The following is a 109,813-nucleotide window of genomic DNA, read 5'->3' as shown; positions in this document are numbered from 1 at the left end:
ATGAACAGAAGGCCTAGTGGGGCCCCATCCCTGGTGAGCACATTTACCATCCGGAGCAGGAAATTATACTCTCTGTGCTCTAGGAATCTCTTAGACTCTTCTCTGCTGTGTGGAGTTCCCAGCAGACACCCAGCAGGTTAAAGTCACTCACAAGAACAAGGGCTGGAGATTTTGAGACATTTGCCAGCTGCTTGTAGAATAATTCATCACCCTCATCACCTTGGTTCAGTGGTGTTTAACAGACTCCCATGAGCATTTCAGCCTTGTTGGCCTTCCCCCTGATTCTGACCCACAGGCACTCAACCTTATTGTTACTGACCCTGAACTCTACAGAGTCAAGAGACTGTCTAACATATAGAGCCACCCCTCCTACCTTGTCTGTCCCTTCTGAGGAGATTATAACCATCCATGGCAGCACTCCAGTCATGTGAGTCATCCCACCATGTTTCCGTGATGGTGACTGCATCATAGCTTTTTTTTATTAGTATTCTGTAAAAAATGTTTAAACACATAAAATCCATGAAAAGCAGATGGGTCCCTTCTGCTAGTACTTAGTTCCTCGAGTTGCAAGCAAATATCCTGCTCACCAAGAGGCCAGAGGAAAAGTCCCTCCTCATTGCAAGTCTGTGGTTGAAGAGTTTCAAGAGCATGAGCCACGCTGAACATCAGGGTTTACCAGCCTGCCTAATACTGGCTAGACAAGAAACGTTTAAGTGACTGTTTTGTGCCAAGACAGCAAACCATTAAACAAATGTACAAACAAATGCACAGTACAAAGGCACAAAGGAGAGCAAATGTCCGTGTAAAATATCAAGCCTTGAACTGAGATACATGGGTGGCTTTCCAAGGGCAAAATATGATGATTTCTTTATTAAATTACTGCCTACCTCAACTGCAGGGACAGGAAATAGAAATAACCCAGTCTACTGAGACAAAAGGCATCCTTCAATGACAGGTCTGCACAGGAATCAAAACAGGAGGATATAATTCCAGTGCTCCAGGGCACTACCACCCCAGGGGCTAAAATACTAATAAAATACACGCATATACTTTATAAAGCACGCCAGAGATACAGATGATACCTGTAAATCTTGATTTTAAACCAAATATATCTTTTCCAATACGCAAGTCTAATCTCATCAGTAAGCAAAGACTGTTCCTCTCAAGAGACATGTTCAAAAATTATATTTAAACTGACTATGCCACAGACACAGTTGACAAATCTATGTCATATGGTTAATGCAGATAAAATATTAGGAGGTGGGTGGGGAGAGGGCACCTAACAGTACCAGTGCATGACTCAACATCCAGAAGGAAAAGATACCTTCCCATCAGTAAATCATAAAGATCTAAGAAGTGCAGCTGTGACTGTATCAGACCACATGTTATTCAAACAAGTGATCTCTGAGCACCTGTGGGGGGTTTAAGGCAACATGACCACATCACTGTGACATCTCTAGCTCATTCTCAGCTGCTGAAGCACACCAAGGAGGCAACTAAAATAATACGCAAGTACCATCCTTTTCATATCAACAGTTGCTATTGTCACAGAATAGCAAAGGTGCCAGACAAAGTAGTTAATCAATTGAGCAATTAATGCATTAAATAATGGTTCATTCTGAACCTCTACAATAAAAGCTGTGCAGTCCATCTGCACCCTGGGAATGACATATTCTTCCATATCACAACACTTACCTTTTACATCAAGATATACATCCTGCTGCTACAAATGCTCAGGATGCATTTATAGTTTTAGTGCAGAAGTCATCTGCAAGAATTCCTTTGCAGAGCCCATGATCTGCATGGACAAATAAGCAAAATTCTTACCTGCCTCACTGTTACGTGCCCAGATTACACCAATTCTGTTTTTAAAATCCTTGCTGGAATTAACTCCCATACCAACCCATTTTTGCAAGTTGGGGAGACTGTCCCTTCTAGTTTTCCTGGCTCAGCCCTCATCCATTTTGTTTCCAGAACAAAAAGGAGAAAGATTTTAAACTGAATATAAGTGATAAATGCTAACATTAATAATAAATGACAAAATGAGTTAGTAGACTAGTCTGGTCTTTTTAACCACTCTTTCTATATGGAGGCTTAAAAAGAAAAAAAAAGAAAAAAAATTCAAAGGCATCATTGATATACATTATAAGCAGAGAAGCCACCTTGAGAGTTTACCGGTTCAAGAGAGTATGATTAAGCAGGGTTCACAAACAGTGTGAATTAGACCATTTCTAGAAACTTAAAGTGAAGATAAATAATCTTCCAGTTTTTATGACATCTATTTTCAACTTATTAGTAATGTTTACAAATTATAGCTTCTGAATTATAAATTAAGATTAATGTTCTGATTAAAACAGTAACTGTTTTTTTCAGTTATTTGTTTTTAAAGTTAAAGTCTCTGATGTTGAAAAAAAAAAGTAATTTTGCTTGTAGTCCAACTATTACAGCACAATTGTTATAAATCTCTCGAGTGCACAAAGATATCTTAGTATGGAAAACACGTGGTATTATCTGCCTGGCAGTCTGGTTTCCTGGTTTATGTCCACAAAACCATTGATATATTGAACTTGTAAATTGCAAAAAGTTTTTTTGGGCAAGAAGACATACAGAAATCCTAGCGACCTACAAGCCCTGAAACAGTTTTGGCAAAGCCTCCTTATCTTTCGAGTTTCCACTTGGCAGAATTAACCGCGGTTAAGGTCAGGTAGCACCAGTTGCCTTTTTTTGAAAAGTATTGATTATTTCATCCACCAGGCTATCTTCCCATTCCCGGGGCCAAGTTTTGACTCGCTGAAGCAAAGACCAATTAGCTTTTCGTGGGACGCACCTGCCTTCCCGCCTGAGTAAAACGAAAGTTTGCACGGAGGAATAAGTTAGCGCTGGCTTAAGGGTGTTTGCCCGGGGCTTCAGTCCGCTCCGGGCTCCTTGGACCGCGCACTCCTCGCTGCCAATTCTCCCCGAAAGTATCCGGGGGTGGACACCTGCAGCCGGTAGCGAGACAGGTTCGCACACCCACCCACCCACACCTGTGGCGGCCGGCGCTGCCCCGCCGTCGAATCTCACCTGTATCTGCAGCGGTACCAGGCGCACCTTGCAGCGCTCACTAACCAGGAAGCCCTTGGGCAGGTCAACATACTGGCTCCACTCCTCGGCGAACACCTGCACCACGAACTTACGGTGCATGTCTATCTGGTCCCCGTAGAGGCTGAGGAACTTCTGGATCAGCAGCTCGTAGCCGGCGCCGAGGGGTACGCTGGAGGGGCGCGCGAAGACGGAGAAGCAGAAGAGGACGGGCACCGAGGTGCTGCCCGCCGGTGCGCAGCCCCCGCCGACCGGAGAAGGGGCCGCCTCAGCCGCCGCCATATTCAGGGGCGGCCGCTAGACTACTTGCCAGCTCGCTGCGGTCTGCGCTTCCGCTCCTCCTCCCGCTGCCTCCTCTCTCCGGCCGGGCGAGCGGGCGGTGCCGGCTGCCCCCGAACCTCGCTGCGGCTGCTCCTGCTCCTCCCACTCACCATGGGGCCCGGCCCTCACTCGAGAGCCCCGGGGCTGGGCGCGCTGCGGCGGCGCCTACCCTGGACGGGCAGGACCTTCTCTCGCCTCTTCAGAGGGCGGGTACCTTCCCCCTCAGCCAGGGGGCGGGAGGAGTTAACTCCTTACCCAAATGTTTGCCCGTGTTGGACGGGGGGAGTTCGGGTACTACAGAGAGGGGCAGGCGAAGGGAGGCACGGGAAGGTCCGGCTAGGGGAACCTCGTCATGTCTTCGGGGCGGCCGGCAGGCAGCTCACCCCTCGCCGCGGTGCGCCCCGCCGCTGCCGAGTTGGCGGCAGAGCCTGCTGCAGTGACGGGGCAGGAGCCGCAGAGCCCCGTGAGGCGGTGTCGGGGAACGGCGAACCGAGCGGAGAGGCCGTGCCCCGTGGTGCGGCTGGCGGGGAGGGCGGGGGGGAAGCTGCCGGATGCCTTTGCGGTCCGCGTCGGGGACCAGCGCAACCGCGCCCCGCAGAAGCTGGGGAGGGACGGGCTGATAGCAGCTGAGGTAACGCCTGTTTTCTCTAAAGCACGATCCAGCCCAAGCTTAGATTTAGATGGAGTATAGTTGTTCGCTCTCCTGGTACCAAAATCGACTTTTGAGTTTAATGAGGATTTCTTCAGTTTCAGAAAAGCGGGAGATACCTGAGTCGCTGCGTGCCGGGGCTCTGACCCTGCAATTGCGTCCACAGAGAAAAGAACGGGGTGCAACGCATCCCCACATTTTAGGCTTCTCAGCTAAATTCCCAGGGGTTTATTTGTGTGTTTTGGTTTGGGCATCTTTGGGGTGCGGGATATTTCTCGGGACTGTTTTTCTGTTGGTTTTGTTTGATTGGTTTGTTTGTTGCTTTGATTTGTGTTTTTTATGCCAGTTGGAAATGTTTTTAATATTTTTGCCACAATTACCAGATACTCTCTCACTTCTGTGTACTTGTACTTTGTACACTTCTGTGTAAAGGATTTGCGTAATGTGCTGATTTCATAGTAGGAAAACGCTCTCATTTAAAACCAAGTGAATCTAATCACATGTGGTAGTACCACCATCAAGATTAATGGAGTGCTGGGGGGGGGTTGTTTGTGTTTTTGGGTTTTTCGTTTGTTTTTGTTTTGTTTTTTTCCAGAAAACACATTTCTTATGTAAATTGCATTAAAAATTACAAGGATAAGGAGCCTTTCAAAATTACAAATATTTACACACTCATATGTACGTATACTCAGCAGGCACTGGAGCCCAAAGTGATCTTTATATACATTACCCAAAAAGCAAATGTGCAAGAATTTCTGCACATTACAAGCAAAACATGCAAATTTTACTTTGATTATACAGAAATTACATGAAACAAGGTTTTGAAAGGATTAGAAGTCTAATATGTATTGATTCTGCCTTCTTTTACTGCTAGTGAATTCAGTTGAATCATAGAGTTTGAATCATCTTTCTGAAGGAAGTAGTGTCTGATTGTATTCTAACTGATCACATCTCTGTGATTAAAAACTTTTAAAAGAGAGAAAATGCAAGAGATCCTGTCCAAATGGATTCTGTTGAAGTATTTGATCCCAACCCTTGTGTGACAATACCTGAGGAAAAAAAGCAGTTTTTGACTCTAGAAAGACATGTAAAATTGCTCAGGAAAGGATATACAGCTCTTATTTCACCTGCCAGTTGTAAAAGTAGAGAGCAACCAAGGTCCAGAACTTACTTTAATTATACATGTGTACTGTTCTGCTGATTTAGTTTATGAACACAGCCAGTGATTAATGCTGTTGCAGTAGAGGCACACAAGATGAACAGTTTATGACCTGGTCACTGGCTGACTTGGAGTGGTTCCACTTTGCCAAAAGAAAAAGGTGACAAAATAAATACTTGGTAAATTATATTTATTTTCTGTGACTTAAGTAGGTCTCCAGTTCTAAATTTGTATTTTAAGTGCAGTTCTAAAATTAAATATCTTTTAAAAATATAGCAAGGGTGGTGATATTATTGGTTTGTGGTGTGTTAAAGGGCATTCCTTTTTCCATTGGATCAAGATAGGGCTATCTGTATTAACAAAATATGCCATAGCAAGTCCTTACTTTTCTACACTTGCTGTCTACAAATGTCTCAGTTATTATGTAGAGTACATAACTGATAGTTTGGTAAGTTGGCCCAATTCAAGTTTGGTTAAATAACAGAAAACATTTTGCTAACAGGATTGGTGTCTGTACAGACAAAGAAGCAGTACTCTGATTCTTCCAAAATCTGGATGAGGAATTACCTCTACTGCTGCTGACCACTGCCCTCTTCTGACTCAGGCCAACCAACAAGCAGGGAAGCAGACACAGATGAGTAAAGGAGGTGTCCCTCCCTCCCTCCCTGCTCCAAAATCTCAAAGGTGGAGGAGCACAATCAACAGATCCCTGTGCACATATAATGTAAAGGCTGCCTAGCTGCTTTCTGTACCATACAACCCATTTGTACTTACAAAATGACACTTAACCCTGACCTTTATGTGCATCTTAACTCTGCATCTTAACTATATCCTATTATAACACTTTGGATCATTGTGCATTTTGAATTCTCTCTCTTCCTGTACTGTCCCATAGAGGAAGACACTTCTGATGGAAGCAGATTTTAGAATATGAATTTTTCCTTCCCTGACTCTGATCATCATCAGTTTTCAGTGTATCACCCAGAGAGTCAAACTTGGGAAGAGGCACTTTCCAAGTTTAACCTGCTGGATCTAAGTTAGATTCACTGACCTTTCATGTGTCTTTTAATCATACATAGCTACTGTGGCAGTGGCAGATCTGGCTTTTTATTAAGTAGTATAGGTATGGTGCCATCACAGATATGAGGCTCTAGCCCACCTAGAAAATCTGGCAAAAAGAAAAGAGGGTTTGATGGTATACACAGGGAAAACATCCAGTGATCAACATTACACTGACTAAAAAAAATATGCACTTTCCACTGTTTGAAAAACAAAAGTTTTTAAGAGCATTTGTAGCACATCTCTTCAGCATTTCATGTTGCAAGTAATATGTTCAGTCCTCATGCACTATAAAGAGAAACATAACATCTACTAGAAAGTCAGTGTTACAGACCTCCATGGTTTTTTTAGAGGCTGCCTATCCAACACCTACACGCTCAGTATATGCTAAGTCATAAAAAAGAAATATAAACACAGCAAATACACCTCTTGGGTGGTACTTAGGACACACTATAAAGAAATCTATTGAAAACTACTAAGTATCAAAGACTAAAAATGAAGGCCAAGTTTTCTTTCTCCAGTTCTGGAACATTTGTATTTATATCAAGTCTTCTTACTAACAACTCCATGGACATTCTGCTCTGAAACAAGGCTCTGCCTGTTGCTTGGGACTTTACTTGCAGCAGAATTGAATAGGGTAATCTAACCTGTAGCCTCTGAAAAGTGTGTGGGAGGGTGTTGGTGGCTGAAAAGCTTGGAAGAGTTCAAACACTAGCCAGCAGGCAATATAATTTCATTCAGTCATGTCCAAAGTGGCACCTTTTTATTCATTCTGTTAGCATATAAGGAATTTTCCAGTTTGTGTGATTGCCTGGACAAAGATCTAGGGAGCTGTCAGACAAGTCTATCTCCCAGTAACCATTTTTTACACAGGTTGAACATTATTTCTCGTGCAAATGAGGTGTTTGTTTACAAATGGGTGGCTGTCGGTTCAGTTTGCTTCCCAGTTTTTCTGCCATCTCTGCCATTACATTCTGCTTTGTTGACTTCATGCTTTGGCTTCTTGTATCAGTACCTAGCTATCATGGCTCATGTGTTTTTGCAAAATACCTGTAATGAATGTACACACGTGTGTTCATACTACTAATGCCAGTACACAATCTAATAAATATAGCCACTGATAGTGCCTGTGGCAGCAGATTTTCTGAGCAGTCATTTGTCTGGGGCATGTGAAACATGAATGCATGAACTCGCAGGGTCCTGAAGCATCACCCCAGAACAAAGGCTTCAGCCAGCAAGAAGAAGGATTACAGAGAGAGCAGGTCACATTTAGGTATGGAAGAAAATAGTTAGGGTGAGATGGCCTTTCCCTGTCAATACGCTGGTAGCCTTTTCCTCCCTGAAAGAAAAGTATATTGTGTTCAAGGACTTTCTGTCAGTAAGTTGTAATACTTCTTCCACAAATGGGAGTAGTTCTGGTTTTGAACTGTACTGTCTAGTTTTTTTTTTTTGTAATTGATGTGCCTGGAATCAATAATGCTATTCGTTTTCTATCATGTTAAGACCTACTCTTCTAATTGTAAACTCTATGACCTTTTTGTAATAACTAAAGCAGTGGCCTACATTTACCGCTAAAGAAGGAAAGCATTTGATGCGTTTAATAGTAAGGACAATGTAACACTTCTCTATCTCTTCGACATGAGCTGAAGTAATTCCTGTTACCACATTCTGAGAATGGATCGGAGCTTGTCCCTTTTTCTCTGGTTTTAAATAATTCTTAATCCTCTCCTTGAAGACATTAAATTCAGCCAATGCCAATACTTGACTTACCAGATGCATCAAGCAACAGTAATGAGCACTCTTTTTCTTAATGCATGTGTCTTTATGGGCTGCAAACCCCTCTGAGCTGTCTCTTTCAGAAATCTAGAAAAAACTGAATGTCTGTTAAGGGCTTGCTCTGTAAAGTGGGCCATTTCACCAGGGGACTACTGCCCGGGAACTGAGGGTGGCAGGCTTGCAGGAGGAAGTGCTTCCACCATCAAGGTCATGGTCCTGCAGCAGTCACAACAGAAAAGCAGAGTAGTTAAGAGTAGGCAAGACTCTAGCAACAAGGCAGATCCAAGGTGAAGCCAGGGAAGCTGGGACAGCAGCTCAGTGTTAGGATCAGCAAGGTACCTCTTGTGTCTCAGTGTTACCTGTAGTGTAGCTCAGAGATCTGAGGTTAGGAGCAGCTACCTGGTGAATGCAGGAGGGACCTCGGTGGGTCACCCCACAGCCCCATGCAAGCCCCAGTGGCTGCACCATGACAGGGCTGGTGGCCAGCATGAGCAGCCAGACCCCTGGGGGATGCATAGTGCACACAGGGGTTTGACATGAGGTCTGTGACTGTGTAGCATGAAGTATGAAGCCTAGCTTTTGCAGATAAATTGGCAGGTGAACGACGCTAGTCTAATGTTTCAAAGTATTAATAGATTATTTAGAACTAGACTCTGCAGTGTTAATTTAAATACAGCAGAATTCTTGCCCTCTGTGCTTCTTTTTCCATGTGGTTCACTACCGGAATCAGCAAGATGCTTCTGTCACTCTGGCCTTTGCATTTCTTTTGACTTGCTTTCCTCTTTGACATGCTTTCTGACCTACATGGGAAAGAGTAGTCCCGCTTTTATGAGGTGTATCAGCAAACTGTAACAGAGAAAACTATTAATAGATTTTTAAGGAGAACAAAAATATCTTTTGTCTGCTTTTTTACTGTTGCATTCATTTCCTTTGTATCTCTTTTTAAATTAATCACCCCTGTCCCCAGTTTCCCTGTCCTAAATATTTTGAGGATATAATTTACTTGCTCAAGAGTGCTTTCAAAAGATTTATAACTTGATTACTGTAATTTTAATTTCTCTGGAGGTTAGTAGCTTTAATTCCAGGAATGCTTAATCCATGAGTGATTTTGCATTAACTTAAGAATTATCCTTGCTTCCTGCTTGAAGCAGCAACTTTCTTTTTTTAAACACCTATGTAAATTTTTTTTTCAACAAAATTACATAAAAAAGAGTAATACATTTATGTTCCAATATTTGACTAAATGTAGAAGGCCCTATGCTATAGACTATTGTTTCAGTTGATTTCACTGTACAGTTCCAAGGTCCTGCCAGCTCTTATACTGAGCACATTTAACAGCTTTATTTATTAAATGAAGACAGGGCGGTGGTGACATAAAGAAAGATGCTGCAATTTATGGGACGCAGAAAGAATGATTTCCATTTAAATTCCACAGATCACTCAATATACGGGTGCTGAATATAACCGTGGGATTTGCCATGAGAACATACACAGTGAAGCTAACAAAAAGGTAATTATCATCAGCTGTCTAAATAAACCCATCTGAAAAAGCTACTGGTAGAGCACTAACAGTCCTTATTCAGTCCTAGAAACAAACTGTTTTTCTCTGGAGACATATTTTAGAGACTCCTTTTCTGACACTGGTGTTCGCCTAATAAAGCAAGACACAGATTAACTTTACTCAGTGAGTCACATTTTGTCTAAGAATACTTGTACTAAACATCACTTGGAGAGGTTCAAGAAAAATAGACTATAGGATCGGCATTTGAGTTGTGAAGGGCTTCTTTTCATTGAATGCTATAAGCTAGCTGAACAAAGTCAGTGACCTCAAAAGTATTTGACAATACTCTGCTTTCTTGCATGCCTCATTTCTCTAAAGAAATTAAGTGTTAATATGAGGCAAGAGAAAGCCAGGAGGTCTCTAGAAGTACATCTGGAGAAAACATACTACTTCAGGGTAGTTCAGAACATCCATGACCAATGGCATAGGATTCCTCATTGTAGCAGAAATATTTAAGTATAAAAGCAGAGCAATACAATGGTGAGTCATATTTAATGTTGGTTTGAACTATGAATTTCACAACAATGCCAGTTTGTTAATGGCAGATTACAGGTATTTAGGTAGTTGTAAGCTTCTTTTAACAAAAAAATTTTTTTGTGGCCGTGATAATGGAAGTAGAGTTACACTGCTTATACATCAACTCTTTTCCTCATCTGACGACAGAATATGGCTTTGTTACTGAGGGGGTATACGACAGATTAATGCCATCACAAAATAATTTCCCCCCTATCTTTAATTTTAATTCTAATGAAATGCTTGGATAGAAACAAAGATGAATGCATACAGCTATTTTAATGCTAGCAATTTGTAGAACTGTAACCATCTGTCAAAAAAAAAAATTCTTTTTGTAATTCCAGGAGAAAGCTCAAATATTTCTGCATGCCCTAAAAATGAGAATTGGATTCCTACATACTGACAGGAGATGGATTAAGACATAATCCTTTTCTCACTGTTCCCCACTAGTCAATTTAGGCAGTCCTTGATCTTTGAGCTGATTTTTGTGGATCCTATTCGCAGGCATCTAACTCTTCCCTTACATTTTTCAGGCACTGTTATCCAATGTGATGTCTGTGAATTCCACTAAGCATACAAGCTCTTGAGCTGAACATTGAAACAATGCCTGTAGCAACTACTTTTTCTTCCTTATTCATCTATGAAGACGAGTAACGTTTGCTTCTAGGCATGATGGCTTCATATGAAGCAAGAACATAGATCTCACTTTTACATATACATATATATATGTACAGATATGCTTAAAACAGTAAAAAAAAAAGATTGTAAAGGAGAAATATTATAATTGGAACAGCTGCAAGTAGTAGGACTTCAAAACACACCTCACCCTTGAAATTTAATCCCTACTTCTCCAAAATAGTGGTCTCTTAGTCTCTTTCTATCTATTTTTGCTTGGATTATTATAGAAATAAGGATCTGCTTTCACATCTACAGACAGTCCAAATTATTGTATCTTATGTTTTGATTCTGTTTTTTTAAAAAGAATTTTCACAGGATAAGGACTTTTTCCCACTTATAAAATCTTATATAGCCAAGAGTAAGTGCTGGTCTCTACCAGGGAAGGGGCAAGGGGCTTTCCTCCCTCTATCTGATAGGCTTAATCACCTCTAGTTCCCTAGGATGGACTTATTCCCTAATTTGGGATATACTATGTTAATACCAGTTTGTAGTTTCTTTAACACATTTATTTTTAAAAATGTAGAAAAGTTGTCCAAAGTTTGCAAGATTTTATGCAGCTAATGGAAGTTTTTAAAAGGTGTCTTTTTCAGCTACACACACAGTGGTAGCTATTTTAGAACCTCAACAGAACTAAGCTCCAGAAGTACTGAATTTCATAAATACCTTAGTCATTATTTTGAAAACAAAGATACATCCTTCAGTACAGTAAGCACTGTAGAAGACTGACAGCGCTGTTTATCGGCTGGCTGCACTGATAGAGCAGGACTCAGTATTAGAATTCCCATCAGTGCATAAAGCAGGTTTAAGAACACCTAAAAAAACTGAAAGTGTGCAAGTCCATGGGACCTGACGAGATCCATCCCCAGCTCCTGAAGGAACTTTCAGATGAAGTTGCAAAGCTGCTTTCCGTCATATTTGAAAACTACTGACAGTGTGGTAAAAGTTCCCACTGACTAGAAATGTCTCTCCCGTTTTCAAAAAGGGAAGGAAATATGACTCAGGATATTACAGACCAGTCAGTCTCATCTGTGCCTGGTAAGATCATGGAGCAGATCATTCTGAAGACCCTGCTAAACAAATGGGAAATGTGGAGGTTGTTGTTGGCAACCAGCATGACTTCACAAAGGGCAAATGGTTGCTTGGACAGGTCAGTGGCCCTTTATTATGGGGTCACAGTGTGCCAGTGGACAAGGGAAGAGAAACTAATGTCATCTACCTGGATTTGTGCAAAACATTTGACACTGTCCACACAACATCCTGGTCTCAAAATTGGAAGGGTATGGATTTGGCAGATGGACCACTTGGTTGATAAGGAATTGGCTGGATGGCCACGCTCAAAGATCTGTGGTAAATGACTCTGTCCAAATTGAGACCAGTGATGCGTGGCATACCTCAAGGATCAGTACAAGGACCAGTGCTGTTTAAAATTTTTGTTGTCAGCATGGGCAATGGAATTGAGTGCACCCTCAGCCCATTTGCTGATGACACCAAGCTGAGTGGTATGGCTGACACACCAGAGGGAAGGGGGCCATCCAGAGGGACCCTGGCAGGCTTGAGAGGTGGGCCCATGGCAACCTTATAAAGTTCAACAAGGCCAAGTGCAAGGTTCTGTACCTTGGTTGGGGTAATCCCAAGCATAATCACAGGGTATGAATTGTCCCTAAGGGGCAGACTTAGGGGTGCTGGTTGCTGAGAAGCTCAACATGAGGCAGCTATGTGTACTTGCAGCCCAGAAGCCAGCTGTATCCTGGGCTGCATCAAAAGAAACATGGTTGGAGGTTGAAGCATGGTTGGCAAGGTTCTGTACCTTGGTTGGGGTAATCCCAAGCATAATCACAGGGTATGAATTGTCCCTAAGGGGCAGACTTAGGGGTGCTGGTTGCTGAGAAGCTCAACATGAGGCAGCTATGTGTACTTGCAGCCCAGAAGCCAGCTGTATCCTGGGCTGCATCAAAAGAAACATGGTTGGCAGGTTGAGAGAGGTGATTCTGACCCTCTGCTCTGCTCTCAAGTCACCCCACCTGGAATATTGAATCTAGTTGTAGTCAACAACATAAGAATGACATGTAGGTGTTGAAATAAGCCCAGAGGAGAGCCACAAAAATAAGCAGAGGGCTGTAGCATCTCACCTATGAAGACAGGCTGAGAGAGTTGAAGTTGTTCAGCCTGGCAAAAGAGAAGGCTCCAGGTAGACTTTACAGTGGCCTTCCAGTACTTGAAATGGAATCTACAGGAAAGCTGGGAAGGGTCATTTTAGAAGGGCATATAGTGATAGGACAAGGGGTAATGGTTTCATAATGGAAGAAGATAGATTCAAACTGGATATTAAGAAGAAATTTATTAGTGTGAGAGTGGTGTGACACTGGAACAGGCTGCCCAAAGGAGCTGTGGATGCTTCCTCCCTGGAACTGTTAAAGGCCAGGTTAGATGGGGCTTTGAGCAGTCTTGTCTAGTGGAAGGTGTCCCTACCGATGCAGTGGGGTTGGAATTAGATAATCCTTAAGGTGCCTCCCAAGCCAAATTATTCAGTGATTTTATGAACTTTCTGAACAAGTGGCATCACACACCCCACCCCCCCAGCTCTCTTTCACAACAGCCATTTTGTGAACAACATAAAGAAACATTTACAAAAATTGGAACTGTTCAGGAAGTGCTAGACCATCATGATTCTTACCATTCTTATCCAGAAATCATGTCCTTTCTCCATTATAAACTTAATTTTATTAACACCTACAACAAAGCATTGTATAAGTACTGTTTGGTCTTGCTTTGTAAATTACAAACCTGAAAATTTGCTCATTTATACTGGCAAGTTCCTTAAAGAACTCAGTGTACAGAAATATAAGCAAGGTATGAATTTTCATATATTTTTTTCTACACCCTTGGTTTGGTTTTTTTAATAGTGATAATCAAAGAATCAAAAGCTGACACAAGTTTTATTATCTTGTTAGATGAGTGAAGGAAAAGAAGTATGTTACATCCTTCTCTTCTACAGAAGCTTGACTTCATACCACAGTTATAACAGAAGAGAGACTTAAGATGCCCAGTATTGAGGAGAATTGCCCTATCAGTATTCTGTGATATTGCTTCTGGCTGATGAAAGTCATCATCATGATCCACTGGGGGAGGACGCTATGCTAGTAGGAAAAAAAAGATTTCAAAATAGACTTTTCACAATCAGACTTAAATAAAACCAACAGTATGAAATTTGGTTTAAATAACCTTAAACTTTATTTTAGAACTTTTAAAATGCAGTGCATTAGAGCATATTATTTAGATTTTTAACATCTCTGCTTTATTTTATAATCATAAAATAATAATTTCTGGCAGTAATTTACAAGAGTAGGGAAGTTATTTGTTAATCAGTAGTCATGAACAGAGTACTGTAATAAATCTTTTAATGCTATATATGCAATTTTTTCATGTGAATATTTTCTCTGCCTATTGTTGATTTGCTGCTAAACATTTCACAAATATTTGCTCTGTCTTCAGAATTTGACACTCCAAACAGCCAGTTTAATAAATGAAAGAGAATGGATTATGACAAGAAATCTCTCAGCAGTGATTTTAATAAAAATGCCTTACTTCTAGGTTTGTTGGAGGGCTTTGTTCTGCTTCACCCTCTTTCATATTATGTAGCGTCAGAAAAGTCCTCTGAAGAAGAGCTGCTTTTTCTTCCAACTGCTGTCAAGCTTTTACTTCTTAAATAATATCCAGTAGTGTATATAAAATGTAATCTACTTTAAAAATTGTGTTACTGGCATATTTTCCCTCTCTAAAAACAACTTCTGTCACAATACCTTTATATGCTGAATCTTTTTTTTACTACCTTTCACACCAGATACAGTTAATAATAATTTACTACTAAGAAAAACTATCAGGGTCAGCATTTATATTTCAAATTTATGATAAAGTATATTTCAGTGACATTTTACATGTCATTTATTTAGAAATTGATCTCCAGAAGTAAAAAATTATTAGAGAATAAAAATGATCAAGTGAGAAAAGATAGAAGGCATATCTGAACATAAATATCAAGTATATAAAATACTATTATAGATAATTATTTGTAAATTCTGGCAACTTATAACTGTTTTCTCATACAATAGCTCATATGGACTGTCCCTTAATAGCCTGTTGTTAGGTTGTTTAAAGTTTCAGTTTCCCAGATAAGATCATCTCATGTACTTCTTTGGTTAACAAGACATATGCTTTCTTAGAATTATCTAAAAAATAAAGAGGATCAGTAACAGCAGATGGATTAAAACCTTCATCCACCAGTTGAAATTTTTGTTGTTTGAATGTTCCAGTGATCTCCATTTTTTTCTATGAAATAGAGAAAGATTCATTATTCAATAGAAGAGCTCATTTCCATTTGGTCATATTCATACTTGGTTTTGAAAATCCTACTTGATATAAGGTTAATGCTATTTATTCTCATCACATTAGAAAGCTAGAGCCTTCATGCTATTCTGGACCAACACTCAGAGACATTGAAAAAGTTGTACTCAAAAAAGTATATACATGGAAAAAGTCCATGACTTTCTGCATCACTGAGCAGTGTCTTGCCACAGTCTCACTTCTGATGTAGCCCCAGCTTTCTGAGAAAATCTACTTTCTTCATTTGCTCACAGTATATAATGACATATCATAAAGAATCTGAGAGAAAAAAACTGTAATTTTCAAGAACTTATTACTTATGGAACTCAGGAAATTATCTATATAATTATGGACACCTTAAGTAAAGGGTTGAAGTAGTGACTTACTAAATTAGGTCATACTTGTACTAAGCCAGGTCCAAGTAAAGGCAGATCTTTACCACACGTAATATTTTTAAGCTTTTTTCAGTATCACTGTGTCTCTTGGAAAAAAACCCTACTTCTGCCCATTATCTTCTGTCTTTACATTTCTATAAACATGCAATATCCAAAACTGAAAAGTTAAGGATTATCTCCAACAACTCAGTTATTGTATATAATCCAGATTTACCTCCAGGTTGTATCTAGCTGCTCTTTTTGATCTAAGAAACATTCTGACATCTTCTGAAGTATGATTACATGTCAGATCACGATCAATAAGGTTTTTAATTTTTCCCTTGGAGTTCCACCCACTACTTTCTTTCCTGGATAATGACAGCAGTATTAATAGCAATTAATCTGTAATCCAGACATTTAAGTACTAATCAAGGTTCCAGATATTTGATATGGGTGTAGCCTGGAGGCTGCATCCAAGATTCAGATTTCTTGTGCCCAGCATAAAGGATTTTTTATTCATCAGTATAGCAAGAAATGTAGACTAGATTCTCATACGTTCATAAAATGACTACTGCAACGTTCTCAAGTGTAATCTTGTTTGCTCATATCAGCATGCTGCTGCAAAACATATCTCCCCAGGCTTATGATATATATATACGTAAATATAGACATACATATACCCACACACACAGATATTTCAGTTTCAAGGTCCTTCATAGTGTTTTTCTTTTTTTCCCCTTCATTCTGAATCAACATTCTATCTCTAATTGGTGCAGGGAATCATCTTCCGTAACTTATTTTCTCTTTTCAAATAATAATTTTTTATTCATCTTCTCTTCAAACTTCACATACTTTCTTCATAGACATATTACAAAATGTTTTTATGTTTACCTTTGTCATGATGTTCTCAAAACACTAGAAATCAAGATGCTCATCATACTTCACTAATCATGAATGATCAGTGTTCCATGTTTTCTATGCTCCCTAATTTTTTCTAGCCATATATAGTTTGTTACATGTAGTTACATTTCCATTTTTAACTTTTGAGAGAGGGACTATTTTTTCCCCAAATTGTACAGTTACTAAAGCAAATAGGGATGACTTTGAAGACTGCAGTTGTTATGATACTGTACATTTTAAATTCACCATTTCAATTTACCTAGTACCTTTTCTAATTCTTTAACTTCTGTCATTATATTACCCAGCAAATAATATTTTATTTACTATGCACAGTGTCTCTGGCTCAGCAGTACTTCTCTTTTTTCTCATTTTGACTCAAAAAAATGGATTTTAGATTATTTTCTCCAGATGCAGCTGTTCACATTTTACTAATCGGGTTCTTTTTGTTTTTCCATATTAATACTTCAAATCTCCCTATATGCTTTTTTATGACCTCTAAACCTATGCATTTGTGCAATTCCTCTTGTTTTAATATAATCTGCAAATTTTGACTTCTTGTGTAATTCCTTTCCCAGGACTCCATTAGGCACAGTAAACAGGACCAGTTATAAAACCGATCAAGCGATACATGGACAGGCAGTTTCTGTTATTCATTTTGCCATTCAGATGGTGCAGATATTTGTATACACTGTGTAATAAAGCAGCTTACCTGGACTCTTAAAAATAGAGGACAAGCATAACTTGGTAGATAGGTCACTACGTGCTTGTACATTTGGTCCAAGTCTAAAGACATATTCTGCTTTAAAATAAGAGAAGCCATTCCTGCTTTTCCTTCATGATCTGGGGGAAAGGAAGGGAGTTGAAAATTATGAAACATGAAAAAAGTTGACATTTTGTTGATGAACCTCATGAAAAGAACTACAGTGATTAATAAACTGAGAGTCATACATCAGTATCTTCTGATATCTGAGTTTCCATAAAATTGGAAGATTACATTGATATTTTTGTAATACATTACATATATCTGCAGATCACTCAAATGAGTAAGTTAAGGAGTAATGCAGTAAATAAGTCTGGAAAATAAGAATAAAGGCAATTCAATATTCACTACCAATAAATGAAAATAAATATCAACACTATTCCTCTCTGAAAAAGAAGGGTTCTGAGCTTCTTAGCAGGATTAACTAATTATGTCTTCTCTTCAGTTTTAGCATGAATTTCTTGTCAGTATCTTCTCTCAGGATGGCAGTTTAATAGGAAAAGCAAAAGCCATATGAACAAGCAAAGCAAAGTCAGAGCTTCATTTGCTATTTCCCATCACGAAGCAGATGAATGAATGATTTGGATAGGGAGGGACCTTAAAGATCATGTAGTTCCAACCTAGTTCACCTTGCTGAACTTCATGAGGTTGCCATGAACCCACCTTGCAAGCTAGGTGCCTCTGGGTAGTCTCATTTCCCCCCAGCATATCAACCCCACCACAAAAAAAATAGTGCCATCAGCAAAAATGCTGAAGGTGCATGCATGGATGTATCTTGTCAGATCCCATTGACATGTGCACTTTTAGGTTCTTTAGATGGTTACAAACCTGACCTACCCCTACTGTGAGTGGCTCTTCTTTCTTCTAGTCCCTACCTTTAGCCTTTGACTTCTGTGACTTGGGTGGTGTACCTTGAACCCTTGTCAGTGACTGAGGCAAAAAAGCTGTTGAGTACCTTAGCTTTCTTCATATCCCATTTGACCAGCTCTCCTGTTTTCTTCTGGAGAGGGCCTTTGTTTTCCTTAGTCTTCTTTATTGTTATTGAAAGAACAATATAGAAGCTTATCTTTTTACCTTGTTAATGTTCTTGGCTAGATATAATTCTATCAGGTCTTCAGCTTTCCTAACCTGATCCCTGGCTGCTTGGACAATTTATCTGTGTTCCACTCAGGCTACCTGTCCTTCCTTCCCCATCAAAGGGCTAACTACTGAGGAGAAATTAAGGAATATTGTTAAGTCATGTCAAAAGAAAATCAGAGAGATAAAGGCACAATGTGAATGGAATCTCGCCACCTCTGTGAAGGATAACAAAAAGTCCTTCTACAGATACATCAGCAGCAAAAGAAGGGGCAAGGAAAACATCCATCCTTTACTGGACACGGGTGGGAATATAGTTGTCAAAGATGAAGAAAAGGCTGAGGTATTTAACACCTTCTTTACCTCAGTTTTCAGCAGAAAGACAGGTTACCCTGAAGATGGATGTCTTCTGGAGCTCATGGAAAGTGACATGAATCTAAACAGCCCCCCTGTAATCCTGAAGGACACAGTCAGTGACCTACTGAGATGCTTGGATCCCCACAAGTCTATGGGACCAGATGGGATCCACCCAAGGGTAATGAAGGAGCTGGCAGAAGAGCTTGCCAAGCCTCTCTCCATCATCTACCAACAGTCCTGGCTCACTGGGGAGGTCCCAGATGATTGGAAGTTGGCGAATGTCACGCCAATCCACAAAAAGGGCCGGAAAGAGGACCGAGGAAACTCCAGGCCTGTCAGCCTGACCTCAGTGCCTGGCAGGGTCATGGAACAGATCATCCTCAGTGCAATCACACAGCACCTGCAGGATGGGCAAGGGATCAGACCCAGCCAGCACGGGCTTAGGAAGGGCAGGTCCTGCCTGACCAACCTGATCTCCTTTTATGATCAGGTGACCTGCCTGGTGGATGCGGGGAAGGCTGTGGATGTGGTTTACCTGGATTTCAGCAAAGCCTTTGACACCGTCTCCCACAGCATCCTCCTGAAAAAACTATCAGCCCACAGCTTGGACAGGAGCACCCTGTGCTGGGTTAGGAACTGCTGGAGGGCCGGGCCCAGAGAGTGGTGCTGAACGGGGCTGCATCCAGTTGGCAGCCGGTCACTAGTGGTGTCCCCCAGGGATCAGTGTTGGGCCCGGTTCTGTTCAATATCTTCATTGATGATTTAGATGAAGGGATTGAGTCCATCATCAGCAAATTCGCAGACGACACTAAGCTGGGGGGAAGTGTGGACCAACTCGAAGGCAGGAGGGCTCTGCAGAGGGACCTGGACAGACTGGAGAGTTGGGCTGATTCCAACGGGATGAGGTTCAACACAGCCAAGTGCCGGGTCCTGCACTTGGCCACAACAACCCCATGGGGAGCTCCAGGCTGGGGACAGAGTGGCTGAGAGCAGCCAGACAGAAAGGGACCTGGGAGTCTGGAGTGACAGGAAGCTGAACATGAGCCAGCAGTGTGCCCAGGTGGCCAAGAAGGCCAATGGCATCCTGGCCTGTATCCGGAACAGTGTGGCCAGCAGGTCCAAGGAAGTGATTCTGCCCCTGTACTCAGCGCTGGTGAGGCCACACCTCGAGTACTGTGTCCAGTTCTGGGCCCCTCAGTTCAGGAAGGATATCGAGGTCCTGGAGCAGGTCCAAAGGAGGGCAACCAGGCTGGTGAAGGGTCTTGAGCACAGACCCTATGAGGAGAGGCTGAGAGAGCTGGGGCTGTTCAGCCTGGAGAAGAGGAGGCTCAGGGGAGACCTCATCGCTGTCTACAACTACCTGAAAGAAGGTTGTAACCGGGTGGACGTTGGTCTCTTTTGCCAGACGACTTTCAACAAGACAAGAGGGCACGGTCTTAAGTTGTGCCAGGGGAAATTTAGGTTAGATATTAGAAAGAATTTCTTTACGGAGAGGGTGATCAGGCATTGGAATGGGCTGCCCAGGGAAGTAGTGGATTCTCCATCCCTGGAGATATTTAAAAAGAGACTGGATGTGGCACTCAGTGCCATAGTCTAGCAACCACAACGGTGGTAAAAGGGTTGGACTCGATGATCTCTGAGGTCCCTTCCAACCCAGCCAATTCTATGATTCTATGATTCTATGATTCTATCTGTGGGCTTCTGCTTTATGTCTGAGTTCGACCATGATCTTCTTATTCACCCACGCAGGACTCCTGACATTTTTGCCAGACTTCCTCTTTGTTGAGAGGCAGCACCAGTGAGCTTCAAGGATGTGATCCTTGAATGTTCAACAGCTTTCTTGGGTTCCTTTTCCTTGCAGGGCTTTGTCACATGGTGTTCTACCAAGCAAGTCTCTGAAGAGGCCAAAGTCTGTTATCCTCAAGTCCAGAGTAGCAAGATGTGCCCTTGTTGTCCTGCTCACTGTCTTAAGGGTCTTGAACTTTACCATCTCATGGTCACTGCTTCCAAGGATGCCCTTGAGTTCTATGTTCCTCACCAGCCAATCCCTGCTGGTGAGAACAAGGTCCAGCATTGCACCAGATGGAAGAACTGTTGCTCTGTTCTGCAGATAGTTGAATTTTCCTAGTCAAGAACTGCAAATCAAGTCTTCACCATCAAGCTATACTCAACTTTGCAAGTTAGGTTTTAATTTCAAGCAAAGGATTGGTTGTTGTCATCAAAACTACTTTATCCTACAACTTTATCTCACTGTCAGTGTGTGGTGCATTTACTTCAGGATATCTTTTATTGTAACAATAAAAATTATGCAGTTCATATGGCAAATAATTTTTTTAACATAATTTTTTTTTTAAATTGTACTTTGAGATCAACCACAGTGTGCTCAGTCCTGTAATAAATGAAAAGAATAGTACCAAATATTTAGCTTTCTTCTGTAAAGTATTTAAGATGAAGAGGATTGCTTTTGTGTAGAGTGGTTAGGGCAGAGAGAGTATTAGAAGAATAAAAATGCATGTGTGTTAACTTAGCTATTCTCTTCACTACTAAGGCAGCCAATTGGCGTTTCTGAGCTCTGTGGTATATTTCAGCAGAATGTGGACCTCTGAAACTTATCTGGCATGAGCAGCCTGTACCTGTTTGTGTCACAGATGTGACTGCTCTATGCCCTATTGTAAACAAGAGAGCCTGGGTAATATGCCTGTTTTCAAAGGCAGGACTCAAAAGGAGTCCTGTCCCATATGCTAGATCAAGAAAATTGTAAAGGGAAAACCTACAAAATCACAGCCTCTGTATTTGCTAGGTAAAAGCAGTGTATTATTTTCAATCCAGTATTTTTCTTTCTTTTGGCCAGTATGTTAGATGCACTGAACCATATTGTAGCAAAATGTCACATTGCCCATGGATATGTAAATTGCTAAACTGGCACTGAAGTTAGGCTGAATGACAATTATGTTTATATCCAACACCAAGAAGGGCTTTTCTTTCAGAATGAGAAATATTTGTACCAATCTGTTCTTCTCCTACCCTCATCCCCAGACCAATATGTGGAATGGCTGAGGTCTGAGGGCTTGAGTGTCACTGCAAAATTATGTTCCAGAATTTGCTGGGGAAGTTTCATTTTGTACCAAAGGGGTAAAGAAGTATCTGAGTGTGGATGCAGTATAGAGACATTAAAAAAAATACAAAAAAGAGAGAGTGACATTAAAATAAATAAACGTAATTATTTTTGACATTTAGTGTACACATCTTGACATTTTCCTCTGCAAGTGGGGATAGTCAGTGATGAAAAAAATGTCTATTTTAAAAAAATGAGGTTGGAATTATCATTAAGGGAAGGTAAAATTCTGCTAGGGTAAATAAAGATCCACTTGTTCTGGTGAATCTGGACTCATTTTCACAAAACTTTCTCAGGATACCCAGAATATGGTAAAAAAAATACAAAGTTCCTAAGAAGATCATGGCCTAAATTTTATTGTCCTCACCCAAGTCAGGTAAATTCAGCTTGTTAAGAGATGAAGCACCTAAGCTGTCCCTTAATTGCATTCTTGTACCTGTAATAGCCAAAGTAAGGAATGTTTTCAATTGGCCTACAACTGACTCTGAAGGTGACATGCAGAAAATCTCTTTGGCAGTTGCTTTTGAATGTCTTTTTTTCTTTGAGGCAAAAGGAGGTAAAGGAAGGAGCAGTCTAGTTTGCATTTTTTATATGAAAAAAAAATACTGGATGGCTGTGGGGGGAAAGACAAAAAACCTCTCATTTCAAAAAAACAATGTGATGATTCATTCTCAGTATCTTGTCCCCATCCAGAAGTGCAACCAATAATCTGATGTGGATTCTCACACACAGCATATATTATAAAACACATACCAGAATTTACAAAACATCTTCATTAGGTCAAAGCTATTTTTAAGCAAATTATTTCCTTCTGTTTCAGATTTGCTACCTTGAGTAACACTATTCACAGTAAAATTAGGTGCAATGTTCAGTAGGCAGCCAAGAAAGTTGCACAGTGTTTAGTGGTTAAGGTGAACCAAAAACCAGAGGGCAGAATTGCTCTCTACTACACTCCTCCTCCACTCAGTTCCACTGTCCCTGTCACCAGCAAAGATTTTTGGTCCCAGTACTGACCTTTGAGGAATGCCACTTATCACTGGTCTCCATTTCAACATCAAGCCATTGACCACTACTCTTTTAAGTGTGACCATCCAATCAATTCCTTATCCACCAAGTCCATTCATCAAATCCATATCTTTCCAATGCTGTGCAGGACGGTGTCTAATGTTTTGCACAGGTCCAGCTAGATGACCTCAATTTCTCTTCCCTTGTCACCAATGCTGTGACTTCATCACAAAAGGCCACCAGATCTGTCAGACATGATTTGTCCTTGGTGAAGCCATGATGGTTGCCACCAACCACCTCCATATTTTCCACTGGTCCTCAGCAGAGCCGTCTCCATGATCTTGCCAGGAAGATCTGCTCCATGATCTTGCCAGGCACACAGGTGAGATTGGCCTGTAGCTCCCACTGTCTTCTCTTTGCCCTTTTCTGAAAATGGGAGTTATGTTTCCCCTTGTCCAGTCAATGGAGACTTAACCAGACTGCCAGTACTTTTCAAATATGATGGAAAAGAGCTTTGCAGCTTCATCTGCCAGTTCCTTCAGGAGCCATGGCTGGATCTCAGGTCCCATGGAGTTGTGCCTCTTCATGTTCCTTAGATGGTCTGAAACCTGCTCTTCTACAATGGCTGGGTCTGCCTTATGCTACTTGGGTAGTGTTGCCAGAATCCTTGTCAGGGAAGGCTTAGGCAAAAAAAGTCACTGAGTACTTAAGCCTTCTCCATGTTCCATGTGACCAGGTCTCCTGTTTCCTTCTTGAGAGGTCCCACATTTTTCCTAGTCTTTCTTTTACCACTGACACATTTGTACTAGCGTTTCTTGTTGCCTTTAATGTCCCTGGCCAGATTAAATTTGATCTGAGCTTTAGCTTTCTTAAACCTGATCCCTGAGTGCTCAAACAACTTCCATACAGTCTTCCTAGGCTGCCTGTCCTTGCTTTCCACCCTCTGTAGACTTTCTTTTCATATTCAAGTGTGTCCAGGAGCTCCTTGTTCACTCATGCAGGCCTCCTGGCATTCTTGACTGCCTTTCTGTTTGTTGGGATGAATTGCTCTTAGGCTTAGAGGAGGTGATCCTTGGATACTGACAAGCTTTCTTGGGCTCCCCCCCCCTCCAGGGCTTTATCCCATAGTGTGCCCTACCAAGCAGATCCATGAAGAGGTTTAAGTCTGCTCTCTTCAAGTCAGGGGCAGTGTGGTTTCTGCACGCCATCTCCTTGCTGCCCTAAGGAGCTTGATTTCCACCATTTCATGGTCACTGCAGCCCAGGCTGCCCTTAAGCTTTATACTGTCCATCAACCCACCCTTATTGGTGAGAATAAAGTACAGCATAGCACCTTTTCTTGTTAGCTCCTCTACCACTCAGAGAAGGATATTGTCACTAATGCATTCCAGGAACCTCCTGGATTGCTGGGGCCCTGCCGTGTTGTCAGTGCAGCAGACATCTGGGTGCTTGAAACCCCTCATGTGAGTGCAAAGCTGCTCCTGTATGTCTGTAGAGGGTCTCATCCACTCAGTTTTCCTGGTCAGGTGGCCTGTACCAGACCCCCAGTGTAATATCACCTGCCCCTGTCATGCCTCTGACCCCATCCTATAAGCTCTCAGTCGGCTCATTTCTCCCCAGGAGGAGCTCCATAGACTCCAGCTGATCATAACCAAAGAAGGGAACACCCCCATCTCTTATCCCCTGCTTATTCTTCCTAAAGAGCTTGTATCCACCCAGCTGCCTCCTGCAGAGTGGGGCCTCACTCAGCAAATGCAGCAGTTGTTTGAGAAGGCATACACCATAAACACAAATGGGTAAGCCTCTGCCTTTTCATAGAATTTTTTTACTTAGCATGTGATACAACATTTCCCCTCAGTCAGTTTGAGCACTGTCTATGTCTACCTCAAACTTCTTGGCCAGCCCCCAAAATAATCACTGCAAGAAGAAAACCTTGGTACTGTGCAAGCTTTGTTCAGTAATAGACAAGTGTTGGTGAAGGATTAGGCACTACTGCTTTAGCCACTAGTGCAAAGCACAGCATTGTCTTTGCTCCTATGAAGAAACTTCCCTCTGCCCCAGCCAGAGTTTGCAGACATCAAGTAAAAATTTAGCATGAATGGAAGTGTCATAAAAATTATGAGATTATCTCAGAAATTAACCAAAACATGATTTTTAAAAAAAACAATTTTCTTTTTTAGCTATTTCTTTTATATTAGTCTTCTTTTTCACCTCGTGCTTGGCTTTATGATATATTTTTACAGATGGTTTATGAGGCTAATTAAAAAGTGAAGAAGACAGAAGAATGCCTTCATATACTTTAATTCTTACCTTGCTGACATGTTATTTTTAGATACGAATATGTGGATTTTCACAGATGTGAATTTAATAAGTCTTTAATTTATACTATATATCTATCAAAAATTAAAGAAATATAACTTTTCAAAAATATACATCACTGCAGACACACAAAAATGTAGGATTCACTGGCTTATTCACAATCTATTGGTGTTTTCTTTATCTACTTTTACATTTAGCTAAGCATTGAATTCAGTCAGAAGTGATTTGTAGGTTTAAAACATAAAATAGTAGTTATGAAGGTAACAACTAACCTAGGGGAATAAAAACATACAGCTAAAGCTTCTTTTACCTGGCACAGATACACCATACACATTTGCTTCTTGTATGAAGTCCAACATTATAATGACATCAGAAACTTCTGTGGTTGCAACATTCTCCCCTTTCCATCTAAAAGATGTGAAAATACAACTTAATCCCATGAAAACATATGGACACCTCCTATTTAAACAGCATTAACTTCAGTAGGAACTTCGTTCATTTCAGACTAACCACACTTCACATTTATTCCCACTTATCATGTTGGCATATTGATCTGATCACCAAAAGATAACATCTGTGCACATTTTAAATAAATATTTATCATGCCTGGAAGTTAAGCTCAGATGTAAATCACATGTAAATCTACCGAACCAATTATTTTTAAAAAAACATTGTATTTTCAATGCAATTTAAATGGTACTTGATAGTAGCTATTAATACAAAGCACAATGAAAGCTTACAGTTATCTGATATAATGGTTTTCAAAATTTTGACATATATCCAAACATATCAGATGTGACCAGTCTTTACTATTTGATACATATTTGTCCTTATCAGTATTGAACTTCCTTGCAGCAAAACCACCACCAGTTACTGTTCAAATGCTGTAATTCCACAGAAACACTTTTTACAAAATTAAGCCCTTATCATCCTTAAGGTAATTATAAACTACATCACAGTAGTAATAAACTGAACATTTTTGTAGAAAAGAAGTAGAAATTCATGTCCCTGCTTTTTAATGAAGAAATGTGAAAAGAAACAACTACTGTACCTGAAGGTATCTCCAATCCTGTCCCAAAAATAAAGAAAATTCTCATGGTCTTGAACGATTAGATCTCCAGTATTAAAATACATATCTCCCTTCTTAAATACCTCACAGAGTAATTTTTTTTCTGTGTGTCTCTTATTGCCAGCATAACCAAAGAAGGGATTCTTCACATTAACTTTGGAAATTAGAAGACCTGGCTCACCTATATAGAGAAGTTGAAAGAATTTAAACATAAGTTATCATTGTACATTTCCTGAACTTTAAGGTAATATTAATCTGGTACATACAGTTTTACAAGACAAGGAACCAAGTTTATCAGGGTTCAGTATATAAGACCCAGTCATAAAAATGTCAATTTCTGCTGCTTCAGCATTCTTGTGGTCATCTCTACATGCAAAGTGACCATAAAGACACAGTACAATATTGTTTAATTGAATTCCCACTAATTTATATTTCTTCCTGATGAATAATGATACAGCTTTCTCCCAGAACTGCCATCAATTTTGAGCTCACTACTAGGTTTACTATCCTCTCAAAGTATGTATTTCAAGGGAATGTTACAGCTTATCGCCCAGACCATACTGAATTTCCAGTGCTGACTCTCAACTACATCACTTCCTACCATAAAAATAGCATCAATAAAAAGCAGGTGTTGAACTCAGACTTTAAATCCCTATGTAGTCTCATTTCTGAAGGTATCAGAACACTTAAGAATTTTAACTAATGTGATATAGCCTTGCTGCTTTCTTTTAGGAGGAAAATCTAGTAAATTTTAATTTTTTCTTTCTCAAGAAATAGGCAGATGTGGAGATAGAATTATCCTGTTATGCATGTGGATTATCATAGTCCTAGTTTGTTGAAAGTGAAATAGATGTATAAATTCCTAAGTTTATTATTCAGAATGTGCTTCCAAAAAGCTTGTTACATTACTTGCTAGTGGAGACACCAATTATAAGTATAGAAATATTAAAAAATCAAACTGTGTCCAAAGTTATTAACAATTTTTAGCTTAAGACTGCCTCCTCATAAAAGAGAGATACTGCTTTTTTTTAAACTGGCAATGTTTAAGGTGAAAGTTCACCTGTAGTGTCACTGGAGCCATGATGCTCTGAAGATACAGGACATGGGTATGACAACGTCTATAGATAATTGTTTTTTAGTAGGCTGACTGGAATAACTGGAAAAGAATTAGACCAAGTGTATACTTAGAGCATATGTTCCCTTCACAGGTCCATTTGACATTCCTACAGACAATTTCTTACAAAATTTCATGTTTTGGGAACTCTGTTTTCCTGACAGTGCCCATATTGGATTAAGACATACTAGAGAACCTCTTGACTCCTTTAGAAAGATCTGTTTGAGCTTTCTGTTAAAGCTGTCTGCCTGACCTTTAACATGAGGTTTTTGCCATTCAGCTTCCAGGTATTAATTAAATCTGTTACCTTCCAACAGTAAAATAGGAATGCTTCAGTATCTGATGAACACTTTGAAAATAGATCTAATCGAGATAAATCAGTTATTTGAGAAGTATTTTGGAGAGAGCTATAATTAAGCAACCTCTTTTTTAAAAAAATAAGTAAATGATTGCTTAATCAGCTCAGTCAGGAACACTACCTCTCTCACCAAAAAGCATTTACTCCAATCCACCAGTCTTTCTGTTAGATGTCTTAGGCCACCTTCTCACTATGTTAACCTCCTTTAAAACCCACGAATGTGATAATCTGTATTCAGAGTGATCACTGCTTTTCTGTAAATATATCCAAGGATCTCCTAAGTTCTTCTGGTGTAAGGACTTGTATCTTTAATAATGTTGTAGTTGACATCGGTGTAGTACACCAATAGAATAGCAAAGCTACCTAGAGATCCTCTGGAATATATATATATATATATTTGAATTACAATCAGAAGACCATCATATCATCCTATTAAAATACATACTTACCTTTCTTAACCTTTTCACACCAGCCATGCTTATTTCTAATTGGTTCATATTTTTGGAAATCATACTTGATTAGATCAAATGGGAAAAAAAGCTGAAAAAGGGAAAAAGGGTCAGTTATTCAAATACACAGCGGCACCTGGTGGCACCATATAAAAGCAAGGAAACCTTTACTCCAGTCTTACTCCTCTAGAAGCAGATTGAGTTGCATTTAAAAATGAAAATACTCTGTATGTAAGCATAAAACATTTCCTGGAAGTAAAGAACATCAGAGCAATTTTGTAATCATGTAACTTTCAAAAATATAACCATAATTTTGTTGATTTTCTTACAAATAGGTTATGGGCTCTACATGTCAGTGTAAGAGCCTACGTCAGTGAGGATAACAAAAGCATAGCTGGAATTTGACATTTAATGGTGGTGGCTGGTATGAAAAGTGTTCTTCAGATCTTCTGGCACCTAAAACAACTGGAAAAACAAAGCTATAAATCTCCTTACAAAGGACAACCTGCTTTCTGTTGGACTTTACACTTCTTAGCTGGCCTCAGTTCTTCCATCAATCTTTCTCAGACTGGTGCATGGCAGAATGAGCACCAGCAGAAGGATATGTACTCCCAGACTACATAACTGTGTATGCTACATCAGGGTTACTTCTGCATTCTTTCAAAATGCTGTGAGCCCCTGAATTCTGACACTGCTCACCTAACTGAGCTCCTAAGGAAAGTAGATCTGAATGAACTGAAAATACTTTTCATCACCATTAAAACTTGCAATATTTTTTTTCTGCAATAGGGTCTGATTCATATTTTACCTCATTTTTATACTGTGATATAAATCCAAACTAGAACTTTTGAGTGACATTGCCAGGTATCATATGTCTGATACTATATTGACCGATGTGTTTGCCATGTGGTCCATAGTTCACTTCAGCTTGCCCACTTTGGGATTCTGATTTCCCTTTGCAAAAGGTGTTTCAGCAACCTATTTAACAACTAGTCAACCAACAATGTACAAACATCTTTTCATAGAGGAATCTTACGAAGCAGAGGAAACAACTTTAAAATAAAATTAATAAAAACCTGCAGTTTTCACAATAAAGAAATAAAATGTAATTTAAGGATGATGTTATGAAAGTGACAGAAGTGAAGGGTTAAAACATGAGCTTCTTTGCTTTTTTGCGACTAATTTGGATGAAGAGCTGTATAATTATTTTATCCTAATTTGAAATGTTACTGTAACTGTATCACATATTTTTGTTTTCAAGTAAATCTGAATAAATAGAAACTAGGATCAAATATCAAGCACACAATTTCAGTCTCAAATGAACAAACTTGTTTCACTGGGTCTTTTCAATGTTCACCACTGTTTTCCTTCTACACTAAGTCTGAAAAAAAAAAAGATATTTTTAACAGTTGACCAAAAATTGAACAAAGTCATAGCAAGCAAAATCAAGCAATGATCCAAGAAATAGACACTTTATTTTAAAAATGAAGGTTTTTTGGTGTTTTTTTACTGTTATTTTCACTTTTTTTTTTTTTTTCTCTTTTATTTAGTATCTGAGATGACCTAAAAATCTGTTGGGACTTCGACAGCATATGTACTTGCTGCATACATTTTTTAGTGCCTGCAGTCTTGGAGTGCCTGTTCCTGTTAACTTTTTTAAATAAGTTGTGCAAATATATAACTAAAAAAATAAAATATTATATACTGCATTAAACATGCAGTATGAGACTATATCAATGTATGTTCTGTGGAAAAATCTGCATCTATGCTAGCAGCTTTCTTCTCTTATTAAATACTAGAAACTTAAAGCTCCAGAGCAACTCACTGAGTCTGCATACAGGCCTACATTTGTTTAGCTAATTGTTTAAAATCTAAAAGTGGGCCTCAGCTGTTGAAGCCTTGCCATGTTCTTTTCACTTAGTACTGCAACATTCATCATTTTAGCCTACCTTTTACTCCCTAAAGCACCGCATAAATGTATGAAACAAAAAACATCATTTATCTAGTGGAAAGTTACAATTAAATTACAGTATTATCGTCTGTTACCATGCTACTTGGATGTTAGCCAGTAACAGATCCCATTTTTCTTTTAATTGACTGGAAATACATTGAGTTAAAATACTGGTTTGGAATTACTTAAGTTTCAAGTCATAATGAATGCTCACAGAACCTTCATCAGAAAACAAAGATGACAAGCTACTGCTTTTTATCTAATTACTTGTTTTAGAGATGAACAATTGTTGAATTATCTAGAAGAGTATCTGTTCACAAGCAACGTATTACACTTACTAGATTTAGTTCCAAGCACCCCCTAAATAGCAATGCAGGGAAAAGCATTATGGATCACAGTAACGTATCTTACATCTGCTTTTAAAACATACTTGTAATGGTTATTTATGCTGTTAAGAGTAGATGCACTGCATTTCATCATAGTTTTGTAAGGCTAAGTTAAAAAAAAACAAGGAAAAAAACTTTTAAAGCCATCCTTGATATTAACTGAATCAGCACATAATAAAATACCTTATATCTTAGATTATTTTACCTCAAAACTAACCAAAAGAGCAGAATCAACACTAATAATTTTCATTGACCAATGAGTTTAAGAGCTTCCATTACTTAATATGAGTTCTTCCTGTAAGCCCATCTTTCCACATCTTAAGATTTACTGTTTATATTTAAAACCAGTTTAAAAGTTCTATGACTGTATGAAAAAAGTGTATTATAATAAGTATATTAATTCTGTGTTGCTGTGTGAAGGAGAATATTTCATATGTTGAAGTGATTTATTATTTGCTATAAAAGTTAAATATTTCTCAGCTCAGTGCTGATTTTGACCCAAACAATTTTCAGTAAGAGATGGTTAAGATACTTGTAATAGTTGGAATAATTATGCTTTAAATAACACCAAACATACTTTTATTAATACAACTGAGAATATTTTTTACATGCTCTTTTTTGTTGTACTTGTCATGGGTTATTTTTAGCCCTTTTTACAGGCTTCTTTGGATCTCATTATTCTCATTGTCCCATTGCATGTTCTCTGCCATCATTCATTCTATTTAAGTGCAAGAAATAGATTTTTTACATATATTTGATAGACATGCCTGAGGATCCTACAGATTTTTTCCATATCTTATTTATATAAAATTAACAATTAATTGCAGATATATGCATGCCGTATGTAAATTTTAAACAGTATTTTAATATGTATCATGTTAATCCATACACTATCTTCATTGCAAAACATTTTAAGTTTTACCAGATAAAAAGATATTCAGAGGCTTTCACTCTTCTGTTCATTGACTCTGTATGAGCACCCTTATTGAAGGATTTACTCATATACTACAGTGATGCTTTCAAGCAGGTGAACCATTCTCTCTGATTATCTTCTCAATATGCTCTTGAAAGTGCAAACAAGAGCACTGCTTCAAGTTAAAAGTCTCACACACACTGGCTTCTTGGCTGTCCAGCAGCTGTTTTAACATTTGTTAAATTCCAAATCTTCCATACATTCCTTCCATACAGGAACTACATAACATAGGAATGTTATGTAGAAGCGTAACATTTATCCCAAGTGTTTGTCTCCAACCCTTGGTAGCTGCTGACAGACACGTTGCTTTGCTTATTCTGTCTTTTAAAGCTGCAACTTTTTTTTGCATTTCACTTTTAGAAACTGCAATTGCCATTACCTACAAGAAAAATGCCTTCCTATTTTTTTTCTCTTTTCCTGCTAAGAATACTATACTTGGAACCTACCTGCTATTATTCCCACTCAGTATCTGTGTGTATGGGCTCTAAGCTCAATCTTTTTCATTCTGTCTGTGCCATAATTATGCCTGCAGAAAAATTATCTCCATTATCACACATATGAACACACAAGCCTCAAGCTTATTTCCCCCTCAGCTCTCCTTTGTTTCTATTCCCTGTCTAAGAAACAGGTGCTTAGGACATTTCTAGACACTAGGTCTAAAGATAAGTGTCATGTCAACCCGTGTGTCAAGAGAATGGTATTTCAGATGTTGTAGCATTTCTTTGAAAAAAACAAAACCAAAAACAAAAACAAAAAATCCCTAGGAATTGGATGGCTGGGCCTTGTCTGTCCCATTCTCTGCTTTCCAGCAGGGGTGAGTGTCCAGGAGACACTCTCCCTTTCCAGCTTCAGAAAAACCAAAACCCTCTAAAAAGTATGTCTCATGATATTTTTACCATTCCCTCTCTCTTAACCTCTTACAGACTTCTCAGAAACTGCTCTACATCTATCCCCTAAGTGCCATGAAGCAGACTGAAGGAACTACCAGCCTGAGAAACTGCAACAAAGGTTACAGAAGCAGAGTCCTAGTAGTGATAAGATTGCAGAACTGTTAATTTGAGACACACAACTCATATTATTAATATGCCATATTGTTCCACCATCACAAATCCTTTGAGAGCCTCAGTATATCACATAACCATAAATGCTCTGGATCAAAATACATTCCTCATGAAAAAGCTCCTGATGAATGTCTAGAGTAGTCTCTGAAACTTTCCTGATTTGGAAGAGATTTGGAGCAGTTTTGTTTCCACATAAAAAGGACCGTAACCCACATAGTGACCTGTCGAGACATAACCAAGCCCATACAATCAAGGCTATCTAGTTTGGACTCTGAACTGAGGCAAACTAGAGTTTTGCAGTGACAAACTTCATTGTCTATCACAGTCATCGCTGGTTATATTTGATTGTGTTGTCTCTGAAATTCTTGAAAAAGGATACAGACTAGATGTATTTTAACTGAATTACTTATGTTTAACTGCATCTAGCTATAAAACAGCTCTTGAAGTTTCATCTGTCTATATGCTAATATATTTTAGTTACTTCTAATTCCCATATATGTCCTAAGATTTACAATGTTACATGAAATATCCTCTTTGAAAACAGCTCTAAATGTAATCTGAAGAGCAATAAATCAAAAGAGAACACTTTTATTTCACAGATGATGAGTTTTTAGGCATTGAAACAAATCCAGCTTCCTCTTTCTTCCTTTAATGGACTTGACATGATACTTGGAACCTACTCAAAACTGTCAGAAGGGGTCAAGGTCTTTGAGTCTTGCAAACTTGAAGAAAAAAATCTTGCTTACTGCTAAAAGTACTGGGTGTTAGTCACTACCTGCAAAATCTTTGCAGCCAAGATTACACAGAGGGTCAGTTAAACCTGAGATAACTAAGAGACTTTACATGGACTGCAGTCTCGTGTTCTGTGGCCAAGCTGGGAAATACGTTTACTATCAGCACTCCCTTTAAAAAGTACAAATAAATAGTCACCTTATAAAAGAAATTAGTGCGTCCAACAGATCCAATTTTTCCTGTGTGGTTCATGAAACAAATGTTCCCTTCAGTAGCACCATAAAATTCACAGATTTTAACAGCACCAAATCTGTCTAAAAATTCTCTCCATACATCGTTTCTTACTCCATTTCCAACTGCTAGTCGGACTTTGTGATCTTTATCTCCTTCATTCTGTTAAAAAAAAAAAAAGCACAACACAATTTAAAATATTATATACTGATAACTGCAGTTGATTGTTCCATATAGTGTGCAGAAAATGTACCATCTTTAAATACATCAAGTAGAAACAACCAGAAAAACAATGAAGTTAAAGAAAGCCAGAGTAGCTTGTCTAAAGTTAGCAAACTGCAATCAAATACATACTCTCTTGTTGAACATCAAAATTATTTCCTCAGTAATGGCTACATTAACTTATATAAATGTTCCATATTTTAAATGTTCTATAGTCTCAGTCTTAGAGGAATAAGAAAACTGGGAAGAACGGAGAAAGCCAGGAAATATTTCAGTCAAGGGATTAAAGTTCATAGAGCTTAAAAGTTACTTTGTCTTCAGACTAATTATAAGAAACAATCGTATTTCACACACTTGTAACATCTATTCCCCTTTCCACACATTTTTAATTGTTTTGGATGTTTTTTTTTTATTTCACCTATTTTAAAATAAGACTCTAATTTTAATAATTGTAAGGGGCAACACAGAATGGTCTAGAAGTTAGACAGCACAAAAATATAAGTACTGTTTGTTACCAAGCACCTTTATGAGTGCATAGCACTCTAATATTGCAGCACTGTCTGTATATACATCTCCCTATATATAAACATACAAATACTTCTTAATATACATATTCCCATATGTGCACATTGACATTCTTTAAATATGTGTGTATATATACATATCCACATACATATACTAAATAAAGCAAATAGTTACTATATACTGTTCTATTCTAGTTTCCTTTTCCCCTCCCAACACTAATCTAGTATGAATTTAGACATGTCTTTATATGAAAATACATTTAACACTTTTAATCTGGCATAAAAGCAGAGTTAATTTTTTCTTCTAAGAGATCTTGTCAGCTGGCTGAAACAGGAATCTTTACATGTGCTAAAACAGTGATACTTCTACTGAGTACATAGACAGAAGTGTTCCTCAGAGGCTTATGCCTTTTCCAAATTAATTTATTTCCATGAGGTGGATTAATTCTCACTTGTCTAACAAAAAACACATACTGAAATTTTAAATTCCTCCTCTAAATTATGGAGATCAACCATGCCTTTTTCTTCCCTCTTAAAAACCAGTAATGTATAGAAAGACTGACAAAAAAATAAAATCCTTTATTGTGCTTCGTAGTCTTTCCTCTGGAACTGAAGTCTTCTTGCTGGAATGACTCAGCAAGGAATTCACCTATTTTACTAGATGCAGACAGCATCCCACTCCTCCCATCACATCCCACCAGATGGGCAACCAAAGGAGATTCACAATGAACTCCCCTGAGAGGAGTCTACGTACACTTAGATCAATCTTCCTCTCATACTTGTTCCTCTCTGGGGTGTCATAACCAGCACAGATAGAGTTTACCTTTTCTAACTGCCCCAGGCCACAGTTAACCTTCTCAATCTCCTTTAACATCCCCATGAATACCTTGCATTAACCTCTGGAATTCTCTGCATAGTCCTCTAAGTATGAGGCCATTACCCAGGAGGTTTATACAAAACACAGCTTCACTTGAAATTGAGCAAGATTATAAAGCTTGTAAAAAAACACATAACAATACTACTCTTAAAACAGTGGGTAACAGAGAGAGAGAGATGAAAAAAAGGAGGTATCACTAGCACAATCTCAGCATGAGGTTGTGGTCCCTAGATGCTACCTGGCCCCTCCTCTCCTGGGTGGTTCTCAGCCTACTTTGCACAGATTCTGTGTTGGGTTCAAGCATGTTCAGGAAATTAGTTGGTGGGGTCCAGAAATTAGTTGGAGTGAGGGTCCAGATGATTCTTTGGTCTCCCCCAAAAGAGTTGACCAAGCAATGACCTTACTTATTTTCAGCATGCACTTTGTCCTTAAACAGTAAGTGGGCTTTCACAAGATGTCAGTCTGCCTCTGAAGGGCTCCTCTTGCCCACCACTGTTCCTTACCAAATAAGGACCCCATTTATCAGCACCAAGTAAGGGGCTCCCTTTGCAAGAACAGTGTCCTGATTATCAGGATGGCTACTGCATGAGGGGCATCTCCTAGACGGCTTATCAAATGAGGGTCCCCCTGCATAACCTCCAGTTTGTCAGGACATTGTTTCAAGACAATTCTTACTTTTAGGATTCTACACACAGACAATAAATTAGTCCACTGTATTTCAAATACTCTAGTCACCTCTACTTAAAACTTTGTTCAAAGTGGGTCGATTTCCTTACAGTTTCATTGCTAAACTGAAACTAACATGTCAGCAGCTCAATTGCAATTACCCCTTGCTGACATCACCAAATTATTCAAAAGCCACAGCATTTGCCAAGAGGTATGAATAACACAAGAAATTCTTTCACAGAAACCCTTTGTTTTCCCATGAACAAGAGACATGCATAATTACAGACACACACAAAATCTTTCAGTTAGACTGTATTGCTTCAATTGATGTATTTGTGGTTCAGTTATCTCTGTCACACTTGTATCTATCTGTTGACAATACTCCCTGGAGAGTATTGCTGGGCTTCCTAAGGAAAAGGAATTAAAGCTGTAGCAGGGTTAGTGCAGGGAGCTTTTGGCAGCAGGGAGGCCACAGCACTGGCTCCTGGGAAAAGCTGCTGGAAGCTCCCCTGGATCCAGTTCTAGTCCCACCTTTGGTCAAGGCTAAGCAGATGTGGGAAGCTGAATGCCTATCTGCAAGTAAAATATGTTATTTCTGATATATAACAGGTATATTATGTTCCACTTCAAAAAGGAGAATGTGAAACTGCAAAAAAAGATCTGTAGAGCAGAGGAGACAGGGAGGTGAGAGCAGTGCCGGAGCAGAGATACCGAAGTCTGTGAGAAGAGAAGGGGAGGAGGTGCCCAAGCAGAGATTTCCCCAAAGCTCATGGTGGGATGGCACACTGTCCTCCTGCAGCCCATGCAGTATGGTGGAGCAGCCCATCAAGGACCACAGTGTGGTAGATGTGCATCTGCAGCCACAGAGGCCCCAAGACCATTCTTGAAGCAGATGCTGACTGTGGGAACCCTGCACTGGAGCAGTCTGTTCCTTGAGAGACTGCACCTCAAGGGAGGGGCTCATGTTAGAGGGATTCATGAAGGATTCTCCCATGGAAAGGACCCTGCAAGCAGGGGAAGGCTGTGAGGAGTCCCCTCCATGAGGAGGAAGCAGCAATAGAAATGCTGTGTAGTGAACTGATCTTAAACCCTCAGTACCCTTCCCCATGTACCCCTGAGAGGGAGGCAGAAGCAAAGAAATTTGGGCCCTGGAAGAAGGGAGGTGTGGGAGGGAAAGTATTATGATCTGGTCAGGCTTTCTCTCTCTTAATCTACCTCTATCCTGATAGATTAAATTAATTTTTTTCCCTCCACATTGAATCTGATTGTTTTGCCCATATCATAATGAGGGACTGAAAATCTCCCTGTCTTTGTTTGATTAATGGTGGATTTTCTCCTCTCTATCCCACAGTGGGGGTGGGGGGTGGTGGTTGCTACAGGCTGGGCCTAAACCTCAACAAATTCGTGTATCTTTCAACTGTAAGAATGGAAACTGTATGCACTTTAAGCTCCAAGCAAGTTAAATGAGTAGGAAGACAATTATTATGAGGAAAACTTGAGAGAGTGATGATTCACATCAGTTTTACATACAAGAAAAGCTATTCACGTAACTATTTTTACCTACACTTTTCTATAACTAACGTATGACATTAATTCACTTTAAGTTTACGTGTGACCAGTTGTCAGTGAAAAGTGAACTGCAGTAAAAAAACAAAAAAACAAACCTTGTCATTTTAACATCTTATTCATTACTTGACCAGTATATTCATCTGTATATGTCCACATCACTGCCAGAGTTCAGCTCTAGGATGAGCATTTTGGTATCCATGGGCACTGTGACCAAAAACTTATGCAGTAAACAAAATAAAATAAATAAGACAAGGGGCTAACGATTCCAACAAATTTTAGAAACATGTTTGAGTGATGCACACACGATGTGAAATGTATAAAAAACTATGGTTATGCTTTAAACAGACCAACAGTCTTTAAACCAAAAAATCATGCTTTGAGTTTCTGCCATATTTACACAGTATTTCAACTGGTGTCCCTTTGCTACAGTAGATACAATTAGAGAAGCAGGAGGAATTCCATGGAGTCACCTAGTGCATATTTCTTTGAGAGATGAGTTCTACTATCCCTGTGCCAATCTTGATACCTGAACAAGCTGTGGCAGCTCAGCCAGTTATGCAATAGGTAACATGCAGCAGCTGTTTGCATGTGTAGATGTCCAGATGGCTGCAACAACACAGTACCTGGATAATGCTTCCTTCATTAAAATCTGTATTTCTCTCATTTAGGAAGGTCTCCATGCCTTTGTGCCTTGCCCTGGTCAACTATCACAAATAAGCTCAAATAATGTGTGTCCTGGAATAATTTGCTCATGCTTTGTGTTTCTCAATGTGATTAATTGTTCTCTACAGGTAATTAGAAAGACAGGTTTTAGAATAACAATGTTAGAAAAACTCTACAAGGTTTTAAAAAAATCTCTCCTTTTTTCTTTTCCTGCTTTGTGATTTTCTTTTCTTACAGAGTGGTTCTGAAGTTAAATGTGGATTCATTCTGTATCCACTTCTAACAGTAAAGGTGAAGCATTTTTAATGCCTTTTTGAAGCATAAGCATGTTCTTACCTTACACCTGGACTTTTCTTCAGTTCATTCTGTTAAGAACTTTGAACTGTATACCAAATAGCTTGCATACATCATAAATCAGTTCTGACACCCTGTGTCTCGATTTTGAGGTTGTCTTTCATTTGCATAGTAATTAGTCAACAAGTCAAGGTCTGCCTTATTACACTAAATACAACATACCTTGGATTTTTTCACGTGCCTGTCTTTCCTCAAGTGCTCTTTGCAAACTGTGTTGACTGTACGATTAAATAATCTGTATGATTAAATTGTTAATAAAAGAAATACCTTTTAAAATGTCAGCAGCAGTTTATTAACTCGTGAAGGAATGATTCATGACTGCAGCTATATAAAAATTTATTTAGCAGTTGCTTTAAAAAATGTTAGAAAAGAAGTTCATAATCCTACTTTTTAAACCATTTCTGAAGCAGGAGCAGTCAAATGGAGAAAATCAAAGCACTTCAAGCACAAGAGACATGAAACATTTCTTCTATTATGGTCTTGATGATACTAAAAGTGATCTCCGTGCATGAAAAATGCAAATATCTGTTAAATATAAAGTATGATGGACAGACCACACAGGTTTTACATTCATGTCTTTACAAGGAATGCATGTAACAACACATTCACCAGTTCTCTATTGATACATTATCCCTGGAAAATGGAGCATCAGGTAGCTAGTAGGCAAAATATGAGAGATATCCTACTGCCATTATGATGACAGATGTAATAAATTCTTCAAGATACATGCTCACCTTTACTTTTCAATAATGCCTGATAGTAAATTGCAACTACATCTTTTGAGCAAAATACATTACCTAGATTTCCAAATAGAAGTAAATTAGAACAGAAAGAGAACTGAAGAGGTGCATCATAAGAAAGGAATAGGAATTCTAGGAACAGGACACATCCTTCCAGCCCAGGATCTAGTTGACTGCTTTTTAGTATAGCTCACTCTCACCACATTTTGGTTATGTAACTTCCTGATAATATAATAGGATTGTGTTCTAATGGGAGTTTTCTTTCTTTAGCTCTTTGTCTCCATTCAGCCCATGTCCAGGGCTAAACTGAGCAGCATGCTCTCATGCTTCTCTCTGAAGAGATCTCCCCAGTCAAGAGCAGGACTCAGGAAGAGTAAAAATGACCCATGGGCTAAAAAAATAAACAGATTAAATGCAGTAACTAAACAAACACAAACACATAGTATGTAAGCTTATACTTAGGCTAGTCCTCAGGAGTGCTGGAGAGAGCAGCAGACAAATAGGAATTCCCAGCATACTTCCCCCTTTTGTACTGAGCATGTTATAAGGGGGTGTGGCGTACACTTGATAATCAGCTTCGGTCAGCTGCCCTGGCTTAGGCTACCAGCTGACTTGGGGTTACAAGTGATCTGCCCTCCTTGGCTGGCCTATGATCATGTCCCAGTGAAACAGGACACTCTTCTAATAGGAAATACTTTCTTTAGCTGCATTTCTTTTTCCCCAGAAAATATCTACCACAAAAAAGAAAACAAAACAAAACAAAACAAAACAAAAAAAACAAACAAACAAACAAAAAAAAAAAACCAAAAAACAAACAAACAAAAACAAGGACCAAAACTAACCCAAAACAAAACCAATTTTGTTTGTGTACCATGAAGTACTATCAAGTTGACCACTATAATTTTGCTGTTTGCCCCAGGAGCCCACAACTCAGAACAAACTGGACAAAGGTCCCCTAAGGTCAATTCAGAGAATTAAAGCATACACAAATTATTTTTTGAGCTCCATATTGCAGTATCCTGTAAGCAATATGAAGTTTCCCTTTGTAGAAGTGTGACTGTGAATCCTGGGCTTCATTATCAGGACGTTGTCTGCATGACTCCACTAGCTTAATCTAAAACATGCATGTCCAGGAAAAGAAACTGAAAGGAAGGAAACTCAGCAAGTTATATGACCTCTTAAATACACAGAAAAGTCTTAAGCTACCATGAGGGAACCAGTAGCTAACATTGCAAATAACCTACAGTATTGATTTAGGTATTAAAAAACAGTGCTTCCTAAGACAAAATAATTCTTTAAACATTATAGAAGACCTTTTCAGGAAGAAAACCTGAAAACCTTTACCACTGTTAGTGGAAAGAATGAGAAAACAGACAGAAAATCACTGAGTGGATGGAGTCTAAGCAGTAGCCAAAATGGATGGGATTATTATCTGCTTTTAAATGCACATTTTAAAAATAGTATTGTTGTTGCAGTCATGGCAGTTCAACATGCAAAATTTGTTGTGATATACAAAACATTTTTTATTATATCAGCTAATAGTCTAGAGGAAAAAATACAAGTTTCCAAACCCCAGGTCCATTTATGAGATTTTTTTCAGGTGTGCTGAATAAGTACTTAATATAAAAATTCTATTTTGTCTAACGATATGTACAAATTGTGTTAAATTCTTCTTTTGGACACTGTTAATACTGTAATAAATCAGTAACAACTTGGATTCAGAATGAGGTCTGCTTATGACACATGCAAGTGGTAGCAGAAGTTTTAAAGAACATATGGGGTATTAGGAGAATAAATAAACTGCAATATTACCCCCAGAAAATAAAAGTGATAGATACAGATTACTTAGAGACTTCATGGCATATATGTAGCTGTCTAACTAATTTTTGAGGATCTTTTCTGAAGTCCCTTCAGAGACCTGAATCCCATCCAATGAAACCCTGGCCAAATTGAACCTAGCAGAAAGACTATAATATTATAATATAAATATATATATAAATAATATATTTATATATTATATAAATAATATATTTATATTTATAATATATATAATATAAAACATTATAATTATAATATAAAACATTATAATTATAATATAAAATTATAATATAAAAATAAAGTGTGAAAGCTGATATACATGATCTTACACACCTCAAGAAAATGGAAAATGTTTCTGATGCCAAAGGATAATATGGGCTCAAACATAAAACAGGATAGATATTGAAAGAAAATGTCAAAGGAATACTGTAATTATGAAACTGACCTTGAATATAAGCGGAACTGAACTCTGATTTTAATAGAGAGCTTACCAAGTTCATGCAAGGTATCATAAATCATACAACTGATGTCATAATGCATGAAAGCTTATAAGAGTATAGGACAGGACATAATGACCAAGAAAATTGATTCCTAGCCTCTCTAAACCACTTCAGAATTCGATCATCTTTACAGAAAAGCATGAAAGAGATGCTGCATTGGCGTTCATATCTTTCAAAAATATTGAGGACTATTTAGATATTTAGGATCATTTAAATAGCTCATAACTTCAATTTTGAAATAAATGTGCAAGTGCAACAGGAAAATTTTGCATACACTTTATATGGTAAATTTTAAATGTATGGCAATCTTCTAAAAAAAATACATCCAGCTGTCCCTGGCCAGATTTAATTTGATCTGAGGCTTCAGCTTTCTTAAACCTGATCCCTGGGTGCTCAGACAACTTCATTGTACTCCTCCTAGGCTGCCTGTCCTTGCTTTCCACACTCTGTAGACTTTCTTTTCATATTCAAGTGTGTCCAGGAGCTCCTTGTTCACTCACACATATGGGCTTTATCCCATAGTGTGCCCTACCAAGCAGATCCATGAAGAGGTTTAAGTCTGCTCTCTTCAAGTCAGGGGCAGTGTGGTTTCTGCACGCCATCTCCTTGCTGCCCTAAGGAGCTTGATTTCCACCATTCATGGCCACTGCCCTTAAGCTTTATACTGTCCATCAACCCACCCTTATTGGTGAGAATAAAGTACAGCATAGCACCTTTTCTTGTTAGCTCCTCTACCACTCAGAGAAGGATATTGTCACTAATGCATTCCAGGAACCTCCTGGATTGCTGGGGCCCTGCCGTGTTGTCAGTGCAGCAGACATCTGGGTGCTTGAAACCCCTCATGTGAGTGCAAAGCTGCTCCTGTATGTCTGTAGAGGGTCTCATCCACTCAGTTTTCCTGGTCAGGTGGCCTGTACCAGACCCCCAGTGTAATATCACCTGCCCCTGTCTTGCCTTTAACCCTGATCCATAAACACCTGGGTCAGATCTTCATCTATTTTTCTCTTCCCATTTTACCTATATTCTTCAAGTACCTAGCTGTCAAACTGATTAATTTTAAAATTTAATTTTTGTTGCTAAGATACATTCCCAGTTTTTCTTCAGGCAGCTAGCAAAAACAAACCAAGGAAAGCCCATAACCTTATAGAGCAGAGTTCTAGACAATTTGCATTGTAAATTAATAAATAGAATACTTATATAGTTAATGAACAGTTAATGGTAGTGTAAATACAGTATATGGTATATTAATAGCTAATGATTATATAAATAATTTTATTTGAAAATTGTAAAAGTCCTTTAACTTTATGATGGCTTTTCAAGGATTTAAAAATGAGTTTGTTTTAGAAAATGAAGTACCATTTTTGCTTTGAAATAGTGAACAAGATAAAATGGGTAAAACAAAATGCCATGCCACAGTTAAGAGGCAGAAAAGAGACACAATTAATATCTGAGGCTGCAAATACAGCAAAAGTTTGTAAGTGCTGGAGAGAAGGAAGGTGACTTTTAGGGAATGGCATTAGATTATACAATGAAGAAAAAGCACAAGTTATAAAAGTTGGTCCTTTATATATTTGAACTTTCCTTTTGGCCATTTACTTGATTTTTTTTTCCTGTAAGTTTGTTTATTTTACTATAAAGTCAGAATTTCTTTTAAATCTTAAAAAAACAAAACAAAACAAACCCCCCAAAAAAAAACCAAAACAGAGAAAAAGAATAAGAGAGAAAAGAAACAAAGGGAGAAGGGAGAAAGATATCACTACTCTGGTTTCACATCACAGCCACGGCTGGTCATCAGCTATGCCCTTTTTAATTCAAGAACATTCTCTTTGCTGAGGCATGCATGCCTACCAGTGGCATTGCATCCAGCTTCTGTACATTTTTGCAAATCTCTGTTTCTCTATTGTCAGTGGGTAGATGGAGACACATAAAGGCAAACAGCAAGATTAAGAGTTAATTCAGTTAACCCAAGTCAGCTATACTTGGTAATTAGAACAGGTTCATCATACTTCATATTTGATACCATCTAGATAGCCATCTCACCACAGACTGCTAGAGGAAAAGAACTATATTCAATGAATAATTCAGTTTCATCAAGTGATAATGAATCAGTTTCTAGTATTGAAATTTTAATTTTTTTTTTTTTTTAATACGTCAGCACCCCATGATGCAAGCTGTTTGGGTTTCTTTTGTAGTCTACAGAGCACCAAATATTTGAAGAACCTCACATAAAAAGAAAGCCAGAGGGACAGGCTTATTACATTTTTATTTCCATTTTAACATAACCACATTAAGAACAATAACTGTACATAGCTCTTAGAAATGAATAGCTGTATTTTTGGATCCACTTACCTCTGGCTGGCTGCAAAGGTAGCGGCAAAGCTCTCCAATGTACTGGATGACAGTCACATTGTACTTTTTGCAGTCACTCCAGAACTGACTGGCTGAGAACTTCTTTTTTAACACACAAGTTGCACCTTTACAGAAACAGTAGAAAAGGAAATGAAGCATTTTCTCTATATGGCAGCTTAGCTTCCTATGTTTACTATATATTTACAATATTGGGCATGGGAGAAACCAAGAGCAGCTTTGTTCAGAGAACACTTTGGTACTTAAGTTGTTTCATTAGAACTTGTGTTCAGACCTGATAGACAAAGAAGAGAGATGCACCCAGTACCCTCCTTCGTGAGCAGAAGGATAGATAAGAGGTTAAAACCAAGAAAACAGATTCTCTTTGTTGGTATTCATGTTGGGTTTGTGTGTCATGGCTTCAGCAGCAACAGAAGGGCCACAGGGGTGGCTCCTGTGAGAAGCTCCCCTGCCTCCAAAATTCAGACCCACTTCTGGCCAAGGCTGAGCCCATCATCAATGGCTATAACACCTCTGCAATTAACATATTTAAGACGGGGGAAAGGAAACTGCTTCAAAGACCTGCATGGGGAACAGAAAAAGAAGAGGTGAGAATAATGTCTGAACAGAGATACCAGACTGAGGAAGGACACCACAGCAGAGATTCCCCTGCAGCTCATGATGCAATGGCAGGCTGTCCCCTTGCAGCCCATGAAGGATCAAAGTGAAGCAGCCCATGAAGGACCATAGTGGAGCAGATGTGGACCTGCAGCCCTGGAAGACCCCATGCCAGGGGAGCTGACTGTGCCCAAAGAATGCTGTGACTGTGGGTAGCCCACACTGGAGCAATCTGTTTCTGAGGGACTGTGCCTCATGGGAGGGACTCATGTCAGAGGAGTTCATGGATTCTCTCCCATGGGATGGACCCAATACTGGAGCAGGGGAAGAATGTGAGGAGTTTTCCCCTGTAAGAAGGAAGGGGCAGTGGTGTCAAAAAAGACAGGTCAGCATGACCCCATTGGTCACTAAGTGGATGTGTCCTGAGCTTATCGTGGTGTGAAGAAGAGTTGAATAGAAGATGCTAATCACTAATGTCTTTAGCCTTGAGCACTAACTAATGCAGATATTAGGAAACAGTGACTAACCAAGCTTAACTGTGAGCTTACTTCTTTAAATACCCTCTCTAGGCCAGAAGAACCCCCTACTCAAAAAAGCCTCCTACCTTCTGAGCATGTGTAGGGTAAAGCAGAAGTGCTAACACTTTAAGTGGAAGCAAAGAACTAGTTAACTGATAATGCAGATTAATATCAGTACACTTAGAGATAAAGTAACTTTGCATTTTTTGGTGTATAAAAGAAATCCTGTATCATAGAGGTGTTCTGCCTGTGTAAACTATCTCTTAGCACCCCCTTCTGTGCAGAACTGGAATAAAATTAATATCTTAATCCTGTGTATAAATTGGTTTTGCACACCACATTTTGAAAGAACCCACATTTGGAGCAGCATTTTTGGCTACCCAGACAGGATGGCCAGAAGTCCTTGCTCAGCTCATCTTGCTGTTCCTGAGAAGAGAGGGTTGAATCAAACAGTGTGTGTTTGTGTACTCCAGTGCACACTGGACCTGTTGACCAGGGACTCCTCTGAACCCCCTCTGTTGTCAGGTGGTAAGGAACTCAGCAGTGCAAGGCCAGAAAAAGATATTTGAATAAGAGAGAAAGAGGTAAATAAAGGCAGTGAACAGCGAGTATTGATCTCATATGAGCTGGGTAAACCCTGTATGGATAAGACTCCACCTCAGCCATACTGCTAAGTACAAATTAGTAGGAAAATTGTGCATGTGCCTGATAATTGGCGGGGGGGGGAAACAATAATTACTGACAGGGGGTCAGAACTGTGTGTGAAAGCACACATGAGGAAGTGGGTAAGAAAATTCCTTTTTGGAAACATGCAATCAAGTTTACCCTCAACTATCTCCTCTTGCTCTCCTTTAGGTTGTATTCTTAAAAACTGGAATAAATTTGGAAGGGCCCCGATGACTAAAGACAAAATAAGATGATAATGTAATCAATAGTGACCACAACATAAATTACATGATGTGAAATTTGGCAGGAAAATAGGTCTTATAGACAGAATAAGTCTTCGCAATTTAATACTGTTGATGTTGTTTTGCTACCAATTTGAAATATGTAATAGTGTCTCATGTTGATGCCTTTTAAACTTTATATAAGGATCCTCCTAGTAAGAAAAAAATTTGGGGCATGAGGAGTTTGAGATAATGATAATAACTAGCAGAGGTAATGGGCAAGACATGGACTGAACAATGTTACAGAAGAAAATCATCATGGAGAATTTCAGTTGTTACAGTGGTGGTGAAGGGAAGAGGGGTGAGTTGTGTGTAAACAGTGCATTTTCTTTCAGTATTTTTATGCTATCAAATTTGGTGTAAGCTTCCCCCAGCCTTGGCCCTTAGCAAGTCTGAATTTATCCCCTCCCCATTCAAATCTGGTTTAAAGCCCTTTCAGTGAGCCCTGCAAACTCCTGTGCCAAAATCCTTCTCCCGCTTTGCAACAGGTTTAACCCACCTGTTGCCAGAAGGTCTGTATACTGGCTCATGATCACAAAAAAACCCAAATCCTCCCAGTGACACCAGGCTCAGAATCAGGTAATGATCTGATGGGTCTTCCTGATTCTTCCCTCATCATTCCCTACAGCTGGAGGGATAAAAGGAACCACTACTTGTGTTTCCAATCCCTTAACCAGTTGTACCTGAATTCTTTCTTGATTGCCCTCAGACTTCTAGTACCAACTGCATTGCTCCCTACATGAAAAATCACTAATGGATGATAATCTGAGGGATATATCAGGTCAGGAAGTTTTCTTGTCACAGGCTTAACCTGGCCCCCAGAAAAGCAGCAGACTTACCTAAGAAGTGGGCCAGGTCTGCGTATCAAGCAGATAGGGTGATACCTACAATAATGACTCATCTTTTTTTCTTTAGAGAATCAACTAGATCAGCTGGGCAGGAATTTTTTGCTGTTGTCCGCTATCCTTTAAGTCACTGTTTTACTACACAGTGGAGAGAGGATAAGGAATCCTCCTTATCATGTCCTATCTGTTGGGCCTGCCTCTAGAGAAGGTAGGATGCATTTTTATCATATCCATCTCTCTCTCTCTCTCACTCCCTGATACTCCTCCACCTACTCACTTCCCCTCAAGAGCACCATCACTAAGAAGAAGACTTAATCTATCTGGACACATCTCCCAGAGGAGTGCTCACTGCTGCCATCCTGGATTGGTGTTTCACCAGGACACAGTCTGCAGCCTGGGTAGCAATGTGTTCCTCTGGAGCTCTGTCTGGGAAGCTGCCTCAGACAAGGTGGGCTCAGAGTTCAGAGAGGCTGTGGCTTTATGCTGAGTGTATACCATCTCTCCCTGGTGGAACTGGCAGAGTTTTGGCACCTCCCCTGTGCGAACCACCATGCAAACTATCGTGCCCCACTCTGGTCATTCATGTGCCCCAGGCCACTTTTCATAGGTGGGGTGGAATCAGGTGCTCTGGCTTGTCTGGCATGTCCCTGCCTCAGGAAAACCTTCCCCAAACTTCCCATGTTTACCAAGACCTGCCATTCAGCTGCAGGCTAGACCAAGCTCAGAACAGCTCCCCTTGGCAGCAGCCTTTAGTCAGCAGTTTAATCAGTGAAAATATGATTCAGTTACTAAATAACTGACTAACAATAACTGACTAAATAACAATTTTACTATAGAATGTCTTCAGTTAGACAGAATAATCTAATTCACTGATGCAGTGAATCTAAATCTAAATGTAGATTTAATTTCTTATTCATTTATCCCTCAAAACCACATGCAAGCTTGCAAGTTCCTGTTTCAATGATGTTGAAAAAGGCTGGTCAGCATGACTGATGGAAGGAGCATTTACTGAGCTTATTTGGTGGGAAGAGTAGAATGGATGATGCAAACTACTAACGCCTCTACCCTTGAGTAAAACAGATACTAGAAAGCAATGACTAGTTAAATTTACTATGAACTTTCATCATTAACATACCAAAATACCCTGCCTTGGGCTGGAAGGATCCCCCTGTCCTCTGAGATTTCATAGTGAAAAGTAGAAATGCTTCCACTTTTAAGTGAAGTGGCTTAGTCCAAAGAGTGGTGTTAAATGGAATTAAATCCAGCCAGCAACCAGTCACAAGTGGTTTCACCCACGGCTCAAAGCTGGGACTGCTCCTGTTTAACATCTTTACCGCTGATTTGGGTGAAGGTACAGAGTGCACCCTCAGTAAATTTGCAGACAGCACTAAACTGGGTGGAAGTGTTGATCTGTCTGAGGCCGGAGATGGTCTGCAGAGGGATGTAGAAAGGTTTAATGGATGGGCCAAAGCCAACAGTATGAGTTTCAACAAGACCAAATGTTGGGTCCTGCACTTCAGCCACAACAACCCCCACCAGTGCCTGAAGAGGAGTGGCTGAAGAGCTGCCCAGCAGAAAGCGAGCTGGGGGAGCTAAACATCAGCCAGCATTGTGCCCAGGTGGCCAAGAAAGCAAATGGCACCCTGGCCTTTATAAAGAAGAGTAGTGTGACTTGCAGGGCCAGGGAGGTGATCTTACTCTTGTCCTCAGCTTTGGTGTGGCCACACTTCTAGTACTGTGTGCAGTTTTGGGCGTCAGAGCATAGGAAAGATATCAAGGTTCTGAAGATGGTGCAGAGAAGAGTAACTTGGCTGATTAGTAGTCTGGAGAACAGGTCTTACAAGGAGAGGCTGAAGGAGCTGGGGCTATTCAGCCTAGAGAAGAGGAGGCTGAGGGGAGACATTACTGCTCTCTACAACTCCCTGAAAGGAGGCTGTTGTGAGGTGGATGTTGGCCTCTTCTCGCTAGTGACTAGTGATAGGACAAGAGGAAATGGAGTCTAGTTGTGCCAGGGAAGGTTCAGGCTAGATACTAGGAAAAATTTCTTCTGAAAGAGTGGTGAAGTTTTGGAACTCGTTGCCCAGGGAGGTGGTGGAGTTGCTATCCCTGGGAATATTAAAAAATGGGTAGTTGTGCTTCAGGAGATGATTTAGTGGTTAAAGTGATGTAGGACTGATGGTTGGACTCAGTAATTTTGAAGGTCCTTTCTAACCATGATGATTCTATGATTCTATTCCACCATACAGTGCTTAGTCTGTAAATATAATAATACAGTTTCTACAATGCCAAAATATTACAAATGTCTTTAAATTCCTTTTAGCGAAATATAAAAGAAAGTAAAAACATTTGTGACACAAATTACTATAAATAGTTCTCCAGACAGCTCCACACATAGCTTGTAAGAGATTCTTTGCTATCACAACACCTCCCACCCCAAAATACAGAAGTACAAAGCTATTTCAAAAAGACAATTCATTTGATTTAGCAAAGCACTGGTTTCCCTAATGCCAGGGAACCTAAGTGTGTTTTATACATTTTTATGAAATTCTATATTAACAACACAATTAAATGAAACAAGCCCTACCCAACTCAATACATCCACCAATGCCAAGAAGAGATGCTGCGCTGTGATAAAGAGGCAGAGTAATATAAATTATGTCTTCTGCAGTAGCACCAAAAGCCCAGAGCCCAGCAGCTCCTTTAAGAGTCTGTAAGTGACTGATGATTGCAGCCTTTGGAAGACCTGTAATGAATACACAAAACCATGGATAAGGTTTCTCTTCAAAATAATTTTTTTTCTTTTTCTTTTCTTTCTTTCTTTTTCAATTATTCCTGTATATGGTCTCTAAAATCATAAAAGAATAAATTATTTGTCCCATAATCAAATTTCTAGCCATCTGTTTAGACAACCATTAATACAGGATTGCATATTTGTTCTCGACACATAAAGATACATAAACCAATTTGTAAACTCAACTGTTAGTTATTTAATCTGATGTCAAGTCAATTCAAACAGGTAGAAGCATGAAGGAACTCTATGTTTATCACACTATCAAATTATATAGAGCAGACAAAGGGCCACAAGCAGGTACTGTACATATGGAATTATATGGACTTGTTTTAACATAAAGAGGCAGCACACTAGATCTCTAAAGCCATTAAGAATGGGATCTACATGAAGCATATACTGTAGTGGGTGCTTGTCTAAAATGCGTACATCCAAGTCTACTTATTTGTTTTATGAAGACTATGTAGATTATGTAGAGCTAAAATAAAAAATCAGCAACACACAACCCCATAAAAAACCCAACAAACAAAAAACCCCCAACAAAACCAACCAAACAAGACCTCAAATTCCAGCAAAAAGTGTACTTCATTTATGTTTTTCCAAATCAGTTTCTCCAGGTTAAGCTCGGAATTTCTGTTCAGGAACATACAGATTCACATGCGAGAGCTTCTTAGACTACTACTCTTGTAGTTATTGAGTAGATTATGTGGATTTGCTCCATGAATGCTATTTCATAAACAGAAGAATTTCAGGCTGACTCCTGATGATAGACTGTTAAAAATCAAAAAACTTGATGATTCGGAAAGCTTTATCAACTATTACAACAAAGCTACCACTCACTTGAAGATTTATTTGAGCTATGAACTAGAAACGTGATCTATGGAGAGTCTAGCTACACTTAAATGTTATTTTAAAACCTGTCACACTAAAGACAAAAGGCAATAAACTGTGTTGGCAATGAACGACTTACAGCAAGAAGTGTTCTACACTTTTGGTTTTTTTCTTATGCTTGTACAGGCAGCTGAATACACACTCTGCAAGATACTTTTTTCTTTTAACTGAGTTTACCTGTCATTGATTTTAGAAGCAACACTATGCTGTTTCTTTATCAAAAACTGTTAAAATGTTCCATTACTTTTGACTAGAATGTCATTCCATACTCTTCATACTAAACAAACCTTGTTATTTTTATTACATGGGGCATAATATAAATAAAATGTGAATTATTACATGTTCTATGTACGTTGTAGTACATACAAACATTTAAAAAATATTTTAATTCTACATACTAGAACTTGAGACTTCACACTAATATTCAAATGCAGTTACATGAACAAAGTCCTTGTACCTTGGAAATTCTATATTTTTGTAAAAACTCCTTACTTTTACCCAGCCAGCTCAGCCATATTTATATTAGTAGTGTTTACAGATATACCTGACCTCTTGACGTTACTTATACACTACTAAATTTTTATTCTAGACTGACATTTTTGTTTCCTAGCTTTTCCCTAGAAGCTGAAGCAAATAAATTTAATAATTATTTGTATGAGAGAACAAAGCCATAAAACACACCTTCATTTAAATCTTCTTGTGACTAAATCTGTTTATCTTAACATCATCTTGCTTTTCATGTCAGTGATCAGGATTTTTAAAATCTTAGCTTCTTAGCTGCCAGAGCACTGCTAATATATTCAGCCATCTGTTTCTAAACTAAAATGCCAGTAGCTTAATCCTATTTTCTGTTTCTTTAGTGTCCTGAATAGAACATGACTTAAGGAAGACAACTCAAATGTCTGTCTGCTTGTTTGAAGGTTGTTTTTCAAAGTTCTAGTTACAAAGTTCTATACATGACTATATTAGCTGCGTAGTGGTATATGATAAAAAATAATATCTATTATTGTAAAACTGCCCAAAAAGCAAAATTTTTAATAAACATCTTAGCTGTGAATTAATAAAAGGAAAAGCTTAGTGCAGCAGGAAAACAAAAAGAAGACAAGCCTATAAACCACTGGCTATAAACAGTCACTGAAAAGAAATAGGATATAATGAATAATGCTTATATGCAAGAACTACGGTATTCTACTATGAATAGCTGATCCAGAAGATTAGAGCTATGGAAAATCAAGTTTTTAGATGAAAGCTGAAGGAAACTATAGAACTCTTTAACTGAGCTGTACCTGTTGTTCCTGAAGTAAATATATATAAAACAGAGGACTTCAGGTTGTTGGCAGAGCGTCGATTAATGGGAACAGGGTCTTCAGATGCAGCCTCTATTTTGTCTAGAAGAGTATGCACACTTGGAAAAGTGGAGGCTTTGGTCATTATCCAAACACTAAGATCTTTCTCCAGGTTAGGAAGAATTTCTTTCAGTGTCCCAAGAAAATCTTAAAAAATTAACAGAAAAAGAATGTTACATTATATTTTCACAAAAATAGGAAAAAATGTATTTTTCCTCACAGTTTTGCTTTTTATAATAGAAAGAACAATAAAAGTCACCTCTATGGACATACATAAATTCAATAAAACAATGGTGAATTACAATGAAAATTCACTGGAAACAGGACACGGTAAGGTAAAAATACTGCTGACCCCACAAAGTGTGTCAGCTACCCCTCAAGTAAAAAGGGTGAGCCTTGGTGTAGAATCCACAAAAGAATATTTTTCTCAAAACAGCCTCCCTGACACAATGGAGATTGCACTCGGATGGAGGCCTCATTCGATAGCCATCTGGACTCTGTTCTCTCAAGGAGAGACCCTCCTTTGGGTAACCACCCTGATAAACGGGGCCCTATTCTCACAAGAGCAGCCCTCCTTCAGTGGCCATCCCCACCAGCTGAACACTGTCCTTGCAAGGGGAGCTCTGTCTGATGCCACCCTGACAGGCAGGACACTGTCCTTATTCCATAAGGGACAGGGGCAGGCAAGCTGTGCCCTGCGGAGGCAGAGTGACATCTTGTGTGTGCCCCGGGTAAAGCCACTGGAGAGGGCACATGCACAGAAATCAGGGTTATTGCTGTGTCATCCCACCTGGAGGGGCCCAAGTGAACACCTGGCTGTGCAAGAAACTAAGTTTTAATGCTGTTGCTGTTTTGTTAGCTGTAACCTGTTGTTTTGACAATTGCCTTACATTTTGCTAAATTGTAATCCATTGCTTTTAAAGTACCATCATTTATAATTCTGCTAGTTGTAATCTCACAAGCTTTATAGTCTTACTCACTTTTAAGTAAAGTTGTGCTTTTATACAAACCTCCTGGGTAATAATCTTATTACTGAGTAACACACAGAGAATTCCCAAACTTAATCTTGCTGAATGAGTTGTTAAAAGAGATTAATTAAAGGAGGAGAAGGATTGGGCCCAGATGCACACATGTTCCTCCCTGAAGGAGTTTAGAAAGCAAGGGGGTCCAGTCTGAATCTCCCTGGGTTGAGTCCCACTCTGGGGAAATCCACCCATGCCCTCTCTGTGGGATGTGATATTTGGTTTGGCCCCAGCCCCTGGGGAGCTGTGCTCACTTTGTGACACGTGACAGTGCTGCACCCACCTGTCAGATGTGACACTTGATCACTAGATTTCTGTTTCCCATCTCAACTTCAATAATCACTTGTTATTTTAAAACCTGAATGAACTGTAGTTCAACTTCAAATAAATCATGAAGAAATCAGTTGAAGATGCAATGCAAATACATACATAGCTGGTAATTACAGTGCATGTGTCTCTGCACACCCTGCACAGAAACTTCTCATCAAGCAGTATTTTTTCAAAAGCCCAGAAGTGACTACTTAAAAAACAAACATACAAACAAAAAACTTTGTCAGGTATGTAGGTAACCAGATTTCACAGAACAGAAATATGATACAGGCCCATGGCTTGTGCAGACACTGCCTAAAATCCATACATCTATTTAGAAGTTCGTTGAGTGTTTTAGACACTACCTAAATGAATCTGATTTTAGCTACATTAGATTTTTTTTTCCTTACAATCACATATTCATTCACAGAAAGCCTTTCCTTTTATCGGCTTTTAGCTGGATATAAATATAAACTAACTGTTACAAAATAGAAGTATCAGCCTAAGTAAGATCTATTTTGTTGGCTTATCAGGAAGGAAAACGCAGGAAAGAGCCCCAGGTTAAATTAAAAAACAATTATAAAGAGAGACCAATCTTTAATTTACGTTTGAATTTATGTTTACATTTCTAAGAATTTTTACTATACGTTGCTTTCTCAGAACACTGCACAAGCAGTAAACTACTAAACCAGGGAAGTTCTCAAGTATAGGAATAATATTGATTTCAATAAAACTATTCATAGACTTCAAGACTCATTTAACTGAAATGCTTTTTTGGATATCAGCCTATGTAATTAATCTTGCAAGCATCTCTACAGGTATAAATTTATGTTATTATCTCAGGTTTTACAGATGAAGAAAGAAACACAGTTGTCATGACACACCAAGAATCTGATAATGAGGCATTGCCAGACCTATCTCCTTTGACCAATGTCACCCTTAATAGAATCACCTCGCATAAATTTTACACCAAAATAACTGAAATAACTTTCAGAAAACTAATTTCCTGACAGACTGCTGAACATATTTTAATGTATAATATGTTTATTTCTATTAGTATAATGGAGATATAGCCTACTGTTGCCAACTAAACCTATGCCTTAAAATCATAAAACCTATAGAGTACAAGTTATAAATATTTTATGAGTATTTAGCAAATAGATCTGATTGAGAGCGATATTAAAATTTCTGTTCTCTGACTTTTTTTGCACTACAGAATGACTTCACAAAAGGAATGACCCAAAAATGAAGGAAATTCAAAAGACAGAAACCTTCCTGAGTGAATCAATGGAGTACAGCCCCCCTTCCACTAGACATAGCAAGAGAATTTGTGGACCATAGTGCTAACAACAGGAAACAGTGCACTGAAAGTCAAGTTTCATTGGCATATTCTTTTTTTTTTCTGTGCTTTCATAAATTTAATGCATATGAAATACAACAGTATTCATTTAATGAAAGCAAGTATTAACAGACCAAGAGTGACAGAATACCTATGTATTTATCATTTGAACTAGACTCAGCTGTCCATCCTAAGTAGTGTCCTTGCCAGTCTAAAAATGTGATGTACATTTGAGAGAAATGTCACATTTAAGACATTGTGTCACATTTAATGTACATTTGAGAAAAGATGCCCAAAAAAGTAATCACACAACGTTATCCTGTGTAACTAAAATGTAATCGTAAGTTAAATGTCACTTGCTGTGTAGCTGAAAACCATCTGCTTGCAAAAGGCCTGGCAAAAAAAAAATCCTCAGTATTATAATTTTTAAGCACCAGTACCAAAGGAATCATTGCAGAATTTCTGTATTTTACATGGATATATTAATTCCTTCTTGCATTTCATAGAATCATCATAGAATCATTATAGAATCATAGAATGACTTCAGTTAGGAGGGATCTTAAAGATCATACATTGGCAACCCCACTTCATGGGCAGGGACACCTACTACCAGATCAGGTTTCTCAAAGCCCCATCCAACCTGGCCTTGGCACTTCCAGGGGTGAAGCATCCACAGCCTCACTGTGTCACCACACCAACTCTAAAGAATTTCTTCCTAATGTATAAATTAAATCTACCATCTTCCAGGTTAAAATCATTACTCTATGTCTTACCACTATATGCCCTTGTAAAAGTCCCTCCCCAGCTTTCCTGTATTTCCCTTTCAGATACTGGAAGGCCATGGTAAGGTCTCCTTGGAGCCTTTTCTTCTCCAGGCTGAAGAATGACAGCTCTCTGCCTGTCTACATAGAAGTGCTCCAGCCCTCTGATCATCTTTGTGGCAATCCTCTGGGCTCACTTCAGCAGCTACATGTCCTTCTTACATTGTTGACTCCAGAAATGGACACAGTGTTTTTGGGTAAAATCTTACAAGATCAGAGTAGAGGGGCAGAATCACCTCCTGACCTGGCTATGGGTTTTTTAATGCAGCCCAAGATATGATTGGTTTATTGGGCTACAAGTGCATGTTGTTGGCTGTTGAGGTTCTCATTGACCCCCAAGTCCTTCTCCTCAAGGATGTTCCAAATCCATTCTTCACACAACCCATGTTTGTGTTTGGGATTGGCAAAACACTGGATCCATTCCCTGACCAGCCTGTAATTATGCTTGGGATCATCCCAGCATAGGTGCAGAACCTTGCACTTGGCCTTACTGAACTTCATGAGGTTTGCATGGAACTACCTCTTAAACCTGTCAAGGTCCCTCTGGATGTTTTCGCTTCCCTCCAGCATGTCAGTGACACCACACAGCTTGGTGTCATCAGCAAGCTTGCTGAGTGTGCAAGTTTTTTCTTAAATTGTTTTGCTCCTTACATTTTTTAACATGATGAAGATTAAGCTGTATTACCTATCAACTCTTAAGTTCTCTATAGAAGACATTTTATTTAGGACTGTTCATGACATGAAGAAATTAATGAATATTTCTAATTTTTTAGAATTCAGAAGTTCTAGGTAAGATGTGCACCAAGGTCTTTGTGTATTTGAGTATTATGAAGTGTAAATCTGCCAAAAAGAACCTACCACTTCTTTTTCTTTTTGCATCTTTTATTTCCATCCTTCAAAGAAAGATTGTAACTATTAATTTCTCTATACATACATTTATTTAAGAGTCAAGAATGACAAGAGGGCATTTGTTTTTGCACTGAGGTTTACTTCTTGGTTGTTTTTTTTTTTAATTTCTACTGAACTATGAATTGATTATACAATGGAATTTCTCTTCAGTGCTCAGGAATCCAGTAGCTGTAACATTACGGAAAGAGCTTGTAATTGTACATTACACTGAAAGAAACTTCTAGTGAAGATAGCAGAGAACTGCAGAAATAATAAGTGATATTCTGAATATGAAAGAGTGATCTAAAACAGCTGTATTCAAAGTGCCAGGAACTGAGTATTACTTCTGGAACACATAGAAGCATGGGGTGTTTGAAGATAACTCTCAATTGTACTAACTAATTTCCAAAGAATTGTCCTGATGATAGTCAACTAATGTTGACTAATGAAAAAAGAACTTTGGTGCCACATGTTCTACAGGGCTCATTCATCCTTAGAGATCACCTTGTCCAGGTGTCTGGAAAAAACATCCCTCATGGAGAAACTATAATTTCATTATTTTTAGAGGTATCTGGAATGTGTACATTATCATAAAGGAAAGGAGTTATAATAAAGCACATTAGCCACTTAAGCTTCAGTTTCTCTCAAGACTTAGTTTGCTTTCTACACTATGAAAGCATATTCACATTTTTGTTTAATTGTTTTGGAAGAAATGTCTTCTTATCTAAAGTTTGGCGATGTAGTCAGCTGTAATGTGTGGATCATTTACATAGTTTGTATATTAATGTTGCCATTTACTAACTATTTGGTTTTTACCAGGAAGAAAACATCCACAATTGATCAAGATTAATATGCTTCTCCATTTCCTGTTCAGGATCAGCATTTGTATCTTGAAATGTCACTGAAGGCAATTAAGGTAGTAAAACAGAAACCAGCTTGGGAATCATAGCTGGCTGTGGTTTTCAATCAAAGGTTATCTGACAAAGGCTAAGAAAAAGCTAGTGAACAAACAGATGTGGTATCTAATAGAGCACCTAGGACTGACTTCCTCAGGCTTTCTATGGTTTCCTTGTCCTAAGTGTTAAGGTCTAAATAGGTTTTTGTTCCAAATAATTAATAAGTTTTGATAAGATCATACGATGTTAATTCACAAATACCAAAAAAACCCCAAAAACAACAAACCAAAACCAAACCAAACCAACAACAACAAAAAACTTTGCTTAATCTTCTCCTCTAGCATGAACTCTCCTTCTAAGCTCAGAAGGCAAGAAATTTAGAATACACTCAGAACCAGCAGAAAGCACTGCTTGTGCCTCAAGAGTAAAGAAACCTGATCAGGAAAAAGCTATGACTGCACAGCTGGGAGATGCAATTCTGCACAGAACTGCACACTCACAGAATGACTGCAGCTGAAAGGGACCTCAGGAGATCATTATGGTTCAACACCCCTGCTGAAGCAGGTCCACGTAGAGCAAGCTGCCCACGCATGGCCATGTGGCATTAACACTCCCTGAATGTCCTTTGCTATCAGTACTGAAATAAATCAATCTCATGGAGTGTAGTAATGCAGTCCTTTCACAGTTGAATCCTTACATAAGAAGTCATGACAACAGGTCTGGGATGACCTACTAAGAGATGAACTCTTCTGAGAAGAAAAACACTGTAACTGCATTGGCAAATTCCATTCCTAAATTTCTTAAGTCCCTGAAAGGAAAAATGTAATCTCTTGCTCAAGCAAGACTCCAATGAATAGAAATACAGACTTTAGAAGTACTTTAATTTTAATCAATTACTTACTCCTCTGTTTAACCAGTAGTTTTTAAATGAATATGGGTGGCATAATCTGGTAACAAAGATAGCAAGAACATTTTAAGCAGACCATAGTGCTGTTAGAGTAAGCTAGTGCTGGCAATCTGAGTGAGAGAACAGTATATGGCTTCTTTTTTTTTTTTTCCCTCTAGAAGTTCATCATTTTTTCCCCCTCTACAAGTTCATAATTAGCTGCTGTTTTATTTTAAGATGCATTTTTAGACTCAACGTTTTGAATCTCTTCCAACAAGCATTCCCCAGGATGGGAGTGGTGATAGCATTTCTGGGAATGGAAGTGTGCAAATGCTATGTAACTAATTAAAGCAAGACCTAAATCTGTGAACACAGCACAATAAGGAGTTAAAGAAAAACACTCCCTGCATCAAGGCAAGAGGAACTACTGGAAAGGAACATAAAGTCTAAATACTAGCAAATCAGAGAAACAGTATTTGCCTTAAAGCCTGCAGATGGATGAGAAGGAGAAAAACTATTTACTAGATTGTGCAAAGTGAATTAAAAGAATATTGCTGTCATAGAAAACATTCAGCCTTTTTGGAGATAGCCATTTCATATAAGGAACCAACAAGAGGTAGAAATTTTGAAAGTTTTATAACTTATTTGAGGCTTAGGAATAAAACATTCAATTCTAGAGTGGTTGTATAATATGTAAATTAAAAATCAAACCCTCAAAACCTAAGTAGTATTACTGGACCAGAAGAAAATCTGATTGTAAGAGCTGAAGGAGAGAAAAGATTATACTAATTGGCCTAGGTAACCAAACTACAACTTTGGAAAAATATGCAAGCACAAGACAAAACTGAGGAGTATAAATTCCACAAATGAAAGTGATCTTGCAAGAGGCAGCATGAAAGACTGAACAAGGTGTGGAAGACAATGCAATGATAAATAGTATTTAGCCTATTTGAATAGATGTACCACATCTGCAAATAATAAAAGATTTTTGGAAAAATTACAAGATGTACCAAATGTTTTTGAAAATTAGAATTTCCACTATCCTGAAATAGTACCATTACATACTAATACCTGCTCAAGAAAACAGTCTTAGACATTATGCCTGACTATGACAAGGATAGATATTAGACAACAGGTTGATCATTTTTAGTTTAACTATTTTGCAAAAAAAATTACTATGTTCAAGCAATGCACAATCCTGTGAATAACAGTGCCTCAAGAGCAAAACACCGAAGAAAGTTCGTCATGCTTACTGAAAAGGAAGGGTCTCTTGGAACACAGGGAAGCTGGACAAAGAGATGTTAACAAACTTTAAAATTATCTCACTGGCTGTGTAATCTCAGTGTTAAATACAGCCCTGCAATTTTAATGCACATTAGAGGAAAATTATTATGTAAAGTAATTATATACATGTTTTTATTTCAAGAGTTATATGAGTTAGTCCTCACAGTCACTGAGGGGTATATGAACACTGAGCTGTGAAACCTGGACTCCTTGGGAGAGACTCCTTTTCCATATTATATGGCCAACAAACACGGAGTAACAGATCTTTAGTTTCTTTCACAGATACAGAAGAAAAATCCTCAAAAGTTCCAAAGAAGAATACTGTGGAGCTTTGCAGGCTCAAAGGACAGACAGATTTACTAGAGAGCATGAACACATTAATGAAGTAAGAAGTATTACTTGTCTGCACATAGCCCTTCCTTTGTGAGCAGACAGACTTCGAAAACAAGTTTATCAATGCAGTTTCTCTTACTGTCGTCTACAGGTAACAAATTGAGTGGACAAAAGTATTCCTGCTTTGCAAATGCTTTTTTAATTCATTAGTTAACCCCTCATTTTATTAGAGACTACTGTTGAGATACAAGCTTGGATCCAAAATTCTTTTTCACCACAGTCAATGAAGAGTCCTGAATATTAATTCCATTCCTGAATCCATACACATGAGCACACATTTATGAGAAGGTGTTAAATGAAAATTTTAAAAGCAAAAGTAAAAACTGTGAGTTTGGAAGCATTTGTATCATGTTTTAGGATTATATTTAAATTGGCTTTTGTTTCATTTGCTTGTTTTAATGACCAAGCATCCTTAAACCAGCATACCATGTAAAACCAGAATGCCAGAATTTATTATAAAAAATATGCAAGGGATAAGTTTAAAAACATTATTTAAAAACATTATTAAAACATTAATAAAAGCAGAAATTTGCAGCAGCACTGAACAGATGGGTGGAAATTCTACTATTTAGATGTCATGGATGCAAACATGCATAAGAGGAATAAGGCAAAAAGTTGGGAAATAGAAGTGAGGTAATGTGTAAAGAATTCAGAGGCAGGAAAACATTAATATTTAATATTCTGAAATAACTTTCTCCAACCAAATGTCAAGGTTCTATGTGGTCTTTTACCATTGCAGGTTCCCTTGCAATTGATCTTGAAAGCTGTGGCAAGTTTATGTTCTTTCTTCAGTTTATACAGCTCTATAACTGAAGCCCAGTTTAAATATAGAATGCATATTATGCCTACATGAAAATGTTACATTATTTTGAAGAACTTAATAAAAATTTAATACTCTCGAATCTCACACAATACACGCTCCTTATCTCCTATTCAAACACAGCCAGTGCCAACACAAACTGATTATTACAAATCAACCTCCTGTGTGCTACACCTCTAAAAAAAAAATAAAAATCTCACTTTTAGTCCCTGGAAGACTACACTACCCCTGTAAACAGTTGCATAACACAGGCTGTAGAGTCTGAGCTTAAACTAGTTTGTGGTAGTTTTGAACACTAGAAAGATGGGGAGATAGTACAGAAGTGCATGACGTAAATAAGTTTAAAAAGTCTATTTAAAAAGGAATGAAATGGGAAATTATCCTTAGCAGATCATTTTAGTATTTTCTGAGACACTTTAAGGAACTACTTAGGCAATTAAATACTTGGAACAGGCTGCTCTTCTGCGTTGCAAACTTTCCTGCAATGTAGATTTTTTAAAGGAAAGTTAAATGGATGTCCCCAGAGCACAGATATACTTGATCTTGCCTGAGAGGCTTAAGCTTTATCACCTCCCGAAGCTCCTCCTAGCCCCAGGTGATTTTTTTAACCTGTGAACGTCTGGAAATAATAAAGGAGCTAGAAAAATATACACTGCATAGATGTGACATTAAAAGCTTTAGTTGTACGAATCAGGCATATACCCTACCTTCTCCCACAACAAGTATCTTGGGCTCACAGCTACTGATACAGTGCAGGAGAGATCTGGCGCGGACATTGAAGTTCAGGAAAGCCACCACACAGCCTAGCTTGGCGAATCCAAACCACACATGGATGAAGTCTGGCTCGTTGCCCATCAGCAAGGCCACCGTGTCACCTTTCTTCAGAGCCCCGTGGTTCAGGAAGACCTGCGCAATCCTGTTACTCCTCCTGTCAACGTCCTGGTAGGTATGCACCTTCCCTTCATAGATGAGGAACGGCTTGTGAGGCTGCTTCTCAGCCAGCTTCACGAACTTGTCCAGGACGGTGACAATCCTCCCTTGCAGCCGGTACATGTCCACTCTCAGCCCATACATCAATACTTTCATCAGGTATCTCAGGTCAGCCCAGAAGTAGGGGAAGAGGAGTTTCTGGACGAGGTGCAGGGAGACAATCCCGGCCGCAGCAGCCGGTACCCAGGAGGGCAGCATTGGGAATGGGTCAAGGTCGTACCAGCCACTCGTTTCCCTACAGTCGGGCGCCTTGACTTGACACGCGGAGTCGGGACGCGTGGAGCCGCCAGACAGCGTGCGGAGTACGAGGCGGAGTGTGGTTAAGGGCAGAGGCTTTTTCCCGCCCTCTTCTCCAGGGAAGTTCGCCGGCACTCTGGGAGGCCCCGCAGCACCTCCCGGTCAGGCAGCAGCAGGGGCAGGGGGAGCCGGCGGAGCCGGCGGCATCGGCGGCGTCTGTCAGGGGCACACCCCGGCCGCGCCTTCCACCTCTGTGCCGCGGGACAGCCGCCCGAAGCCGCGGCGAGGCCTTCACTTGGTAGCTGGCACACCTGGGCCGGGGTGCGGGCACGGCGGGAGATCCGCCCGAGAGCACCTCCCTCCCCTCCGGGGCTGAGGAGCAGCACTGACTCGCTGGGGAGGCGGGGGCGGCTCCCTGAGCCGGTTGTGTAAACTGCAGTCTGCTGGGTCACCCCAACCCTGCGGCTGGAGCCCGGCAGGTCGGCTCCTGGGTAAGGCGGCTTGCGAGGAAAGGAAAACTTTTCCCGGGATGGCACTCGCAGCCGCAGACCTCTCCACCCCCTTTCCCCCCCGCCTCCTTTTTTTTTCTTTTATTCTTCTTTTTTTTACTTTCCCCCCCCCCCCCCCCCCCTTTTTTTTCCTGATCTGAATACCAGCCGCCCTTTAAATCTGTAAACCGCCCTGTGCAGAGAAGAGATGATGAGCAAAATCCTAACATGAGTCTGATACTATGAAATAGTTTGAAAGGAAAACTCTGATTTTTGATCTCTGAATTGCCCTTCTTGCCCTTAGCTGTGTATACAAATTATATGTCAATCCTCTGTACCCATTATATGTTTCTTTGTAGAATTAACTTTAATTTATTTCTTCTAAATTTCTACAGTGTATGAGATGTTTTCCAGTAATTTTTTCACCTTTTATAAAAATAGATAAGGTGAGGGGAAAAAATTCAGTAGACTAGGGAAGAGTTATAGAATTCAGGTAAAGCAATACTGATACTGGATTTGAACCCTGCCTGTGCCAGAATTCCTGTGTGATACTGGATTGTTTATGCCCTCCTCAAACTTGGTGATTTAGACAAGCTGTATGCCTAATCTTAGACTTTAGACTCAAAGACTCTTGATTTGGTGTTTACTCAACTATAGATTAAGATGCTTTGTTTGGTATGCTAAGTGGAATGGTGAAAAATGGAACCCTTAAAACTCACTAGAAACATTTGACTAATTTTTCTAAATCAGATTTTGTTCATAGGTATCTGTAAAGTAGACAGGTGTCTGTATATGAACATTGGTTATAGCAGCAGCTTATATAAAAAAAGAGGGTAATGCCCTCATGCCCCACAGGGTGGGTGCAGCACTGTCACATCTCACAAAGTGAGCACAGCTCCCCAGGGATGGGGACCAAACCAAATATCACATCCCACAGAGTGGGTATTGGTGGAGTTCCCCAGAGCTGGGTTCAACCCAGGAAGATTCAGACTGGACCCTCTCGCTTTCTAAACTCCTTCAGAGAGGAGCCTGTGTGCATCTGGGCCCAATCCTCCTCCTTCTTTAATTAATCTCTTTTAACAACTCATTCAGCAAGATTAAGTTTGGGAATTCTCTGCATGTTACTCAGTAGTAAGATGATTACCCAGGAGGTTTGCATAAAAACACAGTTTTACTTAAAACTGAGTAAGATTATAAAGCATGTGAGATTACAACTAGCAGAATTATAAATGATGGTACTTTCAAAGCAATGGATTACAATTTAGCAAAACTTAAGGAAGTTGTCCAAACAACAGGTAACAACTAACAAGACTTAAGCAATGGGGAGTAAAATTTAACAAAGTTAGAAACTATGTTACCCTCATCTGCTGAGATTAGTTTAGAATCAGAGACACAGAGAGAGATACAAACAAGAGATAGGAAAGATATCACGACCCTTGGATCCAGTGATGATCTTGGTAGGAAGTTGTGGTCCTTTGGATGCTGGGCATTAATCCAGCATTTCAAGTGTGCCTCTCTTATGCTGCCTGACCCCACCTTTTGGGGAGGGGATTTTGCTGTATCTTGCACAGCCAGGTGTTCACTTGGGCCCATCCAGGTGGGATGACACAGCAATAACCCTGATTTCTGTGCATGTACCCTCTCCAGTGGCTTTACCCGGGGCACACACAAGATGTCACTCTGCCTCCGCAGGGCACAGCTTGCCTGCCCCTGTCCCTTATGGAAGAAGGACAGTGTCCTGCCTGTCAGGGTGGCATCAGACAGAGCTCCCCTTGCAAGGACAGTGTTCAGCTGGTGGGGATGGCCACTGAAGGAGGGGCTGCTCTTGTAAGAATAGGGCCCCGTTTATCAGGGTGGTTACCCAAAGGAGGGTCTCTCCTTGAGAGAACAGAGTCCAGATGGCTATCGAATGAGGCCTCCACCCGAGTGCAATCTACATTGTGTCAGATGACTAAGGTAATATAGTCCCTTGTCTGACCAAATGCTGATGTCTAAATCAGGATTAGTTGAATTATTTGGTTGACTATCCTGACAAGATCTCAGCTGTAAGAGCAGTGTATGAATGTGGGTAATACACAGGGTCTGTCAGCACCTGAGGCTTGAATCAGTTGCCTGTTATTAGGGTTCTAGTGGTAGTATAGTTTCTATATAATTTTTTAAAAATTATATAATTTATATAATTTTTAAAAACTTTCTTTCTAATCAGGGTGTTTTGAATACCTGCAAGTTGGAAGTATTCAGTTTATTTATTTTCCTGTTGAATTTTCAAATGAAAGGGCTGCTGGAATCATTCTTCAAATGATTAAAGGATGTTTACCTTCTCTGCCTGCAGTCATGCCTAAAATAGTTTTCAGCTTGCCTGTTTCCTGAGCTTTCATGTTTGTATTGCAGAGTTAAATGACATGGTAGAGAACATCTGTCCCTTATTTGTGCTTTCATTATTTTGTACTTTGATTGCATTAGAAAATTTACTTGATGAGTCTGAAGAAATTAATGTTAGCTGATATAACAGCTAATATAATTTATCTGTTATATAGCAGCTGATACAGCATTTTGCTAGCTGTACTTCATTCTACTTGCTGCTCCCATTTCTGAATCTGTCCCTATGTTTTTAAAAATTGTGTCTTCTATACAGAGCACTTCTTTCAGAAATATTTTGTCATCTGGTATAACTGGATTATATGCTACAATACTGATTTCTTTAAATTTGGTAGCAAAAGCTTTTGCTGATTTTTTAGTTTTCTCCTCAAATGCTCCTTCTCTGTTGTGTGGAAATAAAGGGGGAAACAACTCCCTTGCAAGCCAAAGAACCATCTTACAATGGACAAGAGAGAAAAAAATTTCTTATGCTTAACAGTTATGTATATTTGCATTTCTCTGCGAGTGTTCAGGTAATCTCTTCTGAAGTCATTTTGTGGACCAAAACTGTTTCCTCAAGCATCTTCTCTCTATATCCTGGTAAAATCAGTTGTAAAGCCAATTGGTTATATATTAAGTCTCTTGTATTGGCAGTTTCTGGCACATATAAATTTAAGGTTTGCTTGAAGAAATGTTGGCATGCTGTTTTGACTCTCCTTTTTTCCTAGTATTCTCCTTTCCCCCATCACAAGACAGCTTACTCTGGGGATTACTTCTAAGAAAACTCCCACTTCATATTACTGTGGCTCAATTTCATGCAGTCAATGTCATCAAGCAGCAACAGCAGTGTGACTCAACAGGTGCTGAGGATGCCCACAACACAGCAGAAAGTGATTTTGAAGGATATGGCCATGTGCAGTGGTGTCTTATATGTTAAAGCACTTACTGTAAAGAACATTAGTAATCTTTATGGTATATTAGTATGTTAACTTCTTAATGAATGGCCTGCTGGTGAATCGTAGCTTCATCATTTTACCCCAAGAGTGCTACAGCGTGAGCATAATGCTCAGTGAAGTACTAACACATGCTGAGATATTTTTTTATTTGCTTAGCTAGCACACTGACCACTCAGTTGCCTCGTTGTTGACAGATGTGCAAAGATCACCAGCCAACATGCCCAAATGGAGTAATTTATGGTTGATATGTCTTCCTGTATTTCCATCTGCTGTAAGCCATGATAGCAGAAAAATAACAGCTTAGGGAAATGAGCTTAGGAGTTGCAATTGTTACAGAATACCAAGGCAGGAAAGTCTGTGCCTAGTTAGCCCATACAATAAGCAAAGCAAAAAATTGTCTATTTGGAGCTGCAGAAGAGTTTCACATATGTATTAGCAGTGTTTACACAAGTCTAACCAGACATCTCAGGCTCTAACATGTCGATCATTCACTTCTCATGCACCTTCTTCTTTAAGTAGCTTCATGAAGATCTCTGAGCCCAGTAAAACAGCAAGGGGTATTTTTGCCTTAGATCTCTGAGGAGGGCAAGAAAGGATGAAGATGGACATGGGAGAAGATGCAATAGGAAGGATAGAAAGGTCAATGACATTCTGTACTCCTTATTTTGTCCCCTCCCTGTCCCCTGTCTCTCAGTACTACATTACTTTCCCAACTTTGGGTCTGTCTTCTTTTCGCTGTCAGAGATGAAGGAAGTACAGTAGTGGTAAGGAAAGAAGCAACAAGCCATAGTTATGAGTCCTGACAGTTGTTCTGACTTTCAGTACTGATTTTTTGTTTTTCTGTAGTTGAACTTCACAGGTCTTTGCTATGCCTATGTCTTTTAGAAATACTCTCTTCATATCAGATTTTCTGAAGTATTGTAGAGCCTTATTACTCATTTGGGAGTCTTATGACAGGAATTGATAAAGGATTTATCTGGGAGAAACATTTCTTTTTGAATCAGTGTTGAGTGTACCACAGATTTGGTTAATCCATATTTATTTACTTTTGTATAATAATAAGTTTACCTAATTCATGTGCTTTCCAAATGCCATATTCAGAAATCACTGGTTAGTGAATTATTTAGAGAAATGCTTCCATAGTGGATTCTTTAGTAAAAATGCAAGAATCATTTTCAATTTCAAGAACAGGCCAGAAAAACTATGTTAGTGGTATTGTATAAAATTTGGTTAGAGAACAATTATTTCATAGACTTCTCTGTGAAAGGTTCCCAATCAAGACTTCAACTTTTAAATGGTTTCCGACACAGAACATAGCAGTTTCTAAGCAGGATTGTCAGTGGAAATTACTAATAACTGCTGTGTTTATAGAAGAGTCATTCAACAGGACTGGCAGGAAATAATACAAAGACCTGTTGCTACATAACACTTTTTTCCATTCCTCCTCACAACAGGCAGACTCAAATGTTTATTTACTGTCTCTAACATTCAGAAGCAGAATATTCCACATGACATTATCCATTTCAGCTCCCTCACAATCCCCACTGTAGCCTGCTAAAGTATCTCTCTCTCTGAAGCTCCTCAATGCTTTTGCTATATTGTTGTTGCTCTTCTTTCTGAAAAAAAGACACAAGACACAAGGCATACTGTGAATTGCTTTTTTTTTTTTTTTTCAATGCAGGTGGTACTTGTGTTAAGATAACATAATTATTCTCATTTCTTCTGAGTCCTGGTCAATACCATATATTCCTAATCTGGGGGGAAAGGTGGCTGAGACTCCTATTTTATTGAAATAGACATTGTCTCTCATTATTTTCTTATTGTTTTTTCCTCATGTATTTTATAGTTCATCCTTCCTTCCTTCCTTCCTTCCTTCCTTCCTTCCTTCCTTCCTTCCTTCCTTCCTTCCTTCCTTCCTTCCTTCCTTCCTTCCTTCCTTCCTTCCTTCCTTCCTTCCTTCCTTCCTTCCTTCCTTCCTTCCTTCCTTCCTTCCTTCCTTCCTTCCCTCAATATGAAGCACCAAGCAAAAAAAATATGGAATGCTTCTGATTTAGCAAAAGAAGCTGTTCAAAAGGCATTCAATTTATGGACCCTCCAAGAAGGAGGAGTGGAGCTAAATGTGTCAGTAAATGACTCACACACTAGCTGGAGCCTGTGGCAGAGGCAAGGAAGGAAAAACATTTCTTTAGGCTTTTGGGGTAGAAAAGTGCTTGAGGCAAATGAAGCAAGTGTAATATTCCAATTAATGACGTTTTGTTGTAGCAAGGGTAAGTGGGATGAAGTGCTGTATGAGTATGATGGAAACTACTAAGAAAGATTGTTGTAAGTCAGTGAAAGGAGGTGAGGATGTGGAAGATGTTGGTATGCCAGAGGATGGCAGCTGCTGGTGCCTTCAGCTCTCTCTCCCCACCACAATGGGAGCAAGCGGGCAATTGGAGGAAATGGATTTCTGATTATGAAACCTGGGCAAGAAAATGGGAATATATCACTGCAACAAAATGTTATTTGCAAGAGTAACTAGATGGTGCAGACTTTCTGTCTTACAGGTTCTGCATGACTGAATATCCTAATGGCATATTTGGAAAGGAATATTATCCAGATCACCTGATATAATGGACCCAATTGTCATGAAGGAACCACAGATCCAAGGATGATGGGATTATTGTTATTACTAACAATTATGTCTCACGTTCAACTAATTGCTAAGTGGGAAAAGAGCTTTTTGTCCCTAGGAGAAACTGTAGCAAATATATTCAATCTCAGCAGCTGCTGAGTCTGCAGGAGCCCAAGTGGATTTGAAGATTGTCCTTGGATAACCCAGCCAGTGTCACCTGGATGGTGGATTAGCACACAAAGTGCCAAACATGGAAAGGCTGGGAAAGGCGCATATATATATATATATTTATTTATATTTATATATATAAAGTGCCTATCACCATATTGATAAACATTTTTTGGAACCACTCTGACAGCAGAGGTAAGAACAGGAGTCAGCCTGTTAGTACCTCAGCACTTCTGTTTCCAACCAATTTAAAAAAAAAAAAAAAAAAAAAAAAAAAAAAAAAAAAAAAAAAAAAGGCCTGTTTTCCTGGCTACCAGGGGATTGTTGGACCAAATGAGTCCTTTTTTTCTCCTTTGTGCTACTGCTGGCTTAGTGTTTATTCCCTGCTTAATTCTTTGTGGCATACAATTAATTAGACATGCAGTGAGGGAAATGCAATCTGCAATCATTCCTGAAGAACAAAAGCAGATGTCTCTATATGTAGCTGCTGGACCTGAACAAGCCCTAGAATTGGCTTTCTAGTCATGATTCACCTGTAGGTCAAAGGACCAATTGTAGTGCTAAGGCTTTGATGATAGGCTTGCCCATCCTTACTTTTCCTAATAGAGTTAGAAAGCACCAAAGCCTGACATAACTAAATATTTCTGGAGTAACTCCTGTGTTTCCATCATGGTGGTACTTGCTTTTTCTGAATTAGTTTGGGATCAAAGATCAGGGGACCTGGTATAGAAGTATCAGATGGTCCCACTCAACCAATTCTTACAACATTGAGTTACACTAGTACTGTCTGTCACTGAATGCAGACAGAGAAGCAAAAATGAGTGCAACTAATTGGTGGGAACACTGGAGAGACTAATTTTACATTCTAGGTAAAAGTATCTCCCAGGAGTGGAGGTATCTGGGCTCTGAAACCATCTTTTAAGAGTACTTATGTGATTTGCATTGCAGTCACAGGATTAAAAACCTAATGCATATGGACTATTTCCTGTTTGCTGGATTGTGTTCTTCTCAGCATTCTGATTGTGGTTTTGAGTTCTTAATTCATCATCACTGCATTAAGAAAACTTAATTGCTAATTTTGTTTACTAGAATTAATTCTTTGGAAATGAGTGTTAAAAAAAATTCATTAGGTCTGCCTCAGTTTTTGAGTTTGGTGGCCACTGCCACTGGAAGTATCTTTGTATAGCCGTTCTCCTTGTTGGGTGCATACTAGGTGAGAGGAGACAAAAAGTTAGTCTTAAAGTACACACTTACGCTTTTACTTCATTCTGAAAGGTGTCTGACAAGGTATCTTTACCAACATCTCATTTCACCACTTGGTGGTGCTAAAATGTGTTTCGGTAAAAAAACCCAAAAAAACAAAACAAAAACCCAAACCACTTTGAACTTCTGCATCCGGGAAGAACACTATTAAAACTTTAAATTTAAAAAGGTATCATATTCAGGCCTTACCATTTTAATTTTTTTATTCCTCTACTATATAGGTGAAGCTGTACAGAGAATTGGCTGCTCACATCTCAATGAAATGGACAAATACCAGTGCAATCAGCTTCTTTTCAATGTTTGGGGTTGTCTTATTCTGGTAACATTTTTTTACATTCAAATTTCTTCATTTCAGATGGAAAGAAAGAAGAGTCTTTCATACTAGGATCACTAGATGGTTTTACATATACACAGATATCACTGTAGTGGGTTATTTCCCTAGATTTTGTGCTTTATTATTAGAACATACTATATAAGTAATGGTTTTGTATTCCCTCCTTGCTTTAAATGAACTGAAAACACTGGTGAGCCAAATCTATTAATGGGCAGGTACCTACTTAGTAATAGGGACATCTATTTTCCACAGTGCAAATGATGCATTACCCGAGACAGGAGATTAAGGGTCTTTACATCTAATGATGTAAAATCATTATTGAGTTTCCACTCCTGAAATGTAGTAGACAAACAGTACGTTTTACAAATGCTGCTCCGACAATTATTTTGCTGCCTCCATTGGTAGAAAGACAAGTTAGAATCATAGACTCATTAGGGTTGGAAAAGATCTCTAAGTTTATTAAGTCCAACCATCAGCTGAACTCCACCATTTCCAATTAAACCATTCCTGAAGTTCCACGTCTACAAGTTTGTTGAAAACCTCCAGGGATAGTGACTCCATCACTTCCCTGGGCAGCCTATTCCAATGCCTGACAACTCTTTCAGTAAATAAATTTTTCCTAATATCCAACCTGAACCTCCCCTGGCCCAACTTGAGGCCATTTCCTCTCATTCTATTAGTGATTACTAACACTCACTTCACGTCAACCTCCTCTCAGGTGGCTGTAGAGAGCAACATGGTCTCCCCTCAACTGCATCTTCTTCAGACTTAAAAAATCACACACTGTGCTGCAGACCCTTTAGGTTTCATAGCCTTTTTCTGGACACAGCCCAGCAACTCAATGCCCCTCTTGTAGTGAGAGGCCCAAAACTGAACACAGTATCTGAGGTGCAGCCTCACCAGTGTTGAGTACAGCAGGGCAATCATCTCCCTAGCCCTGCTGGTCACACTACTTCTGATGCAGGCCAGGGTGTTCTTGGCCTTCTTGACTATCTGGGCATGCCACTGGCTCCTGTTCAGCTGGCTGTCAACCAGCAGCCCAGGAGACAGCTTTCCAGCCACTCTTCCCCAAGCCCATAGTGGAGCATTGGGTTGTTGTGACCCAGGTGTAAGACTCAGCACTTGGCCTTATTAAACCTCATATGACTGCCCTTAGCCTATCAATTCAACCTACCCAGATCCATCTGTAAAGCCTTCTTACCCTCAGACAGATCAACTCTCTCTCCCTGCTTAGTATAATCTGCAAACTTACTGAGGATGCACTCAATCCCCACATCCAGATCATTGATAATAATATTGAACCAGACTGGTCCTAACACTGAGCCCAGCCACCAGCTGGGTTTAACTCCATGCACCACAATTCTCAGGGCTCATCCAGCCAGTTTTTTATCCAGTGAAGAGTACACTTTCCTAAGCCATGAGCTGCCAGCTTTGTCAGGAGGATGGACACACTTTGGCCACAACCCCTACCAGTGCTCAATATTGCTCAATATTTCTAGTTTTTCCTGCACACATGATAAGAGAAACTGCAGAACAACTGCCACTGAGATGTTTGAGAAGGGGATGATACCCAGAAGAACAATGAGGTACCACAAAAAATGGGCTTCCACATTTTTTATCTACCCATTCTCTTGCTGGCCTGCCACCATTGCTTTAAGAGGAAAAATAAACCAAATAAAACAATCAACAAAACAAAAACAACAACAACAAAACGACAACAACAACTAAATAAAACACTTAATTCTGTCCTCTACTGTTCCTCATTTACAAGTAATTGATGTTTTAAGGTGAGAGAACTGTGACATAATTTAATATTTTGCAGTCTCATTAAGTGTTACTGCTTACTCAAAACACAGATTGCTTCCATCTGTATTTTCTAAGCTTCATATTCAAGGACTAGTAGCAACATCAAAGCATACCTTTGTATCTTTCAGAACTCATTTATTAACTGGCATGAATTCCGTCCAGAAAACTTGTACTTCCAGTAGAATTAAATTGCTCAAAAGGGATGCATCCCTTTAAAGCTAATTTTTTCATTCTGTGACTTTTCTTCTTTTCTCAAATGAGCATTTTTATATCCCCCTGTTTTTTTGTCTTGGTTTTGTTTTGGTTTGTTTGTTTGGGGTTTTGTTGGTTTTTTTCTTGCTCATTCTTTTTTTCCATGTTGTCTGCCTAGTGATATTATGAAAGCCATAATCACAATTGGAGCCAAATCTAGTCACGTTTGGGAATTCCTCAGAAAGCTGTACTCCTCCTCACCTTGGGAAGCAGAGAAATGCAAAATTATTGCAGCCATAGCCAGCATGGAAGATGTCAGAAAAATCACCTGGTATGAAAAAGCCAAAAGGTTGTATGTTATATAAATTAAAGATGTTAAAATCTTCTTTTAAAAAATAAGATTTTTTTGGTCTTCTTTGTTTTGTTGGAAAAAAATTCTGATTGTTAAAGAATATCTATCCACATGTTTTGTGCAGCATCCCATAAATATGATGAATCTGGTATTTTTCACTTAAAAATAATTCACATAACAGTGTAGCTCAAAAGGGCCAAATCATGAATACACAAAGATAAAACAGTTGAACATTAAGGCTTTGCATTACTGGCAATGCAAAATTGCAGATTTCATGGAAAAGGTTGCAGAATTTTCTGTTGGGTATTAAAAGGCTGGTATCTGTTTATAACCAAGATAATCAGTAGTTGGACCCTCTCTCCATTCCCTTCTCCCTTCTCTCCTTTTTTTTTCACTTTCTTTTTTGTTTTTTTCTTCCACTTCTCATTTCTGTGAAACTTTGACCACACATTATTTTTCAACATCTCTCTACAGACAAAATCTCAAACCTGCATGGGGAACACAAAGATTGTCCTGCTAGATTATTCTTGTCTCTTTTCAATATATTGTTTTCTTTTACAAGTTGTTAGTTCTGTTTTCCAACAACAATGAAAAATCAAGTACTTGGTTAAATAAATACAGTGATCAGAAAATACAGCACTGGTGATATTCAGATGCCACAAGTTGTTTGCTGTTTGATCTGTTATGTAACATTTTCCACTTCACTCAAGAGAATCATGTGAAGATATAAAAAGATGTATTTTCCTGTCTCTTTATATATGCTTTGTCTTTTAGGTTAATGCAGAACAGCCTTGATGGAGAAGTCATTAGGGCACTGGATATTTTGCATATCATAGAAGCTATTAGCCAGAGTTTTCCTGGATATTTGCTGGCCTGGGACTTTGTCAAAGAGAACTAGGAAAAGCTTACATGAAAGTAAGGCTTTTGATGCAGCTGAAACTTCACACTCACAGTGGCAAAGGCATCTATTTTTTTCTTTCAGCACAAGATAATAAATAGTTGGATTTGTATCAGAGGAATTATATTAAATTTGTAGTCTTTTTAAAAGTCTGGTTTTACAAAAATAACTTGGAACCTAGATTCTGAAGCCTCAACAATAATTGATGGGAATTTGGAGTCTCATAGGAATTTTCTAAAAAATCTGTATTTGGATTTATTTTAAAAGGATGCTATCTCTAAGACTGGTACTGCATATGAAAAATGCAGTATCAAAAACATTCAAAATCAAGCCCGGGGTGTTAATTCAGCATTTATTTTTTCTATAGCAACCCCACTTTCTTTAAAAATACATATCCTCCTTAACTGACCTTGAAGGGTACCCAGCAGAAAAAATGGTCTGGAATTCTTAAAAAAAACTAGCAGCACTCAGATAACTGTATTTCTAAATCCTAGTTTTGATTTGGATTGCTTAAAAAAGGCTCCCCTGGATGAAAATTCCTACTCTAGCAAGCTCTTAATGATGAAGATTACAAATTCACTTTGCTTTATCTTAAATCTGGTTGCAAATTCAATTATTGTAGAGCTTTGGAATGCATACCATATATATAAGTCTCTCTATTCTGTGTACAGTGTCCCCAGTTGCTTACTATTAGAACCGTGGTAGAAGTTCAAAATTTTTTCTCTTCACATTGTCCTGAAGTTCAATTTTTAGAGGGTTTGCTGAATGAGACACTTGGACTTCCAAGACCTTGTATGTCATTCAAAAAATGAGATATGTAAACTTGAATTTAAGTGCTTTTAATGATTTCCAGGTACTAAACAAACAAACAAAAAAAGGTAGAAATAAGAATGTGTACATATACTAAACCTGCAGTGGAAAGGTTAAAAAGTGAAAGCGCAGGCTGCCAAATGCTTTCAGTCATGGCCCCTTTTGCTTAAGAGCAATAAAGAGCTTGGGTGGTGAAGAATCCCAAAAAGAATATTTGTCTCAAAACAGCCATCCTGACACAATGTAGATTGCACTCGGATGGAGGCCTCATTCGATAGCCATCTGGACTCTGTTCTCTCAAGGAGAGACCCTCCTTTGGGTAACCACCCTGATAAACGGGGCCCTATTCTCACAAGAGCAGCCCCTCCTTCAGTGGCCATCCCCACCAGCTGAACACTGTCCTTGCAAGGGGAGCTCTGTCTGATGCCACCCTGACAGGCAGGACACTGTCCTTCTTCCATAAGGGACAGGGGCAGGCAAGCTGTGCCCTGTGGAGGCAGAGTGACATCTTGTGTGTGCCCCGGGTAAAGACACTGGAGAGGGTACATGCACAGAAATCAGGGTTATTGCTGTGTCATCCCACCTGGATGGGCCCAAGTGAACACCTGGCTGTGCAAGATACAAAAAAATCCCCTCCCCAAAAGGTGGGGTCAGGCAGCATAGAAGAAGCACACCCCAAATGCTGGATTTGTGCCTGCCATCCAAGCACCACAACTTCCTACCAAGATCATCATTGGATCCAAGGGTGGTGATACCTTTCTTACCTCTTCTTTATCTCTCTCTTTGTGTCTTGTTTCTATCCTTAACATGAAATGTAAGGGTAACATAGTTTCTAACTTAAAGTTTAACTACCTGATCCTTTACTAAGTTTTGTTAGTTGTAACCTGTTCTTTTGACAACTTCCTTAAGTTTTGCTAAATTGTAATCCATTGCTTTGAAAGTACCATCATTTATAATTCTGCTAGTTGTAATCTCACATGCTTTATAATCTTACTCACTTTTAAGTAAAATTAAGTAAAATTTTAAGTAACCTCCTGGGCAATAATCTTCCGAGTACTGCACAGAGAATTCCGAAACTTAATCATGCTGAATGGTTTATTAAAAGATATTAATTAGAAGAGGAGATGGATCATGCCCAGATGCACCTAGGCTTCTCTGGAGTCAAGAAAGCAAGGCGGACCAGCCCAAATCTCCCTGCATTGATCCCAGCTCTGGGGAACTCCACTCATACCCACTCTATGGGATGTGATATTTGGTTTGGCCCCCTCCTCTGAGGAGCTGTGCTCACTTTGTGAGATGTGACAGTGCTGCACCCACCCTGTGGGGCATGACAGGTTGTCTATTATTCTCCCCTAATCTTCTAGGGGAGATGAAGGGGGAATAAGGAAGAAAGACTTCAACACTGGAAGTTTAAAATGGAACAGATTTAATAGAACAGTGAAGGGATATTAACATGTGCAGTAATAATGAAGAATATATGAGTGTATTCTAAACACAGTTTCAGTGGCTGCTGATACAACGGCATGAAGACAAATAGTATGAGCCTCCCTCTCTCTCTCCAATATGTCTGCCAGATAACAAAGGGAAGAAGACAGGACGAAAGTGTGGACTTTTCCATCCTCATGGTTTTTATAAGGCGTGGCAGAGAACGGGAAGAAACATGGATGCCCTCTCTTTTCTGTCACCTGGATTCCTCAGGGTCCTAAACAAAACCCTCTATCTAGGTCCTCATATTATTGCTGTAAAATTAACTCTGTTAATTCAGACATTAGTTTGCAGATCTTCATGAAAATCCCTTAGGGCAGGAAAGAAGTTACAAAGCTCATTGCAGTTCATACCCACATGCTGCAAATTCATCTTGGATTTCCTGGGTACTTATCACTGTTACACAGTAGCTAACACTATACAACCTATAATTAAATTATCTCAACCAGAGTTAAATTCCCTAGTGATACATAGTAGACTTCATCATCTTCCTGCATTATCCACCAAGTATATCTGGGACCTGGAGCAGACACAATCCCATGGATGCCTTACAGATTCCTTTCTTACGCATATCCCCTTCTACTGTATCTAAAATATCTGATTGGGCAGTAGCAGCTCAATTGGTATTAACAAGCCAGGTGTCTTGTGTCAAATACTTATCCCAATTTTTGAAAGCTCCACCACCCATTGCGTTTAGAGTGGTGATAAGCAGCCATTGTGGCATTCAGTTTTTCCAGAGGCTGGTATGTGGTACAGGATATGAAATATTCATTCTATACCATATTCTTTGGCCCAGTTGCCTATTAGTTTTTTGTTTTTGTTTTTTTTTAACTTAGTCTCACTGTCTGATTTGATCTTCTCTGGGGTACTGTGCCACCACAAGACTTGCCTTTCAAGGCCCAGAATACTATTACAGATAGTGGAATGAGCCACAGGGTTTGTATCCAACCACTCCATGCTTGCTTCCACCATTGCAAGCACTTAACACATACCCCAGTGAGCCTGAGGGAGCGTGGTGTCATCAGCCTGCTGGGCCTACTCTTTGTTTGTAATTTACACCCATGTCCCTTGTTCCACAAAGTTTTAACTATCTGTCTTATTTGATTGTGGCGCAGATGTCACAACTGTGGATAAACTGTGCAATAGTTAAATCCACCCATTTGTCACAGGCCCACTGGTATGTTGCATCTTGTTGTTGATCACCAGTCCCCAGCAGGGACTCTCTGATCTAAAAGCAGCTCATCTCTGTCTGTGCTGCCAGTGCAGATCTGCTGGGAAAATTTAGAACTTGATGTCCTTCAATGGCCCTGATTTTAGGTATGGGGGATCTAAATTCTGGGAAGTCATATCTTGCCACAGAGTGGTAGCCCAGATAGGTTTCCCTCTGCACTGCCAGTTGTTCCTTGTCTAGCCTTTCAAATGCACACACAAGGTATTTACTGTCATCGACGGCTCAGTGTAAAATGCTTACCACTTTTCCAGTTCAGGAACGTCCAGGGTCAGATGGATAACACTGACCTCTGCCAACTGGCTCAATTTCACTTCTCCCTCAGCCACTTCTGTGACTTGCCATACATGAGAACTCAGAAAGGCAGCTTTGCACCTCTGCTCAGTTCCTGTGAGACAGCAAGATCCATGAGTGAAATTAAAGTCCTAAGCCTCAGTCTCCAGCTTTCACTAAAACTCAGCTCCAAATTTGTAAACATCCAGGCATTGCTCATAAAAAGGAAGGTGCAATCCCTGAAAGATTCTGCTGGCCCTCACCTTTGGCTCTACTGCTACTCAAAATCCCAAGAAAAAAGGAACTCCAGGCATGTCTTACCACACAAAACTGCAAATATTACTTCTGCCAATTTAATTACTCATCCGTTCATTAATTTAAAAACTCCAGGAACTGTTCACAAACAGAAAATGCAAGAGCTGAATACTGTCACTGGCTCTTACCTTCCCCTGGTACTCTGTTCAAAGCCCAAAAACCACTAGAACTTCAGGCATGCATTATCACCTAAAACCGTAAACATGTCTGGCCCTCAGTATCCAGCTTTTGCCAAAATTCCAGTCAAAAATTTCAGAGGTCCAGGCATTGTTTCTTAATGGAAGGTGCAAATCTGAAAGCTGTTGCTGGCCCTTTCCTGCCTCTAGTACTATATTCTAAGATCACAAAACATGGGAACTCCAGGCCTACCCTGCTGCCTAAAACAGCAATTATTGCTACTCCTGTTCTCATTATCACTCTGCTCCAAAATTCCCAAATGTGCAGGTACTGCCCCTAAACAGAAGGTGTGAGTGCTGTAAGCTGTTATTGGCCCCCACCTTCTACTGGCATGTTATTCAAAGCCCAACAGCACTTGAACTCAGGGAGTGCCTTACCACCTAAAATTGCAGTCATCCTTCCTCTCAGTTACTATCTTCCACAACAAGTGTGCTCTAAAATTTAAAAAATCCAGTCACACATCCAAAGCACAAGCTGAGAGCCCTGTAAGCTCTTGCTGGCCCTCACCTGCCTCTGGCACAGTATTCAAACCCACAACAACACTAGGACTTCAGGCTTGCCTTAGCACTTAAAATTGCAAACATTCGTCCCCTTGGTTTACACCTTTCACCAAAACTCCACTCCAAAGTTCATTAATATCAAGGTACTGCTTCTGAATGGAAAATTCAAGCACTGAAAACTTCAGTTGTCCCTCACCCTTCCCTTGAACACTATTCAAATCACAAACAACACAGGAACTCAGGGAATGCCTTGCCACCTTAATCTGCAAACATTCCTACTGCCCACTTTGGTAACCCCCTGCTCCAATTCTTCAGTCATCCAAGCAATGCCTTCAAAAGGAAGGTGTGAGCCCTGAAAGCTTCTGCTGCTGCTTACCTTCCTTGGAATGCTATTCAAAACCACAGGAATGTTGGGACTCTGGACATGCCTTGACAACTAAAACTGCAAACATCCCTACCCTTCAGTATCAAGACTATGCCAAAACTCCACTCCAAAATTTCGAACATTCAGTTAATGATCCCAAACACAAGTTGAGAGCCCTGAAAGTTGTGGCTGGCCCTCACCTTCCACTAGCAAGCTATTCAAAGCCCAGCAACACTGGAAATACTGGCATGCCTTATCACCTCAAATTGCAGCCATTCTTCCTCTCTGTTTCCAGCTTTCATCAAATATTAGCTCAAAAATTTCAAAAATCCAGGCACTGCTTCCAAAAGAAAGCTTCTGCTGGCCCTCACCTTCCCCTGGACTGCTATTCAAAGCCCCAGGGAACTCTGGACATGCCTTGGCAACTGAAACTGCAAACATCTCTCCCCTCAGCCTCGAGTTTTCACCAGAATTCGACTCCAAAATTCACAAATGTCCAGGCTCTTCTTCCAAAAGGAAGATGCAAGCATTGAAATCTTCAGCTGGCCCTCACCTTTCCCTTGAACTCTATTCAAAGCAAAACTCTGGAATTCCAGGCATGCTTTACCACCTCTATATGCAAACATCCTTGCCCATCAGTAACCAGCTTTTGCCAAAACTCCGATCCACATTTTCAAATGTCCAGGCACTTACCCTTAACAGAAGGCTTGAGAACTCAAAACTGTTGCTGGCACTCACCTTCCACAGGCAGGCTACTAAGAGCCTGAAAATGTCAGAACTCAGGGCTTGTCTTACCACCTAAAACTGCAGACATCCCAGACCCTTTGTATCCAACTTCCTACAAAACTACTTGAGTATTTCAAAAATCCAGTCACAGCTCCCAAACACAAGTTCAGAGCCCTGAACTGGCCCTCACCTTCCACTGGCAAGACATTCAAAGCCCAACAACGCTAGAGAATACCGGCATGCCTTAACACCTCAAACTTCAGCCATACTTCCCCTCTGGAAACAGAGAAGAAAGCTGGAACCACACTGGGCTCTGAGGTCTTCCCTTTTGCCCTGAGATGGCTAACATACGTGATGCCTGTTTCCAGAAGCCGCAGTTGCAAAAGGGAAAACAAGCAGCCGCAGATCCCACTGGGTTAGACTCGAATGTTGTTTCTGGCTATCACTTTCCCCTGGTGCAACATTCAAAGCCTCAGGCACTCTGGAGCTGCAGGGTTCCCTTGGTAGCTGATACTGAAAACCTTTGCAATGCCTATTTCCTGAGGCGGCTGTTCCAAAAGGAAAGGCACATTAAGACCAGACAGAGCTCCCAAGAATGAAAAAGATAGACAAGGATGCTATTGGTGGAACACTAATGAAAGCAGTTCTGGGCTGCGGGCTTCCTTTGGTACTTCAAAATGTCCACATTTATCTTGGCTATTTGCTGAAGCTGCAGTTGCAATAGGGAAAACAAGCAGGCACAGCTTCCAAATAGAAGGGGCTAGATGTGAATGTTGTTGCTGGTGCCCATTTTCTACTGCACACCATGTAAAACCCTTAGCACTTCAGGGCTCCAGGCTTTCCTTATAACCTGAAACTGCCACTCTTTGTGATGCCCAATCCCTGAAGCCTCAGGTCTAAAAAAGAAAACGAGCTGGCACATCAGTACTTGAATGTTGTTACTTGAATGTTGTTACTGGCATCAGTTTCCCCTGGCACAATTTTCAAAGCCCAAAGCACTCTAGGCCTGGGTGCTTCCCTCTTTACCTGAAACTGTCATCCTTTTTAGTGCCTGTTTCATGGAGCCACAGTTTCAAAAGGAATAAAACAAGCAGGCACGTCTCCCAGACAGAAGGGGGTAGATGTGAATGCTATTGCTGGCTCTCAGCTTGCCATAACACTGTTAAAAGCCTGAATGTTTTGGGGCTCAGCGCTTCCTTTCTAACTTTACCAAATTTCACAGTCCCCATTTTCTGAAGCCACAGTTCCAAAAGGTAAAAGAAGCTGCCAAACAGAAGGGGCAGAGGGGAGTGCTGCTGCTGGCCATCACTTTCTGCAGTGACGGCAGAACTTTGCCCCAAGCACTTTGGAGCTGCAGGCTTCCTTTGCAACCTGATACCAAAAACCTTCATAAAGCCCTTTTCCTGAAGCCAGAGTTCCAATAAGAACAGCAAAAAGTACAGTAAAAATAAGCAGAGCTCCTAGAGAAAAGGTGCTAGATGTGAATGCCCTTGGTGGAATACTATTAAAAAATTTTGGGACTGTGGGCTTCCATTGGTACTTGAAAACACATTCACAGTGTCTGTTTCCTTAAACCACACTTCAAAAAGGGAAAAACAAGCAGGTACAGCTCACAAGAAGGTAGAGGGGAATGATGTTGCTGGTAATCACTTTCTGCTGGCACATTGTTCAAAGCTGTAAGCACTGTGGGTCTCCTGGCTTCCTTTTTAACCTAAAGCTGAACACATCACTCGTACATCTTTTCGGAAGCTGCATTTTCAAGAGGGAAAACAAGGAAGTATAACTCCTAAATCAAATGGCTGTTGCTGGACATTACTTTCCCCTGGCACACTATTCAAAACCAGAACCACATTGGGATTGAGGGCTTCCTTTTTTTACCTGACTAATAACATTCGTGATGCTTTTTTCCTAAAGATGCAGTTGTATTGTAAAAGGGAAAACAAGCAGGCACATCTCCCAAAGAGAAGGGGCTGGATATGAATGCTCATGGTGGAACAAAGTAATGATCACAGGAAATTGGTCCTGTGGCCTTTCCTTGATACTTGAAAGTGTACACATTCGTGGTGCCTGTTTTCTTAAGCCACAGTTCCAAAAGCGAAAGCAAGTAGTTGTAAATCCTAAACTGAATGGCTAGAGGGGAATGCTGTTGTTGGCCATTGCTTTCCCTTGGCACATTATTTAAAGCTGGAGCCATATTGGGCTGCTGTCTTTCCTTATATCTTGACATGGCCAACCTTCACAGTGTCTGTTTCCTGAAGATGGACTTCAAAAAGGGAAAACAAGCCAGCACAGCTCCCTGACAGAAGAGGCTAGAGGTTTTTAGCCATCACTTTTTTTTTTTTTTTTTTTTTTTTTTTTGGCAGAGTATTCAAAGACTGAAGCACTTTTGGTCTGCAGACTTATCTTTGACACAAAACCATCATACTTTTTAGCGATTGCTTCTTGAAGCTGCTGTTGCAAAAGGGAAAATAATCAGGTAGAGCTCCCAAACAGAAGGTGGTAATGCTAGATGGTAAGGGCTTTCCTTAATACACAAGTTGCACACATTCACATTGCCCATTTACTTAAGCTGATGTCTCAAAAGGGATAACAAGTCCAAACAGAAGGGCCTAAATCTGAATAAACGCTGTTGCTAGGCATCACCTTACATACCCCACCCCTTCCTTCTTCCTGGGCTCTAATTTCTTTGCTCCCAATTTCTCCACCTCCTCCCCTCCCCAGCATGCAGGGAGCATATGGAATGGGAGCTGCAGTCAGTTCACCATACCTCGAGGGAGGGGCAGTTCTGTCCTTGAGGGGGTGGGAGGAATGTCTTCACACTCCCCTGCTCCATTGTGGGGTGCCCCCTCAGGAAAGTTCTTCACAAACTCCTTCAACTTGAGTCCCTGCCATGAGGTGCAGTTCTTCCTGAACACAGACTGCTCCAGCATGGGCTTCCCACAGAATCACAACCTTCTTCTGGCACAGCCAGCTTCCCCTGACACGGGCTCCTCCAACACAGCAGGTCCACATCTACACCATGGTCCTTCATGGACTGCTCCACCACTCCCCTCTGCAAGCTGCAGGGAAATATCTGCTCCATCTTCCATCTCCTTCCTCACTGACCTTGGTATCTGCATAGGTATTACTCTCACCTCCACCTTTCTCCCTCTTTCAGGTCTTTCAGCAGTTTCCTTTCCCACTTCCTAAGGATGGTGACACAGATGGTTATCACTGTCAGTTTGGCCTCAGCCAGAAGACAGTTCCCACTTTGGAGCTTGGGGAGCTTCTTGAAGCTTCCCACAGGAGCAACCCCTGGGGCCCCCTCTCCCATTACAAAACCCTCAAAACGCACCTACACACACCCAGAGACACACACACCCCTATGTACCTTGGTTGCAATCCCTTATGTGTAAGATTTAACCAGACTTCCTTACTTCTCTCAACAGACACGCAGCTGTGATGCTAGAGGGAACACCTTTCCACTGCATCTCTTCACTGACCTGACAAGGTTTTAGGGCACTGAAACTAAATTTTTCATTATTCCAGAGATAAGACACATAACATTTAACACTTTGAAAGGAAGTCTGGGCTGCACTTCCACTGGTTAAGACCTGAATAAGGTATCACACATATCAGGGCCACAGATCAAAGCATAAATGAGACATGCAAACAGAAAACCAAAGATCAATGTTGAAGTTCCTGATCTCTTTTACAAAGGCAAGGACAAGATTTAAGGTTTTCCAAACTATAGATTGGTAATGTAACTTGACCAACTTGTCCTCCCCAAGAAGGGCTCAAACTCAAGCAGATAGGTTAAAAATAAACAACAAAAATTTTAACCTGTATTCCCTTGCTTCAGTGTTCACAAATGCTTCTCTCTTCGAATTTATTACAATTTTAAATATAAATATTATTTAATTTTATTACTGGGCCTATCTTCCCTAAAATAAATAAACAAAGATACCCATTTTTCTTCTGCCTTCAGACTCCAAGGATATAGCACAGTAAAAATCATGGCAATATTTTTGAAAAGAGAAATTTCAGAATCCTAATCATTTTATGTAAGTTGTTAGATAGAAAAGAATTAAATTTATTGGTAACTGTGCAGGCACGTGAAAAATCAGGGTGCTTACCAGGTCTGTACAAATACATTTTCTGCAGTGAATTTTTCTGGGCAAGATTTAAATATGAGATCTTGGAGTGAAGGGAAAAATAAATGCGAATTGCTGGCTTCAAAGAATGCATATTTATCATACAGATTGCTCGTGTATATGAACAAAAGATATATTAAGACTTATAATTGTTATAATGTTAATATTTGTAATTTTTCATTAAACCAAACAAATGCATGCTCATAAAATGAGGACATTTCAAATTTAGATTTTGCCTCATTACAAAAATTAGTTTGAAAAATTTCCCTTCCTTCCCTCTTAGGAGGAGTCTTCTACACAGCAGAAGATTCCTAATTTAAATAAACACAGTACAACTGATTTTCAACAAGATAGTGTTGGAAATTTTGTTGTTAAATGATCATAGCTGGTACTAAAGTCAGTGCTTTTAACCAGAAACACAAAGCAAAATCCCACAAAGGAAATCAAAGGATCCAATATGAGGTTTAACTTCCAGAAGAAAACCCTGGTTGCATAGAAGAGATTTATCCATTATATAAAATGATCAATGTTTATTAACATAGTTATTTCGTCTTTATACATTATAAGTTCTCATGTTTTAACAAATTATCCCCAGAAACTAGCAGCATCCAAACTTGATTTAATGTTGTGCATATTTTCTCTACGCTGCTTAGTATAAATATTTGCCTCTCCTTTTTGCAGCCGTCTTCTTAGAGCAAATTTCTCCTGTTTGGTCAGTTGATGTTTTATTTTCTGTTTCACCAGTTCCTACAAATAAACAAACAAATCATTATCAGACCTTTTTGAAGATAATTTCATACTAAGACAGGGCACAATAGTCTACGTTAAGTATCACCATGAACATGCAGGATCCTGAGCAGACCTCCATACATGAAGAAAGTGGTAGAAGTTAGTTAGAAAGTTAACACCAGTAAGAACAGGACTGTGCTGTGTTTCACCCACCTGGCTGCACAGGGTTCTCTTCAGGCACATATTATGTTGCACAAATCCACTGGCAGCAGGCTCCCAGCTCCTGCTCAGCACTGGCAATGAGGCCCCCTGTGTGGCCCTACCTTTATCTAGAAGTGCAGCAACAAGTTCTCATCTGAACATCAGTTCAGCTCAATCATAGAAATGTCAAATATAGTTGTTTCCTTATAAGAAATTAATAAAATAGCTTGACTGACTGAAAAAAGAGATTCTCTGTTATGGACAAGGCCTGCATAGAAAGATGAATGTCTGTTGGAGTCCTGTTCAATGCTACAACATCTAAAGGGGCTCACAAGATCTAAAGGAGCATGGGATTATCCTTGCAATTCACTTCTGATAGTATCATCTCTAAGAGATGGCATTTTATATCATACCTTACAGACTCTAAGTGTCTTTCTTACAGGATGATAGAGGACCAAGCACCTCTCTGTGCAAAACACATGCCTGCAATGAAAATGTGACAGCTGACAATATTAGATGCTTGAAGACATTTGACAAATGTCTTAAATTTAAAAATAAATGTTTAGAACATTTCACATCCTCCAGTAAATATTGGTTTGTGACCAATGACAATGTTTTGTATGATTTCTAAAGTTTGGATTATGAAGAGTACAAGACAAAGGGAAAGAAGCAGCTTTTTACCAGAAGTGTGGTTAAAAAAGAGGGGCAGTCAGAAGTGATTTACAATTCCTTCTCCAGTTTTCCCCAGTTGTGAGGGACTTTCCTCTTACAATTCACAAGGTGAGGACTACCTCTGCCTCTGTAGCAACAGTACTGAAAGAGCAAATGTTATTTCCACAAAAACGCAATAGTCTTATGAAATTTCATCTGCTATTTACATCTGTGTTTTCATCCTGAATTCTGCTCTTCATTATGACAGCAATAGCTATCCATAACAGAAATTAAGCCTTGGCTTAGTAGATTGTGGCAGTGATTTCATCATTTGGAAAATCATACCATCTCAAGCTGCTGCAATGTGTGCATACTTGCATATCTTGCATTGGAAGGAAAGGAAAAGAGAAATAAAATTATTTCCATCTTTTTTAACTATTTCATAATGAAGGTATCATATCCTGTTGGAAATCCAACAGGAGTGACTTAGTTTTATTCTAATTAATAACGCATTGAAAAATCATATCAAGGAGTAAATCTGCACAAAATAAAATATCTGCTGCTGTGCAAATACTTGAGCATGGTATCCATCTTATAACACTTCCTTTGCATGTAGTCCAATTTCAGTAGCCTTGTTGTGCATTACAGATTGTACTATCAGCTTCAATGTAGCATATGAAGTAGTAAATTGGTAGGGAGTGTAGTTTCGGCACGTTATGCTCTTTAAAAATGGCTGTGACTCATACACCTAAGGTAACAAAATACCAGGTTGTCAGTTAATCCAATTACTCAACATTGATTTCATCACAAATCCTGTAATAATTAGGGGGCCACCTAATCTGTGTTGCATGCAGGCTGCCTGTCAAAATGGGAATTAAAAGAGTTGCATGTCACGTGTCTTTCTTTCCTTGGGTACTTAGTAGCATTCAGTATTCAACCATGAGTTTTTTTGAAATACAACTTAAAAGATATTATCTTTAAAAATATTCCTGAAGAAAAAATTATTGTAACTAAAACTGTTGTAGTGATGTTTTACTTTTGCCAGTGAAGCACCTGTTATTCTCTGTTTTCTATGGGCAGAACTCTGAAGGAAGGCTTTTCTACTTATTCCACTGTGCTCCAGGACAGATTACTTCCTTCACAACTTATACAAAACCTGCTGGAAGAAATTTATTAAGATGTACACCAAAAGTCTTTGACATGTAATAATAATAAAAATTTACCAAATTTATTGCTCCATCAAAGCAATGGTGTGGTGGAAACACTAAATTTGACATCATCATAACCTAAATGTGAGCAAGTACTGAGAAATATTTCAGAGCGCACAGATTTACACATCATTATATAATTTTTTTATTTTCACATTATTTCCTCTAATAAATTACATCAATGCAAATAAAGATTTGTACAAACACAGTAAGTTACTCTACTTGGAGTGGCGTAGCTGATTTTCAAAAATTCTTTTTTTTTTTGGCATGGTCTCCAAGTTATGACTTTACCTACTGCTATTACTGCCATTGCTTATGTATACCTATATGAATTTAGATTGTGCGATTAAATCTGCTTATGTTTTAATGTTTTCCCCATAAAACAGAAATGAAGCTGCATATTCAACAAATATACTAGCAGCAATAACAGGCATCAGCTCTAAGCAGCTCTGTGGATCTTACTTCAGTGCCACTACTTTGCATTTTGAGTTCTGTAATTATTTTATTATGTCAGAAATATTGCTTCTTCAGCTCTAACACCTAAAATAGCATTCAGCAATGGGCACAAACATAATTTTACTCAGCATAAAAGCATGTAAAATAAAGTATTATGCAAGGTAAATGGATGCAGAAAAAAAATTCTTCTTGGACTGTTAAAGTGTTTTTATCCTTCTTTCAGAACAGAAAATTAGGTATGTACATGCAATTTACATATTTTTAGCACATTTTATGCATCTGCCTATAGAATAAAAATACATCCACTAAACACAAAACTACTCTATAGCTACCTACTAACTACTACCATCACATGGTGTACAGGAGTACAATTTGAAGTAATTTCCTTTATAGGACTAATTTAATTTTTTTTTTCATGCTGCACAAAAAGTTATAAACAAAAAACAAGCAAAAGTAGACAAACAAACAAAAAACAAACAAACATTGCAGGGACAAGATGCTAGGGAATTCCTGGTAGGTGATTCTTGCTCTTATTAACCTCATGCCATAGTTTAAACCTAATCCCTTAAGAAGATACAGTATCATCCCCTAAAAAAAGAACTGTGATGATTAAGACCAAAGCTGTTTTTTCCTTACATGAAGTCCTGTAAAAAATGTCTTGGACATGATGCAAATATGCTGTTCCTTAATATTTATCTGCGCGTGTAACTTTATTGACTATTGATGTATCTTTAAAACACTTAGCTTAAAAAACATAAAATCCAAACATGGAAGTGTAAAGTAGCCAACTATTCCATTAATATTATAGCCACTGACAGGAACCCTGAGTAAAACAGAGCCACTTCACAGAACAACATATCACTTAGTAGAAGAGTAGCAAAGCCTTTATTAGTAAAGTACTAAAGTAGTAAGTAGCAGACTGAAAAGACTGCAAATGAGGAAGATCAAGTTTAAAAACCAACCAAACAAAAAGAGCCAAGAAAAAAAAAAAACAAAACCCAGCACTCGTTCTAGCACTAGAAATTTCAGATGTAGTTATTTCTAGAATGAATACACTAATTAGCCAACAGAAATGCTTTGAAAAGACACAAATTGAAAAAGTGCCTATTTACCTAAGTCATGAAAGAGAAAAAACTACACCAGTATGTTTCCCAAAATAGATTTTTCAGAGCTTCTACTCCTAACTGTGAAAGAAAACAAGAATGAACATAGATGCCTATATTTACAACGGCAGGTATGTAGTCTGACCTAATTTAAAAAATACTCCATGGATCAGCTGGAAGACGTTTTGTACTGCATTGTACAAGAATACTTTCTAAGTAACAAAGAACATTGGACTTTTTTCCCTTTAAATATAAAATGCACTTTAGGAAAGGTGACAGATGTAGCCACATTAACTAGTGCATACTGTGGTGTTGAAGAAAGACAGTACTTTCTGATGTAAAATTGTTTGATTTATGTAATGCAGAAAGTCAAATAATATTAACAAAAAATAACTACTGAAATGAGTTCATATAAATGTTTCAGAAAAGAGTGAAGAAATCTCTAAGACAGCATGTGGGAAAGGCCAAATTAAATCTTGACTTGAGAGTCTACTTTTAAAATAAAAAAGTAGTAATTGTGGATATCAACAGAAATGATTAGATGTTAGTATCCTAACCTGCAGTAACAGACAGTAGCCTGTTTGTGGCTAAATGAGAGTTGTTAACGCTGATGTAGAGCTTTTGTAAAAGTGCAAAGAGCAATATATGAAGAAAAGTATTGGAAATCATTCCTTGTAAAGAATTACAGAAGTATCGGTCCTATTTTTCTGTGGGCACAAAAATGCAAACCAGAGAGGTATATGATAATGGTGGTTTTGAACATAATAAATGCTACATAATTTTTACAAATATGTAGTAACAGCTACATGCAATTTAACATTATCCAAGAGTAAACTAAATAATAACATATTTACCGCTGGAATGGTTGAACAGGTCTCAGTACTTCTGACAGATGTGACACTTTTTGTCCTTCTTCTGTGCTCAGAAATATGAATGATCCCCTCTTCATTTCTAGAATACATAAATCAATATTTTATTCCACAAGCATCCTTTGTCTTTATCCTATGTCCTTCTACAACACCCTAGCATTATGTTTTAGTATCAACGTTTTGAGCTATAAACTGAAAACTCCAAATAGAACACACAAGCATTACAGAACTTTTACATTTTCAATATTTACGCTAGTTTTTCAACTGGGGCATTTTATGGAAAGGAGAATTTGTTGCACATGCATATCAACCACATAAAAAGAAGCTTGAGAACACTAAAATAAAAAGGGTCATGTTCTGCACAATGTCTTGACAAGAGATTTCACTGAAAAGTAAAGGAAAATTAGGAGGATTGTAAACTTGGTATATGCAACCAGCTACTTTGTGGGCTGACAAACTCAGATTTAGAATTTCAGATAGGAGAGTCTAGCTTAAAGGTAAGCAGGAATTTCTAAGTATGTCAGGAAAGGAACTGAAAGTTAGAATAACACAGCAGTTAGAATAACAGTACAGCATATTACAACAATATATTCCAAGGAGCTTGTTCTTGCTAAATTCAGTTGAGCAAGCAGCAGAATAATCTAACTTTGAGACAGAGCATTCAAAGTACAGACTTATTCGTAAGAGTTATTTAGAAGTAGAACTTAATCTAGAACTCTTTCACTACCAATATTAACTGAAATAAAGGAAAAAAAAAGAAAAACCACAGCAAATAGCTTGGTCTATAAATAACATCCAAGACCTATTCTCTCATTGGATACTACTACAGAGCTGGACAACTCTCTGTCACGAATTACATAAAAAACATTGTGATGTACCAATCAACAGCTTACCTATCACAAGACGACTAGACAAGATATTCACTTCAAAATTTTAAAAATAAATTGAATTTTTGTTCTTCAGTTTAAACAAGGGTAGATGAAGACTAATCTTTCCTGTGCTGCCTAAAAGATTAACATTTATTAGGAGGAGGAAACCGCACTCCTACATAGTAATTATGAATTATTACCTGTACTGCCTGAGTTTCTCATTTAAACTTGACAAGTCAATCAGATCAGGGAAATTTTCTTCATTCTCCTTAATACTACAGCACGCTCCTTGACCTGCCTGATTTTCAGTTTCAGCAGCATTTTCAGTGATGTTTTTGCCCTCAAGAAAAGCAATTCCAGAATTCTCTGCATCTTCACCAGTCTTCCAAAGCACAGCCTGCCCTTCAACTTCTTCTAAGGCTGAACTCAACTGTGACATATTCAACCCTTGTGTATTTTCACCACTTTCATCTGTATCAGGCTCTTCATTGTTATACATGAAGTCATTACAGGGTCTGCTTTCAGAGAAATCACCAATGTCATGCATGAAGTCTGCAATGTTTTCTTTATCTTTGCTGAAGCTGAGCTCATTCTCAGAATCTTCTACAAATTCTGATAGGTCTGCTTCATTATCATCCTCATCTGAACATGGTGAATAAAGCAGTTCAACGTCTTCCTGCATTTCTTTTGTGTAGCCACTGGCAGCAATCTCTCTATCAAGAGAACACTCTCTCCTGTGAAAGAAGTAAAATTACGTTTACTTTTAATACGCCAAATCATGAAGCTACCAATAGACTACATTTTGGATTAAAAATACTAATCAAGCCAGACTATAATCACCCATACTATTAACAAAGAGAACAGACTATACTGAAATACAGAGAACACCACATGATAGTGCTGAACTTTAGGTAAAGTTTTAACAAAGTGTAACCTGAGAGCAAACTTCTACAGAAGACGTTTCTATCTCCATAACCAGCATTTAGTTGTTTATTTACTTATAGGAAACTACTTTATTTTAGAAGAAATACAATTTGGCTTTAATTTCAAATCATGTTTAAGCAACTAGAATTAAAAAGGGTATATTGACACAAAGAGTAGTCAAGTGTTACACCCCTTTGGAAAAGCACTCAGAATGAGATAAAAGTCTCATTGCAACAGCTTCAGCCTTGAAGTAAGTGAAAAGTAACTTTACTTATCAAAAGGGTCAAAAGAAATTAGGAAGAAAACTTTGAACATAATGATGTTAGAAGAGGCAGTCACCATATTTATCACAGAACTGTCATCGTTGGAGAAGACCACTAAGATCACCATATTCAACTGTCAACCAAAAAAAAAAAAAAGGTTTGACCTCAACTTCCTCTTCTCCAAACCCAACAATCCCATTTCCCTCAGCCTCTTCTCACAGGACTTGTTCTCCAGACCCTTTACCAGCTTGGCTACCCTCTATGAAGTCACTCCAGCAACTTAATGTCTTTCTTGTAGTGAGGTGCTCAGAACTGAACACACTACTCAAGATGCAGCAACACAAGTGCTGAGTACATTGGCACGATCACTTCCCTTCTCCTCCCGGCCACACTATTTCTGACACAGGCTAGGATGCAATGGGCTGCCTTGGCCACCTGAGCACACTGCTGGCTCATATCTATCCAGATGCTGAACTTGCTTCTCCAGCACTGTTAACATTTCCTAGATATTTACCATCTGGATTAATCTCTCTTCCTTAACTGCATGGAGAAAGAACAAGAGAGAAGCAGCAGCAAATTTTAAAGCACATGTTAGCTTCTGGAAACTGCTTACACTAACTCCAGTTAAGGAAAATGTAATAGGAATGATAAAAATATAATTTATACTGCACAGCTGGGCCTAGTTTCTATTTCTTCTACATGTATCTCTCACATACATCCATTTTAATCACAAAACCAACACAGATACCCTGAACAGAATTCATATTTGTCTGGCAGTTTCTACCTTATGTCTTTGAATGCTGGGAAGAGCTCACTCTCGTAGTTGAAGCGTTTCTTAAAGAACTCCTTAATACAGTTAACATCTCGGTCAAAATACCTGTAAAAATGCAGAATTTGACAAACACAAAATCAACTAATGGCAGCTATTGCAACGATAAACTTCTACCCCTATATTTCTTATCTTTCACTGATTTTATTTGAAAATTATTTCTATCAATGATTCCAAGAGAAAAGGCAAGGGAGACAAACTGCATGCAGCTTAACTCTAAGCATTTCTTAACTGAACACTATTCTCTCTGAGAAGCAATTTATCTTAAAACACATTTATTCTAAGAGAGATATCTCTATTTATTTACAAATCAAACTACATTTTGAACATTACTTGTGCTGCATGACAACAATGGTAGAAAAAGAATCAGAAACAGGCTTATTGAAGCAAGTCACAGCTGACTATTTGCTGTTATCAGCACTTGTCAGATTTACTTGGGAAAAATCTTTAAATGTGTACCTACCATTCAGCATTTGTATGTGATGTTGATACCATCTGAGGGAAATCAATCATTGTGACATGGTCATCATTATCCAATATGAGATTGAACTCATTGAAATCACCATGAATCAAACCATGATTGGCAAGTTTTACAATTAGATCCATTAATTCACTGTAGACAGAAGCAGGATCTTTAATTTGACGCACCTGGCACCTGAAAAGTTAAATAAAATATTCTTAATTTTAAAATATAAAGGGTACCAAATGCACCTGACTGAGTAACAGGGTAATTCAAGTTAAAACAGCCCTCACGGCTCCAGTCCAATACCTTCCTCAAAACTGACTCAACACTGAGACAGACCAAATTGCTCAGGGCTTTGTCTAGTTTGGGCCTGAAAAAACCTCCCAGGCACCCTGTGCCATGTCCTTACTGTCCTATATAGGAGAGAAGTTACCTTAAATCTGGTCTGAACCTCATTTCAATTTATGCTCATTGCTTCCCATCAGGCATCAGTGTCAAAATGCAGTATTTAAATAATGCATTAGTAAATTTTTATATCTTTCCTGTTTTAGATAGTATTATGGTCTCAGCAGGAACTTCCTGTATTCAAAGTCAAATGCTCAATACCTAACAGGCAAAATATGAATCATCTCTTTAAAAAGAAAGCAAGTAAAAAGGCTCCTATTGTACTTAAACTGTCAAGAGGTGGTCTGCATTTCAGTTACTACGTGACGTATTCCAGTCTGAAGGCAGCACTGGAGTATGGATCACTGTACAACATAAAAGAACAACAACACAAGCGTAGGAGCTCTGTAACACGCTCCTGTTGCACACTGATTAACTGGTGACACTTCTCATAGCCACATGTGTGTATCATAAAATGTCCCACTTGCTCATTGAAAGTCATGTTAACTGGTATCTTCTGAGAGAAGAATCTCAGGTCCTGTTCTGGGTTGATGCAGTGCTCCTTTTGGGTAGTGGGGAAGGAGCCTAATGGGTGGCTTCTATAAGTAGCTTCTGAAATCTCTCCTGGCTCCAAAATGTTCGGTTTCAACTCAGGCCACTAGAGATACAAATGATGTGCACCTCTGCAATTAACACATTCAAGAATAGCAGACACCTGGTGATTAAAAGCAGGGCAGAGAAAAGGGGGAAAAGATCAAGAAATATCAGGAGAGAGAGAGAGAGAGAGACTACCAGAAGAGAGAGAAAAACACCAGAGGTGACCAAAGTTGGTGAGGAAGGAGAGGGAAAAGCTGCCTGAACAGATATTTTTCACTACATCCTGTGATGAGATTGCAACCTGTCCCATGCAGCCCATGAAGGAACGATCCTGAAGGAGAATGATGGAGCAGATGTTGTGGAGGTGACTGTGTGTGAAATAGCCCATGGCTCTATGGGCTGCTGGACCTGGAGCAATTTGCTCCTCAGGGACTGTGCTCTGTGGGAGGGACTCATGTTGGAGGGGTTCATGAAGTACTTTCTCCCATGGAAGGAAACCTACTTTGGAGTAGGGAAAGTCTGCAAGAAATCCTTCTCCCTGAGGAGGAAGGAGCAGCAGAAAAAAAACCTGTGATGTCCAAACTGTACACCCCACTCCCTGTCCATCCATGCCACAAGGGAAGACGAAGGTAGAGACATCCTGAAGAATGTAATTTGCACTCAGGAAGAAGGGAGGGGTGGGGGAAAAGTATTTAAGCTCTGGCTTGTGTTTTCTCTTCATCCTGCTCTGATTTGATTAGTGATAAATTAAACTGATTTATTCCCCAAGTTGTCTGTTTTGCCCATTACTGTAATTGGTGAGTGAAAGCCTCACAGTTCTTGTCTTGAGCCACAAGGTTTTAGATGGACTTCCTCCTTGCCATCCTGTAACAGAAGACGGGGAGTGAGCAGCCATGTGGTCCTTTGTTATTAGCCAGGCTCAAACCACAACAGGTCCCAAGGACAAGGAGAAAGGGCTGGAGCAAGGAATATATATCTACAGTGGAAGCGTACCAGTTCAAGGAATACCTAAGCAAACTGGACATATAGTAGTCCATGGACCCTGATGATATGTATCCAAATGCTGAGGAAGCTGGCACATGTGACTGCAAGGCCCTGTTGATAAATGCTGATCAAACATGGTGACTGGGAGAAGCACCTGAAGACTGGAGAAATGAAAACATCACTCTAATCTTGAAGGAGGCCAAAAAGGAGGATCCAGGGAACTACAGGCTTACTAGCTTCACCTTGAGCTCTGGGAAAGTGATGGAGCTGCTAACCCTGGAAACCACTGTCAGGCACATTAAAATCATACAAAATAGTCAACTTCATCAAGCGGCAGTCATGTTTGGCCAACTTGATAAACTTCTGTGAGGAAGTGACCAGCCTGTTAGATGTGAGGAGAACAGTGGATATTATCTAGCTAGCACCCAGTAAGGCTTTCATACTGTCTCCCATAAGACTCTCATGGAAAAGCTGTTGATGTACTTGTCTGGATGTGCAGATAGTGAGGTGGATTAAAACCTGCCTGAACAGCCAGGCACAAAGTCTACCTGGAGGTCAGTGACTATCAGTATACTTCAGTGGTCCAAAGTGTGCCAGTCCTGTTTAACATCTTTATTAATGAGCTGGATGATGAGGCAAAGCTTGAAAAGGATACCAGCCTAGGAACAGCTGATATGCCAGAGGGTTGTGCTGCCATCCAGAGGGACCTCAACAAACTGAAGGAACAAGTGTGTACCTCCTGAAGTATAATGAGTATTGCAAAGTCCCTCACCTGGTGAGAAATACTCATTAGCACACATCAGGTGCCACCCAGCTGGAAAGCTGCTCGGCAGAAAAGAATCTGCAGGTCCTGGTGAACACCAAATTAAATAAGAGCCAGCAATGTGCCCTAGATGCAAGAAAGGATAATGATATCCTAGACTACAATAGACAAAGCATTGCCAGCAGGTCGAGGGAAGTGAACTTTCCTCTTTCCTCAACACTAATGAGGACATACCTGTGGAGTACTGTGTTTAATTCTGGCATTCTCAGTACAGAAGAGACATGGGAATTCTGGGAAGAGTCCAGAAAAAAGGTCACAAGGATGATGAAGGAATTGGAGCACCTGTCCTATGTGAAAAGGCTAAGAGCTGAAGAATGCAGCCTCTCTTCTTGAGATATTCAAAAGCCATCTGGACACAGTCCTAGACACACAGCTCTGGGCATGCTCTGCTCAGTCAGGGAGGTTGGATCTCCAGAAGTCTTTTCTAACCTCAGCCAGGGGATTCTTTGAGATATGAAGTAAAGCAGGTAGACAGGGAAAAATTTAGCTGGAACTTCGGATAATCTGTAGTTACTGAAGAACTGTTTACAGTGTCATCAACCCCACACTAATTTTTCAACTCAGGCAATGGACAACAGAAAAACTAGCATCAGGCTCTCGGTGGCACTGCTTGAGCAGGTAGTTTGTACCAGGTGACTGCCAGAAGTCTCTTCTAACCTCAACTATGCAGAGACCTTTTGAACTTGGCATATTTGAAATAACTCTCATCCACTACTTATATCTTTCAGGTCAAAATCAGAAAACAGAGAGAATAGTAAACCTCCACTGCAGATGTTCAAGTGGAACTCAGAAGATGATGGACGTGGAATTCTTTAAAAGCTGAAGGCAGGGAGACAATATAATTAAGTCTCTTCCATGTTACTCTAAAACTGTTGTACTTTGAGATTAATTTGATTAAACTGCCCACGTTATATCTTGATTACTACACAAGAGCATGGAGTGATCTGTTCTAGACCAGTTTTTGTTTTAGACCACTTTAAATCTCTGGACAGGAATCCAGATTTTTCTACTTTGTAACATTTATATGGGCCTCCTGAATTCTTCTCTGCAAACAAAACAAAACACCCCTTCACGTACAAACTTCAATGACATTTAGTGCTTATAGATGTTGAACAGCACAAGCAAAGTTACCTTGCTTGAAGAAGCAACACCGGATTACATATGGCATTCTATGTAAAGAGAGAAGATGTTCTAAAATGGTAAATCATAATCTAACCTGAATTACCAGAGCAAGGATCATGAACTGGAGTACACAATGTGAAAGATAAAATATTCAATGTTGCATATATCCAATAACCAAGAATATGCAATTTTAGTGTAGGAAATAGCCACAGTGCTAACCTGTGCCACTGTGGTCTTTTGATATAATCCTTAGTTACTAGTAAATCTGGTCTATTCCTATTTAGGTTTTTTGACTAATAAAAAACTCAATTTCTCTGATTAAAGAGATAAGAGAAGCATGCCTGTAACTAAGTAGAATGCTAGTGAGTGTGGGCTAGAAAACAATATTCAGCATGGTGAAATCAGAAATCACAGGACAAGGAAAATTCCTAGCACTGAACCTAACATTGTCAAGGTTTCTATAACAGAGCTCAAACTCCAGTACTTACAAAGGATAGCCATCAATAAGTTCCATAACAACTGCATGCCTGTTGTAGTCTACAGGTTTTGGAACAGGAAATTTCCTGTCATGCAAAGCCTGGAAATAGACAACACATTGAAAAATTAAAGTTAAATAGTTAAGTAAACATCACATTTCTTGACAAAAATCTCCCGAAGATAAACAATAAATATTACTGTGAAAGCAGCACACATTCCACAACCGCTAAGAGGAAACAACAAATCACTTGCTTAAGGATGGAGACAGCATAATAGTATTTCAACTTTCTCTGCAAAGACAAATAAAATTCTTAAGATTAGACGCTAGGCACACTGAGCATATTGTCTATAACTCAACTATTGTGCATCTGGAATAAAACCACAACAGAATGGAAAAATGGTGGAATCATATCTTGTCTGTCAGCCCAAGTAATCAAAACCAGGTAACAGGTAATAAGGATGTCAGGCTTTAGGAAAAAACTCCACCATAAGCTGCTGCCAAGTTCTGCCTGGCTCCATACGCAGATGCTGTAAGACAAAGCTCCATTCTTAAACATTAACAGTCAGCATTAAATCACATTAAAATAAAAATTATCCAAAGGTAGATCATAACATTTGGAAGCTCTTCCCTTTAACTTTTCTATACAAATATAGTCATTCGTTTGATCCAATCGATCCATTCAATTACTTCATGGGTTCGTTCTTTATACTCACTCTTGTTACCAGAGGATTTTTCCAAATTGTAAGTTAAAGCAACATAAGTATAGCTTTTGTTACATAAATAATATGCTACTACCACTTTTCAGCATACAGTTAATCCTCTCCCAGTTCTTTCTAGGGAAACTGACCCCCATGATTACACTCCTACACCTTCTGACCACAGAATGCTTTACCAATTGCACTGACTGGACCAATATACAGGTTTTAGATTATAATACTAATTCTCCTTCTTTGTGTGGAGGCCACTAGGAATAACCTATAAGGGTTTTTAAGAGAAACAGGGAAATAATATTGAATGTAATAATATTGAACAGGGAATGAATATACAACTTTCAAGCACTGTATAACATCTGCATTTTTTTTAAAGCAGGCCAAAAAAATCTGCAGCTCTGACAGAAGTAATATATGCTTAGAAATTAAAACTTTTTCCACGTTAGAGAACAAAGTGGGCCTTTTCAGATCAGAACACCAGTCTGTACCAAAGATTTAACTAAACAGCACAGCAACAACTGAAAACATGGTAAATTTAAAAAATTACTTATTTTCAAAAGTGACAGTTGAACAACAAAAAGAGTAATTCTGACAAGTATCTGTAACATTTCCTTACTTTTGGAGGTGTTTTTGCAAGCTTATGCAATGTATTTTAAAAGAAAAATAGCAGATATGGTGATAGATAAATTACTTATCCATAAGTGTCAAAATTCATTTGAAATTCTCTAATGACACCTGCTTTTGTGCTACGAGACTTCCATGGCACAGCTTAGTTTTGTCACTGGAAAGTATACAAACCATATATAATTGACATTCTCTGAAACGTATAATTTAAGTTAAACAGTTAAAAAAAGCAAACAAACAAAAACCAAATGTAAACCATACCAGCACTGTAAATATGAACTGATCAAAAGACAGCCTGAGAAGTATGTTTCAGTCTGTTCCATCATTGCTAGTATTGTGGGAATGGCCACTTACCTTCATATAGGCAAACTCTTTCATTGCTGCTAGCCGGGACAAATACAGCCATGACATTTTATGTCTGTGCTTGTGGTAGTCTCGTTTGTTTTTCAGACTGCGAAAGGAAGTTCTTCCGAGCCTATGGAATTTCAAGGCAAACTGCTGCTCCTCTTCATTTGCAACAATATAAATATCTAGAAGACACAGTTACATACATCCAAGAAACAAATTACATCTGACAAGCTAGTATCTGATGGAAAAAGTGCGGTGTTACTTGATTTCTCAAAATTGTTACTTTATTTCTCACAGTTACTATTTCTGGATTTCTACTAAACTAAACTCACCTATTTTAAATCAGAGGTCTGATAAAAAAGAAATTACTGTTAAAGAGATCATGGTACTCAATTAGAAGAAATATTGATGTAACCTCAAACACAGAGTAGATCATAAGATTCTGGTATTCGGTTTAAGATGCTCAAGCCATCTGCACAGAAAATAAATCTAAACTATCCATGAGAGAAATCTAGGGCAGATGCTGGTGCTCTTAATTACAGTCTGGAAGAGCCACCTTCTTTCTGCTGAGTGGACAGACAATCCAAGAGATCAGCCTCATAATTTAAACAATGTTAACAAACAGCCTGTTCCATTGCTACCATTTGTTCCAAATTCATTCTCTTCCCATTCCTCAATTACATTAGTTATGTGCTCTGTCAAACTACCACCTACATGACCATAGGAGGAACTAAGATACTACTACTAGTGCTGAGCCTGTATTACTTTATTATCTTACTATTCAGTGGGATGAAAAAGCTAAAATTATCTTTTTTGCTAAAATGTTTTTGCTAAATGCTTCACAAAGCATGAGACAAAAAGCATCTGCCTGTGAAGTACCTTTTTAAGTAATAAATCAACAATCAGACAAAGTGGCGAATGTGCAACAGTGCTCCTTTGAATACACCCAGAAGACTCACAGTTATTTCAACAAGTGACACATAAAGCCTCGTGTTTGACAGAGTAACTTATATGTATATCTGGAGGAAAAATTACCTTGTTTCTAATGTAACATTTGCAATATTAAGCCTGTGTTTGCTAAAAAAAAAAAAAAAAAAAAAAAAAAAAAGTAGTTTGTGGGTTTTTTTTAATTACCTGATTCTTTGCCAACACCCATCTGGTTTCCAACTGAATTTATGACTTGTCGGGAAGACAGAGTTTTCAAAGCAAGGTAATCATATCCTGCATTAGTTAAACGGTAACCCTGGACAGCTAGACAAAAATAACATGCAAAACATGTCATTCCTCATCATGTATAAATCACATTTAAAGTCAGTCTCAATTTAGTCTTGTTCCAGCTTAAAGCACACAACGTACTATTCATATTTCATCTGCTGGCTAATAACCAGCCCATTTCAAAAAATGGTCAAGATGTTTAAATTTCTGCAAGTTTTATAAAAACTGACAACTGGGCAGAATATAGACTGATTAGCCTCTCTCAAATAGAGGCTCTGGAAGTACTTTAAAGAGATTTAAATAGTATATTGGAGGACAAACATAGAGAAGACACAGCAGGAATCTAAGATTATTGTGATGTCCTAGAGTGACCCTTAATGCTCTGAATAACTGAGACAAAATGGTTATGAATTTCCTGTAGGCTCCTACAATACATTTACAAAGCCAGATGCAACTAGAAGGCTGAAGGAAATGGGGAAAGGCCTGAACAACTACCTGTCACATGGCAGGGAATAAAAACCACTTTGGTAGCTGTTTCTGAGGGGGTAAAATGTACAAGGGTTTTGCAGGCTGCTAACGTTTGTGTATGATGTGACTTCAATTAATTTGGGTTGATTTCTGTATGCATTTGAATATTGCTTTAACTGGTGATTCTTTCATTTTTCAGGACTTAGAGACTATGAAACAAAAAAAGTTAAATGTTCATCCTTTTTCTTCCCGTTATCTTTATCATTAACTCAGCATCAGCATCTCAGCAGGCAGCTGCAATATTTGGTGCTGCCCACATCCATATTCTCAGAGTAGGGCCAAGAGAAGGACGGTAAGGCTAGCTAGCTCTGTATGGTCATATCAAGCTGTGGTACTTGTGCAAGTCCTACTGCCATGCATTGGGGAGAGAATGAAAGAGAACACAACACAAAATTCAAACTCACTTTTTGTTCTTTCATAAGCTAGAAGTTTGTGCTTCACCAACTCTCTCAAAATTTTATTACAGCCTCCATGTTTAAGGCTGGCAATGGAAGCAATTAAGCTCGCAGGAACTATTTCATGGTTCTTCATGCCCATTTCCACCTAAAAGCAAACAAATAGTTTTGTGAGCCCCTGTGTTCAACAACAAAGTGGTATCATATCCTGTCTGAGACCAAAGGTGCCTCTAATAGATGCTTTCTTTTTTTTTTTTTTTTTTTTTAATAACTTAAACAAACCTTCTAATATGCATCACTGACCCTTGATCTTTTGAATAATTCTGTCTTGACACTTCTACAGTACTGAAGATGAATGGCTTATTAAATTTCAGTCTCTGGCGCTGTTCTACTTTTCTGAAATGAGACTCACACAAAGCCATGGCTCAGTTGCCTTTGTCAGTACAATGACACAGCTCAGCTGGTGCGGACTTGTGCCCACCATTCAATCACCCACGGACATGCCACACTTTAAAAAATGCTCATTCCTCGTTATTCTGGGTGACAAGAACAACAAGCCCGTGTGGAGACATCGGTGACAGAGCCTTACTGGGTGGCTACAACCTGGGCAGCCTCAGCAGCTGCCCTCCGATCCCAACCATCCCCCCGAGGCGCCTGGATAGGCCCAAACCCACGGGAAAACCGGCACACGGCGGAGGGAGAGAGAACAGAGGCAAGGTTCCACTTCCACGCAGCCCTTCTTTCTCTGCCATTTGCGTTACAACCAATCCAGTCTCCCATTCCAACACGAAACCTGCCCGACCCCACCGAGCTGAACCGGAACCGCCAGGCCGAACGCCGTGCGCACAGCTGGGCTCGGCAGGCCTCTTCCTCCTCCCCTCACCCCGGCAAGGCCCCTCCAGCGGCTCACCGATGTCAGGACCCTGAAGTGCTCCCTGGAGAGGTACCGGAGGATCACCACGTTGAGCTTCCCCATGTCGCAGCACGCTGTTCACTCTGGCGCGACGAAGATCCCGCGCAGGCCGGAGGAGCGGACACCGAGGCCTCGCACAGAAGGCTCCTGGCACCCCCTGAACGCCTGCGCAGAGCTGCGGACACGTTCCGCTCTTTCCGGGCCGAGCTCGCTGTGTGTTTGGGCCCTGGCAGAGGTGTACACAGTTATGTCGTCGGCCGGGTCTTTCTGTGCTCCATTCGTCAAGGAGTCTTTGCCACTGAAAACTGAAACGGAACCAGCCTCTGCTCCGGAACTGTCTCGAATTCTCTTCCCACTGCGACTCAACGAGTTTGCTGGCGTGTGAATCTGCCAAGACCGACTCCCCCGCGAGAGTCAATCCCGGCAGGAGGAGTCCTCAGCCCCTCCCACTGCTGCGCCCTCCGAGCGGCTCCCGGAGCAGCTCCGCACCCCGACCCGCCCCGCTCACCCCGCGGGGTGGTCGCCGGCCCTCGCTGCCACTGCGCCTGGGTACGGTCCGGACCTGCCAGGATGTGAAAGCCCGGTGGACTAGGAAGTGCTTCGGAAGCTTTCTGTGTGCTATTGTTGCTTGGCCGGGCTTCCTTCTTCTGTCTCCTGGCAAAGAGGCGGGGAGGGGAGGGTGTTGGTTTCCAAGTAGAGTTCTCTCTGACTAGTGAGGAGGAAGATAGGTTATGTGGAGGAATGGCAAATGCTGCGGTACATGTCCAAGTACAGCAGTGGTACATGTTCAGGTCTACTAGGTACATTAGCCTCTTCCCATGGGTATGTGCTTTGTAACAAACTCGTGATCAATGTTATATATTTACTGAAACCAGAGCCTGGTTCTAACTTTCTTTTACAGTAGCTTTATCTAACATTCACAAGCCCCAGTTCCATATCCACATCTCTGCTTCTGCTATCTACATCTATGAAAGTAGCAGTGGCAAGTGCTTGACTTGTCTAGTGCTTGTTGAGTGCTCAGGTGGTCAGGACTGCTTCTGAGCATCATACTGATTGATTGGTCCCAGACAGATGGCTCCAGACCACAAGCCTCTGCACTGGAGCGTAGTTGTGCTGTGGAAAGGAGGTGACAAACCTGAACCCCTCCTTTGTTTTTGCAAGGAAGTGTGGCAGAGTGGTTCATTTGTGGTCTGTGGGTTTTCCTGCTATAAGGAGTCTGTGGAAAAATTAACAGGAGTAAAATAATCTCTGTGTTGGATACCTAACTATTCTCAATGTTTAAGTTAGTACTCAGTGAAACAAAGAATGTAGCTAGGAAAAATTTAACTATATTTTCCCCTCAATTATTAGCAGTGCACACTCATAAAAACATTGAAAGAGAAATGTAATAGGCTGATGAAGGGTTTACAGAACAAGTCCTGTGGAGAGTGACTGAGGGAACTGAAGGTCTGAGAAAGAGGGGGCTTAGGGAAGCCTTATTGCTCCCTGAATATGATCCCCTCAGGATCCCACTTGCAGTGTTTACAAATATATTTAGAAGAGCTTTAACACAGTGATCTGATATTGCTGAATCCATCTTGAAAGGTATTATGAATATCTTTTAGAAGAGGATCCTAAGAGAATCCTGGAAGAGAAAATTATGTGCTGTAAAACTGAAGAAGATATAAAAGCTTTGAAAGAAAAACTATACAGAAGAGTCCATAAGGTTACAAGAGTTTGTATAATGTGATGATCTGCTAAGTATACATGGCAGATATAGCATTTCAATTTATCTTCATACTGTGTGATTAGCTCTGCAGCTGAAAATGTCAAACCAAATTATTTCAGATACAGACCAAACACAACTCTGAGTGTTTTGCTAAGTTTTTGTTGCAGCTAAAATATGAAGTAGGAAACAATCATGAGTTAGGTCATTGAAATGCTTTGTGAAAAATGAGAGTAGAAAGCAAAGGGTGCTTCAATTATGTATATGCTGATATATACAAAAGGTGGTCACTGTATCTGTAGAAGTGTACTTCCAAAAGTGTTGTGTCTACTGCAAGCTCTGCAGAAGTCAGTATAGCATGATATAATTTAACACAACTAGTAAGCTATTACTGATGCTATCTGCTGTTGGTCTTACTTTTAAAAAGTTATCTGATGCCTTGGATATTAGTGGCTTATTAAAAGGTTCTTTACTACCTTCAATAGCATTTCTAACAAGAGTATTTCCTTATCCTGTGCTAACAGTACTCTTAATAGTAGCTGAGGATAGTTCTCTGTAGTTGGGGATTCTGACAGCTGGATGATTAATCCCTTGGTTTTCTATGTAAATATGACTTCTGAATTATATATAAATATATATAATATTATGATATAAAAGGAAGTAATATTCTCAACTTACTGTCAAGCAAATTATGTTTATTTCACTTCCTCAAAAACCTGGCTGGCAGAATAACTGGCATAGGACTCCTTTTAAATGGAACACAACCTGAGAGAATGCAGTGTCTCAGAACAGCCTGGCATTTGTTCTTGTGGTCAAGATAGGGCCCTTCAGTAGTGCATTTCCTGACAGACTGCTGCTGTGCTGCCAGAAATAGATCGCCAACTATGCACATTCTCTTACATGTGTTATGAGTACCATGTATTTGTTTTATGGGTTTTGAGGATGTGCATATGGCTATTTTGTTATATACACCCTGAAATGAAGCAAGAAATGTTGCAAGCTTTGTACTGCCTTATGAGGGTTTCATTATTGTACAAGTTTAGAAAAAAAGCCAAGGTGGCTTATGGCTTTGTTGTGACAGACTTGTAGCACAGTTTCAAATCTTGTATTAATTCTCTTCATGCAAATGCAGGTATGATGTTTTACACTGAAATTTTCATGCTTTGGGTTATTTTTTTTCTCAGCTGTGGTGTGACTGATAAAAAAAAAATTATTCCTTTCTGTCTTTCCCTAGTCCAGCTATTAAAACCTGCTATCTATACAATGTGTAGACATGACTGCTAGTGATTCTTGTCTTTTAAAAAGGTGGTCTTTTTTGTTGTTCACAAGATAAGCATTCTCTTCGTTGTGCTGCTAGTTCTCTCCATCTATATTGAAAACAAATAAGGATTGTGTGGGTCACTGTTGGTCATTTGATTTTATCATTCTTATTAATTAGCTTGTTCTGGAGAGCATTAAACAGCCACAGATCAAATACAAGTATGGAGGTAAATTTATGATGTAAAACAATTGCATCTGGTCTGATTCAGAATTCTGTTAGTTTGACTATGTTTGTAAACTACACTTTATCAAAATAAAAAGCTGCTGATCAGCAAATCAACTGTGAACAGTAAGACAGTTTGGATATCTTTCAGGGTAGGTATCAGAACTCACATCTGGACATAAAAGGGACTTAATGTGTTGTATGTGGAGTGCCAATAGTTTTTATTTATATAAATTATTTTCATGATTACTGCCAGTTTCAAAGTTTTATTTCCATCTTTTTTCGACACCATAACAGTAGAAGAATAATCCAGCATATACACAAACCACACATGTGCCATTGGTTTGAGTATGTGCTGAGGGCTGCAAAAGTTTATCTATGTCTAGGTGGTGTGTGAAGTGTTTGAATGCAAAACTGAGATACACACTAAAGCCTTCTCAGATTGAACTCAGATATTTTAAATTTCAGCCTAGGTTTCTCTTCAGGGGCTATCTGACATGCCTATACTTATGCCATAAGATTTGGCCCATTGATTAAGCCTGTCAAGATCCCCCTGTAAAGGCTTCCTGCACTAAAACAGATCAACACTTGCACCTAGCTTAGTGTCATCTGCATATTTACTAAGGGTGAACTCCACCCCCTCATCCAGATCATTTATAAAAATGTTTAACAGGAATGGTCACAGTATTAAGCCCCAGGGAACACCACTGGTGACCAGACACCAACTGGATTTAACTCCATTGACCAAAACTCTGGGCCCAGTCATCCAACCAGTTTTTAACCCAGTAAAGTGTATGCCCATCCAAGCCACAAACAGACAGAAACTGTGTCAAATGCCTTACTAAAGCCAAGATAGACAACATCCACAGCATTTCTTTCATCCAGCAAGTGTGTCACCTTGTCATAAAAGGAAATCAGGTTTGTCAAACAGGTCCTGCCTTTTGTAAACTGATGCTGACTAGGCCTGATCTGGTTTTCCTGCCTGTGTATATCTGGTAATCCTGATATGGCTCTTGCATTGACTGAAATAGAAGACCCCTTGTAATCGTGCTCCCCACCCTCTCCCCCAACTTTACCCTGTCCCACTTAAGCCATAACCACCAATGGCAGTCGCAATGACTTAACATGATGTTATCACTTAAGTTGTGATGGCTGCCACATCTGGCTTAAATTGGACTTTGGGAAGATGAATGGCAACACAGTAGCCAGGGACTGTCTGATGCAGTGACCCAGACATCTTGCTGGAATGCAAAGAGAACTGTAAGTCATTCATCTTTCTCTATAAATAGTGGACAGCTCAGATCCTGTTGAGCTTTCCTGTACTGCAGCAGGCTGCATGCTAAGGTCTCCCCTTTGACTGGGCTTCTCTCAGGGTTATTCCTTGGTTGAGACAATCTGAATTGTGTCAGATACTCAGTAAGCAAATCAGTAATGAGTGCTGAAATGCTGAGATATAAAGGATTGATTGTGCACATAGACATAAACTGTTGATCAAGCCTGGGTCTAAGTCTGGGTTCAGCCACACTCTAGACTCCCTTCTGAGGAATTTAGAAAAAAAGGGGTCAACGGTGAGGATTTCCCTAATGGTTTTGTCTGACCTTGTACTCTGTGCAGTAATTTGGTCTACCTCACCATTGAATCTTGTCAGGACACTGCTGTATTTATCACTGAACTTTGTTATCAATACAGTATATTGCAGCTTCTCTCTTGGAAGTGAAATCACTCTTTCCATGACACCCTTACACTTCCTGCTTCTTGGTTTAGGCTCTAGTAAAAACTCTAACATCACAGTTATGAAAGCCAAATAGAATTTTTTTCAAAGAACTGTTAGGATATTGCTCCTACATTGTCTGATGGGACCAGAAGTGTATAGTGAAATCTCTAGTTCTATGCATTTCACATGATTTTGCTTTGACTCAGTTCTGCACTGGCTCAAACACAGCAAACAGCTGTCAGGTGCTGGAGTGCATTACATAAAGTCATGGAACACTTCTCATTTAGTTTCACCAGGAAAGACCAAATTCATGCAGTCAGAGATGTGAATCAAAGGATGATAAGAGGGAGGGGGAAATAAGGAAGCTCTCTTCAAAAGTGAAAATCTTATCAGCTCTTTCAGTATTAAGAAAAGATCACTGTAGTACTAACAATTATAAAGCAAATGCATAAAATTAACATGCTTGTCATCTTGGGTAGAAAGAGCAAAAAACATTCAAAACCTGCAAGCCCTTCAGTCTAAAAGCAGATCATTTGTAAGTGAAGTAGTTAATCTAATGACAAGATGTAAAAAAACCCTCCCAGTTTTATCTTTGCTTAGAGGATATTTTTACTGTATATTTAAACTGGCAGTAGTTAAATGGCAGTATATTGGCCTGTGGTAGAGTACTGTTCTTAAGCATAGAGCTGCTAACTACAGTTTAGTTGTGGACAATAAAGGTTGTCTATCATTAACAAAACTTCCTGGTTAATAATTTAAATGACTGTTTTTCACTAATTTCCTCTTTGTGGAGTTCTTGGAGATCAAGTGTGCCCGATGTGGAAAAAAGACAGGTCAGTACGACGAGATGGAAGGGGGTGTTTACTGAACTTATTGTGTGAAGAAGAGTTGAAAATATGACACTAACCACAAAGGTCTTTAGCTCTGAGCACTATTTAAAAGAATTTGAACTGACAGTAGAAAGCAATGACTACATGAACTTACTGTATGAAGTTATGTCATTAGCATGCTAATATGCTCTCCCTTAGGCTAGAAGGACTGCCCTGCTCATCAGAGCAGCCTAACTTCTGACCATGTGTAATTTGCTATAGTACATGGATGCTGTTCCACTTCAAGTGAAGGTAAAAGACTAGTTAGCCAATCATGTAGGCAAATGATATCAGTATACTTAGAGATAAGGTTATTTTTGATGTTCCAGTCTATAGAATAAATCCTCTGCAATGGGGAAGGTGTTCTGGCTTTGTGAACTATTGCCTAGCACACCTTTTGTGCAAAAATGAAACAAAACAGTGTCTCAGCTCTGTGTGGAATATGGGTTTTGCCCACCAAGTGAAGAACCCAGATTTAGAACAACATGCACAGGGATCTGACCAGTATGTACATAGACAGTTGGCTTGATTTTTGGTTTAATGATACAATTTGGGAATGTGCCACAGTAACTTTATTTGGTGGCTTAGACCCTCAGACTATTAGGCATCTCTCAATTTTGAATAAAGACCATACCTACATGTGTCCTTTTCAAATCTGTTCTTCATTCATAGAGTAAGCATTCAGTCTGTCCTCACAAGGGAGGAATACAATTCTTCCATTCTTCACTTCTTTTACCCTTAAACATAATTTTGAATGTAGGGATTAGAGTACTGTGTATCACCTTTGTATCACCTTTGTGTATCACACTGTATCTCTGAAACTCAGAGAAGTTTTCTCTTGACTGTGCCCTCCAATACTTTGTTTCAAGCTCATAGCAACTCACCATCAATTGTTTTTTTTCTAGAAAGGATCAAAACACTTCTCATCACTTCCTTACACTGAGTGCCCTTCCCTGTCAAGGAAGTAGAGGAGCTAAAGTTACTGTTGCATCTCTAGGTTTTCACCAATGCCTTCCCACTCCGGAACATAGAAGCCATGGTCTGGATTTTCCAAGGGAAGCATTCCAGCAGATTGCTGGTCAACATAGCTGGAAGTGCAGCTTCCTCTAGTGGCTCAAACCACTGTCAAAGAGGAACACTGCCACTCCAACATTTTGCACTCAAGATGAAAACTGGAACCCTAATTACAAAAATATATCTCTGTCATATGAGATGATTCAATAGCAAAGTAAGGAAGAAAAGGAATTATATCCTGTTAAAAAAAATACATTGTTTGAAGTGAATTTACAAAGCAAAATGAAGCTGAACTCAGTAAATAAACACCTAGCACTTCAAGCAGTACTCCCTGGTTCACAAATAATGCAACACTTTTTCCTTATTATCTTTCTCTGTAGACCATCACATGGATACAGTTTTCCTTATACCTAGAATAAGTATTGTAATTAATTGATCTTGGACTAGGCAGTTTGGGATAGTAATTAGATACTGGGTATTGACTAAACCTAGAACTGTACTTAATTGCTTTAAAGTTTCTTCATGAAGTCCAGGATTGTTGCTCAGTTTACTTCTTGTGAATGATTAAGATTCATGACACTAAGTAATGTTATACAATGGAAGAAAGAAAAACAAGACAATGCAGTCTTGATGTTCTACAAGAAATGCATGCAAATTTTCTGTATTTATCAGTTCAAACAGATAATGGGGTTTTGGAGTAAACTGAAAATTATGCACTTGACTTGGTCTTATAACTTTTCTTTAAAAAAAACATATGCATCTCAATTTTTTTCTACAACATATATCACAAACATGAACAAGTGCCTAAGATTTGTAAAAAAATATTCTACAGCTGTATTTTAAGTGGGAAACCCAATGATATAAATTAAAAGCCTAATGCTGATTCAGCTTTAGAGCGTAAAAGAAAGTAATCAGCTTCCACAATAGGTATAGTAAGATGCTACAAATAATAAAAGAAGCAGAATTTATTTTTTTTTTTTTTTTTTTTTATTTTTTTTTTTTTTTAATGTTAGGTCTAGAAACAGTTATTTTCAACAGGACAATAGGAATTCTTAATTTTTAAAATACAAATTAATTATAGTAATTTCTTTATTTACTCTGAGGCAATTCTTCACTTCTTTGGAAGTTTTGAAAATCAGTAAGTTACCAAGAAACTGAAAGGGCTATGGAGTTGGAAAATACATGCTAGAATTACTTGGTTTTGTACTGGGCACATCAGAAAGAAAACCTTTCACTGCCCTCATACAGTGTGACAGTATAAGGCTGGGTAGACCAGCAGGTGCTATTACTATTTCATTCCTGACTTGTATCTTAACGATAATTACTGGATTACAGAGAAAACTGAGAAGGGTGAGAAGCAAACAATTAATTCCATGAACCTCTTATTAATCTTTTCTGCTCCTAGTGGTGTCTCATAACAATTATATTTCTTACCTACTGCTTCTAGAGTGTCCCATATAAAAGCTTCAGAATAATTTTAATATTAAATTTTGGGTTTAATCATAGCAGTCTGTTGGAAGAATGAAGAGATACAGCTCTACATCTCTGCCCCAAAATATTTTAGTAAAATAAACCTCCATCAGCACAAATGGATGACTTACACCAGGAGTCACTTATTTCAATAGTCTTTACTACTCTGTAATATGTGAGAGATTTTTACCTTTACAAAAATAAGTGTACCCAAAGAGGACCTAATTTCAGCCACAGTATAAAGAGAGAATTTGCTATATACAACTTGATCATGGAGAAACTTGCAACAAAATATCTCATCAGGAAGAAATCGGTATGCTTCTTGATGTCTTCACTTTTCCCAGGAAATGGTAAGGTAAATCCCTACAAAAAACCATCTGTCACTGATTGCAACGTTATATGCATGTTTGCATCTGAATACAGAGCAGTGTCATGCACACTGGAGACTGAAACCAGCATTTCACACACATCCTCACAGGAGCACTTCACTGCGATTTTACACTCTAAGGAAACCTGCAGGTGAGCATATCCTCTTCTTGATAGCAGTAAAAGGTTCTCTGAAACCAGAAACTGTTTGCTCAGACAGGACATCTGTAGTGTTAAGGTGAAAATCGGGAAAATAAAGTGACTGTGAGCAGGCAGATGATGATATCAGTACAGGAATTGAAGAGCTAATGGAAAAGAACCAGAGTATGCATTTCTCTGTCCTTAAAACTAGTAGCAGCAATAAATTTTTTTATGTTCTTTTTCCAGCTAAAATCTACTGCTTGTAGGTAGTGCTGGGAATAGTAAACTAGAAATACGTTAACAGGATGCATCTGGAAATAATAGATTTGAATGCATGGCAGCTGTACACCATGAGTTCTCTTGGAGTCAGCAAAATTCTTACTTCCCATATGTAGACAGCA

The 109,813-nt window shown here is 39.2% G+C and overlaps 2 protein-coding genes across 2 annotated transcripts; both read right to left on the bottom strand.

The window, feature by feature from the left end:
- Window positions 1-14,946: 14,946 nt before the first annotated feature.
- On the bottom strand, window positions 14,947-61,675 carry SLC27A6 (solute carrier family 27 member 6). Its single transcript, XM_030467488.1, has 10 exons — window positions 61,005-61,675; window positions 51,580-51,786; window positions 49,199-49,357; window positions 43,690-43,814; window positions 33,375-33,569; window positions 28,074-28,164; window positions 26,135-26,333; window positions 25,394-25,491; window positions 17,161-17,291; window positions 14,947-15,123 (listed from the first exon to the last, which is right to left on the bottom strand). Exons 1-10 carry the CDS (start codon window positions 61,483-61,485, stop codon window positions 14,947-14,949), a joined length of 1,863 nt encoding a protein of 620 aa, XP_030323348.1. The 5' UTR covers window positions 61,486-61,675.
- Window positions 61,676-83,217: 21,542 nt separating this feature from the next.
- RIOK2 (RIO kinase 2) lies at window positions 83,218-100,946 on the bottom strand. The gene is made up of 10 exons (XM_030467812.1): window positions 100,648-100,946; window positions 99,747-99,885; window positions 98,734-98,850; window positions 97,606-97,781; window positions 95,928-96,016; window positions 91,530-91,721; window positions 91,022-91,114; window positions 89,251-89,784; window positions 88,167-88,263; window positions 83,218-83,711 (listed from the first exon to the last, which is right to left on the bottom strand). The coding sequence occupies exons 1-10, from the start codon at window positions 100,711-100,713 to the stop codon at window positions 83,550-83,552; spliced, it is 1,665 nt and encodes a 554-aa protein (XP_030323672.1). The 5' UTR covers window positions 100,714-100,946; the 3' UTR covers window positions 83,218-83,549.
- Window positions 100,947-109,813: the final 8,867 nt, after the last annotated feature.

This window comes from Calypte anna, chromosome Z, assembly GCF_003957555.1.
Source record: "Calypte anna isolate BGI_N300 chromosome Z, bCalAnn1_v1.p, whole genome shotgun sequence".
Taxonomy (NCBI): domain Eukaryota; kingdom Metazoa; phylum Chordata; class Aves; order Apodiformes; family Trochilidae; genus Calypte; species Calypte anna.
This window is presented reverse-complemented; position numbering and strand designations above follow the sequence as displayed.

Excerpts from the sequence above, each read along its gene's own strand:
- RIOK2 (XM_030467812.1), bottom strand. The coding sequence starts at position 100,713 with ATGGGGAAGCTCAACGTGGTGATCCTCCGGTACCTCTCCAGGGAGCAC. Across the intron at positions 97,782-98,733 it reads GGGTGTTGGCAAAGAATCAG|ATATTTATATTGTTGCAAAT; the intron begins GTAATTAAAAAA and ends TGTGTCTTCTAG. Across the intron at positions 91,115-91,529 it reads TCACATACAAATGCTGAATG|GTATTTTGACCGAGATGTTA; the intron begins GTAGGTACACAT and ends GCATTTTTACAG.
- SLC27A6 (XM_030467488.1), bottom strand. The coding sequence starts at position 61,485 with ATGCTGCCCTCCTGGGTACCGGCTGCTGCGGCCGGGATTGTCTCCCTG. Across the intron at positions 49,358-51,579 it reads ATTTACTTCAGGAACAACAG|GTCTTCCAAAGGCTGCAATC; the intron begins GTACAGCTCAGT and ends TATTCATTACAG. Across the intron at positions 15,124-17,160 it reads CTCTATTTTTAAGAGTCCAG|AAAAAAATGGAGATCACTGG; the intron begins GTAAGCTGCTTT and ends TCTATTTCATAG.